We start from the raw sequence: 130,595 nt of genomic DNA on the forward strand, positions 1-130,595 counted from the left end.
TCCACTCAACTTTCCATTAATACATCTAGCCAGAGCATGAAGATTGAAATATTTCACTATGTAAATAATCTGTTTTATACAAGTTTACTTCTTAACATTAATTTCTTGAAATAAACCGAGTTTGTTTATGACAATCTTATTTATTAAGATTTATTTCTGCTTCACATGATGTCTAGAAATCCATGTTTTTGACTGTTCATTAAATGGAGAAATTATTTTATTATTTCAAAGGAGAAAACATGAATAAATCAGAAGATTCCTTCAAGAGAATCGAAACTGAAAATATTCGCGACTATTTCAAGTTCTTTGTGAGATGTGTTGGATCTCTAAGTGAAGCTGGACTTAGCGGAACCAGTCCGGTCCGAACCCAGCTCCGATAAATAAAAAAACAACCACTTGAAAGTTGTTATGACTTCCCTTTAATTCCTCCTGTTAGCATTAGCGGCTAACAGCTAACGGTCAGCTAGCTCAGGCTAACAGGAAACGCCGAGCCGTTAAAACCCCCAAACAACCCGAACCGACACCAGAACCACCCAGAACCAGACAGCTCCTGCTATAGTGATTGTAAATCAGTGGTACTGGTGGAGCCTTTCAGAATGACTCCGTGGGTCTGCGCGGACACTCACCAGCTGTCCCCAGCCTGGAGCTCAGTCTCCCGGAGCAGACACTCGATCTCCGCCGCTGGGTCTCCAGCCCCGGGGGCTCAGCGACCGAACAGCGGCTGTTGGCCGTCATGTCGCGGATCAATCTCATAAATGTGGGGCAGAGAGGGGTGTAGAGCACAGCCAGGAAGCGAAAGGCAGTCCCTGCATTGATGAGCCGATAAACTGAGGAACAGCACTCTGTTTGCGGAAGCAGGAACTGGTTGGTCCCAGCGGTCGGTGACGGCTTCCTGAGAGAAACCAGCTGCTGTTCCCTCATCTGACCACAGGCAGGCGCTCAACCGGATCAACAGTAGTCAGTTAAACTGAAGCAGCAGTTAAACAGAAACATTTTATAGGCATTGTAAATGTTGGTTGCTCAAAATTGAGTGAGTTTTCAACCAGTGTCGAATTTTATGGTGTGTCTAAATAAGATTTAATTTAAATATTCTAATGTTTACGGGTGCAGAAACGTGAGTTTATTGACTATAGTGTCAATTCGGAGTAAACTCCACTCAGTCCAGCGCGCCGCCTGCTTCGCCCAGTGGGAAATGATGCGAAGCCACTGTCTTTCTGACTTATCACGAGCTTTTCTTATCCAATCACTCCTTCGAAAATACCTCCTAGCCAATGAGGTTTTGGTTCCCGTTTCGCGGGCTGACAACCAGACAAGACAACATGGACGTAGAGATGGCAGACAGGGAAAGCGACCAGAAGCCGAGTGGAAGCGGGGTAAAGACGGACACCGAGGCCGGGGAGTCCTCGTCGAAAAGCTCCGGGAGTTCCTACGAGCTGCCCTGGGTGGAGAAGTACCGGCCACTGAAACTGAATGAGATAGTTGGGAACGAGGAGACGGTGAGCCGCCTGGAGGTTTTCGCCAGGGAGGGAAACGTCCCGAACATCATCATAGCAGGTCAGTGTTGAAGCACAGGAGTCAGGATGTGGTCTGCAGGGAAATGTTAGCAGGACAGGAGAAGCATGGAAGGTGCAAGGAAAAAGTGTCAAAACAGGGTTATTGGAGAGCATACACTCAGATTGTATTTCTAAACTTTATTTCCAGTTGTTATTAATCATTTAGACCTCAGCCTTTAATTTCTAAAAAGGCTGAATTGAAAAGTCTTCAGAATGTGTAATTTTTAAAATTTGATTGTCAGAATAATTAATTGATAATTAAAAATAATCACTTAGGTCACATTGGTGTCAGTCAGGCATCCCTTGTACTTTAACGAGATCACTCAGACGTCTGTTCAGCCAACAATTTCAGAACAAAACATCACCAGTCATGCATGGTGGTGGAGGGATGATACTTGGGGCTTGGGTGCTCGTTTATAGTCTTAGGAACTGATCCAGATGTTTTGGTGCGGTTCAGGACCTCCAGGGACAGGAAAGACCACCAGCATCCTGTGTTTGGCCCGCACTCTGCTGGGGGCCGCCATGAAGGACGCCGTGTTGGAGCTCAACGCTTCCAACGACAGGTGAGACCCAGCGGTCCAATGTCAGAGAGGCGGGGCTTTAGCGATGCTGTCCCAGGGGGCGGGGCTCTAGTGATGCTGTCACAGGGGGCGGGGCTTTAGTGACGACTGCTGATGGTGGCTTTGCAGGGGCATTGATGTGGTGAGAAACAAGATCAAGATGTTCGCCCAGCAGAAAGTCACGCTGCCCAAAGGTCGACACAAGATCATCATCCTAGATGAAGCAGACAGGTGAGCGGAGGCTGATTCCATGGACACTTCCTGCTTTACTTCCTGTTCTGATGAAGCTGTTCTGCCTCCCGTAGCATGACTGATGGCGCTCAGCAGGCACTCAGGAGGATCATGGAGATCTACTCCAAAACGACTCGGTTCGCTCTCGCCTGCAACGCCTCCGACAAAATCATAGAGCCGATCCAGTCGCGCTGTGCTGTGCTACGCTACGCCAAGCTGACGGACGGCCAGGTGCTGGCCCGGCTGCAGGAAGTGGTGGAGCGAGAGCGGCTGGCCGTGTCTGATGACGGGCTCGAGGCCGTCATCTTCACAGCGCAGGGGGACATGCGGCAGGTGAGGGGCGGAGTCAGGAAGTGGTCATGATAGTTCTTCAGTGTAGTTTAGCTTTGCTTGTTTGGGACCGTTAGCTCGTCCAATTCAGTTAGGATGCAGGAGGCAGGGCTAGGAGGCTGGAGGCGGGGCTAGGGTGCAGGAGGCAGAGCTAGGAGGCTGGGGGCGGGGCTAGGGTGCAGGAGGCGGGGTTAGGAGGCTGGATGCAGGCCTGAAGTTGCTGATGGTTCTGCTTTGGTTCCAGGCGCTGAACAACCTGCAATCCACCACTCTGGCTTCGGCTACATCAACAGTGAGAACGTGTTCAAAGTGTGCGATGAGCGCATCCCTTGCTGGTGAAAGGCATGCTGGGACACTGCGTGGCGGGGGATGTGGATGCAGCGTACCGGGTGATGGAGCAGCTGTGGGCGCTGGGCTACTCCCCAGAGGACATCATGGGAAACATCTTCAGGGTCTGCAAGACATTCCAGATGGCCGAGTACCTGAAGCTGGAGTTCATCAAGGTGAGGCGCAGGAGGAAACACTGAGCACAATCACCGGTCTGGCGCTGCTTTAACTCTGCTTACTAGGAACTTCACAAGATTTAATTCCCTTCAAATTGTACATTTAAAAGAAGAAAAAAAACAAACACCAGACAGCTAAACTGTAACATTTTTATTTTAAAGAACTTAATAACTTTTATGTCTTTTCTAAAACTTGACATCAAGCTTGTTAGAAATACTGCCACCTGCAGGTGGGATTTTTACTTTGCTTACACTCAATATTTGACCATTTCTGCAGAACAGAAAAAATGTACAGTTATGACGAGCACAAAAATTGCTGGAATCTGCTGATTTTGTGAAAAACTGGACCTTGTTTGAGGATTTATTGGAGCATTAGAGCGATTTTTTTGAAAAAGCTTCCCAGACTGAATGAGGAAGGAAAACCTGTGTTGGCTCTGAATGTTTTCAACTCTGCTGCATAAACAAGAAACTAAAACTGTTCCCACAGTGAAGCTGAAGGGAAAAATACTCAAACTTTAACCCAATCTCTATTGAAGCTGCAATGATGAGACGACAGGCGTACAGAGGCTAACAGATGCAACACGTGAATGACCCAAACTCCAAAAACATGAATAGGAGCAACAGGAAAACTCCTATAAGACAGAACTCCTCCAGCCCACTAGGGGGAGTCTGTAATATTACAGCTTGAGTAAATCAACCTTATTCCTGGGAGGCTCACTGGGAAACGTTTATGGGTCTAACTTCCAGCGCTCACCAGAAGTAGCAGCATTTCTTTGTAATTTGTAGGGTTTTGGCTGATCTACATTCATGATAGAAGTTCCATCTCTCTTTTCGGTTACTTCGGTACAATATTTAGTCAAACTTGTTTCCAGACAGCATCTGCTATGAGAGAGCTGCTCAGTGTAGAGGATCACGGGGAGCGACAGGAATGGCGTTGAGTTAGCATCAAACTAGTTGGTGTTCACACATATTTTATAGCCTGAAAGCTCAGATGAACGGCGGTTAGCGAGTTGCAAATATGAAAAAAAATTGTTGGTTCCGGTTCATGGCGGAAGTCGCCCCCGTAAATCATGCAAAGCCTCATGGGGGATCGGAATAAGGTGGACAGCACAGCTTTTCTTCATCCAGCTTTATGTTGGACGTCTTTATAATTTGTTGGTCGACTCCCCCTAGTGGTCTGGAGGACTTGCGTTTTGTGGAGCAAGTTTGCAGTGATTTGCATTTTGCTTCAATTTTTTTGTAGTTGCAGCATTTGTTGTCATTCTGTTTGCACATTTTGGCCTCCGTAGAAGTGAGACTACAGTTTGAACAAAATGTTCTCAAACAGATGGCATATAAACAAATTATTCATTCAATTAGTTAATAATTGAGTGACAGGAATTTGCTTTAAGTCCTTTTTTTCCACATTCTGCAAGTTTATCCTTTTTTAATCATTGTTTTTGTTTATTTAAACTGAGAGAAAATGCTGTAAGCCCGTCCGTTTGGACCTGATGTGATCAGGAACCGGTTCTCGTTTCCTCCAGGAGATCGGCTTCACTCACATGCGGGTGGCTGAAGGAGTCAACTCCCTGCTGCAGATGGCCGGCCTGCTGGGAAGACTCTGCAGCAAGACGGCGCCCCCTGCTGCCAGCTGAACAACATGAACCCAACAGATTGCATTCCTCACCAGAACCACGATGTGGTTCCTCACCAGAGGACGCTGACAGTTTCTGACCCCTAGCGGTTCTGAAGGGTTGAAAGTTTTCCCACTGTTAGATAATAAACTGTTTGATGTGCAGTCAGGTTTTATCCATAATTCATTTGCTGTTTTTGATGGAAGTGGAGGCAATAAAGTTGTTGTAGGCGGTTTTGATCGGGTCTTTCAGGTTCTGAAATGATCCCGTTCCACATTCTGCTTCAGTCTGGATGGGCCCGGAATGAGGCTGGATCAGGGCCCGTACGGAGCTAAACTGGAGCCAAAATGTTCCTCAAAAATGTCTCTGCAGTGAGCAGGGGAAAAGCGTGATCCATGTACGAAGGCGATGGTTCGAGTCCCTGCCTGTCTGACAACTGTCAAATAAAGGCAACCAGATACGACCAAATAAACCCGGAAAATGCAAACAAATGCTTATCTGAAGAAACACAACTCAAAACTTATTTACAGGTTAATGTTGTTTTTTCTAGTCATTTTATTTTTTTCAGTTTCAATACTTTTTATTTTTAAAAATTATAGTTTTTCAATTTTATAAGGTAAAGTGTTGGCCCCAATTTGTCTCCATATCTTTGCGGCGGGACTCGATCAGCAGCAGCAGAATCGTTCTGTGTTTAAGCAGGTTTGGTTCTGGTTCTGAGCAGCGAGGAGCCGTTGATTTATTTCAGCTTTATTTCATTACAAACCACAGAAACAAACATCCAGCAGGTTTAGAACCAGAGCAACAGGAAACCAGAACCGCAGCAGGACCCGGTTCTGATCTAAAGGATTCCTGTTTACTGAAGAGAATGGACCAGAACCGGGTTCTGGGCTGTTGGTGTCTTCAGTGGAGCTGAACATCGGGTCCACACAAAGTTCTCATGCTACGACTCGGCATGCCGACAAAAGGACTGCAGAGAATCTGAGGGAAGCGGATCGAGCCGACCCGGCGGTACCAGAATTAAGTTCTGACAAAGCAGATGAAGATGAGTTCTGGTTTCGGGCCAAGCCGTGACTTAGAAGCAGAACCAGTCTGGTTCTGGAGTTGAATCGGACCTCCCCTCAAGCTTTAGTTCATGAATGAGTTTCAGGACGTGAAACTCCGTTAAATATTTAACTTCCTGAAGGAGTCGGTCCGTCAGAACCGAACAGAACCAAATATCAACGACGAGTAAATATCAAAAAGATCGATCAGAACCACAAGAAAGAGAGAAAAATGTCTGATCCAAGAGAACAAGAACCACAGAACAACAGCATCTAAACTCCACAGAAACGTGTTACCACTGGATAACAGAACCGCACCGGTCCGATGTCCAGCCTGAACTGGACTTTTCAGGAAGAACTCTGACAACTGGAGGAGGAGCAGAACCAGAACCGCAAGGCAGCAACTGCTGTCTGGATGGTCTGGACTTCAGCGGCGCCCCCTGGTGGGTGTCGGTGGCGCTGCGGCGCCGGTCTCAGATCGAGGTCCCACTGGCGGAGCGGCTTCTGGAGCGGATCAGACGGGTCATACCGGCTGCGGGCACTGGGGGAGCAAGGGCAAAGGTCAGAGGTTCCAGCAGCAATATTACAAACAATAAAATAACATCTAATTAATTACATTTAGAGACAGAACCTGCTGTTCAATGTCGGGTCGCTACAAACACACACAAACACTCACTCACACACACTCACTCACACACACACTCTCTATCTCTCTCTATTTAACTGCACCAGATCTGTTAAAAAGTACAGACCAAAAAAATATAAATTTAAAAACTAAAATCCCCCCAAATGTTTTCTTTACTAACTCAATAACAAACTGAACTATTTGAATTAAAGTCACCAGATTTTTTATTGATCTATTCAACACCTGATAGCAGCACAATAACAACCTGATTAAATGTAATTAATAATCATCAATAATCCCCAGATCAGTGGACTGATTTCAGCAGAAAGCTTTTCGTATGTTAGAAATTTTAGCTGCAGATTCATTTGTCTTGAACATGTGAGGCAGATCAGGATAAAGCCTGTTAATCAGCTGATTGGGAGGCAGATACTCACTGTATCCCATTCCCTGGAGGAAGTACTTGATGGCCTCGGCTAACTTCCCAGGCTGAACAGAAAAATCATTTTGTTTTCATTCAACATTAAAAACTGAACCAGGAATTCTGGTGATCATCTGAAACTCACCTGAACCACCTGAGGAAGCCCCCCACAGTCCGCCATCTAGTGGACAGATAAAGAATGACATCATCAGAGTGACCAGCTTTAATCTACTGGTGGCGTTTGGTTGATTCACAATGTAAAGGCTGAACTCCCGAACTGTCAGTCACAATCACACTGTGAGAAATCAGCAGATGTGACATTTATATGTTTGTAATAACTATAAATTATCTTAAGACTACCTTCAAAAATGTACAATGTTTATTCAGGTCATTGAACATCACGTTTCACATGCAGGTTGTATTACAATGGCGAAAAAGTGGCGTGTTGACAGGATGTTGGCCATTTTTTACAGCGTCCTCAGTCAGAAACCAATGTTTTAATCGGATGTGTGATGAAAGAGGCGTTTTGTGACACTTTTGGCTTTCCGTAGTTTGGAACATAATCTGTAAAACTCAATTTGAAATGAATGCAATTAATAAAACTTGCTCTCAAAGTTTTCTTTGAGAAAAAAATTAAAAGATGAACAAATGCAGGTTCATCTTTTTCATAGCCTCAGTACATTTTTCTCAAAATTAATTTTTTTGATGAAGTTTCTCAAAGTTTAATTTTTGAACATGTCCTTTGCTTGCAAGAATATTGGGACAAATTTCTCTCCATAAACAATTTAGAAAAACTAAAAAGACAACAAAGTGACGTATTTGGATATAACAGATAGTCAATCAATTAATCACATTATAAATTAAAATGAGCTTGATATATTCCATTATTGTGATTAAAAATTTTTAAGGAAAATTTCATAGGCAGAGACATAATAAACTGTTTTATTTATGGTTTTAATTTCTTTTTTACTGATTGTTTTGGGTTGTTTTATTTTGGATAAGTAAGCAGTTCCAGTATTTTTTGTTCTTTGAGAGGCGAGCTTGCATTATCATGCCAAGTATCAATATATATTACTTGAACATGTTCTGAATACAATATTTACTGCAATAATTAACAGATGTTGTCATGGTAACAATGCCTGAACAGGTGGTTACCTTCAGCAAGGTGGTCTTGCTGGGATCCAGTCTGGAGTTACAATCCACCTGCACAACAAACAAACAAAACTTCTTAAAATGACAAAAATCCAGAAAAATATGAAGTTTTAAAATAAGAACAGGAAATAAACATAAATACTGCAGACAGACAGATGGCCAATCAGAGAGCTGAGGAAGAGGGTGGAGACTCACCACGGCATCCACAAAAGGTGACATGTCTCCGACCACCAGCAGAACGGGACACCTGAGGAACAACCAGCCAATCAGAGCGGCCGACAGGAACCGGGCGACCAGGTGAGTTCAGGTTGGGGGTGGAGTTACCTGAGCGTGACGATGCTGCTTCCAGTGAGACCAGGGACGGGCCGCTCTATCTCCAGGTCAACACGGCTGATGCACACACACACACACACACATGCGCACACACACACAAACACACACACATGCACACACACACAGAAACACACACACACACACAGAACACACACACACACACACACACACACAGAAACACACACACACAGGGCATTAATTGCATAAAATAACTTCTATAAGTTACATGTTTTTACATATTTATTAAAACTGTCACCATGTTTTGACAGTTTTAATATAGAAGTATATCATCCTCATGTACTTGCTCCTAAATGTTCTGATGGTGGAGAAACAAGTTATCATCACAGAAAAACAGTTTATCTGCCAGCATCATGGTGGCCATGCTAACTAGCTTTAGCATTGCTAAGACCAGCCTGCTGGCCCTGATTGGTTGTTTCTAGTTAGCACTGGGATGCAGCAGAGGCTTGATTTCAAGCAAATCAGTACTTCTCTGATTGATTAATCAGGATTAACCGACAGAATTGACAGGAAGTGAGCGGCGGCACCTCACTTCTCGTAGGAGCTGAAGTACAAGGCCAGGTTCTCCTGAGGAATGTCCTGAGAGATGTGAAGTCTCAGCATCTGAATGATGTCCTTGTTCTCCAGTAACTCGTCCTGCTCACACACACACACACACACACACACAGATAAAGTGCTGTCTGGACATGCTGTGGGACATGAGGACGGTGCGGTGTCCCTCACAGAGGTGAAGTGGTGTTCCATGATGTTGTCCACCAGGCTGCTGGTCCAGCTGCTCAGCTGCAGGAAACAAAATGGAGGCTCAGTTTGTGTCTCTGCTTCGTTCGTTCGCCTGCATCTGGGGAGACGGTTACCTTGGAGACGGCCCAGTTCATCCAGCCTTTGCCACACGGGTCGATGTTGATCAGAATCAAGCCTTCCACCAAGTTGGGCTTGTTCAGCTGAAACAACAACTGGTTTTACTGGGAGCAGTGGGAGGAGTCAGAATGGAACTGAGGATGACTGGGTGCATCTAATTACAGCCAGCTTGGCGAGGATGTAGGCTCCAGCTCCGACGCCGATACCGATCACACTCTTCACCCTGAAGACACAACCAGGCTCAGAGTGACCTTAGAGTGACCTCTGAGTGACCTTGCCGCAACACTCCCTTCCTGCTCCAAAGGACGAAGGACTTACTGCAGCTTGGAAAGGACAGGCGGCAGCATGTCGGCCAGCTCTTCCAGGGTGGGGTACTGGTACCTGGACACACACTCAGAGCTAATTAGAGGCCACTTGGTTATGGAGTGTGTGTGTGTGTGTGTCTGTGTGTGTGTGTGTGTGTGTCTGTGTGTGTGTCTGTCTGTGTGTGTGTGTCTGTCTGTGTGTGTGTGTCTGTCTGTGTGTGTCTGTCTGTGTGTGTGGGGGGGGTGTGTGTGTCTGTCTGTGTGTGTGTGTGTGTGTGTGTGTGTGTCTGTGTGGGTGTGTCTGTGTGTGTGTGTGTGTGTGTGTGTGTCTGTGTGTGTGTGTGTGTGTGTGTGTGTCTGTCTGTGTGTGTGTGTGTGTGTGTGTGTGTGTGTGTGTGTGTGTGTGTGTGTGTGTCTGTGTGTGTGTGTGTGTGTCTGTAGGGTGGGTTAGTGTGTGTCTGTCTGTGTGTGTGTGTGTGTGTGTGTGTGTGTGTGTGTCTGTGTGGGTGTGTGTGTGTGTGTGTGTGTGTGTGTGTGTGTGTGTGTGTGTGTGTGTGTGTGTGTGTGTGTGTGTGTGTGTGTGTGTGTGTGTGTCTGTGTGTGTGTGTGTGTGTGTGTGTGTGTGTGTGTGTGTGTGTGTGTTACCCAGAGGGGAAGACTGGAGCGTTGTCCTGCTGTCCAGGAGCGTCAACATGCAGCACAGAGAAATGCTGCATCACTTCCTTCATGTCCTCAAAGTTGAACAGAGTGTTGAAGCAAGACTGATCTGCACACAGACAGACAGAGAGACACGAGGACATCGGGACACATCCAGATGTCCTCTGGTCTCCATCTGCAGCGTCCCGTTTACTCACGGTTCAGTCCAACGTCGTGGTAGGTGAGGATTGTGGGTCGGTTGCCCTTGCCAACGTTCCTCATGGTGACGTGCAGCACTCCATGCGCCGTTTCCACGTGGTGTGCCTGGACGACACACAAACTCAGACTTTTATGAAACGCTAACTCTGTGCTGAGTGGTTTGAATCCTTCCACACTAATCAGTTGTGAAGCCGACGGGCTGAACTCACGTTGCTGTTGACGTCCTGGAGGCTGGCCCTATTCTGCAACGACAACACACAGAGCTGGTCATCGCTCTTTATCAGGGCTACCAGGACGATGTCAGCTTCATCACGCCATGTCTGAGCTGTCTAAGCCCCGCCCCTCACCTGTCTTGTGAGCAGAGGTTTGACCTCCGTCAGCTGCACGTCGTGAAGCTCCTCCATGATCTCAGTGTTTCACACCAGTCAGCTGGTAGAAAACACCTTAAACGGACAGGAAGGAGAGAATTAAACTAAACATCCATTCATCACCCAGAAAAAGAAACACAGCTGCACAATCACAGCTTGTTTCAAATGTCAAAGGTCAGTCGTTGATCTGAGGTAAATTACACAGTGGTGCAGCTGTTAGCAGGAAGTCCTGCCAGTGATGGGATAATAACTGAATTGGTTTAATTGCAGCTGTTTGCAGCATCTTTAAATGCGTTTTGCAGCTCAAGTCCTTCGGTCGACTAGAGTTTCAAATGTTTCTGTGACTGAAAGACTCTAAACTGTCAGAGAACTAATGAAAGTGAGACTTACATTGAGAATATACACAAACATTCCTAAATCTGGGAACAGTTCATGAAACAATCTCATCTCTGACCCTCTGATTAAAATGTTACAAAACTGGAAGATGGTGGATCCTTCCTGCCCACAGCCGACAAGAACAACACAGACTGAACTCCAGAAACCATCTGATTTTATCGTAAATTGTTGACTCAGGAAAGTCTTTCATCTTGATGCTTGTTACCATGGCTCTACTGGATCAGCACCAGTTTCACTTCAAATTCAAAACCATTTGTAAAAATCCACAAATGTTCCAACACATTTATTTACAAAGAGGGAAATGAAAAACTCTTCAGTCCCGTCATGTTTTTATTGTTTAATAAAATATTCAATAACATCAGATTTACTCAGCCTGAGGTTTCCAGCCAATCTGATGGAAACATGAAGTGTGTGTGTGTGTGTGTGTGTGTGTGTGTGTGTGTCAGTGTGTGTGTGTGTGTGTGTGTGTGTGGGGTGTGTGTGTCTGTGTCAGTGTGTGTGTGTGTGTGTGTGTCGGGGTGTGTGTGTGTGTGTGTGCGTGTGTGTGTGTGTCGGGGTGTGTGTGTGTCGGGGTGTGTGTGTCTGTGTCAGTGTGTGTGTTTGTGTGTCGTGTGTGTGTGTGTGTGTGTTGTGTGCGTGTGTGTGTGTGTGTCGGGGTGTGTGTGTGTGTCGGGGTGTGTGTGTGTCAGTGTGTGTGTGTGGGGTGTGTGTGTGTGTGTGTGTATGTGTGCGTGTGTGTGTGTGTGTCGGGGTGTGTGTGTGTGTCGGGGTGTGTGTGTGTCAGTGTGTGTGTCGGGGTGTGTGTGTGTGTCGGGGTGTGTGTGTGTGTGTGTGTGTGTGTGTGTGTGTGTGTGTGGTGTGCAGACAGGTTTCAGCAGATTGGGTTTTGGTTAGATAAACTGTGTCCTAAAGGCAACTTGGCTCTGATCTGAAGTCAAACAGAAAGCAGAACATTAAATCAAGCCTCAATCAGCAAGAAGTCAACAGGAACCTGAATAAAGTGTTTCCTGTTTTCTTCAATAAAGAAAATCCAATAAGCATAAATACAACGACAGTTCAGAAACAGATATTCAGCTATCTTCTTCCAGACCATAAACTCACATTTTAGGAATACAATGAGAGTTAAACACACATCAGCCTCCTTTGATTTTATCCCAAAATACTTCAGAGTACAGAAACAAAAACAAATCACAATATTAATTTAAATACATAAAGAGTGATCTTTAGTTCAGTAATTAATCAGGTTTGATGATTTTTGTAGACTAATGACTGCAGGAAATTATTTCTGAACCTCCTGGATCTTCTTCCAGTTTCAAGTCATTTATCATGTTTTCAATTTTTCAGTTCAATTCAATTAATTTCCAGATTACTTTATTGAAACCAAAGAGATATTAAATGTTGTTGTGACTATTCAGGTTCTTACAGAGTTATTCTAGATGCTGACAGTTGTAGGCAGGAAGGATCTGATGTAGCAGTCCATGTTACAGTGAATCTGAAGAAGCCTCTGACTGAAGACAGTTGTTGTTCATTTAGCATGGCTGGGTTAAAATGATGAAGAAGAAACAACAGAACTCCACTTTGGTCAGTGTAAAGCTAACGGACAGCCTGACCAGCAGGAGGCAGCGTTCAGCAGGAAGAAATGCTTAGCATCCTCCTCCACCAGGCTCCACCTGCAGTCCAGAGTGGATCCAGAATCCTGCCTGCATGGCAGAAGTGATTCAGGGTTTATTTCTGCTGCTGGGGTCTGACTGGGTCCAGTTTCCCTCAGAGGAACCAAACAGCACAAAAACTCAGAACACTAGATGAGGTCCTGAAAAGCTTCCTGTAGATGCAGAAAAGTCTGAAACCAATTGGCTGTTCCCACGCCGCCGGCCGGTCGGCTGTTCCCACGCCGCCGGCCGGTCGGCTGTTCCCACGCCGCCGGCCGGTCGGCTGTTCCCACGCCGCGGCCGATCGGCTGTTCCCATGCCGCTGATTGGCTGAGTTTGGTTTCATCTGTGCATTATGACCAAACTTCTACACTTTAGCCTCTTGTCCAGAAAGTCGCTGGTCATTCAGTACGCAGGTGTAAATAGATACAGCATATCAGACTGACTGACGATAAGGGATTTAAAGTTGGATGGATTCTTACCCAGAATGCCCTGCACTGGACTCTGCTTCTTATTTCCAGTGTTCACATAATGCATTTGAACCAAACCAGTTCAAACCCAGACCGAGTTTCTGACGAACCGGACCAGAGTTTGTTGCTTTAGTTGGATTAGCATTCACACCTCCTTAACCCAACCGACTTTCTAGGCAAATCATCCGCCATCTTGCCGCTACGCTCTTTCTAGATGTAGTGTGACGCCCCCTCATGGTTCTGACTGTCAGTTCCCAAAACGGGCGGCAGACAAGGCTTGTCACCATGACAAATTATACTGGGGAATAAATTGCCCCAGAAATTACAGCAATAAACAATAATATTGTTGTTTTCAGACCATTTTCAAGTTATATAATAGTAATGGCATAATAATGCAACAACATATTCTGAAATATAAGTAAACTTTTAATAAACACTGGGACTGAAAGACAATTAAATAAATAAACGAAACATTAGATAAAAAATAATTATGAAGTCTTGTAAACAAAATTGTCCTTCAAAATAAGAGCTTGCTGAGAAAAAGATAAAATCATGTAAAGAAATTATTCAGTTTGTTTTAACTGATCATGTGATTAATTGACTTACTGCTTATGACGACAGGCCTTCGGTCACTCTCAACAACCCGAACTCGGTTCTGAAACCGACCCGGTTCTGAAACCAACCCAGTTCTAATACGACAGTTTCTCAAAGAATGCCAAACAAAACGGAAAAACATGATGAGATTCTGCTTCACTAACTCCAGTCAGAGGCCTCATCAGAACCCCTGAAACAGACTGCTACAGGAGCTCATATGGATAAATTACTCCAGGACTGGTGAGCTGAGGTGATGAAATTCCACAGAAACAGTTTGGAAACTTAAAGCTCTCCAGGTCGCTCCTCCTCTTCGCTCCTGGTGGTGAACAGGCAGAAAGACATGACTCACCTTCCCAACAGGCAGAGAAGCAGAAAGGATGAATGATCGAAATCAGCCTTTACTTTAAACACTCGGTAATTTGGGTCAGCAGCTGCAGATCTGATCGTGAAGCTGAGCTGTCCGCCCACATTACAGCCACAATCTGATGGTAACCTCGGGAGCCTTAGCAACAGTTACCATGGGAGACCACATCCCCTGCCCGCGCGCGCACGCGCACACACACACACACACACACACACACACACACACACACACACACACACACACACACACACACACACACCTGTAATCCGTAACAACGACATCATGTAGGCGAGCTCCATCAGAACCGAGCCGAACCGAACCGTTCCCCAAACGGAACCCTTGAGTCAGTGCTTGGCAGGAGCAACGCTCCCATTGGTCAGTTAGCAGCTTTAACTAGCTTGCCAGTCGTCACCAGGCAACCAGTCCCCAGTTAACGGACTCTAATGGAGTGTTTTTCCCGCTCACCGTCAGTCGGGTCGCCCTGAAGCGGGTCGGTTGGCGGTTCAGTCCGGTTCGGCAGCAGGTAACCGTTGGTAACCAGCAGTTTGTTCACCGGGTCGCGAGGAGGGTTCTGTCTCTGGCCGTTCTGCCGCACGCGGACAGCCCGGGGCGGCGGGGCGGGGCCAGAGGGGGCGGGGCCAGAGGGGGCGGGGCCAGAGGGGGCGGGGCCAGAGGGGGCGGGGCCAGAAGGGGCAGGGCCAGAAGGGGCGGGGCCTCGATGTTTACTTTAGGGACAGAAAACAACAAGTATGATTCATGCCAGCCCAGTGAATATTCCCCAGAAACCCACATAAATAAAAGGTGATTCTGGTTATGTGTCATAAAAAAAAATCAGCTTGTCATGTGGGACTCAAATAATAATTTTGAGATTTAATAATAATAATAATAATAATAATAATAATAATAATAATAATAATAATAATAATGCTTTTTATATGTCAGCACTTATCTTGACTTACAAGATCTTTGCTCTCAGTTGAATATACATTTATTTACCTACATTTACTTTTAACACCTATTTGAATTTTTTCCTATGTTTACTTGTACTGATTTGATCTTATTTAGTCAATTCACATTATACACTGAAATATTAAATACATTGGATTTAGCAAAAGGCTCATTTCCATGATATAAACAGCACACACAAAAAAATATTAATCACATTCACAAACAGATCATATGCATTGCTTCCATTTATCAAATTATTTTTATTTCCCTTTATAACAAAATAAATGAAATAAAATGAAGAGAAATGGATGCATGAAACACAAAACAAAAACAACAGCTATAAACGAGTATATTGAGGTTTTTGTTTGTCTTTTACAGACAAAGCAGCATTTTCTCTGTAAAATGATCTTTGTGATTTTATATAAATTATTTATATTGTTTTGGTAAACAGTTCCTTCTTGAATGCAATTAAACAAGAGGCAGTTCACTGTGAAAACTGTTATGTATTGCATTGTGCATATCCTCCCACAAAGTTTTAATCACTTGACATTAAAGAAATGACCAGGATTCACTTTTATATTTCAACAATTTTTCAGCAACTTGGAGCTTTATGTTTATAGATGGATTTTTTTGTTTAGGTGTAATAAAGTATCTAAATACACTTCCTCCATCCCATGAACGTACATTTTCACTGATATGAAAAAAATAAGTGAAAATGAGTAAAGATTACTTATTGTTTTGATATCTTAGCTAAAATGTTGAGAAACAAAGTCATAATTAAATGTACAACAGTTTGAATGGACTTCTGTTCATGTTAGTTTATATCTCAGCTCTTCCTGTAGATGGTTCTGTTTGGGAGTGAGCAACACCTTAAACATCGCGCCTGCTCTCTTCCAGGCAGAACATATTTAGATCGTCGCTCAGGAGGAAAACACACAGTGGGACCATCTGCTGTACGGACAGTAACTCTGTAATTATCGCTCACACACCAACAAACAGCAGGACTTTCAGAAACGTTACAGCGTCCTTTAATTCTGCTTAATATTCCTCCAGACAGAAAATCTCTTTGTAAAAATAAAAATTGTTTTCTTATTTAGTTTCTCTACAAATTTGCTTTGAGATCAGTTGGATAATTTGAGGTAAAGTTCATAAATATTTCATCTTTTCCCAATATGTAATGTGTTTGCTGATGTAAATATTTAAATGGAGACTATAAGTCAGCAATCTACTCTGCAGTAAAAATGTTCTCAAAATGTTTTTTTAAAGCAGACGTGTAACAATTTGTTAAAATGAGGCATAAAGTAACTGAACTTCAGTCAGAAACTGGTTCAAATTTATCAAACCTTTAATTTAAACGAGTAAAATTACTGACATAATTTTGTTACAATGGAAAATATGAAGTATAGTACAAGACATCTGTCTTTTTATAACTAGGCTTTTATAGCAAGTAGAACCAAGTATGTCAGGAGATTTTAGTGAAAAAAAAACTTTTTCCAAATTTATTATGTTTTAACAACAGAATAAATTTCTTTAACTGAGCCCAAACAAATTATCTCCTTTTCTTTACTGCAGCAAACATACAAAATCTTTTCAAAAACAACAACAAGATGCTTCTTCTCTACAAGAAGCATAAAAATTGTGATGCTTCACATGACAAAACGTTTGGACACCCTGTTGTTGCATGACAAGATAAAAACAAACCTTTGAATAAACTGAAGGTGTAAAAGCTAAACTTTGCAGGAAATTTTTATAAACCTACGGTGAATGTAGCTAAACGTGGTCACTGCCAAATAATGATCTTTTACAAAACAATGTTTCTGAATTATGTTCATGGTTGAGAAAAAATCCAGACATAAAACTTGCAGCAGGTCATGTTTCAACATTTTTATTCAACAGAAGAATCTCTGAAAAACAAAAACCTTCAGCCTGAAACTAAATGAACAGCGAAGCTTCGACGGGTTAATGAGGAACATCTAGAGCTGGACGTCTAAACTACCGACAGGAAACAGAAGCTCTGAAGGCGTCGCCATCGGATCAAAACCAGCGAATAGAACAAAGTGTTGGATACATTTTACTGCTTTACTTTCAGGAAAAAATCTACTTTCCTCTGAAAAACGGTCCATCCGTCTCTCTATCAAAATAAATCTACAGGTTTGTACAGTTTCTTATACAAGCGTAAAAACATTCAGATTAACATTTGTACATTTCCAAGCCATGGTGTGAAGAAGCTCTGAACTGAAACGAAGCAGCTCTCTTGGCTCAGTAAAAAAAAAAAAAAAAAATGTTGAAACGGTGAGAAAGAAAACTGATTCTGCTTGTATGCAGAGGGAAGCTCATAAAGCACCGATGCAAAAATAAAACTAAAGAAAAACAGAATCTAAGATCTGGGAGCTTTTAGGAGCTGATTTTACACGTTGTCTTCATTAAAACAGCTAATATTTAAGTGGATATGACAAAACTTAAGCTGTATGTACATAGAAACAGGTTTTAGTTGGAACCAGACATTCCTGCCGGATCTGCTGCACAAACGCATTAAAGGCCAAATCGTCAGTTTCATTCAGCTTCTGTGAAGTTAAATATCTGGAGTTCAGCAGATGAATCATCCAAACGTGAATCCAGTTTCACTCAGATTAATATTTGTCATTTGGCTGCCAGGATTTTATTGTTTCAGGTTTCAGCCTTTTGACCAGAAACTTAATTTAGAGCTTTTCCGAACTATGATGGCCGATAGATGGAGCTGCTGCTGCAGGCGTTTCTCGTTGCCTCAGACGATGATGTCCTGGATCATCATCTCCATCATCTGATCCAGAAGATCAGGCGGGTAACAGAACCGCAGCAGAACCAGAACCTCCACAGTGCTAACTCTAATAAAGCTGGAACAATCAGGGACTGGAAGTAAAACAGCAGCTTTTCAGAGGAAACTTCAGGAAGTCTGCAGAACTGTTGAACCAGACCCGACCAATGGATCACAGAGGAGATCCGAGACCAAAAGGGTTGGATCAATTCTGCTGTCATCACATATCAGACGGAACGATTGAGCTCAGATGATCCTACATCTGTCCTCCAGTGGAACCGAGCCAGAATCTCAGAAATAAATCTGTCCTGATCCATCAGGAGTTTAATCTGGTTTATTCTACAAAACATCTCAATTAAACTGACGTCAAAGCTGTGCGCCGAGCCGCCCCGCTCATCCCGGACCTGTGGGACCTGTGGGACCAGAGAGACCAGTGGGACCAGAGAGACCTGTGGGACCAGTGGGACCAGAGAGACCAGTGGGACCAGTGGGACCAGAGAGACCAGTGGGACCAGTGGGACCAGAGAGACCAGTGGGACCAGTGGGTCAGTGGCTGTGGCTCGTTTGTTTACTGGTAAGCCAGTAAACACACAGTGGGACCATCTGCTGATTCTGGCCCAGATCTGCTGAGCCCAGTTCTTATTCAAAACAGCCGTTAAAACATAAACCTAAAACCATAGAAGAAGAAAGGAGGCGCCCCCTGCAGGCACTCCCAGGTATTCTGCAGACATCTGTTTACAGCTGAACAAATGAAGCTTCTGGGGATGAAAATGAAACTCTGCTGCTGGGAAGAAAAAAAAACTTTGTGGTTCCAACAAACTTTAAAACTCATCATTGTGTTTTTTTCTTTTAAGATTACAAAACAGAAAAAAATACAGTTGGTATTAACATTAGTGCAATTACAAAATCTGAGTTATAAAATGATCTGTGTTCATGTTCGGAGGTGCGTCTGTAACCGGAGCAGCCAGCCAATCAGAGGACAGGTCATGGAGGTCAGCTCTGGGTTTAGTCTCTTTTTACAAAAAAGTTCTTCCAGCAGAACCGACTCACAGAGCGTTACGTTTCCACTCGCCTGCGGCTGTCGGTCGCTCAGCGGCAGACTGCCAGGCGCCGCACCGTACACAGGTCGCTCAGCAGGCGCCTGATTCGCTGCTTCAGCTGCGGGAGGCGGGACAAAGGATCCGGAGGCTCCAGCTCCCCAGAGTGATCCAGCCAAGACTCCAGAACTGCAGGCAGAACAAGAACGTTTTCTCAGTCTCCTCATCCATTCAAAAGCTGTCCTGTATCTGTGCGTCTTACCCGTCCAGCTCTCGCTCGATCAGGTCCATCCTGGCGGTGATCTGGTGATGCAGCGCCTCCACGTGCTCCAGCAGGTTGAGCCGACACTGAGCCACAGACACGGCGGCCTGTCTGTGGGCGTGGCCGGCGTCCTCCGAGTGGCTCTCCGGCTTGATGCTGAAGAAGAAGCGAGCGTCTGAGTGGCACACGGCGTTGGCGTCCATGATGCTCAGAGAAGGTTGTTTCCTCAGATCTTCAGGCTTCAAACAGAAACAACAATTAGAACCGAAGATTCTTTACTGGGATTTCAGGTTGGTTTTAAAAATGTCACAATAAAATGATCAATCAGCTGAAGTCTGCTCGTTTTCCTCTTCTGACTTGGCCAAAATCTAATTGGATGGAGAATCAATCTTAATGTCTTGCTGCAGGTTATGAGCTGGATTTAGATTTGGACTTTGACTAGGCCACTCCAAGCCTTAGGTGGTTTAATAAAGACTCTGCAGAATGTTATTTTTCATCTCCTCTGTTGATCTGTCTCAGAAAACGTGAAGAACTTAAAGGGGAGTGACTCCGTCTGCAGGCGCCTCAGAGTGTGAAGTTTATTTCAGACTGACCTCTCCTACCTTTTCCTCAGCCACTTCCCATGATGCCTCTGGCTTCTGGTAGCAGTGCTCGCTGCTGACGTAGCAGATGGGCGGCTCGTCCTGCTGGCCGGACGTCAGGCTCAGAGCCTCCTCCTGTCGCCATGGCGATCTCCACAGCTGCAGGTCGGGGTGGGACGGAGCGCTGCGCAGACCGAGACAGGGACGCTGAGTTTCTGTAGATGTGCGCCTCCTGGTGGTGGGCTGACTGCTCTACTCACTGCAGCAGGCTGATCTTGAGCTGCAGGCCGCTCAGGACCTGGTGCAGGCTGTGCGTCTGGGCCAGCAGGTGGCTGGTGTGGGAGATCTTGGAGGCGTTGATCTCTGAGTAGTTCTCCTTCACGCAGGACAGGCCGAACATGTGACCCGAGATCAGCAAATCAGGTTCAGACAGGAAGCGCTGGGCCCGCCTCCAGCCTGCAGAGGAAGCAGACGGATCAGAGGAAGATTCCTGCTGCTTCCTGCCCCGGCAGCTTCCTGCCCCGGCAGCGCGGCGGGGGGATCCTACCTGAGGTCTGCCTGCAGTAATAACAGATGTAGTTGTGAGGAACGTTGTCTTCATACAGACCCATGCAGGTTCCATGCTGCCAGCAGAGACACGACTCGCACTGCAGAAAAAGATTTGATCCATACAAGTATCACAAATATCAGAAAATCTGAGTGAAGAACAGGAAAGGATTGAATTTATAGACGTGAAACGAGAAGCTGATTTGAAAGGTCGATGGTAAAACTAAAAAATATTCCGTACATTTGGAAAGTTTCTGTTTGTTTTCAGGTTTTTACACTAGCTGTGTTTTATAGCTGTAGGAGATTTTTGGCTTTTTCGATAAAGAGTTAATGCGCCATAGCAGAAATGGAAATACGCTTGCTGAATAAAACGGAGAAATTTCAAAGTCCAAACCTCCAGAGTTCAGAGGAGAGAAGTCTGGTTTCAACTTCTACTTCCTGTTGATAAAGTCAATGCTTTGTGTGGCTGATCACCTCCAGATTAATGAGGTTCTGACATTTTTATGCCAGCTTCACAGTGGATGGAAGCACAACTAATATGAATGTATTTTTTAAAACACAGCTAGAACAATCTTTAATTTAGACTGAAGTCAAGAAGGCGTTTGGCAGCAGGGACCTGGAGCTGTGATCTGCCTGAAACTGGAGCCTCACCTCGACGTGAACAAGCTGAACAGGAGGAGGACTGAGAACGAAGCCCTGCGGTTCACCGCATCAAAAAGTCAACAGTGAAAGAACAGGTTTCGTTTCAGCAATAAAACTCCATAGAGTCTGATCAGTTTTACTGATTAATTCACTGTTTATCAATGGCTCAGAACCACTTTGGTCTCAAATTTTGCTTTATTTCAAAAATAAAATATTAAAAAATAGTCAAAGTTTTCATATAAATATGACTTTTTATGGAGTGTGTGTGTGTGTGTCTCTGTGTGTGTGTCTCTGTGTGTGTGTCTGTGTGTGTGTCTCTGTGTGTGTGTCTCTGTGTGTGTGTCTCTGTGTGTGTGTGTCTAGGTGTGTGTGTCTCTGTGTGTGTGTGTCTCTGTGTGTGTGTGTCTCTGTGTGTGTGTCTCTGTGTGTGTGTCTCTGTGTGTGTGTCTCTCTGTGTGTGTGTCTCTGTGTGTGTGTGTCTCTGTGTGTGTGTGTCTCTGTGTGTGTGTGTCTCTGTGTGTGTGTGTCTCTGTGTGTGTGTGTCTCTGTGTGTGTGTGTCTCTGTGTGTGTGTGTCTCTGTGTGTGTCTCTGTGTGTGTGTGTCTCTGTGTGTGTGTCTCTGTGTGTGTGTCTCTGTGTGTGTGTGTCTCTGTGTGTGTGTCTCTGTGTGTGTGTCTCTGTGTGTGTCTCTGTGTGTGTGTCTCTGTGTGTGTGTGTCTCTGTGTGTGTGTGTCTCTGTGTGTGTGTGTCTGTGTGTGTGTGTCTCTGTGTGTGTGTCTCTGTGTGTGTGTCTCTGTGTGTGTGTGTCTCTGTGTGTGTGTCTCTGTGTGTGTGTCTCTGTATGTGTGTGTCTCTGTGTGTGTGTGTCTCTGTGTGTGTGTCTCTGTGTGTGTGTTACCTGAATCATGAAGTCGTTCTCTTCGTCCACCTCGCACACACACCTCACCACCTCACAGTCCTCTGTTTCTGTGGCAACAGGCCAGGACGTGTCCTCGCCGCTCTCAGCCGTCAGCGTCGACCAGTCGCTGCCGTCGTCAACTGGAAGCAGAAACACAGTCAGAGTTTTGTTGGTGTTTTAAAGAGAAAGGAGAACATCTGGAGAGTATTCTGCTCGGACCGTGTGAGTGTGAAAGCTTCAGCGTGAGCGGCGGTCGGTCCGGCGGTCGGTCCGGCGCGTCGTCGTCGCTGCTGCCGAATCCTGCAAACACGACCAACGCAGGCAGACAAATGATTCCACTGATCAGATTAATAATCTGAACTGAAAAGCAGGCTGAGGAGGAATCCAGATCCTCCGTTACCTGAGTGGCTCTTCTTCTTCTTCTTCTTTTTCTTCTTCCTCAGTTTGACGCGCAGGAAGTGCTTCCTCTCCTTCCTGTCGTGTCCTCCTGGTTTTTCCTTCCTCTCCTCCTTCTTCAGCTCTGCAGACACAATCCAGACGTTTGGCTCATTTTGCCCCACAGAAGTCTGTGTGAGAATCACGGAGCTCCGACCCACCCATGATGCTCTGCTCTCTGTCATCACGGCGACAGCTGCCGGTCTGGACGTCGGCCTTCTTGCCGGACGGGAAGTCGCCTCCTTCAGAAGCAGACCTTTTCCTCCTGCAGCGGCAGTAGAGACAGAAGGTCAGGGGTCATTAAGGAAGCCGTGGGCTGAACTCACCTGGACTCACCTGGAGGCCTCGGGCTCGCCGGCGTCCAGCTGCTGCTCAGAGTGGTAGTACTTGATGTGGTAGTGCAGCAGGCTGGCCTTCCTGAAGGACTTGGAGCAGCCGGCAGCCGGACACTTGAAGGGGTTGTGGTCCAGCTCGATGGACAGGATAGGAGGAGGCTGGTTCTTTATCACCCTGTACACTGCAGGAGCAATCAGCCAATCAGACGCTGCACAACACAACCTAAACAAGCACTTTGGCTCCTGGTGCCAACATCTCCAAATAAGACAAAAAAACCTTTCAATAACTTCTCAGCAAAAATAAAGGACCTTGTTTTGAGTCAACAATTCCTTCATAGACAATTAAGGATCTGTGAAAACTGTGCTTTTTGTCAATATCAGGGAATAATTAACTTAAAACAAGCTGCTTTATCTTTCTGAGAAGTCATTTGTAAGTTAGTTTTGTCTTAGTTCAGCTGTTCTGAGATATAAAACTAGACCAGTGGTGGGCGGAGCTTACATGGCTCTCTGCTGAACTTGTGTGTGGTGGGAAGGTGAGCCTGGCGCTCCATCAGGACGTCTGAGGAAGAGGAGGAGGAGGAGAGGATCACTGGATGAACTGGAGATCGACGATCCTCAGATCAGAAACCGATCCTCAGATCAGAAACCGATCCTCAGATCAGAAACCGATCTATCTACATTCAAAACGATCTGAAACTCGGCCACTGACCACAATATTTACCAACTTTTTCTCAGACAAAATAAAATTCAGAATTGGCACGTCCAGCTTTTAAAGATCAGTGATCGGCCAGAAAACTGTAATCAATGCACCTCTAATTAGAACTGAATCTGCTTTAAATGTGAATTCCAGATTTGAGTGAAACACTCAATAAATCAGAAGCTTATGGAAACAACGGCACAGAGCGATCATCGAACTGACACAAGATGTACGACGACAGGGAACATCAGCTGACCCGGAGCTCATTGGTTACCTTTGTCAATGTGGGCGGGTTAGGAACTGCTGCCAGGGTGGAGTCTGCTGTGATTGGCTGTTTCTGAACTACATCACTTCTGTCTGCAAGACAAGAAAAACAAACCACATTTACCTTCAACCTGTAGACAAACATCAGGGCTCAAATCTTAACTCACTGTTTTCTGTCTTCTTCTTCGTTGGTGAATGAGAGGAAGAAGACTCTGTTGTCTTCCTCTCCTCCTCCTCCTTTTCCTCAGCTCCTTCCTTCTCCTCTGAAGTCTCCTCTTCTTTCCCTCCTTCCTTCTCCTCCTCCTCCTGCGTCTCCTGGCCTCCCTCCTCTTTGGGGTTCTGCTCCTCTTCCTCACTCTCGCCCTCCTCCCATCCCTCGCTCCCCACTGCGCTCCTCTCTGATCTGGACCTCTGCGCCAGACAGCAGCATCAGTGAAGATGAGGAGCTGTTGGAAGAAGGTGAGGAAGGTGCAGCGGTTCTTACTTCGTGGAAGGGTTTGATTTTGGTCGGCTTCACCGTCTGGACCACGCCGTCGTAGAACCGCACCGTGTACGAATCTGGGACGGGAACGCAGAGTTAGTCCGATCACTGAAACTTAAAGCTGTCCAACTGGAGTTAAGGTTAAAAATGTTTCTTTTTTTAGATTCACACATTCAGAACCAGATGTGAACACAAGCTTTTCATCAGAGAAACATCTGTGTTGAAAGACATGACAGGGAATCAGGACCAGGCAAAGAAAAAACATCCGACTATGAGAATGAAGTCGCATCACAGCGAGTCAAAATGATGAGAACAAAAGACGTAATGATATGAGAACAAGCTCATAATATCATGAAAACAAAGTCCTAAAGTATGAGAACAAAATGTTGATAAAGTTACAGTATTACAAGAATAACGTTGTAATAATATGAGAAAAACGTCAAATAAGAAGATTGATGTAATAATAGAAATAAACTCATAATAGTACAAGAATAACGTTGTAATATTAGTAAAATGAAGTAATCATTTTAAGAATCCAAACACTAAAGGTCAATGTTGAGCATTTTAAGATCAGTTTCACAAATCAGGATGATATTTAATATCAGTGTCCAATTATTATAAGTAGCAGGAGTTTGAAACAAACGATGGTTTATTTTACAGAACGAACAACAGACTCGACCAGCTGCTCTCTCTGTCGACGTTTTGCTCTCATTAAAGAGACTTTTCTAGAAATTTTACAACTTTTTCCAGGTGTCTTTATTCTGATAGTTCATAAGAAATCTCTTAATCTGGCCCGTATGTTCTGCTGTTGAAAGGTCAAAGTTGAGTCTCACCGTCTTTGTTGACTTGAGGATTTTTGCCGGGTAGAAGCGGCAGTCGGTCCAACAGGCCAGAACTTTGGAGCCTAAAACGAAGACCTGAGACAGGAAACAGGAGAAAAACGGAAACTGAGCCGAGACGAGGATCTGACAGAAACACGGCAATGGAGGAAACGCTCCGGTTCCTGCTTCACGAGGCGCAAAGAAGGATGCTTCATGTCAGACATTTACTGTAAATAACATACTTAAAATAATCATGGAAATATTTCTAAATATATCATATGAAATACAAATTGAAAAAAAAATCACTTTTTATACTTTTAAAATAATCAAATGTTATAACAACAAGATCAGATTTAATATTTATAAAACGTGTGAAAAGAATTTTTTAAAAATAATTTAAAAACTTTGTTATTCAGAAAATAATCAGGCTGTTTTTCATTTAAAAATGTGTTTTTATAACAGATTTTCATCATCTGTTAAAAAGAGATTATAACAGAATCTCTTGATAAGATTCTCAAAGATATGAAAACTGTTTTTATCTGTTATAAAAACAGATAAAAATTTGTTTTTATAACAGATTTTTACATAATCTGTTATTTAAAAAAATGATTTTTCAAATTATAAATTAAATTCTAAAGGTTTTACTTGTAGCAATAATCAATTATGAAAACAATCCTAATCATGATGAACAGCAGCGTTGGTACCGGCTGGGCCTGCGGCGGCGTCAGGCCCTGCCTCCTCAGGCTGACCCGCTCCAGCGGACGGAGGTACGGCGAGCTCCAGTGGAACCACTCGTTGTGTCGACGGCTCCACTGGCGGTAATGGACCAGAACCCGCTCCTTGTCATAATCGATCTTCTCAATAGTGGCAGCGTACCTGAAGAGACAACGGCTCAGGTGATTCAAAGACACGCAGAACGACAAAAATGATCAACTGACCTGTCCAATTATTTACTTAATCGTGAATTTAACCACAATCCTGGAAACATTATGAATAAAAAAATTAGAAATATTTTCTATTGTTTCAACATCATGATCATATTGTTCAATCAGCACAGAACTGATGACACTTTTCTTCTGTACATCAGAGACTAACCCACTAGTTTGGGCTGCTGTTTGTAAAGTTACCTTTGTTTCTCATAAGAGAAAAAAAGACATTTTTATCATTTTCAGTAATTGCCCAGCAAAGCCATTATTTTACTATTTCACTAACGTTGTTTGAGTTAACAAGTTATATCATTGGAAAGAGTCTGACTGGAAACCAGGGGAAGGTTAGGATAGTTAAAACATGCTAGGTACTGTGTGTGTGTATGTATGTATGTGTGTAAATGTGTAAGTGTGTGTATGTGTGTGTCTGGGTGTGTGAGTGTGTGTGTGATGCAGACCAGTTCTTTTGTCGATCTCGCGCCTCCAGCTGAGCTCCGACCTCGAAGGTGATTCCTGACCTGTCTGGTGGAGTCTTCATCTGCCGGAAAAGACAGAGCCGCTGTAAAACTGAAACTTTTTATTCCACATCAGGATCGTTTGTGTTTGTATTCTCTCAGTTGTCCAGGAGATGGCGCTGTTTGTTGAGCAACTTTCTGAGTTACACACATCAAACCCCGCCCAACATTTCATCCTTTTGTTTTCTCCGTTTCTGAAAACACTTTTTATATAAAATGTGTTCATAATTAATATGTAGAAGAAGGCAGAGAAGAAATTGAAAGTGAATACAATTGAAAACAAAGGCACGCCTCCGAGCCTCGGACGCTGATTGGCTCACCGAGCTGTCAGCAGAGAACAAGACCCGCCTCCCAGACCCTCAGATGTTTGACAGCAGCTAAAAGCTAATGCTATCTGTTGTTGTTAGCGTCAAACTGCAGCGAGCAGCGCCGCGGCTCCCGGCTCACAGTCACTCACAAACACACGCTGCTCAATTCCCACGACGTTTCAAAGCAAACGGGTGAAGTTAGCATGAGAGCCGAGCAGCTCAACGGACTGAATCTCCATTGACTTTGAATAGATGAGCTAACAGTTAGCCTCAGCTGAGAAGAAGCAGCTCAGTCTGAATAACAGCCTGAGCTGCGACTGTGAGCCGCTGCTGCTGGAGCAGAAGCTTTCAGAGAGCATCCAACCTGCCGAAGAGTCGACATTCTTAATGAAAAGCAGCGACAGAGCGCCTGTTTACCTCCGGATCTGCTCCTCAGCTGCTCCTCATACTCCGACGGATGCACAGCGCATGCGCCAGCATGGAAACTCAGCTGTCCCGTATTAGACGCTGTGAGCCTGCAGAGTCTGAACACCAGGAGGGATAAAGAGCTGGTCCTGATTGGCACAAATACCAGATGCATGTAGGGGACAGAAACCACAGGAGATGCTCTATGCAAATGATACCAAAACAGAAACTTCCTGCCCGAAATAATAAACTATGTGCGGTAGAAAAAACACCCCTACCTTGAGCCATGGTGGTGGTAGCATCATGCTGTGGGGATGCTTTCATCCAGGAAGGATGGGGAAGATGCTCAGTTCATTAAAAGATAAATATTGCGCAAATATTTAGCGAAGCTATTTTAAATTTTGTTTTAGCTTTGCACTTTATCATTTTTACTAACTTTGTAAACGATTAGTAACAAGCTTCCCCTAAAACCATTAAATGGTGAAGGAACTTTGCAAAGTTTCAGTGAAATAAAGTTAAATTAAAAACCAAGACATGCCTCCCACCCTCTCTAGAGCAAATATAGTTTGCATTGGCGTTAGCATTAGCTTCACCGAAATGCCACTTTGATCTACTGGTTTAGTGTTAGCCAAAAGGTTAGCAAGGTTAACGCTGCTAACATTTTAGCACTGTTAGCTAAAATGTTAGCTAGGAGCTAGCATGGACAGTACTTGGCTAGCAGTACCAAGAACTGTCCATATTTATTTCCATCTTGTTGGTCATGTGACAGTGATGCTGTTTCAAAAGGGCAGGAAAATACATGTAATACATAATATCAGTACATGTCGCTTATTGGTCATAGCAGCAATGTTAAGTCTGTCATTGGCCTAAAGTTGTCATATCAGTGCATCACTAGTTTAGATCAAAGCTGTTCAATGGGTTAGAACGGCCTAGTTCAAGTCTAAATCTAAATCCATCTATTGACCTGCAGCAAAATGTTTACAGATTATCTCGTCGGTGTCGCTGAGTTTGAGCTGCTTTAAGGAGAAGAACAGACAACGAATTTAGTTCTGCTTTTATTCCAGATCAAATGAATCAGCAATGGAAAAAAATCACATTCTGGATTTTCTAGACGCTGCAATTACAGAAACATCAAAGTCCAAATTATTAATTCCACTCGTCTGATTGATACACGGCGGTTTTAGAGCGTCATCATGGATCAGTACAGAAAAGGACACAGTAGAAACTCCTGGTGGGTGGAATGAACGGCTGCTGCTGCGTTCACTGGCTGAAGTGAGAGGCGAGCAGAGAGTTCTGCCGCAGCTTCACCATGAAAGCTTCATGTTTTTCCTCTAGTCTCTCCTTGTGCCTGTAAAACACACACACACACACACACTGTTAAGAATTAAAAAGATGAATAACTTGATCTTAGCTCGTTAATTAATTCTTAGTCCCGAATTCCTGTGTCTGTGTAAGTGTGCAGAGAGAAAAGAGCAATCGTACGACGTCAGACTTCAGATATTCAGAGTTTTATCCAGAGAAAATCAATGCAAGAAGAATGTTACAATAATCATCTCACCTAGAACATCAAAAGTCCAAGACATTACAGAACAGAGAGAAAGAACTGAGTAAAAAAGACAGAAGATGCATCCTCCGGGAAACTCTCACCCAGCACAAAGAGATTCCAACTTCTGCTGTAAACCAAATCATTTTATAGAATGCGTAATCTCCTCATTTAAATATATGCATTAGGAGGTGTGTTCTTTTCCTTTGTGTGGGCTGTCTCAATGTTAATTTTATTACCTCCTGCTAAAGAGCCCCAAAAGCAGATATACGGCAAACCCTTCTCGTATCAGCCGCTGTCCAGTTTGATATATGATTGCAGCTGCAGCGCTATCTGTGCCTCAAAATGTTTCCACAAGAAAGTCGTTTGTATTTTAACCAAGCTTGCACACAATGTAATGCTAAATAATGACTATAAGTTTGGATCTAATAAGTAACTATTTAAAAACATGCTTAAAGAAATATAGTTAATTCTAATATAGATAAAATTATTTATAAAAGGTTTTTAAGATCCTAGTGAACTTTTGAACCATGCTCAGGAATTTGTTAATTGCCTGGCATATAGGCTCCTTATCTCAAGAGATCCAAGGAGTCTAGGCCTATGTTTTCTGTTTCTTCTGTCTGATCCTCCTTTTAAGAATTTATCTGCGTTTCAGAGATTGAGCCGTTGTTTTTAGTTTCATCTAAATTTATATGAACCTAGAGTGTACTTTAACTTTCTATGTTATATTTTATATGTGTCAAAGCTATCCTGTGCAGTATTGTGCTAACTTAAAATTCTATGTCAACATTCCCCCTTTTGATCTCTTTAAAAAAGAGATCACCTAAAGTATGACCATACTTACCTGGGAGCAAACACATAAGGATTTAACAGAAAGATTAACATTCCCCCGACAAACAAAACCCCAAAAAATAACAAGACTTGATCCCCCAGTCACATCAAAAAGAAGAAAAACATACATCACATAACATCAATACAAAATCACAAAAACACAAAAAACTTCCTGTCACCTAAAAGCAGTAAAAACATTCAACTATGCACTAAAATAACAACAGTAAAAACAACAACAGTAAAACCAACAACAGTAAAAACACAACAATGCTGTGAAGAGAAAAATAACACCAATACATACAGTCACACACTTATATTAAACAATAATGTCTTTACTTCTTTATGTTGCTTCGTGTCCATCGATTGTTCCTGAAAGATATAAAATCTTTGGTGAAGAAAAATTAAAAAAGACTGGAGAAAAAATAGGAAGAAATGTTCGCAAGTTCGCAAGAGTTCGCAATAATCGGCAACTCCTTTCTTCTTGATCCCGACAGTTTTAGCAGGCGTCCATCCTGAATATGCGATGCTCACTGAATATTGGATTATTATGCCAACACCGTGAGTGTAATTGAGGGATTTCATCCTCTCATTCAATCAGAGAAAACCCAAAAAGGATTATTATGCCTGTTTTGGGCCTCAAAACGTTGAACTCCAGGAACCAGAACCTATAGCAGGAATAAATCTGCTATCCTTCTGGCCCAGAGTGTTGCTCCTCCTCTGGGTCTCATGTGAAGTGAAGATCCTCTGCTGGCCCCATCAGAACCAGGTCTCTCATCACACCGTCAGTCGAGCGGCTCGGACGTCCTCTCCATGGCTTGGTAGAGCTCAGTGAAGCAGGATTCAGACCACTGCCGTTTTGATGACCTTCAGCCTCACCCAGTTGTACCCTGATGCAGATCACTTCTCTGACCTCTCCTGTGACCCCTGGTACTCCACAAACTCCGCTGCTATTAACTGTAACTCATCAAAAAATTTTATGAGATAAATGTACAGGGTTACCTGTCCATCTGGGAGTTCTGACGGCTGGCCCTGGAAATCTTCTTCTGATCTCATGCTCGTACGAAGAGAAAAGCCCTGTAAATTTATTAATGGACATCCTAACAGACAACAAAGCAACAGGCAATATAACAGGCACTGCAACTACCCATTAAAATTTTGTCTGTGCACAGATTTTAGCCAATTTTGTATTTTGTTCCATTCAATCCCCACGTTTGCCTGCAACTTATGGATAATATATTGTACCAAAAATAAAATGATTCAAACCCAGGATTTTGTTCCACTTCCTGGAGATCCTGATACCTGAAATGTAGCATCAACCTACCTCATTAGTTCCTGGAATCCATCACTGGAATCTAATAAGTAATCAAATCTTGTGACAGTTAATTGTACTCCTTGTATATAAAAAATCCTGAGAAATGGCTTCAAAAACCCCTCAATACCTACCTGTGAAAACCTACCTCAATAGTTCCCTGTGTTACCTGGAAAAACATTAATTCTAATATTGAGGAGAATCACCTTATCAACCTGACCTGTGACGGTTTCTCTTATGACTCGGGCCACCACACACAAAAATGATGGGCCAAGGCCAGAGATTACCAGTGACATTTATTCTCTATCTGTTCAGTGTATCAAAACAATTAAGCAATTAAGCACTTCCTTCTAACTCAAATAAACTATTAAAGTATAATACAATATAATAAATTTGTAATTAAAATACACTCCAAAAGAAATCCTGGGAAAATGTCTGACTGAAAATAGATTTGAAAGCATGTCAACCTAAACGAGAAACACACATGTGTACCCACAATGAACCGTCTCCGTTTAAGCTGCAAAAATAAGTTATTGATGTGCATATTCGTATATATGTGCGGGCTGTATGGCACATACTCTTTAATTAGATGTCATCTCATGATGGCTCTCCTTGCCTTCCACATATAGTTTCTTCTGGCGAAACTCTGTTGATGTTGAATGATTTTACCACGTGGTTCTGTTCCACCTCTTCAATCGCAATACTTACCATTTACAAACTTTTATATCTAAGCATCAACAGTCCTTGCATGAATCATCCACAGAATCAATGCTTTCTCCAGTTCTCTCATTTCAATCTCATGTTTTACTGGAGAATTATCTGCTCTCCCCTTTTTCTGAAACAGAACTGCAAAGAACATCAGTTATGTTATAGAAAAATCCAAATTAAATGGCAAATTATAATGAGGTATAGCCAAATGTGCAGCAGCAGACAGCAGGAGATTATCAACATACTAAACCAAAATCACATCTACTGAAAAATAGACAACTAGCCAAGTACCATTACAAAACCCAATTAAACATTCCTAAATAAAAAGAAAACATCTGTGGCAGAAGTACATACCACGGATATTCACCTTGTGTAAGGGAAGAAAACACATCTCTACAACCCTGGCAAGAGAAAAACTAAATAAGCGCTATCAAAATCAACATAAAAATATAAGTCAGAGAGGAACCCAAAAGTACTGACCGGCACTACAAGGTTACCAAAGTCAAAACAGTCTTCTACAAATCATGTGTCCTGCCAGTTGTCCTATCTTCCTGTCTCCAGAAATTGCTGTAAATCAAATGGGAGGACGAGGTTGTAAAACCAAATGTGATTGGTGTGATGTCAAACAGACCGTGATAACGAGGGAGCAAAAGACGTCCCAAAACCAGTGTTTACCCAGACAATTCTTGTTTGTTATATTTTATACGTGTCAGTCGATGGAGAAAAAAATAGAGGAGGAGAAACTATAATGTTCAAATTCAAAACATATAAAGGCATTTTACCACACCATCTAAGTCCTGAACTGTATTGCTGTGTTACAGAACCAAAGAAACGTGTGTTACTGCTTCGTCCTGCATGTTAAACCAATTGTACCATAGTCAGACAAACTGCGGCAGCAACACTTCTGGGTCCACAAAATTCTAAAAAATTACTATTCAGTCCCCACCCGCTAAATTTACATCCAACTGCTCTTGATTTCATTCAGATTTTTCAGACAGCGTGACATGAGGAAACAGACTTCTACTCATCCGGTGCAAGTGTCAGAATCCAGGGTTTCCGGCACTGTCAGGTGTTTTCTGGCTGAATTAGACCCCATACATATCAGCCATATGCTCCTCCTATAGCAGCAGCAAAAAACTGTCCAGGAAGGCAAATGACAGAGCAGACATGACATGATCCATCAGTCCATCTGCCCCCACCGTGTCCAAAGATGTATTCACTGACAGAGTCTGTTTCACCTCAGAGAACCTCAGCCCTTGTGCATTCATATCAGAGTCTTGTAAAAAAGCATGGCAGTGTTCATAGTGGAAAGAAAAAAGAGCTCCAGTTTCCACCAAAACTGACAATAAATGTCCATCAACTGTCCCGCTAATCAGGGGATCTGCCAACGCTCCTGATCAAAAGGCCTCTGTGGGGCATGTCAGCGTTCTCCATGGTGAGGGTGGCGTCCAGCACCGCCAGGGATCACTGCAGCATTCGGAGGTTGCTCAGCAGGGAAAGTCCGTTGGACAGGATCGTCCGCAGATGACGGCGACCTATGAGGACACTGCAGAGCCCAATGTCCCATTTCGCCACAGCGACGACAGGCATTTCGTCGTCCACCCTTTCTCCTAACACCAGACCATCTGAGCCCCTGCCTGTGACCACCATGCCAAGCTGAAACCTCAGTCTGCAAATTTGGAGCATCATAGATGTGTGGACCAAACCGTGTTCCTGCAACAGGAGCCTGAGCCAAAAAAGTAGCCCTCGGAGGGGCAGCAGGAACTATAGGCACCCGTTTATTATGTGTATTCACTGAGAACTGAGCATCTTCCAACTGCAGCCCAAGGAAGTGCTGCGACAATTCTTCTTGATCGTCCACCTTTTTTTCTTCATATCCTGAAACATGTGCAAACTGTGCAACAAATATGTTTCCCATTTTGCATGATCACATCCGGTCACACAGGATTTTGTGACATCAAACCAGCCACAGAAGGAGGAACGGCGGCCAACACAGTTTGCCGAAAATGCTCCTGCATCTTGGAAATCCGTGCCGGATGTATACCAGATTTCCTGTGCCACATATCTACAGCCTTATCAAAAATACCTTGGGATGTTCCTCAAAATCCCACATAACTGTAAAACACACTGAAAGCGCGGCAAAAAAAAAAAATAATAATAATAATTTCCCCCCTGGTCCGCATCCAAAACAGCCAAAACTAAGTAAAAATGTGTGTGGTCAGGGAAAAAAAAACGGAAGATTTAGCGCTTAATGCAAAATCATAAAATTTAGTTGAAAGCGTCCAACCTAAAATCTGAAATTCCCCCAAATCAAATTTAAATCCCTCATAAGTAAATAAAGACATTAATCCACAACACAGCACCAGTATTAAAGTCCAAAAGACAAACTTTCCTATTTGAACGGAACAACACCAAAAACAAAGTTTCACATTTGTTCTCCAGAGGTGTGACTGATAATCAGTGTGACAAAGGAGACACATCTAAGAAACGGGACAGCCTAATAGTCTGACAGCCAAGAGTCTAATATTTTAGTCATCATACAATTACTTTCATTTGTTTCTCATTCATTAGATTTGCAATATGACACCGCACCAGACTATGACGTGTGAAACCAGGCCCTGCGAACAAAACCACTCACTAATTTAACTTCCAATTGTTTGTGCACAGATGCTGAAAGCTGGTTCCTCTCTTGGTTCTGGCTCTGAATCAGAACCAGAACCAAACCATAGTCTGGAAAGTTGATACAACAACAGCAGATCTTCAGATGTATTGTGGTGCTAAACCGTCAGTGATATGTAAACTAAAACAGTATTGTAAAATATATTCTTTGAGCCACAGGGAGCCAGTGAAGGGATTTGAATACTGGTGTAATGTAATCCAATCCTATCCACAGACAATCACACCTCCCTTTTTTTTTTTTGTTTGTTGTTAAGAGGTGAACTAGGCAAAACACTTGTAATCCGATCTATACAAATCAACAGGCTTAAATCTAATCACCATAGAAAAGCTACCAACAACACATTTACTTATCAAACATTTATGCAGGAGAGAGAAAAACAAAAAATGACCCTGCAATTGGTTCTACCTGTAAACTCTAATCAACAACTAAATATAGGCCAGCACTGCAGAGAATGGAGTAGACTGAGGTGCGACAAAACCTCAGACACCGCTTTATTTAGCATTATTACTACAACTCACCGGTCCCCATAAAAAGTCACAGATAACAATCATTGTATAAAGAAATGTTCAATGCCTGGCCAACTCACCAAAACGGGTCCACAACTTTCTGTCCTGTGTCGCCTCCTGTAAACTCACAGACGCAGCTGTCCAGGGAAAAAATCAGCCAGCAGTTGTTCTGCAGACAACAATGTGTAACAACCAACGACCTGCCTACGTGCAACAGACAATCAAAATGACAACATCACTTTATTGACGAACTACATCTGCCATGACAACTGTAAAGCGAGCCGGAGTCACATCAAACGTAACAAGCCAACTGCTGAATTAAAATGCTAATGTAGCTCCGTACATGCGCCTGTACCGTAAGCCACGAGACAGAAGCAGACTAACAAGCTAACACGTTGTTATTATTAAAATCAAACCGCCATATAAGCACATAGCCTGATAAAAATTATATCATCAGTTTTTATGGTAATATTATTAATATTAGAGAGTCTTATTCTTATAACGTTCTCAAATAGTATATAAGCACAAACCGCGGCAAAATAACCAACACTCCCTCAGCAGCTGCAAACGCCGTCTCCCATACACACAATAACATACAGAGAGCCGTAAAACACACACAGACAACGGCAAAAACTCACACGGCCACCGCACAACGAACACACAGACAAACAACGGCTCAGTCACTCCGACACACAAACAGATAACGTACTGACATAAACACAAAGACAAAAACACAAAGACACGCCGGCGAAACAACACAAACAGACAAAAAACAGCGAAACACACGAACAGACAAGGTGGTCACACACAGGAAAAAATCAAAAATAACGTCAACACACAGAGACAAACGAGGAAAATGAGAAAGATAAGAAAGCAAAAGGAAAGTCCCCTATTGTTATCGATAACAGAAGAGTTTAATTCTTTGGGGCCCCAATGTCTCTTGCACTTCACTGCACATCACTTTCATTTTCAGCACTAGTTGCTGCGGAAGGAGACCGTCTCCCAATTTAGCATAAGTCCTTTCAAGCTCGGCAATAGCTTAAGTGATTCAACTTTTAAATCTGGAGGTCCTTTCGATCCAGAACAAAACTGGAACGTGGATACAACCGTAGCCAATTCTCATAAGCCCTGCAAATAATCAGCTGCTTTCGGAGCGAACCAAAACTCCAAGGTCGATTCAAACCTTTTCCTGTCCTCACACCCCAACTCACAGGCTTCGTTTAAGTGTAGTAAAAATCTCAGGTCGAGCCAACCTAGCTAAATCCACACTCCGTCGAGTGTGGTTTGAGGCGCGCCACTGCCAACTACGGGTGTGTCAGCTTATCTAATGGTTCAGTAGAATAAGAAGAAACAAAACAACACAAAGAGATCACACACTAACAAGATCAGTCCGTGGGATAGCCGCGCTGCAGATCACTCCGCAACGTTCCCCAGCTGCGTCCACAGGCTAACACAACAAACAAGTCTCCACTGCAACACACACAGAGACACAGAGAAAAGGACGGACGAAGCCCCCAATTGTTAAGAATTAAAAATGAATGAATAACTTGATCTTAGCTCGTTAATTAATTCTTAGTCCCGAATTCCTGTGTCTGTGTAAGTGTGCAGAGAGAAAAGAGCAATCGTACGACGTCAGACTTCAGATATTCAGAGTTTTATCCAGAGAAAATCAATGCAAGAAGAATGTTACAATAATCATCTCACCTAGAACATCAAAAGTCCAAGACATTACAGAACAGAGAGAAAGAACTGAGTAAAAAAGACAGAAGATGCATCCTCCGGGAAAACTCTCACCCAGCACAAAGAGATTCCAACTTCTGCTGTAAACCAAATCATTTTATAGAATGCGTAATCTCCTCATTTAAATATGCATTAGGAGGTGTGTTCTTTTCCTTTGTGTGGGCTGTCTCAATGTTAATTTTATTACCTCCTGCTAAAGAGCCCCAAAAGCAGATATACGGCAAACCCTTCTCGTATCAGCCGCTGTCCAGTTTGATATATGATTGCAGCTGCAGCGCTATCTGTGCCTCAAAATGTTTCCACAAGAAAGTCGTTTGTATTTTAACCAAGCTTGCACACAATGTAATGCTAAATAATGACTATAAGTTTGGATCTAATAAGTAACTATTTAAAAACATGCTTAAAGAAATATAGTTAATTCTAATATAGATAAAATTATTTATAAAAGGTTTTTAAGATCCTAGTGAACTTTTGAACCATGCTCAGGAATTTGTTAATTGCCTGGCATATAGGCTCCTTATCTCAAGAGATCCAAGGAGTCTAGGCCTATGTTTTCTGTTTCTTCTGTCTGATCCTCCTTTTAAGAATTTATCTGCGTTTCAGAGATTGAGCCGTTGTTTTTAGTTTCATCTAAATTTATATGAACCTAGAGTGTACTTTAACTTTCTATGTTATATTTTATATGTGTCAAAGCTATCCTGTGCAGTATTGTGCTAACTTAAAATTCTATGTCAACAACACGCACACACACACACACACACACACACACACACACACACACACACACACACACACACACACACGGCTCAGCAGGCTCCTACAGCCACTCTGGTCCAAGCGTTCCCAAACTCTGCAGTTTTTATCTTGTTGATTTCAGCTTTTTTTTTATGCTGTGATGATTTTTTATTGTTAATCCACAAACTTTAAAGATGTTTTATGGAGTGTGATGCATCACTCTACAGGAATTGCCAGGTTACTGCTGTCTGCAGTACGTAGGAAATGGGAGGGGCTTCACTGCACAGCGACCTGCGCTTTACGTTATGAGAGGATCTGAAACGTCTCCCTCAGCTTAACCCTCTGTGCTCATCCCAACACCTGGCCACGCCCCTCAGTGTCAATTGGCTCCACCCACTTTGGTAGAATCATTTCAGTTTGCCTGAAATGATTCCACTAAAGGTTGGCTCCAGTTGAAACGGTATGTGGGTGTTTACCTGTCCAGGCGTCTCTGGGCAGCAGATATGTGAAACTTTTTATCCCAGCACTGGTGACAGGCGAGCTCCGCCTCCTCCTCGCTCATGGTGGGGTCATGCGGGTGTCTCATGTTGTCATTCTCCTCTGCTTGGCTCTCGATCACCTGAACACACATGGATGGAGGAGCTTTGCTGCAGTGTTTTAGTATAAATGAAGTGTTTTTAACAGCCAGGTGTTGGCCTGCCGGTGGAGCGCTGCCGCACCATTTCCAAGTTCCTCTGCAGGAAGTCGGTATGCTCCTCCAGTTTTTCTCTGAATGCTTTTGAGCAGCCGAGGCAGAAGGAGGTGGCCTCCTCTCGAGTGAGAGACTCTGAGTTCCCGAGCCGGGCCAGGTACGGCACCATGACGTCCATTCCCTGCCGATGGAGGATGAGGACCTCCTCTTTGGACGTGAGCTCCTGCAGCAGCAGACATGAATCACTCATGGCGTCACGAACAGGACTGACCTGCTGTCTGGGTGGATTTCTCCCCTACCTCCTCCCATTTCTCCCTGCAGGCCATGACCTCCTCCAGTGGGGAGGAGAACACCTCCACCTCCTTCTCCTCCTGCTTCCTGCATTCCACGATGGTCTCCATCTGCTCACATCAGGTAAAGTCAGAATCAATCTAAAACTCTCAGAGCTTTACTGAACTTCAACGTTGGGCAAACATCAGACCAGAGCAGCTCGTCGGCTGGAGGAGATAGATTTCAGATTCATGCCGTCGGCTTCACATCATTCACAATAAAACTGGCACAAGTTCCTACGACAGTCTGAGGATCCACGGCTGTGTCGTTAGCAGCGGCGCTATGCAGCTGTAGCAGCAAGATGGCCGATCTGTCTGAGTTATTTCTATGAATCTTACTTTAGTTGAACAATCTCAATCTTTTAACCAATCAACTAAACAATGTTCACTCTTAGGGTGTGTTCACACCAGGCTTGCTTGGTCCGCTTGAATCCAACTCCAGTCCGTTTTCTCAGAAGGTCCGGTTCGGTCGGGGAGGTGAGAATACGGACTCAAGCCCAGACCAACTCTACAAACGTCCGTCTGGTTCGGACGGACCACACATACGTTCAAACTCTGGTTTGAATGTATGCAGGAAGTGGACTGCAGTGCAGGGCATTGTGGGTAAGTATAGCTAAAACAAATTCGCATGTCTACTGATAGCGGGAGAAACGGTCATGGCCTTTTACCAAAGACAGCAGAGAAATCCTACTGACAAGAATTAGCTTCATATTTAAAGAAGTAAAGAGAGAAAGGATGTTTCTGAGAGGCTTCTCTACCAGCTGCACAGACTAACTCTTTATACTAGTCAGATTCATCATCATCACACCATGGTACTAATCACCAGTCTGAGTTTTTCTGTGGACTTTGAAGCGCCCAGTCTCTTCTACACGTAGCAAGGAAAACATTACGGATAGAAGATCTGATGTGATCCTGCTGAGGAATCACCTCCACCACAGACGCTTTGATTTGGAGAGCGATGTTCTCCTCTTCCCTTATCAGGTGCTTCACCAACCTGTACCAGGTCAGGGGCCCAGGAGGCTCCTCAGCCTGGTCCACCTGAACACACACACAGATTCACTAATAAAACAATAAAACAACTGTTTTCATCAGTCAGTCCACCATGTTTGCTCATAAACATCTGTTTGTGTGACAGGAAGAGGTGTGAGAAACGATTCAGTCATACCAAGAATGGAGAACATGCTGTCTGTGATTGGCTCATCATCTTCTATTCTCTTGAGGCTCCTCCTGGAAGGGATAGTGCGGTGATCCATGAGGTGATAGATCAGCTCCGTCTCCAACTCCGGCACAATGAAGACCCGCTGGGCCACGTCATCGTTGGCCCGTTTGGAGGGGTTCCTATGGAAACGCTCCACCACTTTCTGAAACGCACAAAAGAACAAGAGCCAGGGCATAAAACCATGGAAACGTGTGGCGCTCCCCACCGTTGGGTCGTCAGTTTTATCTATTTAAAGCGTCATGTTGTCCAGCACCAGTTTACCTCTTACCAGTACATTGAGATTCTCCAGGGTGGGCTCATGGCCGTTCTCTGCAGAATGCGGAGGGGAAGTCATCCCGCCCTCACGGAAAAAAATGTGTCTCAAGTACAGGAAGTCGTCTCGGCACTTGAAGGATTCCTTTATTTCTTGTGGCGACACCACAATCCGCTCCAGGCCGTCCTGTTCGGGGCGGTAGAACCTCATCTCTCGCTCCGTCCCAGATTCCACTGGCTTCCAGGCGTGAACTGACCAGAGCGACAGACACCGACAATCAGTTACGTGATTAAATTAGGACACACCAGGCAGCATCTTCACCTATTCAGGAAGATTTTAAATAGATTGTAACAACGATGAAAGAGCAGAACATCACGTGCTAAAGGAAACCTTCAGGAGCTTCTGGCTCACACTTCAGTGGTAACCAGCTACATTTACTCAATTACATTTACTTGAGTAATTTCTTGGATGGATACTTTTAATTGAATTTAGTTTTTGTGTCCTCTGCTCTGCTGTCCTGCTTGGTTTTCACCAGGATATTGTTTTATTTTGGCAGTTTAAACAAGCAGCCAGGTTCAGCTGTGGCTCGGCTCACATAAAAGGTCGAAAGCTCTCCCGGATTTGAAGCGCTCAGTGGTGGAGTTGTCCAAGTGGTTGAACTCTTTCTCCTCCAGCCCATCACTCCTGTACTTGTACCACTCTTTGACCCCGGCGACCTTTGTGCCTTTAACGTAAACAGACACAGGATCAGAGACGATGGCGGGAGGGACAAAGTGAACCGTTTGGGATGGAGTCTCACATCTCAGGTCTTGGTACGTCGTTAATCTGGAGATGAGGCCGTCGTCGGTCACGGTGGATGAAAACCTCTCCAGCAATGCTTTTCTGTAGCGGGTCTCCTTCTTCCCTCCAGGAAACCTCGTCTGCAGGACTGGGGGACAGAGGGACAGGTGTTGGACGTCTCACAGGACAGGGGAAGGTCAACAACCTGCTTTACGGTTTCACCTTCCCTTGTGATGCCGATCCTGCTGACCCAAGATCTCATCAGAAAAACTTCTTGGGAAAATCTTCCTTCAAGATAACAATTCACAATTAATGGATGAACGGTGAAGTATCGCGTCACTGTAATCTGATTACTTCATTCCAGGAGCAATCAGGGTTTTAAGCCTGGCAGGCCACCAGGCTTCACTTGCCTCCCTCCAGACTGAGAGGGATGTGAAGGAACAGGCATAAATACTCAACAAACTTCTTCAAATGAGGAGTCTGTTTTTGGGATCAATAATGTACTTAATTTCAATTTGAATTGAATTTTACAATATGCATAAATTTAAAACAACAAAAAAAGTTTTAGAAAGAGAAGTTTTCATTTGATTAAGTTTTATATGACAGAATATGCAGAAGAAATGGAATTAGGCTTATGGGTGAATTTATACCATTATTCAGGTGGTGCATCATATTTGAAATGCAATTAAATAAAGTGAATATTAAAGTAACTAATTACTTTTGAAAATTAGCAGTAAAGTAAGAGGATTACTGCACTTCTCAGACAGACAGGTGGAGTTCTGACCTCCAGCTCGCTGGTGAGTCGTCCGATGAAGCGGTACTCCGCCCTGCGGTGGACGGCCTGGATCAGCTGCTGCTGGCTGACGCCGTCATGGAAGATGGGCTCCCACTGGCTCGAGTCCTCCAGGTCAAAGTTTATGTCCTGCTCACAGCAGAGGGAGTCTGGCAATAGTACTGGGGGGTGATCTGGACCGGTTCTGACTGGTGCTGGGTGGACACACCTTGCAGCCGGCGTGGCAGATCTGCCGGTTGACATAGTAGTTGAAGGGGTTCCACACGCTCTCGATGCCGTGGAAGCTGTCGTGTACGGTCGGATAGCTGCAGCCGGTCAGAGGGTCGATGAAGAAGTTCTCCTCGATGCTGCGCCGGCCCGACAGAACCAGAACCCAGCAGTGGACCCGGAAACCAAACAGGGGATCTGGAAGATGCATGCTCTTTTCCTGCTCATGGAAACAGAAACCAGGATGATGAGGTAAATGGACAGACAGAAGGACTGGACCAGGAACCAATCGATTAATCACATTAATTGCAATTAATTGTGCTTAGTAAATTATTCAAATAATTGTCAACTAATTCACTAATGAATTAATTGACTGGAGTATACAAATGCAAAAAAGCCCATATGCTGAGAGAATAACAGAGCAGTAGGTAAGCAAAAACTGTTTGTATTTAAAGGTGCAGTACACAACTTTTATTGCCATCTGTCACCATGTTGTAACAGTTTGTTATGACACAGATAATCTGTGAAATGATCACTCTCCTCCACCTTAATCCTGAGCTGCTCCTGCCATCTGAGGAAATGCACCAAAAACAACCAATCAGAGCCAGGAGGAGGGGCTTAGCGCTGCCAATCAACCTTATACTAAACGTGCTAGTGGCGGAGAAACCATTCACCTTTATAGGAAAACTGTTTATCGGCCGTCATCGGTGGCCAGGCTAACGAGCCTTAGCATTCATTACATGCTGTACTAGCTGCAGTGTAGCAGAGCAGCGCCACACTGGGGAGTGATTGGCAGCACTAAGGTGAGGGTCCTGAGCCTCTGTGAAATGTGTCTGCCTGTCTGCTGCGGAGCAGGATGATCTGGACCCTCTGGGGAACCGGTCAGTCCTGTAGAATAATGTTAAACCTGAACATCTGATGGGACAGATTTCTGCTCGCGCTGATCAATTTTATTATTAATTATTATTTGTTTTTCTGGCATCTGTTCACACTATGAGATTCCACAGGTTGAAGCTTTAGTTATCTGGTTCTGAGGTGAGCTGGAACATTTTACCTCCTGTAGCTCCTTCTCCAGAATCGCAGCAGCCTCGGCGTCCAGCTTCCTCTTCTCCTGATCTAACAGGAAACGGCTCCTCAGCTCCATCGAACACTTTACTCCGTACTTCTTCTGCGTGTGGTCCGAGGTTTCGTCCTGGTCGCCCTGGAGACACAAATCCACTCAGAAACCTTGAAGTCTGAGAGGCGTGTGTGAGGCAGACCTGCCTTAGCCTTGGTGTCCAGCAGGGGGCACTGCTGCAGGCTGAGGTCCATCAGACACATCTCCCTGGCAGCGTAGCCGCTGACGACGTAGCAGTCGTAGTTGAGGCCCAGCAGCAGGCTGCAGAGCAGGGTGGACGACTCAAAGCTGGTGGCCTTCTGGCTGCGCAGCACCGCTGTGGGGGAGAACAGCTGGCCGGGCTGCAGGGCCCGGTCCACAGCAGGACGGTCACACACTCTGAGGACATGGACGCGTGGTCCTGATCTAACGCTCTGATTAACGGGTCAGAAGTCAGACAGATCCTTAAACAGAGAGCTTAACGAGGAACATGGGGGACATTTAGCCTGTCCACAAGACACTTAACTGGCCCACTTATCTTTACCAGGCGTGTGTGTGTGTGTGTGTGTGTGTGTGTGTGTGTGTGTCTCTGTGTGTGTGTGTGTGTGTGCGTGTGTGTGTGTCTCTGTGTGTGTGTGTCTCTGTGTGTGTGTGTGAGTGTGTGTGTGTGTGTGTGTGTGTGTGTGTGTGTGTGTGTGTGTGTGTGTGTGTGTGAGTGAGTGTGTTGCCATACTGACCACCTGCGTGGGCGGCTCCAGTAGCTGCAGGGACAGGAAGTCGGCCACCAGTGAGGAACACTCCTGCCAGCTCTGGAGCTCCCACAGGCCGGTCTCTGTGGGACGGAGAGTGGTGGACACAAACTTCTGGACGGGACAGGACAGAGACAGTTCTGGGGCTCAGAGGGTTTAATGGTGGAAGCAGATTTTAATTGGGGGAGCGGCTGTTACCCTGACTCCATACTCATTGACCGGGTAGAGCAGCAGAGGCGTACGGTCAGGATGCAGCAGCAAATACTGACGCTGGAAGTTTTCTGCCATCTCCAGCAGGTGCTCCTCCTTCTGAGAGTTGCTCTTGTAGGGTTCAGGGCTGCAGACGGACAGCAGGGGGCGACACTCACTCACCTCAGAAAATGCTTTCAGTTTTTGACAGAGGGAACAATGCAGAGTTTCTAATCTTGTCGTCTTTAGATTAAGAAATTTATCTTCAATCAGATTCTGAGGGACTCGGTTCATTCAAAATGCTATTAGTCATTTTAAAGAGATGATTGGTAATTCTTTCACGAAAGTTAAAGTGACAGAAGTAACAGTTTGAAAGTATAATGTCAAAAGTAAAACTATGGGTACTGCTTTGAAATAGATGTGCTTTTCAGCAAAATTATGGAAAAATCAGTTCAGAACATTTTATCAGACAAAAACGATTAAGTCAAAAACATTTGAGTTAAGGAAGAGAAAGTCATGCTGCTTTCAGCTCATATTAATCTAATGTATAGAGCCCTGGACATTAAGTTTGTAATTATTCAGAAAGAGAAAAGATGATACGAGATTTTACTTCTTCCTGCTCCCTTTTTAAGATAGTTTGTTAATTAAAGTGAATTAATTTGTTAAATTGAGTGAATAAACAGACTGATTGAAAATTTGACACTTGGATAAAAGCTAAAGAAAAGCTGCAGCAGGTTTCTCTGGTTATTTCAGGGCTGTTGTCTGTAACCCTGAACATCGTCTGCAGCTTCAGGAATAAACCTGTTCTGTTCACTATTTCTGCCCTCCTCAGCTGCCTGCAGGCTGTTACTGCTGGAGTTGCTCACATGAGCAGATCGATGCTCACATCCTCCTCCTCCTCTTCCTCCTCTTCCTCGCACAAGGCCAACTTCTTCTCCATCTCTTGAAATTCATCGTCAAACACGAACCTCCCAGAGCCCTTCATTTTCCTCTGGAACAGTAAACATGGTTTTACGCTGCGTTTGTAAAAACCTGAAGAAAATCTTTCACTTTTAAAATAAATTAAAAACACACAGCAGGTTGTTTCTGTCTGCGAATCTGCTCTTCACAACCATGAACTTTGTTGTTTTTACCTGGATTTCATTCGAGATCAACAGAAAGTAGAACTAAGATGTGAAATTAAGAACCGTTTTAAAGCTTTTCATGAACAAATACCTGAGAGCTTGTTGGAATAAGTAAATAATCGCATGATAAATAAAAATAAGCTGGATAATTTTAGTTGTGGTGATGTTTCAAACATTTCTATATTGTGCAGGAATATCTGCTGTTGTTGGATCCAGGAGCCATTAGTCATTTCATTTGAAAGAATTGTCTTGAATAAATGTTTGTAGCTATTTTCCACCAACTAATAAAAACTATTATAGTGATTTTTACAGGCTGGAGGTGACATGAGGTCAGAGTGAAAAGCAGGAAGAAGCACAATGAAAACCCTGAACGTTGCTATGCAACAGACAGAACGCAACAGACCGAAGCTAAAGGAGCTAACTGTTGCTAACTGTTCTGTTGCTAACTGTTCTGTTGCTAACTGTTGCTAACTGTTCTGTTGCTAACTGTGGTTGAACCGCGACATAAAAACTACTTTAAACCAGTCAAATTAATTATCAAGTCGGCGAATTAAACAGGCCAGTCTACAGAAAACATCAGAAACATTTACTCACCTGATCTAAATCCTATCGGAATCGTTTAAAAAGCAAAGAAATCAGCGATTTGAAACCAGAAACTTTAACTAAAGCAGTTAAAACAGGACCGCTGGTTCTCTGTATCCATAGTAACAGAACGACCACGTGACGCGTTACAAAGATGCGTTCACGTGGCCTCGGAGATCGCAGAACTTCCAACCATTTACCGATTTAGAGTCTCTAGAAGGCAAAAAAACTGCTTTGACTTCTTTGGAAGTTTCGTCTTACACTTTAAGTTATCTGAAAAGACTAAAGCGGAGATGTTTAAAGTGTCTTCAACATTTAAATAAGAGCTTTTTACAGCAACATTTCCAAATGCTGGTAAAGTTTACTTTCAGAAATATACTTTGAGCTATAAATTGGAATAAGTGGAAAACTATTTTATTAATGACTCACACACAATGTTTTTTTTAAGCAATTTGTCCTGATTTCAGCCTTCCAGCTCCACATTGACTGTGCTGCTCCCTATTTACTGTGGATATTTACTCCCTGATTGCTGTCCCATGCATGACCCTGGATCGTTTCACGACTCGGCCTCTGGTTGGAGGATTTTGTCCCTGTCCTCTGTTTGTCCCCTGAGCCTCCAAGTCCTCCCTACTGTCCCCCGGCTGGATCGCTGACCCCTGTGCATCCCCCCTTCCTGACGTACCGGCGTGACCGCACCCCGTTCAGCCCCTCTACACCATTATCTTTTGTAATAAAACGTTTGGTGAACCTTACACTTGTGTTGGGTTCTGTCTGATTTTGCTTTAATGTTACACAATTTTCACATTTATTTTCTCCTTTGTATTTTAACAATGAAAGTTTTTGTCTTTTTTTATTAAATTTTCAACATTTGTATTTAAGTTCAGACTGATCTAAATCTAGATTTGAAAGAAAAGCCATCAACAACTGCAGGTTACATGACAATGTCAGATATATTTGGATTAAACATGAACTGTTGGACAAACTGGGCTATAATGAAACAAAGATGCCTTTGCACTTAATTTGCTTCCAACAAAGTGAATTCAGTTTAAACTATAAGCTTTACTACAAAACCCATGGCTGTTTATATTAAAAACATTAAATATTGGTAATATTTTATTTGCTGATCCATCACTGAACTCTGTTTCAGTTTTGGTCGTCCTGTTTCTCCTGGTAGAAGACATTTCCGTCCGGCTGCTTCATCCACCTCAGTCTGATCCCTGCAGTCACCCCTCGGTCCTTCAGCTTCTGCTGGAGCTGAAATGAATTGAAATCAGCACCAAATCAAGAAATGTCCCCATAAAGGACAGGTGAGACCTGCAGCCAGACTTGAGAGCGTGAGACGTGTTGGACCTGTCTCAGCAGGCCTGCCTGCACAGCGCCGTCCTTCAGGTCCACAGAGGAACTTCCCACCAGCTTCACCTTCATCACATGGTTTGTGGACGGGATTTCTGCAGAAACACGGAGCGTTTCATTAGCATGTGTTTGGACCTGCCTCCATCTGTGATCATCAACTTTTATCGATCAGCTGACCGTAGTAGCAGATGAAAGGTTTAGTCAGGTGACATTCCCAGTCCACCCAGTGTCCGGAGTTGGTGAAGTCCATTGCTGCACAGTTCTCCAGTGGACCGTTGGGTTCTCCAGCGTTCCAGTACGGATATGTGAGAAGGGATCCGCTGGACCACTTCCACTGGTCTCTGAAGAGCCCGAGCCAGACGGCTTCCTTTGCAGGTTTGGCTGCCTTTAGGTTGTCATTGTCAGCTGAATGTCTCACACTGGCCAAGTCAGTGTGGTGGGTTCTGCAGTAACTCTGAGCCTGAGTCCAGTTCATCAAGGTGTTGATGACTGTGAAGGTCGCCGTTAGCCCTGAACACAGAGAGGGGCTGATGGTGGAGATGTTGTATTCTGATGTTTAAACTGCAGCCTGCAGACAGTAACTCCTCAGGCTGCTGATGTTTTGGCTCATATTAGTTCATCTGCATCCAAGAAAAACTGCTAAACTTTTATTCTTTTTGCAGAAGAATTGAAACCTCTGCAGAGAGGAACTGGTAGCATATTCTCTTTAGATATAAAACATAATAAGCCTCAACTTTTGCTGTTGACCTTTTTTTGTTTTCCCAAAACATTTTATTCAGCTATTATAAACCCGGGGTGGAAAATTTCAAAAACATTTGAATTACAAAGTGTTGCATTGCTGTACTTTGAGAAACATGACAACAGAAAAAGTTAAATGAAAGTAAAATAAGCAGCTCACCGCTGACAGTAGAGCAGATCGGTTTACGCTGAACATCACAGCCAATATCGTTCCAGTCTCCGTTTTCAAGCATCTCCAGGCAGGCCTCTCCGTCCCAGGCGTTGTCCGGTTGTTTGGACGGCCAGTTTCTGTAGAGAGCCTCAGAGTTTTGGTAGAAAGCTTCGTCTGACAGGGACCACCTCCAGCTGCCCACATCATCATACAAACCAATCCAGGCCTGCAACCAACAGCAGCTGCTTTAGCACCAACGGCTGAAACCATTGATTGGTTCAGTTATTATGATGAATATTTGACAATCTACAGCTGAAAAGTTGATATTAACTACATGCAAAGACGTATGACTTGTCAGCAGTCTGAAGGTTGGTTGCACCATTTGCTTGTCGTTGTGTATTTATAATCTGACCTGGTGTTCAGTGAGCCTGGCCGTTTCCTTCCTGCTCAGTCTGGGTTTTCAGTCAACAGACAGACAACAATGATGTCACAGTTTGTGCTGCCCTCACTTCACAATATCTATTCTAAAAAATCTGTTTATTTTTACAAAGTATTCAAATCTGAGAGGAAACTTTATTCTTTAATTCTGCGGCTGAGAAGAAATGCATTCAGTAGAGCATTGCTGCCTTGCAGTAGGAAGGTCTAGGGTTAGAATCCAACCATCCCTTCCTTGCATGTTCTCCCTGTGCATGAGATGGTTCTCTCTGGGTACTCCGACAGACTGCGATGGTCCAGACGCCTGAACATAGTGGAGAAAAGCTCCACGGCGCCTCAATGAGGAGACGAAGGTTTTCAGGCTGAATCTGATGGTGTGTCAGTCGGTCCTACTTACATAAAGAGATTTGCATTCATTCCTGACAGCGATACCCTGAGTCAACACCTCCACTGAGTCAGAATGACAAGTGATTAACTTTGCAAACTTTATGGAAATAGATCCTGGTAGGCAGCAGAGGAAGCAGAGAGTTAAAGGAACCACAAAGATTTGTTTGTTATGAAGCTGCATGTCAGGTCAGGTGTAGCTGCTGGATTAGGAAGAGTTCAGACCCAGAGGTTCAGCAGAGAGGAAGCAACAACCATTTCACACTTTACTGCAGGTTAGACTCAAAGGACTGAAGCTGAGATAGAGAAGTGTGTTTACGTCAGTTATGGCGGCCATTTTGTTCGAGTCGACCGTGTTCCTGAGGGTCGTGACGACCTGGGCGCTGTCCACAGTCACCAGGTCTGTGTAGGTTTTCCTGCAGTAGCTCTGAGCGGCGCTCCAGCTCATCGGGTCATAAACGAAGTGGAACCGAACCTCAGCGGAGACGGCCCAAAGAGCTGCAGCAACACGCAGCACAACGACAGCTTAAAAGCTCATCCAGCACCAACTAAAAGCCTCTTAACCTCAAGATTTACTCCAACAAAAATACAAAGATTTAATGAGAGAAAGTTGTTATTTATACAAAGCCTCACAAAAGTATTCACACCCTCCTACCTTTGCAGTTGTCAGTTTTTCAGGACTGGTTCATTTTGATTAATCAGTCAAATGTTATTGTATAGCACATTTCAGCAGCAAGGCATTTCAAAGTGCTTTACATCATAAACACAAAGTCATGCATCATGGAATCAACAATACATTGTTCCATATTAAATTTCAAATAAAACTCTATACAGGTGTGTTTTTAAAGGAAGTCAGGTTTCTGCTGCTTTACAGTTTTCTGGAAGTTTGTTCCAGATTTTTGGTGCATAGATGCTGAAAGCTGCTTCTCCTCTCTTGGTTCTGGTTCTGGGGATGCAGAGCAGAACCAGAACCAGAACCAGAACCTGAGAGTCTGGAAGGTTGATACAACAACAGCAGATCTTTGCCAAACTGTTCAGTGATTTGTAAACTAATGTTGACCTTTAGACTTTTAGAGGCAACAAGAAACTGAAAGTCCTATTATGAGTTTACAACCAGCGTAGATTGAGGTTCCTGCACGTCCCTCAACCATCATGGTGGTGGCAGCATTATGCTGTGGGCTGATGGAGCTGAATCCAGGTAAATCCTGGAAGAAACCTACGACTGGCTGGAGGTTCAACCACCCTGACCATGCAGCCACGGTTCCATGTCTTAGAATGGTCTAGTCCAGGGATGGGCAACTCCAGACCTGCAGGGTCTCCTGCAACTTTTAGATGCGTCTCCATTTCAACACTCCTGAGTCAAATAATGAGGTCAAATAATGAGGTCAAATAATGAGGTCATTAGCAGGACTCTGGAGAACTTGACTGCATTTAGGAGGCGATTTAACAGGGAGACACGGGAGCTGCAGGACAGCAGCACTCGAGGACCAGGAGTGCACACCCCTGGTCTAGTCAAAGTCCAGAACTCAAGATTCTGTGACAAAATGTGAAAATGAACTTTTATAGATGCTTTCCGTCCAATCTGATGAGCTGCTTTCAGTAGAAAACTGGTAAAAAAGTTCCTGGTTCTAAAAAGACAGACCCGGTGCTTTTTAAGGCTCCGCATGCGTCACATCTTATAGCACTTCGAGTCTTTGCTATAGTTCATAACAGTGATTAAATCAAGAAAACATCATCGCAGTTACCTGATGCACCAGTGATGAAGAGAAGAACTTTCTCCATCCTCCTGTCTCCACTGGTTTCCAGTCTGTGCCTGCTGGTTTCCAGCTTCTCACCTTTAAGCAGCTGAAGACCAGGGACTCCAACTATTTGCATTCAGTGAACTCATGTTTATTTTAACATATATATTCTCAGTCCAAACCAGACATGCTGTTCATTTGACTCCTGGTTTCGCTTCCTGCAGGTGCGACTCACCTGGCAGATCAACGCCTTCAGGACGGACAGACCCAGACACACTGTAAAAAAGGAACCTCAGGGTTATCACATTAACAAAAGAATATCATGTACTGTTAACTAAATAATTCCATGTTTGAGCCAAAAACATGATACAATCATGTTGCATAAACAAGATATTCCACAACTTCAACTTTTATAAAATTGAATCATGTTGAGCTAACATGATTCATTATAGTCAGACCGATCCTATGCTGAAGACCACGAGTGAGATCACGGGATATCATGCAAGTTCACGCAAGATTACGGGAAGAATACACGAGACAATCGGTTTTCTCTCGCAAATGGAATAAAATGTATTCAAGGTGAGATAACGTGATTCAATTACGTCAGCTAGATCTTCCGCCAAAAAAAAAGAACGTCGGGGCGTATTACATTAACAAAAGAATATCATGTACCTTTCACACAATAATGTTGGGTTTGAAACGAAAACGAGATAAAATCATGTTGGATAAATAAGATATTCCACGACTTCACATTTATAAAATTGAATCATGTTGAGCTAACATGATTCATTATAGTCAGACTGATATTGTGCTGACGACAACGAGTGAGATCACGGGATATCACGCGAGAACACGCGAGACAATCGGTTTTTTTCTCTCAACTGGACTAACGTGATTGAATGACGTTATCTCAACTTGAATACATCTAATTAACATATATACCCACCGCGGGTGGTTCTTATCCTCTGAGCTCGGGTCCTCTACCAGAGGCCTGGGAGCTTGAGGGTCCTGCGCAGTATCTTGTGCCAAGATATATATATATATATATATATATATATATATATATATATATATATATATATATATATATATATATATATATATATATATAAAATTTTATTCAATATCAATATTTGTCAAAGTTCATCTAATTAAAAAAAACACAGTGACGTCAGTTCCAAAGCGCTATTGTGTCAGACTCATCTCCCGCTGAAGAGGATCCAGCGACATCAAGAGATTACGGAAAATCACGCGAGATAACTGGCTTGCACCTTGTTGGGTTTTTTCAAGGGCAGAGGGGAGATTCCTGGCGTGCATCCACTTAATTTGAAGAAGGTAAGAGTCAATCTATTTTCATCTAAATCCATATAAAAATATGTAACTTAAAATTTCTCTACCATTTGCACCATTTTCTAATTGTTCCATACTTGTGTCACATTAGTTCATGTTTTGTAGATTAAGTCGGTTAGGTTAAGGCAGATAGCTATATGTGATATCATTGGTAAGTTTACATTTATCGCCGCACCATGTTAGGTACATTCTGTGCGAAAAAAGTCTGCAGAGCCATATGTAGTGTACAAAGCTGCTGCCAGAGACACAAATGGACCCCAGAAATGTCACAGTTTTGCTCCTCCTGAGCTCCCTGGAGGTTTAGAGGATTTTTAACACACGGATCTGGCATCAGTCTATTTCTAACTATTTTAATTCTATTTCAGTAATGTTACTATGGAGGTAAATGTAGATACACACACTTTGGTACCTTTCTATCATCATCGAGATTCTTAATTAATTATGGTAATAAAAAGTCCTACATTTCAGTCGGTGAAACCTGCAGAAAGCATTGCTTTCTGAGCTTTGTTAAATGTTCCTAAAATACCTGTTAGTTATGGATTTCTAGTATATTTTGTCAGGCTAAAACTCTCAATGGATTATCCATTATTACAGACTTGAGCTTTCTATTTTTTTTCTTTAAAATACATATTCCTCTGCTGTAAAGATGTTGGGGTGTTTTTGGACTCTTCTTTGTTGTCCCCAAATAATTGTAGCTCAGAAACAATATTGAAGTTCATTGGTTTAATTTTGAAATGTTGATGTTTTTTGTGTTGATTGTATGTGCTCATTTTGACCTATGTTACTATTGCTTTCTACCATGTTCAATTCACCACTGTTCTGCACATACGTGCTTGCATGTGTCCAGTGGTTATATTCATGAGGCATTCAAGGGACTTGTACTAAAAGATACAACTCAGTTCAGTATGAATTGCATATTTTAATGGCTGAAAATATATCTGATCTCTTTCAGAACATCACCTGATCACCTGTCTGTAATCCACCTGCTTAAGTTCTGGTCAAGGGGTCATTGGCTATCAAGTTATAGATTTCAGTGGCTAATAGTAAGTTTTGCCAGATCTAAAGTGACTGAATGTAGTGTTAGAGAGCTTATAGAGCTAGGGTTCAGCTAAACATTTATTTGGCCAGTCTGTTTTATTTGTCTTTATTTGCGTGGGGATGTGGAAATGTAAGGAGTGTAGTCTCTCTCTGTCTCGTAGATATGACCTGTTAAAACATTTTACACTTAAACACGGGCATATGCGACGTTATCCATGCCCACACATAGACTGTCCATGTACTTGTAAGACATGGAATGCTTTGCATATTCATTTAAGTAGAAGGATATAGACTGTGTTGACCATTCTGTACTTTTCACATATTTCTTTGGTGATATATTCATGTCTTTATTTAAACATCTAACAGCTTCAGTTAGATGTTTAAATGAGATGTTAAACTCCATTTTAGTCATGGCATAATGAAGGGATACTAACAATTTTAAATATCTTTCAAACAGACTGCAAGCCACTGATCACTTTTGTTGTGACTTCCTTTGAATGCAGCTATGCTTTCAAGTGTGTGAACCTATACTGCTGGAGTTTTGAGATTGTTCTCATTGTTTTTTGATCTGCATATTTAGGAAGACACTGCTGAGGTCAGACGAGAGTGCATCCTCAAAGGTCTGTGTGTACCTAAATGAAGATCCAGAGAAGCTGGTGAGGGAGTACGTGGTATGTTAAATTCTCTTTGTGTTTACAATAGAACTCCTAAGAGTTGTTAAAATACTTTCAACAACTAAGGTCCATGAGTGACTCAATCAATGTCAGTCTAATTTATTTATTTAATTACATGTGAATTGTCTCCCCCCCAATACCCTTCCCTAACTCCCTTAGGACGTCGATGAATGTGCAGAAATGGCCAAAGCCGAGACTGTCCTCGGAATCGTTGTCATTTGAGCAGAGGGTGCAGAGGCTGCCGATGCACATCTGGATGTTGGGATTGTCTTGGAGGAGGTGGAAGTTATGAACAGCTTGGGCAGTGTATCTTCTGCAATAGTGATGCTGCTGGGACTAATCTATGCACTAAATTTGAGCTACCCTCAAGTTTACATTTATCGCCGCACCATGTTAGGTACATTCTGTGCGAAAAAAGTCTGCAGAGCCATATGTAGTGTACAAAGCTAAACTTGAGCTACCCTCAAGTTTAGTGCGTTCAGCACTCAACTTGCTCAGTAACTCAAGCATACCTTTGAAGTAATACAGAAAATAATAATGAAATTGGATGGAAAGAACTTATCAAAGAAAGCACAAGTTCTCAATATGAAACTCTCGCTAAGTTGAGTAAAGTTTCATATGGAAAATGAGTGTTTAAAGTCTGCAGTAGAAAAGATTTATATTGTTACAGTTCTCTTAAGTTGAGCAAATATACTGACATGTTTTATGTTGTAAAGAATTGGCTGGGAAATGAAACTGTAACCTTTTTGTAGTTGTTTTTTTATTTCAATGTCCAACTCAGCTGTGTTTTGTGCTGTGTAAAAAAACGATGTATAACAATTCTGAAAATACAATTGTGTTGTACCTTTTCTAATTGTTGAGTGTTCTTCCTACACTTTCACCTAGTGCTATCTTGAAATGCTTGATTAACGCTTGAAAAAATGTCTTTGAACTAACATCATGAAATAATGGAAAGGATTTCCACACGATTAACTAGATTAACTAGCTGTCTTTTAGCATGAAGCATATTTGTTGAGCTAACTTACTTTTAGTGAGTTGGACCTACTGAATCAGGTAGTGTGAAGGTACCACTGTAAAATAAGGTGGTTTCAACTAGATTTACATTCATCTTAATGAAGTTACATCAATGATTTGGTCCTAAACATTGCAGAGTAGTTGGACGGGCAGTATTGCATTACACTGGGTCACACTATAGTAACTGAGTTAAAGGAACCTTTAAAACATGTTGAGCCAACACATTTCATTTGAATTTGAATAACCTTAATGAATGGAGTTGAGCCAACTCATTTGATTTACAATCATCCATTGCATTACCATAATTCTGGTTAAGCCAACATATTTGGTTTAAATTAGAACAACCTTAATGAATTATGTTTTGCCAACTCATTTAATTTATATAAGAATAACCACAATATATTACGTTGAGCCAACATGTTTGATTTAGAATCACCCATTGAATCACCATTGTAACAAGTTGAGCCAACACATTTGCTTTACATTGGAATAATCTTAATAAATTAGGTTGACCTAACACATTTGCTTTAAATAGGAGTAACACAAGTACATGGTGCTGAAATAAAGCAAAGTAATCAGGTGGAAATCCTTTCCATAATTTTTTTATGTTCATCCAATGACTTATTTTTTTCAGTGCATAAAAACACCGGGTCTGGAGCTTCATGATGTTTCATAAGGAACAGAGAAGAACAACATGGTCCAAACCAAACATGGAAATAGAGATGTGAAGTTTGACTCATTCTTCTCTTTTTATTGCATTTGTTTTTACAGATGAACACATTTAAAACAGAAAAAGATTCTTCAGCTCCACATTTCAATTTTCCCAGAAGAAAACAAATTTAATCTGTTTAGTTTGAAAGGTTTCAATTTACAGCAGTGAAGACGACTCAGAAAACAAAATGGAAAACTTCACTGACAGTTAGCATGATGCTAACAGATGCTAAGAGAGTGACGGAGGAGGAGACGCGTCAAAATGAGATGAAAACAAAATTATAATAACCAGCAGTGTTTATGACTTTCAGAGTTAAAGTCTGATCAATAATGTTGGTTTATTCTGAGAAACAGTAAATCTGCAGACACACATTTTTCTCCTAAGAATGAATCAGGTTTGGTTTTATAAAGATTAATTTCTTACAAATGGTTCAATCACATTTGATGAAGCAAAAATAAATCATAATGTTTCCAAGTGAATTTCATGAGATCAGATTTCTGCCGCCATTCTTGGACCCGGATCTTCCCATCGATCTGCTTCCAGCTCAGGCTTCCTGTCAGTCCGTCTTCCTGCAGCTTCTGTCTGAGCTGGAAAACAGGAACAAGCCACCATGACGACGCAGACGATCCACATTACCTTTATTATTACCTTTGGAGAGAAGCGATCAAGATCAAGAGAAGAAAAGTCAACTCAACTCCAGGAAACCGAAACCAACAGGAAAACCGAACCAGGTTTACCTGGTTGAGCAGGTCCGTCTGGACCGCAGCGTCAGTCAGGTCCAGAGTGGAGCTGCTCAGCTTCACCTTCACCACATGCTTTGTGAAAGGAACCGGGTCTGAGGAAACAAACAGCTACAACAATACAATCAACTTCAATGGCCTGAAATTGGGCCTTTGACTCTTTAACAGCTGCTGCTCTTTCTGAAGCTCCGCCTCCAGGAAGTTGTCCCAACATGGCTCCTCTGTTAACCTTTAACCTTTGTCCCAGTGTTGCTCTGAGCAGCAGCTCCTATTGTGAGCTCAGCAGTTTCACCAGCTGATTGTTAATTGCTGCTGGCTAGTCTGAAGGAGCTGGGGGGAGGAGCTGTGCCTCAAAGGCGGGGCTCGGTCCACCCAGGCATTTTGCACAGATGGAAGTTTGCCATGGAGATTAAATAACTTCTCAAACATGCATGAAAAAATCAAAGCAAAACTCCAGGGAATAACATTATGAGACTGACTGAAAGCTGCAAACTTTATTCAGAATGAAAACATTTCTGAGTTCGGTTCATTCACAGTGGCTGAAAAAAGTTCTCACTCCCTCAGATGTTGTTTCTCCTTCACTGAAAAACTAAAATGTTTGACCTTTAACCTAAAGGTCAGAATCTCCTCTCAGCCCAGAACTGGACTCTGGACCTTCTGTATGTTCAGCCGAAACTCGGAGAATTTTCACTTTTACTGATCAATCAGATTCACAAAGTTTGGCTTTTCTGGCAAAAAATCCTGGAGGAAGGATCTGCGGTGACACCAGAACCAGAACCAGAACCAGGACCAGGACCAGAACCAGCCATCCCTTTCCTCTCATTGTGAGACGACCAGCGCCGCCTGACTGGATCTCTGCTGAATCAACTGAGTCCTTTCAAACAGCCTCAATAATTCAGTTTCCACTCTGACGTTTATTTTTTAAAATATTTTATTCATCAAAAGGTCCAGATGGGTCCAGATGGGTCCAGAGGGGTCCAGATGGGTCCAGATGGGTCCAGAGGGGTCCAGATGGGTCCAGAGGGGTCCAGATGGGTCCAGAGGGGTCCAGATGGGTCCAGAGGGGTCCAGATGGGTCCAGATGGGTCCAGATGGGTCCAGATGGGTCCAGAGGGATCCAGAGGGGTCCAGATGGGTCCAGATGGGTCCAGAGGGATCCAGAGGGGTCCAGATGGGTCCAGATGGGTCCAGATGGGTCCAGAGGGATCCAGAGGGGTCCAGATGGGTCCAGAGGGGTCCAGAGGGGTCCAGATGGGTCCAGATGGGTCCAGATGGGTCCAGAGGGGTCCAGATGGGTCCAGAGGGGTCCAGATGGGTCCAGATGGGTCCAGAGGGGTCCAGATGGGTCCAGAGGGGTCCAGATGGGTCCAGATGGGTCCAGAGGGGTCCAGATGGGTCCAGAGGGGTCCAGATGGGTCCAGAGGGGTCCAGATGGGTCCAGATGGGTCCAGATGGGTCCAGAGGGATCCAGAGGGGTCCAGATGGGTCCAGAGGGGTCCAGAGGGGTCCAGATGGGTCCAGATGGGTCCAGATGGGTCCAGAGGGGTCCAGATGGGTCCAGAGGGGTCCAGATGGGTCCAGATGGGTCCAGAGGGGTCCAGATGGGTCCAGAGGGGTCCAGATGGGTCCAGAGGGGTCCAGATGGGTCCAGAGGGGTCCAGAGGGGTCCAGATGGGGGTCCAGAGGGGTCCAGAGGTCCAGATGGGTCCAGATGGGTCCAGATGGGTCCAGAGGGGTCCAGATGGGTCCAGAGGGGTCCAGAGGGGTCCAGAGGGGTCCAGATGGGTCCAGAGGGGTCCAGATGGGTCCAGATGGGTCCAGATGGGTCCAGATGGGTCCAGAGGGGTCCAGATGGGTCCAGAGGGGTCCAGATGGGTCCAGAGGGGTCCAGATGGGTCCAGAGGGGTCCAGATGGGTCCAGAGGGGTCCAGAGGGGTCCAGATGGGTCCAGAGGGGTCCAGAGGGGTCCAGAGGGGTCCAGATGGGTCCAGAGGGGTCCAGAGGGGTCCAGAGGGGTCCAGAGGGGTCCAGATGGGTCCAGAGGGGTCCAGAGGGGTCCAGATGGGTCCAGATGGGTCCAGATGGGTCCAGAGGGGTCCAGAGGGGTCCAGATGGGTCCAGATGGGTCCAGATGGGTCCAGAGGGGTCCAGATGGGTCCAGAGGGGTCCAGATGGGTCCAGATGGGTCCAGAGGGTCCAGATGGTCCAGAGGGGTCCAGAGGGGTCCAGATGGGTCCAGAGGGGTCCAGATGGGTCCAGAGGGGTCCAGAGGGGTCCAGATGGGTCCAGAGGGGTCCAGAGGGGTCCAGAGGGGTCCAGATGGGTCCAGAGGGGTCCAGAGGGGTCCAGATGGGTCCAGATGGGTCCAGAGGGGTCCAGATGGGTCCAGAGGGGTCCAGAGGGGTCCAGATGGGTCCAGATGGGTCCAGATGGGTCCAGAGGGGTCCAGATGGGTCCAGAGGGGTCCAGATGGGTCCAGATGGGTCCAGAGGGGTCCAGATGGGTCCAGAGGGGTCCAGATGGGTCCAGAGGGGTCCAGATGGTCCAGAGGGGTCCAGAGGGGTCCAGATGGGTCCAGAGGGGTCCAGAGGGGTCCAGATGGGTCCAGAGGGGTCCAGAGGGGTCCAGATGGGTCCAGAGGGGTCCAGAGGGGTCCAGATGGGTCCAGATGGGTCCAGGGTCCAGATGGGTCCAGAGGGGTCCAGAGGGGTCCAGATGGGTCCAGAGGGGTCCAGAGGGGTCTAGATGGGTCCAGAGGGGTCCAGAGGGGTCCAGATGGGTCCAGAGGGGTCCAGAGGGGTCCAGATGGGTCCAGAGGGGTCCAGAGGGTCCAGATGGGTCCAGAGGGGTCCAGATGGGTCCAGATGGGTCCAGATGGGTCCAGAGGGGTCCAGAGGGGTCCAGATGGGTCCAGATGGGTCCATCTATTATTGAAGCAAAGGATGAAAACAGCTTGTGAAAATCTCAGCAGGGATCATTATTTATTATATTAACTCATCAATAATTAGATAAAACTATGAGATTTGAACCAGGTGAAGCTAAAACCATCACTTAAAAAGTTTTAGCAAAAACTTTTCTGGACAAAAGTTCATTTTTGTACAGCTGAGAGTTTATTTTATTTTTCAGATAAATGTAGTCTCTTACATTATGATTTAAATATTAATTGAATCAGTTTTTTATTTTTATAGTGATGCTCAGAATCTCAGTGTTTTTCCTCTTAATCATATAAAAGTATATTTATGTTTTAATACAGTTTAATTTCTTATAAAATGATATTTTAAACCAAATTTAAACTGATCCCTTAGATTTACTTTCAGAAATGATTTCCCATTAAAAGTGACACAGAAAACTTGCATTCTAATAATTTCAGTATGATCAGACCCTGAAGCTCAGATTTATTTTAAAGTTTCTAAAGAAAAACAGGAACTGAAGTTCCTAGAATTTGTTACTTCCTGCACCGACGTTCAGACGATTCATCGACTTAACAGACGCAGTGAACTCTGTTTAATGGATACAGATATAAAAATTAAATAAATGTTTTAAATCTGCACATGAAGTTCAGATGCAGAAAGTAAACCTGTGAAATTCCTGAAAAGCTGTTTAGAGATTCCAGCCTGGAGGCAACGCCAAAATAAAAGCCAAAATAAAAGCCAAAATAAAAGCCAAAATAAAAGCCAAAATAAAAGCCAAAATAAAAGCCTGTTCTCTGTTTGATAAAACGACTGAAAAGTGAATGATGAAGGTATTAAAGTTTTGGTTCTCTGGCTAATGTAGAATTACTTTATTGTTCTCGTTGGTCGAACATCAATATCAGATCAATAGATGATTAGTAAAATGAAGTGTGATTTTTGCCATGATTTCATGTAATGAGGAAGCTAAAGGATAATAATATTTATTATCCTTTAATAAAGGAGGCTCAGGATTGAGCTTCTCGTTTTCGCCACTAGTTTCATCTGCTTGTTGCTTTGGACAGAATAAAACTGCAGTTTAACTGATTGGTTCATTTCATTGTTTTATTAGCGCAGGAATCCTGCGGCGCATCGTTGCTGGGAGGCCAGGTGCATTCTGGGTAGGACAGGCGTAGAACTGACCTTTAATCTGTTTCAGATATCAGAGACCCATGCAGGCTGCAGAGGAGGAGGAGCAGCAGCAGGAGGAAGAGTTTAATTAGAGAAGTTAACGTGATGAACACAAACAGCGCCGACATGAAAGCTCAGCTGACTGTGTTCTGCTTCTTGACCCTCTGTGAGTACAAATACTTTATTTATGCTTCTGTGCCTTTAAGAGAAAAATGTGACCTGAATCCTCATAGGGAATAAAATAATAATTGGATTTAATTAAACAGTAAGTAAAGTGAAAAGACGTTATAAAGGCTCTCACTAAAGAAAAGCTACTTTAAGAAGTTTATACTTATTAGTGCATAAAAATATTGCATAAATTTGTTATAAATGTTCTAAAGTTTCATAAACAAGAACAGAATAGTTGAGAGTCAAAGTTAAAAAGAGGAACCTGGAAAATGTTCAAGAAAAGTTTTTTCTTTCCTGAAGATTCTCACCAATATTTAATATGTAAAAAAATCATCTTACAGTTTCACCATGAATCCATCAGCAGGTTGGATTTGTGTGATTTAAACTGTTGCAAAGCCGCAGCAGCAGAGGAAACGTTCAGGTCTAATAACTGCTAGGAATTTAAACCATGAAGAGGTTTGATTCATGTTCCAGTTCAGATTCAGTCCAGCGCTAAATTATAAACTCTAAAGTGATTTTCACAATCTATTGTCTCACTGTAACGCAGACAAAACCATCTCAAACAAAACTTTTCATTAATCTCTCATATTTAGTCACAGAATCAGTGAAAACATGAAAGTCAACATTAAGATTCAACACAAGTTCAGAGGAAAACTGGACTTTAGAGGAAGCAGAAACTGAAGCAGCTGCAGCAAAAATAGCTGAACGATTGAGGAAGTTCAGCAGAAGATTCTTGATTTGCACACAGAGACTGAAGGAAGCATGCAGCACTTTGCAGCATCTTTGATTCTCCTGTTGCATTGATGTCTATAATGTTGAACCGCAGTGAAGCAGTTCAACATGATCTCATCAATGTTGCTCTGAGCTGGTTGTGGTTGGTGACGAGAAGCAAGATGAAGGTTTTTGTTCCGTATTTTCTTCATGTGAAGCTGGTTGATTCTCCTGCAGATCTGCAGGATGCAGACAGCTGCTACCATGAGGGAGCCATGTACCAGTTCGGAGCAGCCGGAGAAAACTTCTCCTTTCCATGCGTTCATCACTCCCCTGAAACCTGGAAGATCTTCTGCAGGGATGACTGTGCAGGAGAAAACGTCCTGATCAAAACGCAGGCAGACTCAGCTCAAAGCGGCCGATTCAGCTCAAAGTATCAGTTCGATCAGATCCTGCATGTTTCCATCTCTCCCATGACCAAGGCTGACTCTGGAGCGTACCACTGCGGGACCGGCGCCTCGGTGTCTGCAGCCTCATTCACACAGTTTCAGCTCAGAGTCACAGACGGTGAGTTTCTGTTGAACTCAGATGTTTGAGAGCAGAATGTGACTCCTGATGGTTGCTGTGAACCCACAGCGGTGCTGGATCGACACAGCGGGCCGCAGCAGAGCCGAGTGTCTGCAGAACCGGGCAGCTCCGTCACCGTGGCCTGTTTGTTTGCTTTCTCTGGTGGGACGAAGTATCTCTGCAGAGGAGACTGTGGAGGAAACGCTCTGGTTCAGACGGCAGGAGAATCCACTCACAGCGGCAGATACAACATCCAGTATGAAAGGAAATCATCTGCTGAGGGAGTCCTGCTGGTCACCATCACTGAGCTGACCCAGTCTGACTCCGGGCGGTACCGCTGTCAGCAGGACGGACCCAGAACTGCATTCATAGACTTTGACATCACCGTCTCACAGGGTGAGTTTCTATCTGGGTCAGATAACAAAAGTTCCAACAATCGTCCTCAGAGTTTGGGTTGCTGGTACCAGGTCCAGAAAACGTTCCCACTTCATTCTGCGCATCTCAAACATACAAGAATAGAAAATAGTTTTCAGGTCGTTCATATTAGTTTTCACTGAATGTAGATTCACAATTTGAAAGAATGAAGCATGAATATAATGATACAGTCTGAATGTGATCCAACCAACCAGTAATCAATGAAACATCCATCCGTCCATTTTCTGTATGGACAGGACAGGTGCTGCTGCGCGTCTCTTCTAACAAAGGCATTCAGTCCTTCATGGCTGGAGTTACACAGATTACCTTAAGACTTTGTAGAGTTGGATTACAAAAAGCATCTGTGGTCAGGCGGATCATTTCCAGCCGTTTTTCCTTTTTTCAGCCGTTCAGCCATCGACCTCCAGACCAAACCACTCAGACGCCTGCTGCTTCCTCTCATCAACCTGCACAAATGCAGAGCGGAGAAACAAAACCTCCGGCTCCACTCAGCCTCTGTGAGCCACAGTTACACTTTTCTCTTCAGAAAGTTTCACTGAACCAGAGCAGCTCTAGTCCTCAGAGCTGCTGTCCTGCTACTCAATATCTGAATTCCCTCTTCGGCATCACAAGGTATTGATCTGATTGGAAGAATTAAAGTCTGAGTTTATATAAACAAGAATGGATTATGTAACAGGACATGAGGGTAGGTTGTGATCTGTCTACATGCCTGTGGTCAGTTCCACACTCCACCAGCAGGTGTCAGTGTGAACCGGCTTGTTGACCCTCTGCAGATGTTCCTGTGGTTGTTGGTGCGACTCTGGCTGCCCTGGTGGTTCTGATCTCAGCAGCTCTGCTGGTTTCCTGCAGGAGAAGATCTCTGAGAGGTCAGACACACACACTGACACACACTGACACACACCGACACACACTGACACACACTGATACACACTGATACACACTGAACACACTGACACACACTGACACACACCGACACACACTGACACACACTGATACACACTGATACACACTGACACACACTGACACACACTGACACACACTGACACACACTGACACACACTGATACACACTGACACACACTGATACACACTGACACACACTGACACACACCGACACACACTGACACACACTGATACACACTGATACACACTGACACACTGACACACACTGACACACACTGACACACACTGATACACACTGACACACACTGACACACACTGACACACCCGACACACACTGACACACACTGACACACACTGACACACACCGACACACACTGACACACACACACACACACACACACACACTGATACACACCGACACACACTGACACACACTGATACACACCGACACACACCGACACACACTGACACACACTGACACACTGACACACACTGACACACACACACACACACACACACACACACTGACACACACTGACACACACTGACACACACTGACACACACACACACACACACACACACTGACACACACCGACACACACTGACACACACTGATACACACTGACACACACTGACACACACCGACACACACTGACACACACTGATACACACTGACACACACTGACACACACTGACACACACCGACACACACTGACACACACTGACACACACTGACACACACCGACACACACTGACACACACACACACACACACACACACACACTGATACACACTGACACACACTGACACACACACACACACACACACACACACTGACACACACCGACACACACTGACACACACTGATACACACCGACACACACTGACACACACTGACACACACACACACACACACACACACTGACACACACTGACACACACCGACACACATCAACAGTGATGTCACGTCTCCCCGGCAACCGGGATAAAGTTGAACTTGCAGGCTCAAATGCAGTTTGAGATATAAATATTCATCTGTCCATGGTTGGCCTGTTTTGCTTTTTGCACATAAGTTTGTGGTGCTTTTGTATCCTAAAGAAAAATATTTCAACTCCAGAAATCTCACTAGCGAGATATTAACAAACTTTTATTGTAGTAGAAAGATATTCAGTGTTCAAGATGCAACATGAACGGACTAAAATAACTTAAAATAACTTATGTTGGAATCCAAAATATGCCCCCGATGCCCTCTGGGGGGCTCCACTAGGGGGCTCCACTGGGGGGCTCCACTGGGGGCTCCACTGGGGGGCTCCACTAGGGGGCTCCACTGGGCACTGGGGGGCTCCACTAGGGGGCTCCACTAGGGGGCTCCACTGGGGGGCTCCTCTGGGGGGCTCCACTAGGGGGCTCCACTAGGGGGCTCCACTCACACTGACCCGTTTATGAGGCTTTTATAACAGAGAGCAGAGAATCATAAAGGTCTCAGGTATAATATGGAAACATTTTATTGGGAATAAAATGTGAAGATTATGAAGTTCTGGATTCTCCTTTGATTCTAAACCTTCTGGGATTTTAAAGTTTTATTTTTTCCATATTTCTTATGGTCCAAGGTGATAGTTAATCAATGGGTTTTATTTATTTTTTGTTCCTCAGGTTTGATGACCAGAGGCCTGAAAGGTTCAGTCACTGAGGTGAGTTTATTTCAGCCTGATGTGATTCACATTTCTAAATAATTTAAATAGCAAGCCTGTAACTCTGAGTGATCTTCATGCTCCATCTGTTTCTAGAGTCTCACCTATGAGAACTGCTGTCCAGAGGATCCACAGGATCCAGAGGATCCAGAGGATCCACAGGATCCAGAGGATCCACAGGATCCAGAGGGTCCACAGGATCCCACCTACCAAAGCCTCAACCCGTCCAGCCAGGACCAGAACCAGATCTACTCAGAACTCACTCGACCCAAAGGAGAAGTTGGACAGTTTGCTCCCTGATGACATAAAAAGACAAACTAACATTCAAAATGTTTGATGAAGATAATTGATCATTCAAATGAATCAATGCTTTTAGGTTAATCTGTTTATTTTAGCACTTGAACTTTTCTACCAGATGCAACTTATACGTTTCTGTTTTATATATCCGCATGTTTTTTAACAATATCTGCAGCTTCAAAGCAAAAATAAATATTGTGTTAGCATGTTTGGTTCTCCATTATTAGCTTTTCAGTTGTTTTCTGCTGGATTTAGTTTTTTCTCCAGATGTTGAGGCTCTGAAACAGAAAGGAGGCTGAGGAGTCACTTCCTGTTCTCTGACATCATTCTGGAGTTTCTTTAGGTTTCCTGAAGGAGCCACAATTTTCTTCATCCAAGCAGAAAATGTTCCTGTTTATCTGAAAACAGAACGGTTGCTGTAGTTACTACAAAAACTAAGAATATTAATGAAATGATTCAATGAGGTGAAGGACGTTGGAGTTGCTCTGTTTATTTCATTCCTGCATTTCTGGTGGGAAAAAAAGCTTTCTAATCAAATTGTTCTCTGGTTTTGGACTTTAAGCAGCTGGGTGGATGTTTGTGACGTGTTTCCATGTGTTGGTTTGTGATGTGTGCAGATCTGCACCCTGCAGCAGGAACCAGCAGCGCTGTTCACACTGATGTGGTTCGTGTCTCAGAAGCCACTTCTTTAAAACATTTCCATGTAAGAGAAGTGAGGGTGAAACCAAAACCAAAACACTAAATAACCTGAAGATCAAATAGAAATATGACTTTTTGTCCCACAATGGGAACATTTCAACCACAAAGCAAGTAGATTCACACAAAGACAGAATTTAAAATCTTAAATATTTCAACAACAATGCTGTCAGACTTCAAGCTTCTGCTCCAGTGAAGCAGTGAAGGTCATAAAGGCTGACAGAGGAAGGATCTGTGATTACGGCTCTTTGAGCATTTAGGATGCAGCAGTTCGTCCCTGAAGCAGACAAACGGTCCAGAACCAGAACCAGAACCACACTGGGCTGAGAGGCCAGCACTGGTTCCAGTATGTTCCAGTGGTTTCTTCAGGTCAAACTGGTTCATTTTGATGCCTTTTCATTTGCCTGAGGAGTTTCTGTGGTCAGTGTTGATGCAGCGTCAGAGGAAACGAGCAGCAAACACCCCGAGGGGAGCAGAGCAAGAGTTTGATCATCAGCAGCAGAGACGTCATGACGGCCCGTCTGCCTTCGCTCTGCCTCGTCTTCCTCTGTGAGTAAATCATAATTATTTACATTATTTACAGGTTTTCCTGTCAGAATGTTTTACTGATTACTGTAAAATGTTATCAGTGGAAAAATAATCAAACCTCCAGATGCGATGATAAAACCTGACATGGAGCTGGTTCCTGCTGTGGACCGGACTTCTCCACAGCTTCTCCTCTGTGATCAACATGGACCGGATCTCAGATGTGGTTCCGCTTTAAAACAATCGTCAGCCTCGCCGGACAGACAGATGGGTCGTTGTTCTGAATCACAGGAATAATTGAAATAACTGCAGCTGTGTTCAGACTCCGGATTCCTCTCTGTGGGACAATAAATTCAGTTTTCATTCTGTTCAGAAGGTTATGAAACATTCATGCCCTGTTTTGTTCTCAGTTGGTTGTTCTGACGGGTCCAAAAAACAGGAAACAAACAACATGAGACAAAACAAGACAGGCGCCTGAGGCTGCAGACATTTTGTTAGATAAAAATAACAACATGAAGGTAGAAAAACTTTTACACATGAAAATCATGTTCCCGACAAAGATCTAACAATTGATGATAATAATAATAATAATAATAATAATAATAATAATAATATAATAATAATAATAATAATAATAATAATAAGGTGTTAGCGTTAGCAGGTCGGGCTCCTCTCTGGGTCAGTCACCAGGCAGGAGGAGCTTTTCATTGGTTGAACTCGTCGTCTTGGTGATGAAATGGATGCTCCTGCCATGGTGACGGTTAAAGTCTCATCTGGTGTTGGAGTTTTACCTCCAGACTCCATGTTCTCCAGTTTGAGCAAATTAAAGTGAATCATGAAATCATGTTTGTGAGTAAACAGCAGTTCAGTCTGATTTTAGTTGCTTCCTCAGGTTGACCGGCTCACCCAGAACAACAACAACCTGCTAAAGCATAAGCTAATGCATCAGCTAATGCATTAGCTAAAGCATTAGCTAATGCATTAGCTAAAGCGTTAGCTAAAGCATCAGCTAATGCATCAGCTAAAGCATTAGCTAAAGCATTAGCTAATGCATTAGCTAAAGCGTTAGCTAAAGCATCAGCTAAAGCATTAGCTAAAGCATTAGCTAATGCATTAGCTAAAGCGTTAGCTAAAGCATCAGCTAAAGCATCAGCTAATGCATCAGCTAAAGCATTAGCTAAAGCGTTAGCTAATGCATCAGCTAAAGCATTAGCTAAAGCATCAGCTAATGCATCAGCTAAAGCATCAGCTAATGCATCAGCTAATGCATTAGCTAAAGCGTTTGCTAATGTATCATCTTTTGCAGCCCTGCAGGTTGGAAGCGGCTCCTCTGTTGAATTTCGGACATTTTCTGGAGTTTCTGGAGGAAACACAACTTTTCCATGCATCTTTCACTCATCTGGAGCCTTGAAGTTCTTCTGCAGGGAAACCTGTGAGGGAGAAAACCTCCTGATCAGAACCAGTGATGCTGCAGCTCAGATCGGACGGTACAGAACTCAATATGTCAAAGAAGCTTCCACAACATTCTCGGTTCTGTATGTGAGCATCTCAGAGCTGACCCGGTCCGACGCCGGCCGGTACCGATGTGGTTTGGGCGACTCTTCATCATCATCATCAGCTTCATTCCAGGACTTCAGGCTGGTTGTTGTAGACGGTGAGTCTCTGATGTGTAAATCTTTCAAGCTCTGACAGTCGCCTCCTCCTCTGGCGTAGTCAAATCCTTGTGCAGAGGAGAATGTGGAAATAAAGACCTTCCTGTTGAAAGTGATGGAGTTGGTGCATGTAAAGGCAGATCCAGCGTTGAATATGATACAGAGACATCAGGAGGAGTTCTGCTCCTCTGACTGGACGGTACCGATGTGTGATGGGCAGAACTTCAGATCTGTACAGAAACATCAGACATTAGATCTTCTGTGGTTCATTATAATAAAACCTGCTTTATTCTTTCTACTCATACATAAGTGATTTAAACTCAAACCAGATAAATAATATTCACAGTTTTTTAATATTTCAGTGAGTCAGCAGGAAGGTTTCTCTCCATCTTCTCTCTTCCCGGCAGTCGACCCGTCCAGACCCACACCGACACCTCAGCGCTTCGGCTCCAGTTCAGGTACATTTACTACCAACACAACATCAGTAACATGTCAGTTCATGTTGGAGGCAGAGACACGTCTTTCTTCACAAAATGGGAAAAATCTTCATCATAATGTTTCTATTCAATTATATTTTACTGATTCAGACAGCCAGAACCAGGTTCTGATGGTTCTGGGTTCTGTTTATGTGCATCCAGATATTCAGTAGATATTAGCAGGTTCTGAGCATGCTCAGTGTGAACCGGCTTGTTGACCCTCTGCAGATGTTCCTGTGGTTGTTGGTGCGACTCTGGCTGCCCTGGTGGTTCTGATCTCAGCAGCTCTGCTGGTTTCCTGCAGGAGAAGATCTCTGAGAGGTCAAACACACACTGACACACACTGACACAGACACACACACACACACACACACACTGACACACACACACACACACACTGACACACACACACACACACACACACAACAAGTGTGTGTGTGTGTCAAGTCTTGCCTTGATTTGAACTCCACACACACACACAACAAGTGTGTGTGTGTGTGTGTGTGTGTGTGTGTGTGTGTGTGTGTGTGTGTGTGTGTGTGTGAGAGGCAGCCCACAGCATGACGGCTCTTCAACGCGCTGCAGGTCGCAGCGTCTGCGTTCGCGATCTGAGAAACAGAATCTATTTCTAAACTGACTGATCCGGATCCGGTTCAAGTTCTGCAGATTTCAGAACCAGTCAGAGCTTCACTGTTTCTGATGCATCAGATCAAAATGATTGTTGATTTGATGACTTTCAGCCTCTTAACTCTGTGACTGTGATTTGCTTTGCAGAGAGCAGAGGAAGTTCATCTGGATCAAACTCTGCGGTGAGTTCAATAAATATCTGAAACGGTTTGATTCGTTCGCTCAGGTATTCAGTCATCCCTTCATGCTGCTGAGTTTCCATGGTTGCCACAGTGAATGTTTGTCTTCCTTCCAGCGAACCACCAATGATGCATCCACTCTGAAAGGTTTCTACCAGAACCTGAGCCCGGCCACCAGGGACCAGAACCAGACCTACTGCACTCTGGAGAACTCAAATAAGATCCTGGATTCTGTTTCTGAGCCTCAGGAGTCCAAAGATTTTCACCTGAGATCTGAAGAAAATTGAAATGAACAATAAAGTCTTGCCTAAAACTACTTGAAGCCAAATGATTTTAGATTCAGAGCTGCAGTTTAAGACAATCCAGAACCGCTCTGCGGTCTCATGACTGGGTCTGGACCGGGCTGCAGAACGCTGCTCTGTTTTCTCCATCATGTTTTCATTTGATCAGGAAAAAACTTTGATCTGCATCTGGACTCATTTAAAACAGTTCATTTGTTCGCTGAACCGAAATGGTTCTACCAAGCATTTTCAGAACCGGTAGGTCCGAATCCCACAATCAGCTTTAATTCTGCATCTATCAGCACTTTGACTGGAAGGAAGAGATTCAGTTTCATAAAAACACATTTTGCTTGTTTGTTTGATGTGAGTGAGAAGAACATCCAAACGTTTTGGAGTGTGTGTGTGTGTGTGCGTGTGGGTGTGTGTGTGTGTGTGGGTGTGCGTGTGGGTGTGTGTGTGTGTGTGTGTGGGTGTGCGTGTGGGTGTGTGTGTGTGTGGGTGTGCGTGTGTGTGTGTGTGTGTGCGTGTGTGTGTGTGTGTGTGTGTGTGTGTGTGTGCGTGTGGGTGTGTGTGTGTGTGTGTGTGGGTGTGCGTGTGGGTGTGTGTGTGTGTGTGTGTGGGTGTGCGTGTGGGTGTGTGTGTGTGTGTGTGTGCGTGTGGTGTGTGTGTGTGTGTGTGTGTGTGTGCGCGTGTGGGTGTGTGTGTGTGTGTGTGTGGGTGTGTGTGTGTGGGTGTGCGTGTGTGTGTGTGTGTGTGTGGGGTGTGCGTGTGGGTGTGTGTGTGTGTGTGTGGGTGTGCGTGTGGGTGTGTGCGTGTGTGTGTGCGTGTGTGTGTGTGTGTGTGTGTGCGCGTGTGTGTGTGTGGGTGTGGGTGTGTGTGTGTGTGTGTGTGTGTGTGTGTGTGCGCGTGTGTGTGTGTGGGTGTGGGTGTGTGTGTGTGTGTGTGTGTGTGTTTCATGGTCCTGTGTGTGTCACTCTGCTTGGACCCACAGACGACTACAAACTTTTCTCATAATATGTGCTCAATAAATGTCAAAAATGCAATGTGATCATTTCTTTTTGCATATTACTTATGCAAAAAGAAAAGAAATGCATTTATTTCTACTTTCTTGATCATTTAGTCCAATATGAGCATTTTAACTCCAGAGTTTTGAACAAATGAACAAACTCAGGCCTGCGGATCATAATATCTCTAAACTGAATACTTCATAACGACTGTTGAGCACGGTGGTGGAGGAATGATGATTAATGCTTTCATTAAGGACCAGTTAACTCCTCTGCACACAAAGCTACCTCAGCGTAGCTGCTGCCTATCGTTTGGTGAGAGGGGAACGCCACAAGGCAATGAATAGGCATACAGGGCTGACCTCTGACCCCGAGTCTCCTCTCTGCAGCGTCGCAGGTGATGAGTCTGAGTCATGCAGCCACTCAGAGAGAAACACTCTGCTGCAGAAACCAGGAAAGATGAGAAAAGTGGTTCATATCTCAATAAACGCTTCTATAAAATGTTAGTGTGTGAGAGAAGTGGCGACTGACAGAAAAAACACAAAAACTAGTTTCTGATCCTTTCAGTGAGACACAGAACATGATGAAAAAATGTATTAAAACGTCAATGATGCAAAAATCTTCACAGCAGAAACATGTCAGCTTCTACATTTGCCTGAGGAGTTTCTGTGGTCAGTGTTGATGCAGCGTCAGAGGAAACGAGCAGCAAACACCCCGAGGGGAGCAGCAAGAGTTTGATCGTCAGCAGCAGAGACGTCATGACGGCCCGTCTGCCTTCGCTCTGCCTCGTCTTCCTCTGTGAGTAAATCATAATTATTTACATTATTTACAGGTTTTTCTCTCACTTAACTGGTCATTTAAACACTCGACTGTAAAATGTTGTTAATGGAGAAAAACCCAAACATCTGGCAAAACAAAAAATACTCACCTCTCAAATGGAACAATAAAGGTATAAATCATTTAGAGAACATTTAAAGGGACAGAGGACGGGAGTCGAACTCAGGACAACCTCCGTGTCGGGGCGGCCGCTCTGACCTCTGACCTCTATGCCCAGAGAGAAAAGATTTAATCCCTTTAAAGCTTTCAGTTCAATGTCATTATCTGATTGTTGAATTCTTGAATATCATTGATTCAAATTATTATTCAGACAAAATTTAAGAGCAAACATGTAAGCGTAGAACTTCCTTAAACGTAAACCCGAAGTTATTCTCAAAACCGTTTGGAAACTTTCAGAAGCAGAGATAAAAATCTCACTTCCTATCAGTAAATATAATGTTGATTTATCTGCAGATTTGAACATTTGGAGTAAAATTAACGTTTAGACAGAAAAGAAAAGGGATTGGTGATTTTAATTATTCAAAACAAAAACAAAAAAAGAAAGATCCAAAATGCTAATCTTAATTTCTACAGAACTAAATCCTCCCAGAGCTGATTGAAGAAGAGAAGTTTTCCTCTCAGTGAATCTAACTGATGATTATCTACGTTCTCTCTGTCCGTCCGTCTGTCTGTCTGTTTGGGTGAAAGTATTTGCAGGTCAGAGTTTTAAGAGTTGACCTTCACCTCACTGCAGCTTCTTGCTTTTAGAAACAAAACAGTACCGCGGGGTGGCCACTGGGTGTCACTGTGGTCATGCACTCTGACCTGAACCCACTGAGTCACATAAAGACAGTTACAAAGTCGGCCTTTTGTCACCTGAAGAACATTTTCAAACTGCACAGATGCTGCAGCTGATCCTCCATCTTCTTTCCGTAGATGTTTCCATGTCAGAGCTTCTTTCTCAGCTCCTGCTTGTTTCCTTGTTATCAGCTCTCTTCTTCTTCTGCATCAGTGGGATTTTTGTACTTTCTTAGACTGACCTGCTCAGCCAGAGCAACCTGCACTAATGCATTATTTTCTGCAGCCCTGCAGGTCAGAGACATGAGAACAGTTGAAGTTCTGAGACAATATGGAGTTACTGGGGAAGACGTCTTGATTTCATGTGTCTCTTTCTCATCTGGAGCCTTGAAGTTCTTCTGCAGGGAAACCTGTGAGGGAGAAAACCTCCTGATCAGAACCAGTGATGCTGCAGCTCAGATCGGACGGTACAGAACTGAATATGTCAGAGAAGCTTCCAGAACATACTCGGTTGTATGTGAGCATCTCAGAGCTGACCCGGTCCGACGCCGGCCGGTACCGATGTGGTTTGACCGACTCTTCATCATCATCATCAGCTTCATTCCAGGACTTCAGGCTGGTTGTTGTAGACGGTGAGTCTCTGAGAACACTGAAAACATTTAAATCAAAATGTTAAAACAAAAGATAAATGATGATTATTGACTGATGATTATTGACTGATGATCATTGACTGATGATTATTGACTGATGATCATTGACTGATGATTATTGACTGATGATTATTGACTGATGATCATTGACTGATGATTATTGACTGATGATTATTGACTGATGATTATTGACTGATGATCATTGACTGATGATCATTGACTGATGATTATTGACTGATGATCATTGACTGATGATTATTGACTGATGATTATTGACTGATGATTATTGACTGATGATTATTGACTGATGATTATTGACTGATGATTATTGACTGATGATCACTGACTGATGATAATTGACTGATGATCATTGACTGATGATCATTGACTGATGATCATTGACTGATGATCACTGACTGATGATCATTGACTGATGATCATTGACTGATGATCACTGACTGATGATCATTGACTGATGATCATTGACTGATGATCATTGACTGATGATCACTGACTGATGATCATTGACTGATGATCATTGACTGATGATCATTGACTGATGATCATTGACTGATGATCACTGACTGATGATCACTGACTGATGATCATTGACTGATGATCATTGACTGATGATCACTGACTGATGATCATTGACTGATGATCATTGACTGATGATTAGACTGATGATCATTGACTGATGATCATTGACTGATGATTATTGACTGATGATCATTGACTGATGATTATTGACTGATGATTATTGACTGATGATCATTGACTGATGATCATTGACTGATGATCATTGACTGATGATCATTGCTGATGATCATTGACTGATGATCATTGACTGATGATCACTGACTGATGATCATTGACTGATGATCATTGACTGATGATCATTGACTGATGATCATTGACTGATGATCATTGACTGATGATCATTGACTGATGATCACTGACTGATGATCATTGACTGATGATCACTGACTGATGATCATTGACTGATGATCATTGACTGATGATTATTGACTGATGATCATTGACTGATGATCATTGACTGATGATTATTGACTGATGATCATTGACTGATGATTATTGACTGATGATTATTGACTGATGATCATTGACTGATGATCATTGACTGATGATCATTGACTGATGATTATTGACTGATGATCATTGACTGATGATCATTGACTGATGATCATTGACTGATGATCATTGACTGATGATTATTGACTGATGATCATTGACTGATGATTATTGACTGATGATCATTGACTGATGATTATTGACTGATGATCATTGACTGATGATCATTGACTGATGATCATTGACTGATGATTATTGACTGATGATCATTGACTGATGATCATTGACTGATGATCATTGACTGATGATCACTGACTGATGATCATTGACTGATGATCACTGACTGATGATCATTGACTGATGATCATTGACTGATGATTATTGACTGATGATCATTGACTGATGATCATTGACTGATGATTATTGACTGATGATCATTGACTGATGATTATTGACTGATGATTATTGACTGATGATCATTGACTGATGATCATTGACTGATGATCATTGACTGATGATTATTGACTGATGATCATTGACTGATGATCATTGACTGATGATCACTGACTGATGATCACTGACTGATGATTATTGACTGATGATCATTGACTGATGATTATTGACTGATGATCATTGACTGATGATCATTGACTGATGATCATTGACTGATGATCATTGACTGATGATTATTGACTGATGATTATTCTAACAGCTCGTTGGATGGGAACAATGCTCCTCGCCTCCATAGTGACGCCGGCGGTTCACTGACAGTCGCCTGCTCCTTTGAAGACTCTGGATGGAAACGACTGTTCTGCAGAGGAGAATGTGGAAAAGATGAAGTTCTAGTTCAGACTGATGGAGTCGGAGCTGACAGAGGCAGATACAGCATTGAATACGATAGAAGACGAAAATCAGCAGTTCTGTTGGTGACCATCTCACAGCTGACCCAGTCTGACTCTGGATGGTACCGATGTAAACTGGACAGAGCGATTCGATCAGATCTACACAGAGACTTTTACATCATCGTCACTCGGGGTGAGTTTTTACTGGATTAAACTTCTATAGTTTAGAAACTTTGTAGTTTCAAAAACCTTGGAGTTATTCAGGAACCTCTAAGTTTCTTTGTTGGAAATGTAAAAAACATGAGATATTTTCAGGTCTTCAGGTTTTGTGGTAATTTTCCAGTTTTATTCCAGTTTAATGTTTTTGCTTTTTTTTTTTTGTTGCTTTTTTTTAGTTGTTCTTTCCTGATTTATTGTAGATGTTTTTGTTTTTTTGCTCATGATTTATGAGCCAAACGGCACTTTGGTCATGTGGGTGTGAAGTGTTCTGTAAATAAATGTTTATTGATTGATTGATTGATTGATTGATTGATTGATTGATTGATTCCAGCTGTCAACCTGTCCAGCTCCGGTTCAGGTTTTAAAGTCTCTAATTGAGCAGAAATGATCATGAATGATTCTCTTTCTGTCTTTATTATTTTGTCTGTTTTTTGTGTTTATTCATCTCATTTTTCATACTTTGCTGTATGGATCTGTGCAACATTTCTGTCACTTTGAGTGTGTGGAGTCATCTATTAGTAAAGGTTGATTGATTGATTGATTGATTGATTGATTGATCTGTTTCTTTTTCTCCTTCCAGCCCGTCCAGTTGGCCCATCCAGCTCCACACCAGCAGTAACTTCGCAGACTTTCAGCTCCATTTCTGCTCATGTTTTCAGTCAGTTTTAAAGTCTCATGTTTGAATCATTTTCTTTTTTTGCTTCTTTTTAATTTGATAGTTTTTCATGTTTCATTGGAGTTGTTTTTGTGGTTACTTTAGTACCCTGCACAGCATTTATGTCACTTTGTGTGTTTAAGTTCCTCTATAAATAAAGATGGATTTATTGATATCTGATCTTATTTACTTTTCCACAGCAACGACTCAGAGATTCAACTCCAGTTCAGGAAATTTCACACATCAAAGATCTTTAAAATCAATAACGACTCGGCTCAGTTTCAGGATAACAAAAAAAAATCTTCCGTCTGTGAGTCATCTATAAAAATCTTCATAATAATGTTTTTGTTTATATATTCTCAGTGGTTTTGTTCAAAACATGCAGCAAGAACTTGATTTGTAGAGAAAAATAAAAAAAAACTGAACCAGGTTCTGATGGTTCTGGGTTCTGTTTATGTGCATCCAGATATTCAGTAGATATTAGCAGGTTCTGAGCATGCTCAGTGTGAACCGGCTTGTTGACCCTTGCAGATGTTCCTGTGGTTGTTGGTGCGACTCTGGCTGCCCTGGTGGTTCTGATCTCAGCAGCTCTGCTGGTTTCCTGCAGGAGAAGATCTCTGAGAGGTCAAACACACACTGACACACACTGACACAGACACACACACACTGACACACCGACACACACAACACACAAAGACACACACCGACACACAACGACACAACACCAACACACACTGACACACACTGACACACACTGACACACACCGACACACACTGACACACACACACACACACACCCACACACACACACCGACACACACAACACACAAAGACACACACCGACACACACCTTCACAACACTCTGATCAGGAGCAACAAACTGAAATATTTACCTAAATAAACAAATGTTTTGTATCATGATGGAGGAAGTGGAGAATCCTCTTTCTGTTGGACCAGATTTACAGTTAGAATCAGATGAGTCTCTGGCTCCACCTGGTGGTGAGGTGGAGTCATGAGTTCACTGGAGAACATCTGGACTGGAAGTCTTTGGACTCAGCCTTGGTGCTGTTTATTTAGAAGAATCAGGGCAGGTGGTTCATATTCAGATCAAGGCACACGGGGCCAATAAGTGGCGTTTTAACACTGCCACCAAAACATAAATTCCAAATGACGCCATATTTGTTATCAGGGGACGTTATTGTAATGCCACTATGGAAGTCTAGTTTTGGTTATGAAAACTATAATTAATTACTTAGGGCAATTATTCAGAAAACCAGTTATTTAGACCAAAATTTCCAAATTGGGGAACCACTTGGTTATGAGGAAAATAGCCAAATAGTTCAATTTTAATTGAACTATTTGTCTCATCAGACAGATAACTGTCTGATGAGACTTAGGTTTTAAAGTAACAGATAAAGTCATCAGTCCATTGCTGGAATTCTTTAAATAAAAACATATCACACATGTATGGAATAGATATCGGTTGAAATCTTGGGGAACCTGTAATTCCGAAATTCCTTCTACATAGTTCTGAATAAAACCAGCACCAAGATTCATTTCTTTTGGTCAAACATAAGCAAGGAAACCTGTTTCCTCCATCACATGGTACCTGATATAACAAAAAATGCTGACAAATATAAATGACCACCCAACAACTGAAAATATTGAGGGCTGTTAATACTTTAAGTAGGCTCTGTAAGTGATTGGTGTTGTATGTTTATTGCATGAACAAAAAAGTTTCCCAACATGTGTCTGTTTAAGAAGACTGATCTGGATGTTTAACTTTATCACAAAGCACTATTTTAAACTAATCAGATTAAGATAATTCTTATATCATTTCAAAAACCCTAAAGACATTCAGCTTCATAAACAATAACTATAAATTGTTTAACAGATGCAGAGAACGAAGCTGGATCAAATGCTGTGGTACGTTTTCTGATCATAAAGGAGCTTTTGCTCCTATTTGCATCATTTCCTCAGATTCTGCTTTTAGTTCCAATGTTTTAACTTTATTAATCTCTTTCTGAAACTGAGTGAAATAACAAATGTTTATGTGACTCCTTTTAGAAATCCACATATGGAAACTCCATTTATGAGAACCCCATCTATCAGGACTCAGTTATGTCACCAAAGAAGAGAATCATATCTATTGTACCATAGAAGAAGACAAATAAGATCCTGGAATCTGGTTCTGAGCCTGAGGAATAAAGTTTGTTCTGCTTAAATCAGAATAAAACGGAATCAGAAAAATTCATTTTTGCATCATAGATAAAGAGTGATTACTGTTTATGTCTTTTCTTTGATTTTTTTGACTTGTTTTAATTATTCGATCAAGTCACTGACTTGATCAATGAGCGTATTCCGCCGCGCCGCACGCCGCCGCCGCACGCCGCCGCCGCACGCCGCCGCCACCGCTCGCCGCCGCACGCCGCCGCCGCACGCCGCCGCCGCCGCACGCCGCCGCACGCCGCCGCACGCCGCCGCACGCCGCCGCACGCCCCTCTTTATACATTAATTTCAGCCACACCTAAAACCATCATAATTTTTGCCCCAAATCAGTTTTAAACAGTTGAAATATGGAATAACTTAAACAATGAAATAAACAGCAACTGTTTCTACAAAACAGTTTGATACATTTAATCTTTCATAAATTTATTCAGAAATATTCTGCAAACATTTTGGTTATGTTACAATGTCATTTGTGTGTTTATCACTGAGCTCCTTTAACTCAAAGCTGTAATCCCACCTGCTTAGAGCTGAATTATTAGTAATCAATGGAACATTGATTGATATATTTGTTTGATGATGATATTCATAGTTAATTACTGTATTATGTTTTTATGACGTAAAGCATCTTGAACTTTCTGTTGCTGAAATGTTTTATACAAATAAACGTGACTTTCCGGGCTTGCTGCTGTCTGACCTTTGACCCTAATGGGACTGTTAGGTTGATCTGTCTGTACAGACTGTGCTCAGGTGTGAGTCCATGCAGCCAACATGCAGCCAACATGCAGCCAACATGCAGCCAACATGCAGCCAACATGCAGTCAACATGCAGCCAACATGCAGTCAGCTGAGTCCATTCATCTCTTGTCCACAGCAGATCACACACCTGCAATGACGAAGATGAACCTCCTCAGTATTTATTGTTATTTCCCTGAAGACGTTTATTTCCCTGAAGACGTTGATCCTCCATGATGCCACCAGAAGCAGAAACTCTGTGACGTTTGGTGAAATGTTCTGCAGAAAGCTGCAGATTGATCTCAGTCAGATGAGACTGAGATCAATGAAAGAAAACATGCTGGACACTTCCTGCTGTGGAGCAGCTTTAAGACACATTATGAAATAAAAGATATTTAGCTGATCTCATTAGTAAACAGGAGATACCGTTATAACTTGACCCTTTAAAAAATATTACAGTAGATGGATTTGACTTTGGGTGCATCTGAATCATCGTACAGAAGAACAACATCCAAAGAAAAAGACAAACAACAAAACTCACGTAACTCCTGGACAGACAGGTGCACAACCACATGTCAAATGAATCAGGATTTCCTCCAAGGAACGACTGAAAACTGATAGTTTAGACTTTGAAATGGATATTTTCTGCAGTTGAAATTTATCCAGACCTTCAGCTTCAGTTGGTGTAAAACCAGTCAGTTTTAACATAAAATAAAAATCATCTGAACAAATGGGAGCAGATTAGAAAATGTTTGAGTAGAGCAGCTCGTCCTGGCGGATAAACGGAGTAGAGGACGTCACTGCTGCAGCCTCCAGCGGCTCTGAGAGCCGAGTCCAACAGTCTGCTGGAGAAATTCACCTCAGCTTCATCCTCTTGATCATCTGGAGCCTGAAAGAGGCAGAAACAGCGTCAACCAATTCATTAAAATGGTATTTTAAACCTCAGACTGTTTTGTGTCATAAGGGGTTGGGGTGTAGGGTTGGGGTGTAGGGTTGGGGTGTAGGGTTAGGGCTGGGGTTGGGGTGTAGGGTTGGGGTGTAGGGTTAGGGCTGGGGTTGGGGTGTAGGGTTAGGGCTGGGGTTGGGGTGTAGGGTTGGGGTGTAGGGTTAGGGCTGGGGTTGGGGTGTAGGTTGGGGTGTAGGGTTAGGGCTGGGGTTGGGGTGTAGGGTTAGGGCTGGGTTGGGGTGAAGGGTTAGGGCTGGGGTTGGGGTGTAGGGTTGGGGTGTAGCGTTAGAGTCAGGGTGTAGGGTTACTCTGAGAGTATATTTCACTCGCAGAGTAAATATGTTTAGTCATCATTTTGTGTCTTTAATTGGTGTAAAAACTTTCAGGTTCTGCTGTTTATTATATTTATGATGACGAAAAGTGAAAACATGAAGGCTTTTCTGACTTGGCGCTGCTGAGCAGCTGCAGTCACAGAGCTGCTTATGGCGTCGATGTACGCCACGTAGATCTCCACGTCAGCAGATCTCCACCGCCCGTCTTCCTCTCTGACATCATCGTCATCATCGATTCTGGTCGTCTTTAGGAGAAAAACATTAACTTTTTGTGAAAAGGTCTTTGCTCCATAAACATTTGCAATATTTTAGGGTTTATGGAAAACATGTTGGCATCACCAGACCTGCAGAATATTTACTGCAAACTGATAACTTAAACTGATTTCATTATTATTATTTGAATTTTTCAGTTTCATTAAGATTTCTAAACGCCATGTTTATGAATAATGAGTTAACATGCAGGTAAAAACTTGTTTTTCTAATTTGATCTCAATATGAACCAGTAATAATATGCTTAATATTTTCTCACCTCACAGGCAGCAGGACTTTGATGCATTTCCACAGCAGAATCTGGAAATCATTTCAGAACAAACCGAAGTTTAAACATTTAAGAACGTTTAAGTCCAAACAGATAGAAATGATTCTAATCTAGAAACATTAACAGTTTTGTTAACTTAGAGACATCAGAGAAAACAAACGGCTTCCTAAACGTGTTTCTGTTCTCTCACCTGTTTGAGGTTTCTTTGATCTTCTGCAGAAAACCTTCATCATCATCGCAGCCAGCAGGGCGGCGGTGACGGCCAGCACTGGAAGCACAAACAGCTGAACATCTGCAGCGGTTTGGGAAGGAGAACCTGCTGGTTTCACACCACAATGTGAGGTGAGCAACAGAATAACAGCTTCATGTGGGAAGATGAACCATTAAAGGAACATTTCAACATCATAAATATAACTGACAGTCAGATGTTGTTGGGTTCTCTTGGGTTGGAACCGACTGGCTGGTGATTCCAGAGGAAACTGAAGGTGTAAAACTTTCTGAACTGGAGCTCCAACTGGTTGATGGTCTGGAAGTTGAAACTGGGAATAATCAGAGACATGGTGGTTAAGATAAGGTTCACACAATCAGTTAGTTAATTATTCATAAATGAATAATCATCTTCCATCAGCAGCTAATGGTAAACTTTCCTCCAGAGATGAAAATGTTTTAGCAGAAACTCACCTCCTGAAACACTGAGAGTGAAATCCTGGTAGGATTTACCCAAACCACATCGGTACCGACCCGAGTCCGACCCAGTCAGGCCTGAGATCTTCACCAATAAGCTGTAAATGTTTGGCACTTGACCTCTGACATATTCAATGCTGTATCGTCCGTTTGCAGCTGAATCCTCCTTAGTTTCTACCAGAACGTTTCCTTCTCCACAGTTTTCCCTGCAGAAGATCTTCCTGGTTCCAGAGAAAGAAGAGCCACAAAATCCTGAGAAATCTCCTCCTGCTGATCCGTTCATCTGATCCCCTGCAGCAGGACTGCTGGAGATCTGCAGAGCTGCAGAGAAACGACATCAGTGTCTGCTGAGAGAAACCACAAGATCTGCTTCACCAACTCAGTTTCCATCTTAACAACACTTTTAGAAACAAACTGCACATTAAATCTCGATTTTCAGGGAATCTGACAATTATTCAGATTTAAACACTTTTTATAGTGAAAATGTTTTTCCACATTAGTAAAGAAATGTTTAAAACTTGTCAAAAATCAAAAGGAAACATTTGACATTACAGGAATCAAACCTGTACAGCAGCGTTTTCATGTTTCCTCTGGTATTTTTTTGATGGTTTATTGTTGGTGATGAGATCCAAGGATTCAGGCATCGTTACACACAGAGACACTGACATCACCTGACTTTTTGATATTTATCTTTTATCCACAAGTCCATAATCTGCCTGAAGAATAACTTACAAATTGAGCATGGATATATTTTCTTCTGTTTGTGGAAAAGGATTTAAATACAAGCTGACAGATTTAAACCTTTACGCTCATTCAGCTGAAGAATTTCAATACAACTATTACTTTTTTTTTAGTTTATTAGTTGCTTTGTTTTGAGCTGCGATTAATAAGAGACAAAAGGGCGGAGACCCCCGTCCCAGTCTCAGATTCTCCATCAGGTTCTGGTTTGAGTCTGGCTGAGTCGCTCCAAACAGAACAAAGATGGCGGTCAAATGAAAAAAATTTAATCTGAATCTGTCGGGGGTTTGTTATTTGTCTGCAGAAAACCAGCAACCAGCACGACGTGTCAGTGAGAGAAACCAGTGAGAGAAACCAGTGAGACCAGCCTCTTTCCATCACCAGAGGTCAGTCGTTAGATTCTGCAGAGGAACAAAACTTTCCATCCCAATCACAACAACATGAGAACAAAAAGAAAATACGGCTAAGATTCAGACTCTAAAACTTAAAATCATTATGATGTAACATCATAACATTTATATTACATTTTTCCTTCTGATTTTGTCTTTTTATGATAAAATGGGACATTTTATGCGATGTAACAATCGTTCAACAGATGTAAAATTGAATGTCGAGTTCCTGTAAGGGTTAGGGTTTGAACTGAGTTTGGACCAAAATGCATTCAGGGACCTTCATCACATCGTTACAGGACTCTTTATAAGAAGGTCTGCAGTTTACAGAGACGACGACTCGAAGACAAAGACGAGGAGGAAGTGAAGATGTTCAATTGTCTTCTACTGGGACAAAGAAATATGTGAGGGACATCAGATAAAAATGTCCAGTTAAGCACTAAAGCGACAATAAAGTTGATGTTTGTTAAACCGAGATGAAGAAAAGTAAAAAGTACTCACACAAGAAGACGCAGAGCAAAGTGTCGCCGGTCATACTGAAGCTGTGATGGTTTCCTGAACCCGTCAGATACAGCAGCACTTCCTCCCCCAGACCGTCTGAGAGCTTCACACTTCTCTCCTCCATCCCTCCAGTCTGCAGACTCCTTCACCGCCTGAACCTCCCTCTGCTGCAGCTGCTGCAGCTGCTGCAGCTGCTGCAGCTCAAGTCACTTCTGGCTCCTTCAGGCGTCATTCCGTAGAAAATACTGATGTGTCTCAGTGGGTTGAGAGTTAGATTCCCCTCACCACATGTAGAAGTGGCCCTGGTCAAATCACTGAACATTCTCACCTATTGGAGTGTGTGTGTGTGTGTGTGTGTGTGTGTGTGTGTGTGTGTGTGTGTGTGTGTGTGTGTGTGTGTGTGTGTGTGTGTGTGTGTGTGTGTGTGTGTGTGTGTGTGTGTGTGTGACTTTGGAAAATGTGTTTCCTGATCAGAGGTTTCAATTTGTTGAAGATCCTTCCAGAGGAAAAATACTTTGATTGAACCAAAAACCCCCGGTTTTTTTTTGAGCTTCTTTGCATTCCCTGATATTTAGGAGTTTTTAACAGACACTCCAGTTATTGCAGTTTGCTGAGCTTTATTGTTTAATTAAATAATATAAAGTATATTTTCACATACATTTATAAATAATCATGGTGGCCCACTGTGAGAAAAAGAAAAAGAAGGAACAAAAAGCAAAAATATTAAACAGAAAATAATAAAAGCAGCTCTGGGCCAGAAGCAGAATCTGGGTTTCAATCCGGGTCTCATCCTACTTCTTGTTCCTGCAGACGGGTTTTGCATTCATGTAAATCAAATCCCCAGACGAATCATTTTCATAATCGGGGTCCTAAAAGGAAGAGAAAAGCAAAATAATGCAGCTTTCATTGTCTGAGCCGGAGATTTGTTCTGTTCAGACGGTGATTTAGAGAACAAGTTTCTAGTGAGAACATTTTTGTCTCACAGAAGAAAAACCGTCGGTAAACTGGATGATTTACCTTCTGGTCACTTCTGTCTAAACCTCTTGTGGTTTTCACACCTGGACAAATTAAGATTACAGATAAAAGTTAGAAAGCAAAGTTCACTGAATAGTTCATAAAAACCTGATTATGTTCAATCCTGCCATCAAAACACAAATAACCTGATCAGTAAACGGATTCAACCAACAGTGAATCAGAGAGACAGAGGCTCTTACTCTGAAAAGCCCATTAAAACGAAGGAACCAACAAAACACCTGTCAGGTGACTCTTCACTGATCACTTGACCCTTCCACTCAGATGTGGGCCGACCCCGTTGCTAGGTGTGGTTGACCCCGTTGCTAGGTGTGGTTGACCCCGTTGCTAGGTGTGGTTGACCCCGTTGCTAGGTGTGGTTGACCCCGTTGCTAGGTGTGGTTGACCCCGTTGCTAGGTGACCCCGTTGCTAGGTGTGGTTGACCCCGTTGCTAGGTGTGGTTGACCCCGTCGCTAGGTGTGGTTGACCCCGTTGCTAGGTGACCCCGTTGCTAGGTGTGGTTGACCCCGTTGCTAGGTGTGGTTGACCCCGTTGCTAGGTGTGGTTGACCCCGTTGCTAGGTGTGGTTGACCCCGTTGCTAGGTGTGGTTGACCCCGTCGCTAGGTGTGGTTGGTTTTTCTTCTTCTTCTTGTTTTAAGGTGGTTGGCAAATTGCCTCATTACTGCCCCCTGCTGGTGAGGATGTGGCCTAAAAATAAAACTGATTTCTTATCACAGGAATTGCATTGCGTATGTATTAAATACTGGGATTATAAATGGCCTTTGGGCTGGTAGCTTTTACCACTTTGTGACATACATCAATAAAGATTAAGTTTATAAAACACACATTAAATTGAATATGCAGAAGTAATCAGCTGTCAGACTGGACTGGATAAAACTGCATTAATACCAAACGGCATCAACGTGTAGCGCCTCCTGCTGGTTTGACAGAGAATAACTCTTCAACCTGTAAAACGGTTTGTTTCATATTAATCCTCAGTTCTTCTTTTGTTTCTGTATTAAAACTGATGCGTCTCAGTTGCTGCTGAGATCTGTGTAAATGTTTCCTCTGTGGTTGTTTTCAGTACCAAGCAGTGAAACCAGGCCGGCTGCTTAGACTGCAGTTAACGCGCCTTAACTGAGAGTTCAGGCGTCTGGGCGTCAGCTTCATGTGATTGGCTGACTGGGGTCACATGGCCTTCATAAAACCTGATTGCAGAGTGATGATTGGCTGATGGAGAGTTAACTGCCTCTGGGTGATCTGCTGAGATCCTCCGCTCAGGTTCTTCACAGTTATAAAATGGAAACAGGTGGAGGATGACGAGACTTTCGTCTTTATTCTGCAAGAACTTAATGTTGTTTGGCCTTTTTTAACCCCGCTGATAAACTTGATCATTGTTGACACAGTTATAAGAGAAATATTAACATTTATTCATATAAAATTCCTCAGTGAAGGAACCTCAACCTGATGGTGAAGCATGGTGGTGGCAGCATCATGACTGCATTACTTGTGTTATTTTTAATTTCCCACGAAGACGGCGGGCGAGGCGACCTTTGACTTCTTTCACACAGGAAGTGATGAACACAGAACAAGGTTTACACTCCCACCCTCATGTCTGTGTCTCATGGTGGCAGCGTCGGTCTGCACGCTGCACCAGGCGGTCCCGTTCATCCAGGTTCCCCTGAAGGCATTAATACCAAAACGACATCACTTCCTGTGCAGGAATCGCGTGTTTCACAGCCAGGCTGCAGATGACGGCTCTGGTTCCCACGAGCCTTCACTGCAGCCTGGTTCCTCCTGCTGATCTCTCACCCTGTTCTTCTGGGTCTGACGGCCCCAGAACCACAGAAAGCGTTTCCTGTTGTTTACCTGTCAGAAGGTTTTGACGTCTCCGTCTGCAGAAAACCAGCAGAGCCGCAGATAACAGGATGCCAGCCCCGGTCAGAACCACCGCCAGCAGGCGCCCAGCAGACGTTTCTACACAACGTTTCACACAGAGCGTCAGTTTGGATGCAAACATTTCTTCACATGCAAACAGAGACAGCAGCCAGGAGGCCCTGAGGAGGTTTTCCATTTCACAATAAGAGTCACAGCAAGGAGAATAACATCTACATATTCATCTTTAGCTGCTTTTCTGTTGGGAAGCATCAGAGTCCAGAGCAGAGTGAGTGTTGGTTTACCGTCAGGGGTTTTCTCCTCTCCGTGGCTCACAGGCTGGTTGCTGCTTGCAGAGGAAGCTGAAGGTGTAAAACTTTCTGAGCTGGAGTTCAGACTCCATGGATGTGTTGCTGTCGAGGTTGAAGAGGTTGACACTGAAATGGGGGATGTTGACATCTCATCCACTGACAGATGGCAGAGACATGTGGAAGATTTACATTTATGCAGAGAATCAGAAACGATTTTAAAAAGCTTTTCCATTTTAACTGATCAACACATCCCTTCAGTTTTCACTCCCTAAATTTTATTTTGCTTTTTAAAGTTTTAAGTTTCAATGTCAGCCTTGCAGCCCTGAAAGACGCCTATTGAACAAAATCTGTTGCTAAGTTTATAAACTGTAAAGTTTGTGGTGGAAGTTTTACATGCGGTTTTATAAATCTGAGTGGTTTTGTTTCTGCAAGTTTCAGATTTTCTGCTGACCACAAAGTTTCAGTCTGGAAGCTGTGAGCTGTTTCATGCAGGAGGAACCTGAGGAGAACGACCTGAGGGCACCATGCTGAAGCACGGCGGCGGCAGAATCATGCTGTGGGGAGCTGAAGGAAAAGCAGCTGAATGTGGACAGCAGACGTGTTAATTAGTCCATTAATCTAAAGAGTAATCAGTGTTTCAGAAACTCACCTCCTGAAACACTGAGAGTGAAATCCTGGTAGGATTCACCCAAACCACATCGGTACCGACCCGAGTCCGACCCAGTCAGGCCTGAGATCTTCACCAATAAGCTGTAAATGTTTGGCACTTGACCTCTGACATATTCAATGCTGTATCGTCCGTTTGCAGCTGAATCCTCCTTAGTTTCTACCAGAACGTTTCCTTCTCCACAGTTTTCCCTGCAGAAGATCTTCCTGGTTCCAGAGAAAGAAGAGCCACAAAATCCTGAGAAATCTCCTCCTGCTGATCCGTTCATCTGATCCCCTGCAGCAGGACTGCTGGAGATCTGCAGAGCTGCAGAGAAACGACATCAGTGTCTGCTGAGAGAAACCACAAGATCTGCTTCAGAACTGAACATGAACTCTCTCCGACCTGCAGCAAAGTTTCTTTTAAGAAATGAAACCCAGAAATGGAAGCGACTAAAACTCACATCTGTCATGTTTTTTTTTGGCTTCACCTCGAAGCCTTGAAGCTCAAAGATAAACAGCAGAGGAAATGAGCAGAAGCTGCAGCAATGAAAAGGATTTTACTGGAAATACTGGAGATCATTTCCAAAAGATTTCATCCATTTCAAATAAAAAACACGACACTGATGATTATTTGTGGAGAGATGCTTCTGGGCTTTACTGTACAACACATGAACATATTTCATTACATAAAGAATGTTTATGGTGCATAGTGGAAGGAAGTTCATCTGTTTTCTCAACGTTTTGCATCAAAACCCATAAATAACCTGCAGCTATGATGGCAGAACCTTCAGATCCAATAAGTCCAGTGATAACCGGGCCAGTCGGTCGGTTCTGGAGACCCAGACCTGCAGTGACTCTGATCCGTTTCAGAGTTTGGGTCAGAAATAAAAACGGTTCTGTTTGTTTCTGCTGGGCTTCATGCAGGCGGAGCAGCGGCCGTTTAATACCACCCAAATCTGAAGACAGAATTAAATTTAATGTATTTTTATCAAAGTAATAATAATTATGTAGCAAATAATGTTTAATTAAATGATATATTGTGAACTGTTACGCTTAATAATAGAAATTATTATTTTTTAAATATGTGAAAACACATTTTGATGGATTTCAGTGGCATTTATAATTATATTCTTTGAATTGACCAAATAAACATTTTTTCCTACATTTTGTCAGAATTACTGGCAACATGTTTAACAGATCCAATACGTCTGCTCCAAATGTCTCATTTCTATTAGAAATATGAATTTTTAATAAACACCATAATTGTAGAATAACTTTCAGTGCTGATCTGGTTTTAAAATGGTAAATAGTTTAATGGTCAGACTGGAGCTGAAGCCATGAAGCCGCAGTGAACATGAACATATCGATTATTGATCAGATGGAAAGTTTCTGTCTGAAATGATTCACTGATGAAAATCATTTCTTCATCGAACGACTTTAGAAAACTTCAAAACTTGTTTCCAGCAGAAATTTTGTTGAATATTTTAAAATGTGTTTTAACTTTGATTTTATCTAAACTTTGGTCTTTTTGCCTTTAGGGATAAAATGTTTCTGCTTTGCTTTGTGAAGCATTTTGACTTCATTTAAATATTTTGGCTGTGGATAAAAAGTCCAGTTTGAATTTTAAGCCTGAAATCCTCCCACGTTATTTTATAGACCATCAGAAAATCTGAAACGTTTTCCAAGGTTTTCAAAACCATTTTTCAGACGATGAATTTCATTTCAATCGTTTGGGAAACGATTCCGGTAACATTTATGTCAAATTTCCGTCTTTAAAGGACAAGTTATGTCTTCTTCCATTATCTGAACTCAAATTAATAATCTGAACTCAGATTATTAATCTGAACTCAGATTATTAATCTGAACTCAGATTATTAATCTGAACTCCGATTATTAATCTGAACTCAGATTAATAATCTGTACTCAGATTATTAATCTGAAGAGTTGATTGAGTTTCAGCTCAAATTAAAATCTCCAGATTGATTCAATGATAAAAGCGGTTTTTGCTCCTCCTTCTGTCTGCAGAGCACAAACCGACGAGGATTTGCTCAAACACGAATCAGTAAAAGTGGTTTTGGTAAATTTTCTGTGATCTTTATCTGATTCTGCCAGAAGGAAGAGAAATCGTACTCACAGAGGAAAAAGAAGCCGATCAGAGCCTCAGTCATGATGAATGGGTTTCCTGCTGCTTCTTTTCTCATGTCTGGCTTTTTAAATCAAAGGTTAAACATGACGTAAACTTCCCTCCTCCCCTTTTCTGCCTGTATTACAGCTAATCGTGGCATCTGTTAACCCCTCGCTGCCTGGATTCACACAGCGGAAAATGAACTCATTCTGATTGAAGGTCCAGCAGAACCAGAATGACGGGCTGTCTGGCTGAACAAACAGGTCTGTGACACGTGAGAAGTTGTTTGTTTGACCTCAAATTCCAGAGGATTTCGAATGGAGGCTTCATGGATGCAGACAGAGGAGGAGGAAGTTCAAACCGCCTCATCGTCATCCCAGACTCCAACGTCTCTCTGCCCAGACAGACAATTCAAGCAAAGGAGGTGGATCAGCAGAGCGAGACACCTGGTGATGTCATCCAGGACATGTTGCTGAGGGATATCATCTCTGCTGCTGTTAGCAAGTCAGCTTCAGTCAGAGGCCTTTTCATACTCCACCACAGACAGGCTGCTACTGGAGATCCTTCCTGCTCACAAAAATTTGAGTTAAATCAGTTTTACATCACACAAAGATCACACATAACATGTTCTTTCTTTTATTTTATTCATTTTAACTTAAAATGTTTTTATGTCTCTGAACAAGTTCATGCATTTATAACAATAAAATCCAAACATAAAGACACCATAAGAAATGATCTAATTCATGTTTAATCTGACATGCATGGAGATGAGCAACATGATCATCAGCTGTGAACAGATTCAACTGATTTCATTAGAAATGACCTGTCATATACAGAATGGCCAGCAGGGTGCGTCATGTCTCATCTGACTGCTGGGTTCACCTGAGGTCAGCTGATCAAACTGGGACGACATCACCTACTGGGACCCGAGCTCAGAGGATCAGAACCACCGCGGTGGTGAGAAGGGAATTTTAATTTTTTTTATATATATATAAATTATTGCATCATTCTGTGTGAGAACCTCCGGAGGTTTCAGGGAGACATAAAGAACCAACAACCATCCACACCGACTCTCCCATCAGTTCAGAGACCATTTAAATGAACATTTAAAGCATTAAGTGTCACAGAGATGCTGTGAGGTAAAAACTAGAAAGAGGAAAATAAGAGGAAGCTTTATGTCGACTGGAGGAGGAAGTTGTTCACTTATTGCAGCAGGAAACCTTCAGAGCTTCATCATGAGCGTCCATCACTCTTTCTTCTGCTTCTTCTTCCTCTCTAAGTTCCTTTATCTGTTTATTTCTGTTCTTTTCATCCGTTCTTAGACTCTATTGATGTCTTTACACATATTTATGATTGTCTGCTCTGACAGGATAATTAATCAATGAGACACAAACTATAGCAGTAAAAAAGAGAAACTCACAATGCTTTAGGAAGCTACATCCAAACCTAGAACTGTCAGCAGCTACAAGCAGATAACAGGAAGAGGACAATGACAGCTCATGCTGCAGTTAGCGGGTGAACAGTCCCTCCGGCTGCAGGCGGTTAGCCGAGGTTTACTGCTCCAAAAACCCAGAAACGTTTCAGACCAACATCGTCCTGGATGAACTGATTTTAGAAGAAGCTTCCAGATCACTATCTCTCCTAAAAGCATCTTAAAGCTGCTTTGTATGGAAAATAAATTGAGATTTACAGATGATACATTTCTGCACACATTCTTGGTGCAATGCATCGTGGGATACATCGCTGGTGCAGAAGGATGCATCACATATAAAATGCTAGAGTAGGAATACGTCTGAAAATGTTTATACCTCAATGTTTCATCAAAATGAAGCTGCAGAACAAGAACTGACTTGACCAGGAAGTTAAATCATTTTATTTAAAGGAGGAGAAACGTGATTAAAACAACAACAGCAGGAAAACATCCGTTTCAACATGATCATCATCCACACAGAATCTGTTGCAGTGAAACTTCAGCAGGCAGCCGAGCGTTTGGTCGGCTTTAAAACAGGAAGATGAAGTTTTAAAATAACCAGAGCAAAACAGAGGCTTGTTGAGATGTTTCTGCTTCCTGAACATTAAAGCTGCAACATTTAAGCTTGGAATCTAATTTTGATCATTTCCACGTTTCCAATCGGATCGTTTCAGAACTTCTTAGTTTTAATGTTTGGATTCTTGGGGGTTGAAGGTGAAATTCATCAGGAGTTTATTACAGAGACGTGAGGTTTTGCTCTCGCTTGGAGCCGGTCCATAACTGAATCAGAACAACAGGAAGTCCTGACATTAACTGTTGGTCTGTTCTGCAGCTCTGCACATCACCAACAGCAGAACCGATGAGTCTGTGAAGCGTTTTTATCAAGTTTCTGGACAAGAAATTAACATTAGATGTTCCTTTCCTTCATCTGGAGGATGGAAGATCTTCTGCTGGGAAAACTGTGAAGAAGAAAACAACATTCTCATTGTAACACATAAAACATCATTGACTGATGATTATTGACTGATGATAATTGACTGATGATTATTGACTGATGATCATTGACTGATGATTATTGACTGATGATCATTGACTGATGATCACTGACTGATGATTATTGACTGATGATTATTGACTGATGATCATTGACTGATGATTATTGACTGATGATCATTGACTGATGATTATTGACTGATGATTATTGACTGATGATTATTGACTGATGATCATTGACTGATGATCATTGACTGATGATCATTGACTGATGATTATTGACTGATGATCACTGACTGATGATTATTGACTGATGATCATTGACTGATGATTATTGACTGATGATTATTGACTGATGATCATTGACTGATGATCATTGACTGATGATCATTGACTGATGATTATTGACTGATGATCATTGACTGATGATTATTGACTGATGATCATTGACTGATGATTATTGACTGATGATCATTGACTGATGATCATTGACTGATGATCATTGACTGATGATCATTGACTGATGATTATTGACTGATGATCATTGACTGATGATCATTGACTGATGATTATTGACTGATGATCATTGACTGATGATCATTGACTGATGATCATTGACTGATGATCACTGACTGATGATCATTGACTGATGATCATTGACTGATGATCATTGACTGATGATCATTGACTGATGATCATTGACTGATGATCATTGACTGATGATCATTGACTGATGATCACTGACTGATGATTATTGACTGATGATTATTGACTGATGATCATTGACTGATGATCATTGACTGATGATCATTGACTGATGATCATTGACTGATGATCATTGACTGATGATCATTGACTGATGATTATTGACTGATGATTATTGACTGATGATTATTGACTGATGATCATTGACTGATGATCATTGACTGATGATCATTGACTGATGATCACTGACTGATGATTATTGACTGATGATCATTGACTGATGATCATTGACTGATGATTATTGACTGATGATCATTGACTGATGATCATTGACTGATGATCATTGACTGATGATTATTGACTGATGATCATTGACTGATGATAATTAACTGATGATTATTCTAACAGCTCTGTTGGATGGGAACAATGCTCCTCGCCTCCATAGTGACGCCGGCGGTTCACTGACAGTCGCCTGCTCCTTTGAAGACTCTGGATGGAAACGACTGTTCTGCAGAGGAGAATGTGGAAAAGATGAAGTTCTAGTTCAGACTGATGGAGTCGGAGCTGACAGAGGCAGATACAGCATTGAATACGATAGAAGACGAAAATCAGCAGTTCTGTTGGTGACCATCTCACAGCTGACCCAGTCTGACTCTGGATGGTACCAATGTAAACTGGACAGAGCGATTCGATCAGATCTACACAGAGACTTTACATCATCGTCACTCGGGGTGAGTTTTTGAAAATATAATGTTGTGAGTATTTCTAATGGAGTCTTTTATTGGGTCCTTTTTTGGTTTATATCTTTTCAAATATGAGAGACGATTTTTGCTGGGAAGCCAAACTTGCATAACTGCCCATAATTCAGATTTTCCAGGCTGTTTTTATCATATTTATAGCTCCTTAAATTAAATCCAGGTTGTCTCTGATATTTTCCAGTTCCTGAATCAACCTTCCCACCAACAACAACACAGAGTTTCAGCTCCACTTCAGGAAGTTTCACTACTTCAGTTTCCTCAGAAACCACCGATCTCTGTCAGGCGATGCAGCGAGCGTCCGACACTAAATCCAACAGCAGTAAGAGATACATAGAGACTGATATGTGATATTGGTATAAATACATGTATTACTGATTCAAAATGTTAATTTTTGGTCAGAAATCTGTTTTTAAAGGTCAGTGGCTGATTTCTTTCCACCATAATTTTAGCTTAATCCAGGCTCTAATTAAATAATGCAAATAATCAAATTCCTTTTTTAAATTATTAAATGACCAGTTAATTATCATTTAATGATAATTCCTGCAGCAAATCTGAACCAGGAGAAGCAAAAACCTATTTATAAATGTTTTCATCTTCAATTCAAATCTATATCCCCCATTTCAGCATAATTCCTGCTCTGAATGTGTTTATTTTCAGCAAACAGCCTTTCGAGTCTATATACTCCAGTTAATGAATAACTCATTCATTAACTGGTTGATGATTATTTTAGTAACTGATTAATCACAATTGATCTGATTAATAATTTCAGGTAAAGCTAATTTTATTGAAAAGATGTATTAATACTGTGCCAAGACATGAGAGAGAGCCTAGGGGCGCTGTTGGTCTGCGACAGCAGCAGTCAGAGACCATCCAGATTTGTCTCTACAAACCTCTGCAGACGTTCTGCTGACAGTCCTGCCTCCGTCCTTCGTCATCACTGCTCTGGCTCTGCTGCTGTACTGGAGAAAAAAATTCAATGGAGCTGAGACAGGCAAGATACACACACACACACAGACACACACACAGACTGGTTTCCATCGTTTATGGGGACTACTACTTTTATCATCAATTGTGGGGACCACACACACACACACACACACACACACACACACACACACACACGCACACACACCTACACACACACACTGATCAATAAATTAAAACCGCTTGGCTTCATGATTCTTGTGGCTCCACATGATCCAAATGTTTGTGGTTTAAATTCACCGAACCTCCAGTTGCCTCGAGACAATAAAGATCAATTAAGATCAAAACTTCTTATCACCGGTTCATCAGACCATCAGGTGATTCTGGTGTTGGTCCGGCAAAACACAGATTATAAATGCAGTTTGCTGTAAAGTGACATGTTAGAATCACTGTGTGTGTTCAGTCTGTAGTTGTAGCTGAAATATTCCATGAACTTTAGAAAACACAGATACATTTAAAGAAGAATGGAAATGCAGAAGCCATAAATCTATAGAAAGAAGATTTAGAAAACAAAGAGTTTAAAGTCTGCAATGTTTTTTCAGATTCTCCTCCTGCGACTGAGGTGAGCATGAAAACATTTTGGAAGCTCTTAAAAGCTGTTTTTGAAACTGAGGTGAATAAAAACTAACTTCTTTTAATTAAGAGCTCCAAATGAATGAAGTCGTCACAGAAGAAGCTGATGAGTGGAAAGCTGCTGATGTGGAAATCTACTCAGCTTACACCGAAACCACAAACACCAAACCAACAGAAACCGAAACCAAGCGAAGCTGCAGCTCTGGACCTGCAAACACGTTCCAGCCTCAGTAAGCAGAACCTCACAGAAACACTCAAACCACATCTGTCTTCCACATTCTTGACGTTACACAACTGACTAATTAATGAACAGAGTCCAGAGTTTCTGGTCTCTGAGGTTCTTTAGAGAAGATCAGAGGAAAAAGAAAACCATAAAGACCAAAGAACTAGGAGAACGATGTGGAAACGATTAAACATCTGCTGAACATCTGCTGAACGTCTGCTGAAAAGCCGCTGAACATCTGCTGCTCACATTTTGCTGCAGCTGAACAGAAACAAAGCTGAAGTTTGTTCCCTTTGGGTCTAAAGAGGAACGACCTAGAGGTATAGATCTAGAGTCAACACACAGGTTCAATTGGTCCAACTGAAAACTAGAGATTTCAGGTGCTCTGACCTCTGACCTGACCCTCCAGAGCCACATGAAGCCGGTTCCAAAGTCAGCCTTCTATCACCTCAGGACTCAAATCTCAGATCAGAGAAACTTTGATTCCTGCAGCAGGTCTGACTGAAAAACCTGGCGGTCCTGAACCTGGCGGTCCAGAACCCTTAAACTTCAGGTTTAAGTAAAACATTAAACAGGAACACGCACTGATCTTAGTTAAAGTGGTGAGAACTAAAACTTTACAGCAAAATCAGAAACAACTTGCAATAATTTAAATAGTTTCAGTTCAGCCTGAACAGGAAGTGCTGGTCAAGTTTAAAGAAGGAAATTAAGAAATGTGAGAAAAGCACAAGAGACATGATATTTTATCACATCCAAAAAAGGACATCCTCCTGTAGCCCTCACTTAAACGAGTCTGGAAATAAGTGGGGTTTGGGTTCCATGTTTCTGTATATTCTCGATAGGATTTTGGGTTATTCGTGCGGTAAAACTAAATCAATCAAATTCAATCAAATTTTATTTGTATAGCACATTTCAGCAAAGCATTTCAAAGTGCTTTACATCATAAACACAAGAACAAAGTCATGCAACATATAATAGACAATACATTGTTTCATATTACATTTCAAAAAATTCTAAACAGGTGTGTTTTTAATTGCGATTTAAAAGAAGTCAGGGTTTCCGCTGCTTTACAGTTTTTCTGGAAGTTTTGTTCCAAAGTTTTGGTGCATAGATGCTGAAAGCTGCTTCTCCTCTCTTGGTTCTGGTTCTGGGGATGCAGATCAGAACCAGAACCAGAACCTGAGAGTCTGGAAGGTTGATACAACAACAGCAGATCTTTGATGTATTGTGGTGCTAAACCGTTCAGTGATTTATAAACAGTATTTTAAAATCTATTCTTTGAGCTACAGGGAGCCAGTGGAGGGACTTTAAAACCGCTGTTATGTCTCTATCTTCCTGGGTCTAGTGAGAACAGGAGCAGCAGCTTCTGGATCAGCTGCAGCTGTTTGATTGATTTGTTGGACAGGCCTGTGAAGACGCTGTTACAATAATCAATGTGACTAAAGATAAACGCATGGATGAGTTTCTCTAGATCTGGCTGAGACATTAGTCCTCTAATCCTGGAGAACAATGACGTAGAGAGTCGCACAGGGTTAACTCGGTGAAGTTGAGGCTGTCAGACGCCTGCTTTAATAACTTCCAAGCCGCTTTCTTTGTTGACATCATCAATTTATTCCATAGATCAAACTTCCTTCTTCAGATCTTAACCGACACATGCTGACCAGTCCAAATCTACAATATCTACAACAAACGGCATTCATCACGGTCAACAGAAATTATGACCCTCCACCAGCGCACCCGTTTCTCCTACAAAGCAAACAAAGTCCGTATGGCTCTCAAACATACTTAAGTGACAGACACGCCCACCTACGACACACCCACCACCCAAAGAGTCACAGCTGTGAGCTCCTGCACATCAGTAATGTTCATTTAGATCACTTGGCTCTTACATGGGTCAATCAGCCCTGAACTCAACTAAAGTGAGTTATACTACACACCAAGCCAAATAGTTTATAAGAACCGTCCTTTAATTAGCAATAATAATAATAAAATAAGGAAATGACAGGTTTAGACAAAACAGAAAACTAAAACAATATTCCTACAGAACAGTAAATTTACACATACATGGTAAACACTAGTTATATAACCCAGTATTTCAAACTAAGCTAATGCCGGCAGCAAACAAACAGGCCTACGTTGCAGGCCTGTTAAGATGTTCAGGAAGCAGGATTCCCTCCGACTCAACAGTCCAGATATTGACTGTCAACTCAGTACCTTGTTCTCCAACGAATCCAATCGATACTTCACCCAATGTCCAGCGAGACCTCTAAGCCATCCAAAAGCAGTAGCTCCGGGAAAAATAAACAGTTGTGTGGCCTTCAGATGCTCTCCACGTGCTCCACATCGACGGCTCCCCTGTCCCACGGAGCCAGAGGTACTCTGAGCGCCGCGGGCACTCAGACTGACTATCTGGAGTCAGAGTCCTCGTTAACCAGTCCGGTAACGATCTTCTGTAACGCTTTAAGTGCTACTCTAACAGCAACACAGCTGCTTACAAAAGTCCGTTATAGCAACAGCTGAGTTAGCTTTGCTCTAACTTTAGAGTGAGTATACTACAACTAAGAAAAACTAACACAGTTAGACCGTTTCTAGCCGAAACGTAACTACGTCCTGTTAGCTTATCTAACTTCTCTTGAAGACAAGTTTTACTCACGTCTAGAAACTTCTTAAAACAACGGCTCCTCTTCTGCTATGCTCCTTACGCACCTGTGCTACCTTCACTGACCGTACTCCTGTAGGACACTACCATGTTCTCTGACAATTTTCCAACAAAGTACACATAACTTATTTTAAACAATGTTAACATGTTTTTAATAACTCTACATAAACTTTGAAATGTTAATTGAAATAAAAATAGAACAAATGAACTTATCCTCACTATTTATTATCAACTTCTCTTAAGTTTGTTTCCTATCCGAGTTACACTCCAAATGAAGAAGATCTACGAAAGAAGAAACAGGAAACCATCAGCGCTGCAGCATGATGGCCGGTCGCATCCTGTTCTGCTTCTTCGTCCTTTGTGAGTAAATGTTATTAATATTTCGGTAACTTTCCATCCTTCAAACACCAGGACACAGAAAGTGAATCAGTGAAACGTTGATAAACCTGGAAGTTTCCTCCTCCTTCATGGTGGAGCCGTGGTCGGTTCCCCACAGCAGAACGGTTCTGGTTCCCATAGTTTCCATGTTCTCCCAGTGAAACCACTGGTTTCTGTGGTTTTCTCCCTCAGTAATAAAACAGATAATTGGTGATTTGGGTCTGAGACGGTGTGTAGCGTCCAAAATCTTCTATTTTAGAGCTACTTACTGGTGGTTGCCTCTGTAGTTCGTTTTTACGTGCGTTTAGTTTTAAGATTCAGAATGCCGATCTTCTTTTGTATCAAAGTCTTTCATCATAATTGCCATTTTACATACACATAAGTTCGTCATATAACCCTCAACCAAACACAGTAAAAAACTGTGTGGTCCTCTTCTCAATGGTCAACACCTGAACACCATTACGATTGACCTTAAATAACCCATTCCCCCTCAGACACTCAGAAAACAAAACAATACGCCCTCTGGTGGTGATAAGAATGGCTCCTACACGGTGGATGATCGTCTTCTCCACATTTCAGGTGAAAGTTGGTAAATCTGTGGAAACTTTCCTCTCAGATCTATTTTTATTTTGAAACTTGAACTGGAATGTTTGTTCACTCAGCAGCTTTTACAGGAAGTAGTGAAATAATGATTTATTTTCTTCTGTCATCAAAAGTGCATCTCATTAGATGTTAGATGTTGAAAACAAGAACTGAGAATAAAAAGTTTGTTTCTGTACTTCCTCTAACTTCCAGTATCACTAAATCTAAAAGCAGAAAGTCTGTTCCAGAAAAATGTGAATCATCTGGGTCAGGGGTCACCAACCTTTCTGAGACTGGGAGCTACTTCATGTTACAGAGCAACAATAGTAAAAACACATGCATATATATGCTACCTGGTCATATTAATGTTAGTTATCAGTAATTTACCATGGCAGCTATGGTTCATTGTTATTATGTAATCAGAAGTTCTTAGTTCAGAGTTTTAAGTCTGATTCCCTTTTGCAGCTTTTCTGTGAGTCTAAACTGGCTGCTAGTGACTGAGAATATGGATTGTTGCAGCAGCAGCTGTACAGCTGTGAGATTTTCCTTTGAAGAAAACAGAAAAGTTATTGTATTTTTATTCTCTAACCCTCTGCAACAAAATTGTGGAGAGAAAAAAAAGATCTTTTGTGCCAAAACATCTTGTATGTAGTACACATCAGTGTGAGTCTGTGGGGGTCAAAGGGCACACCCTATTTTTCAGTTTGCTTTTTGTGTGAGCTAAAAATGAATGAGTGGAGTTTGAACCTCCCGTTGTTCTGAGATCAGCCTGAGCTTTTTACAGCGCGCGGTTCTGGTGGGGTCGGTGATTTATTAGCTTTTTTTGACGGGTCACCTGTTGGCTGACATCAGCAGATGTCTAAAAAAATGTTTGCACAAAACTATCACTGCACCTGACCTGCAGGAGCACAACCGCCTCTCCAACCGCATCATGTGCGCGTCGCACAAACCTGAACCGCTAAAACAGCGAAACCCTTTAGCTTACAGAAAAAGCGCCAAGCCGCCAAATAAACAAAAGCAAACTGACCAATGAGATTACGCTTTGCCGTGCCCTTTGACCCCCACAGACTCAGATGTGCGCTACATACAAGATGTTTCGACACATAAGATCTTTATTTCTCCACAAATTTGTTCAATGTAAAGCAGGTTTCATAAGAAAAACTTCAAAAATTATTATTATTATTTTTAGTTGGAGGAAAACCTCCAGGTCGGCAGAGCAGGTTCAGCCGTCCAGCTGCAGGCACTGCTGCCCTCCGATAACATCCTGCAGGCGTCTGTGCATAGTTCTGAACTTTTAAGTTTTATGCATAAAGCTATTTATTTTAAACATTTTATAATTTACTTTTTTAAAAATTCTAAATATAAACAAACGTTATCACTTGAATGTAAAAACAATAAGTTAAATTATTTCTTTGGCAGTGCTCCCCAATGACAATGTTATATATTTAGAAGTTGCTCCGCAGGCACCAAGCTGGTGACCCCTGACCTGGTTGGTGGCCCGTGACCTGGTTGGTGACCCCTGACCTAGTTGATAGTAAAACGTCAGTCAGGAGGTTTTTCAGCCCAGGACTGGTTCAGGTTTGGTGCAGTTGGTCATAATGTGCAGAAGTTTACATTTATCAAGACGTCTTGAAGAATCACACAAACTTACTCCTGAAAAAATGAGCAGCTGGACAGTTGGAGCCCTGAGCTTCATGTGATCTGAGGAATTTAAACAATGTTTTCGTCATTCAACAGTAAATTTCTCCAACAGAATCCTGTCCGGTCTGTTCTGGTTCCGCAGCCTGTCGCCCCTGACTGCAGCTGGACAGCCAATCGTGTGTCCGCTGGGGAGGAATGATGAATATTTTCCCAATAACGATGGTGATAAAGTTGATGATCGCAACGTCAGTCGTGGGAAAGCGCAGACCAAATTCTCCATCTTGAATCACAAAGCAGAGGGTTTTATAGACGGTCAGGAAGATGCAGCTTCTGATTTTCAGTGTTTTACTCGTCTTTGCTCTTTTTAGTGTTTGGTGTTTGTATTCATCAGCTGCTGTCATTTATTTTTTGCTGATGATCAATTGAGAACGGTTGACATTCATGTTCTTCTGGTTAGCATGATGCTAATGCTGCGCTGATGCATTCTGATGTGTGATTTTATAAAAAGCTGAAGTCCTGTTTGCTGATTCAGCTCTATGAACATTCATCTGTTATTTTGCTGAGCTCCTGATTCTCGGATACATTCAGGGATTGATTTGTGTTTTGGTTCCAGCAGATCCTGATTAAGTTCTTCTAATTTCTGGGTTAATTAGTTGATTCTTAAAGTTCAAATTTTAAAGAATTTAGCCAATTTTAAGTCTTTAGTTCACTCTGATGTACTATAAATCTTACTCAAAAGACTTTTTACTTTTAGTTCATTTTCTCTTTCATTTTATTTTGCTGCATGTAAATGTTATTGTAGCATATTTGTAATGATAATGTACTGCAATACCTGGTATTTCTCCAGTTGCTCCTTTTTCCTGATGTTGCAGTCACTTGGTATTGCTACTACATCTACCACAACGGCTTTCCTCTGTTGTTTATCCACTATGACAATGTCTGGTTGGTTCGCCATTACCATTCTGTCTGTCTGGATCTGGAAGTCCCACAGGATCTTAGCTCTGGCGTTCTCCACCACCTTTGGGGGTGTTTCCCACTTTGATCTCGGGGTTTCCAGTCCATATTCTGCACAGATGTTTCTGTACACTATGCCTGCCACTTGGTTATGTCGCCATGTACGCTTTCCCTGCCAGTATCTTGCACCCTGCTGTGATGTGCTGGACTGTCTCAGGGGCCTCCTTGCACAACCTACACCTTGGGTCTTGTCTGGTGTGGTAGATCTGGGCCTCTATTGCTCTGGTGTTTAGAGCATGTTCCTGGGTGGCCAGGATGAGGGCCTCTGTGCTGTCCTTGAGTCCAGCTTTTTCCAGCCATTGGTAGGATTTGCTGATATCAGCCACTTGGGTTATTTGCTGGTGGTACATCCCATGTAGGGGCTTGTCCTCCCATGATGGTATCTCTGGCACCTCAACCTCCGTTCCCTGTTGTCTGAGACATTCGCTGAGCACATTGTCTGTTGAGGCTTTGTCCCTGATGTATTTATGGATCTTAGTTGTTTCGTCCTGGACAGTGGTTCTCACACTCACTAGTCCTCTGCCTCCGTCCTTGCGGCTCGTGTACAGTCTCAGGGTGCTGGATTTGGGATGGAACCCTCCATGCATGGTTAGTAGCTTTCTAGTCTTAATATCTGTGGCTTTTACCTCCTCCTTTGGCCAGCTAATTATTCCATCAGGGTATCTGATTACTGGCAAGGCATAGCTGTTTATCGCACGGAATATATATATATATATATATATAGATATAGATATATATATATTAATGGAATTTTTATATATATATATATATATTATATATATAATATATATATATATATATTAATGGAATTTTTTTATATATATATATATATATATATGCCTGTATGTTTATTTGGATGTAGAAAATGTGCTTAGATTGTATTTCCTGACAGGAAGTTCTGATATTAACAGTTCTTTGTCTCTGTTTTGTAGCTCTACTGGTTGAGAACTGCAGTTCTTTCAAAAGCATGTTCCATTTCTATTATCTACCTGGAGAAAATTTCATCATTACATGCTACGATCTCACACCAGGACCATGGAGGATTTTCTGCAGAGAAAACTGTCAGGGAGAAAATGTTATTTTTAATGTAACATCCAGTAAAGCAGAAAGAGGAAGACACAGCATTGAATATCATGATAAAGTTCAAGGCAGGGCTAGCAATTTGACTGTAAAAGTCTATAATTTGACCGCTTCTGACTCAGGACTGTACAGATTGGGACTCAGTTACCCTCAATGTAAATTCACGGCTGTTGTTCCAGAAGGTGAGTTTCTAATAAAGCTGATTTTTGTTCCCAAAGAAATGAAGAAATTGAAGTAAAAAATTAAAACTAAACATGTCTGTACTTTTTGATATAAATAATTGATTTATATGAATCCAGTTTCTGCTGGTTTAACTCTTCCAGACTGGTTGAAGTGGGCAGCAGATTAATGTGATCAGACTGCATCATGCTGAGATCAGAAACTAACTGATGATTATTTTAACAGCTCTGCTGAAATGAAAGCAAAGATCATCACCTCTATAAAGTATCTGGCAGCTCACTGACAGTCGCCTGCTCCTTCAATCCCCCTGGAACGTGGGTATATTTCTGCAGAGGAGAATGTGAAGAAGAAAACATTCTTATTTACACCCGTGGAGTCAGAGCTCGGAGAGGCAGACACACCATCGGACATACTCAACGCAAAATTTCAAATGTTTATGTGAGCATTCAGAATCTGACCAGCTCTGACTCCGGACAATACAGATGCCTTTCAAGTTCAAACTACAGCAGAAATTCACATGTGGATTTCAGAATCAGCGTCTCAGGTGGTAAGTTTAAGTAATATATACAAACACACAAATATATCAGCACTGACGACGTTCTTACAATGTGTATTTTAATCCAACAGATTCCTCTGAAACCGCTGATCCGTCACATCTGGAAAGAGAAGAATCTACAGGTACATCAGTTCAGTATCAGTTAAAGACTTTTTCACCGGAGGGCGACTTTCAACACAGCTGGGAGTTTGTTACCTTGGTTGAAGTCTGGAATAAAGAATTATTGAGTATAAGATGTGGATAGTCAGTACCATGATCCGCCTGAAGGTGTCAGTAAAAACCGTTTTGTTAATCTCTGCAGATTATATTCTGATTGTGGTCATTGTGATTCTGTCCATCCTCGTCCTTCTGCTATCAGCAGCTCTGATCGCTTCCAGAAGGAGGAAGAGATCTGAGAGAGGTGAGAACGCAGCCCACACTGCTCTTCATGCTTACAGGTTTTCTGTTATGATTTGCAAATAAATGAATAATGAAAATAAAACTTAATGAAGTGTTGAAACCCAGACGTTCTGCACATCCTCTTTTTGTCTCATTACTTTAGATGCTTTGTAATACTTAGGATTTATTTTAAATGATGTTCGTTTTTCTATCTTTGTTGTTTTTCTATTTCAAAACTGAAAATTTGTTGATCTAAAATGTTATTTTAATGATTCATCACAATAAATATTTGCTCCACAGGTTTGGAGATGAGAAGTTATGGCGGCCAACAGACGAAGGTGATTTATTCTAAAATTAAAATCTGGACCAAAATGTTGCATCTGGCTTATGAAGGCTCAGTTTGTCTGATGTTTTATTATTATAATTTCTAGACTGTAGCCTCTGACTGGAGCCCCGATGCAGACTTGATTGATGAGGACGTCGAACCTGCCAGCAGCAAGGAGAGCAGCTCAGACACAATCACATCTTAGACAAATTCAATATTGAGAAAAAGATTCACATTTTTTATCGCTCATTAAAAAGAGAAACTCATAGAAGCAGAGAAATATTTCAAGCGTTTTTTTCTTGTTATTTTGATTATTTTGTTTGACAGAATAAAAACCCAAAATCTCAGAAAATTTTAATATTCCTTAAGTTATGACCCAAATGAAACTCTGGGTTCAAACTTAAATTCTGGTTCTGCTCATCAAAGATGAAAACTGCCTTAAGACAAGAACAAAATTAAAGGATAATTTCAGTTATTTAGAAATTAATTTGAACAGATTTTTTTTATTGATTTTCTGGAGAAAAAGTTTGTGTTTAAATAGCATTGGCAGTTTATTGATTTTAATCTTCCACATTTTCAATTCAAATCAATCTATAAAATTATAGTGATTCAAAAATTTAAGACAAGCAACATAATGCATTTAAAACAATTCAACTTTCTCTCAGCTTCTGCTTTAGCTGTACTGCCACCTTGTGGCAGCTTTTTTTCTACTTCTGTCATTTTGAAATTACTTTTTAAAGGTAAAAGGTAATTTTATTTATATATTTTCAGCAAGAAGGCAATACAAAGTGCTTTACTGGAATTAAAAGGAAACAAAATAAACCAAAGGAAAGAGCAAAAGAAGAAAAAGCTCATAATGTTGATCCAAAGTTAATGAACTAGATTCTCCTATTCAGGGTTGATAGGTTAGTATAAGTGTAAATAAGAATCCACTGGTCTGATTCCTTTGCTGGTTTGGAAGAACAGGAGAATAAAGTTATTGCTAAGATAATTTTTCTGGATACTAAGTTTGTTCTGATCCCTGTTCTGGGTCGCTGGATGAGTGTGAGTTAGCATCCTCTGGACTTTGTAAAAGTAATGAGTAATAAATGAGTAATAAACTGTTTCTAAGTACTAAGATAAAACAGAGCAATAGGGCAGGGAGGGAGCAGAGGAAAGCAGCATCCGCCTTCATCCAGGGCGAGAAGGAAGTTGAAGGAGGAAGCTGACCTGCCAATCTTACTGCATTTTTCTCTCTGTCAGATTATTGTTGCACATTATTCTGTTATTGGATATTTAAATTGTTGGGAATGATTCAGATTTGTTTCTGGTTTTCCTTTTTTCTGTTGTTTTTATTCCTGCCATGTTTTAGTGCAGTGGATGGAAGCTGGAGGTCGGATCCTCCCGTCTCTGAATCTTTAGTCAGGTTCAGTCAAATCCACTGGAAGGATTTTATTCGTGCAAGATGATAAGTCTGTAATTTTGTTTTTTTTTCTAGCAATTTGTAAAATCATGTGACTAATAAAATTAAATGCTTCTGCTGCAAGTATAACAATAAAACAAGATTTTTCTTCACTTCTTGTGTTTTTATGTAAATGATTCATACAGACACAGACCCACCATCAAGCTCTCTGATGGTGATGAATGAACTTTGACACTAAGTTCAAACAGTTTGTTGGGCCGTCAGGAACCGGGTCGGGTTCCAGAACATCCCTGTGGTCAGCAGGCGGCTGGTCAGTTTCAGAAACAAAAGTAAATTAAAACCAGGTGACAAAAGATGATCTATGATGAGCAGAAGCAGGAAGTGTGAGAGGAGCTTAAAACCATAACTTATGGTTTCAACATGCAGCATAATTTTCCTTTGATGAGCAAATGGTCTGTAAAAACAAGCCAGACCATGTGCACATGTTTTACAGACCATGTGCACATGTTTTACAGACCATGTGCACATGTTTTACAGACCATGTGCACATGTTTTACAAACTATGTGCACAAGTGCACATAGTTTACAGACCATGTGCACATGTTTTACAGGCCATGTGCACATGTTTTACAGACCATGTGCACATGTTTTACAAACTATGTGAAACATGTGCACATAGTTTACAGACCATGTGCACATGTTTTACAGACCATGTGCACATGTTTTACAGACCATGTGCACATGTTTTACAAACTATGTGCACAAGTGCACATAGTTTACAGACCATGTGCACATGTTTTACAGACCATGTGCACATGTTTTACAACTATGTGAACATGTGCACATAGTTTACAGGCCATGTGCACATGTTTTACAGACCATGTGCACATGTTTTACAAACTATGTGAACATGTGCATAGTTTACAGGCCATGTGCACATGTTTTACAGACCATGTGCACATGTTTTACAGGCCATGTGCACATGTTTTACAGACCATGTGCACATGTTTTACAAACTATGTGAACATGTGCACATAGTTACAGACCATGTGCACATGTTTTACAGACCATGTGCACATGTTTTACAGACCATGTGCACGTTTTACAAATATGTGCACATAGTTACAGACCATGTGCACATGTTTTACAGACCATGTGCACATGTTTTACAGACCATGTGCACATGTTTTACAACTATGTGCACATGTGCACATAGTTTACAGACCATGTGCACATGTTTTACAGACCATGTGCACATGTTTTACAGACCATGTGCACATGTTTTACAGGCCATGTTTTACAAACCATGTGCACATGTTTTCAAACTATGTGCACATGCTTTACAGACCATGTGCACATGTTTTCAAACTATGTGCACATGCTTTACAGACCATGTGCACATGTTTTACAAACCATGTGCACATGTTTTACAAACTATGTGCACATGCTTTACAGACCATGTGCACATGTTTTACAGACCATGTGCACATGCTTTACAGACCATGTGCACATGTTTTACAGACCATGTGCACATGCTTTACAGACCATGTTTTTACAGACCATGTTTTACAGAACATATTTTACAGAACATATTTTACAGACCATGTTTTACAGGCCATGTTTTACAGAACATATTTTACAGACCATGTTTTACAGAACATATTTTACAGACCATGTTTTACAGGCCTCTCAGCAATGAGTCTCCAGTCTCGCTGCTGTGGTTCTGTATAGGGGTTGACCAATCATTAGGTTTTAGGTCTTTGGTACAACACAGAGGAATTTAAATTATTTCATTTTCTACTTTAGAACAGGAAGCAAAATTCATATTAATATAAATATATAATTCAGATCACTGATGGTGATAATCCACCAAAAATATTATTGTTCTGTTTTTAGACTGTCGGAGGTTTAGTTTGTTCTGATGAAGATTGTGAATTTTACTTGATATTTTCTGTTGTTGTTTAGGTTGATTTAAATTGTATTTATGATGCCTGAGAATCAAGTTTTCACTCACTGAGCATAAGTTAAAAAGCTTTTATTCTAGTTTGTTCTGTTCTGTTCTACTTTTTAATGCAATTAGTTGAACATCATTTTAAGGAGAGATGGGAAAACTGTTTCTAAATATTGCCAAATTGGTTTAAATGAGAACATGCCACTCACAACATGGTGGATATGCTAAACGCTATTGTGATTGATCAAGGCGGGACTTCCGGGTTTTTCGGCCTGTGGGCTCCAGTGCGCTGACTCCAGCTTCTCATCAGCAGAGGGGACTCAATCTGCTGCTGTTCTCCGTTTCATCTGCTCTGCTGACTTCCTGGTTTACTTTTCTATTCAAACATTGACAAGATTGTTGGCACCTCTCTTGTTTATGACCAAAACCCCTCGATAGTCACTGAAATAACTTGAAACTGACAAAAGCAAAAAAAAATGTACTTAAAGTTAATCTTGGAAATCAGACTTTGCTTTGATTTTGGTTCAAGCTAATAATATTTTGTTGCTCAACCCGTTAAGAATCATTTTTAACGTTGGTTTCTCTGACGTGATGTTTTTACGTCTTTTTAAAAATCAAAACATGAAAAGAAAAGGGTTAGTTGTTTTAATAAGCCTGGTTTATTGTGAAACTGGAGTTTCTGTTTTGTGGTTTTATGACTGTCTGGTTGTCTTTGCATCACAGCAGAACTGGTCTGCACGTCTTTGCAAAGATCTTTGTTCCTTCCCGTTTCTCCCATCCCTGACATCAGACGCTCAGTTCAGTTCTGCAAATAATTATCCCTTCATGTCTGCACAAATACCAACCTCTACAACAAAAGATAAAACCATTAGATGTTCTGAAACGTGTTAAGTCCATGACGAACTTCTTCTTTATGCTCAGGTTAAATGTTGTCGTTCTGTTTCAGTCTCACTCTGCTTCCCCTTTTCACTCACTTCATCTGAGTCACTTCCTGACCCCAACCTTACCATGAACACATTATAAACATTTCCAACAGAATAATTATCACCAGTTATTACTACTGACACAATTATGAAAACTCAATTTCTCCATGACTATAACTTCTAATGTTTAGATACAGAAAGAAACAGATTAAAGCAAAATTAAAAGACAAAAGCACAACCCCATTAATTGTACTGCGGTAATATTCTACTGTATGTCTTGGATCTAATACTCGTTTTAAAGGTTGACTTCTAAAAGTTTTATTGGGACTAGATGGTCGATGCACAGAACAGCAGTTGCTATTAAATGCAGCAGTTTTTCATGACAGTTTGAACAACGCGGATCAGGCCTCTTGGATGTGCGGTTCTCCATCCGACACGAATCTGATCTGACATACAGAGCTGAGTCCGAACGGCCCGGGCATCCATCTGACCCGGGTCGCATCCATCCCACCCGGTCGCATCCATCCCACCCGGTCGCATCCGTCCCACCCGGTCGCATCCGTCCCACCCGGTCGCATCCGTCCCACCCGGTCGCATCCGTCCCACCCGGTCGCATCCGTCCGACCCGGTCGCATCCGTCCCACCCGGTCGCATCCGTCCCACCCGGTCGCATCCATCTGACCCGGTCGCATCCGTCCAACCTGAACATTGATCCTCAACATTCAGCAAATGCATCCTGATTGGTGCAAACGGAAAGAAAAACAACAACCAGAGTGAACTGTAGCAGGGATCAAGTTCATTTCCTGTCTGCAGTCAGACAACAACTTCATAAGACATGCTGCATTATTAGCATCCATGTTTACTTCCAAATCAACGAGAGAATTCGTGTCACTAGAGAACAGAGTTTTCTTTATGTGGGTTAGCAGAACGCGCTCTGCGTTATGGCGCCCTCTGTGTTATGGCGCCCTCTGTGTTATGGCGCCCTCTGCGTTATGGCGCCCTCTGTGTTATGGCGCCCTCTGCGTTATGGCGCCCTCTGTGTTATGGCGCCCTCTGCGTTATGGCGCCCTCTGCGTTATGGCGCCCTCTGCGTTATGGCGACCTCTGCGTTATGGCGCCCTCTGCGTTGTGGCGCCCTCTGCGTTATGGCGCCCGGTCATTTGCAGTTCACTCTTCAGATCACATGGAGAGTGATCTGAAGAGTGATCACTTATATTTGGAAATGTGAACAACTAAAAAAATGGTTTTTTTATAAAAAAATCATAATTGATTATTAAAACCTGCAGTGTGAATGTAACCAAAGTTTTTCTTATTCATCTTTTGCTTTTACCTTCAGTTTAGTTGAACTTTACAACCTTAGTTAAAGAGCTTATTTGCAGAAGTATTTCAGCTGGAAGTAATATGTAATTAATTAGTTTTATAAGTTTTGTATCAGATCCTTTTTATTTATCTATCTGCAGCTTTTAGTCAGATGCTCTTTTGGAAACATAATGTTTAGATGTAAAATAATTTGTAAATGCAAATAAGCATGAAGACACAGTGATGCTGCATAGTTATAAAGAAATGAGGCTGCAGCTGAAAAGCAGAAGCAGGAAGAGAATTAACATTTTCATTAGAACAGGAAACACTTTAGAGAAGTTCAACTTCCATCCATCAGAGTCTCAACATGATCTTCACCTGGTTCTGCCTCGTCTGCCTCCGTGAGTCACTTTCCTTCATTCAAACATTTTCACTAATTTATTATTCTGTTCATGTAAACAGAAACTGTAAAACTTCAGCAGGCAGCTGAGCGTTGGTCGGCTTTAAAACAGGAAGATGAAGTTTTAAAATAACCAGAGCAAAACAGAGGCTTGTTGAGATGTTTCTGCTTCCTGAACATTAAAGCTGCAACATTTAAGCTTGGAATCTAATTTTGATCATTTCCACGTTTCCAATCGGATCGTTTCAGAACTTCTTAGTTTTAATGTTTGGATTCTTGGGGTTGAAGGTGAAATTCATCAGGAGTTTATTACAGAGACGTGAGGTTTTGCTCTCGCTTGGAGCCGGGTCCATAACTGAATCAGAACAACAGGAAGTCCTGACATTAACTGTTGGTCTGTTCTGCAGCTCTGCACATCACCAACAGCAGAACCGATGAGTCTGTGAAGCGTTTTATCAAGTTTCTGGACAAGAAATTAACATTAGATGTTCCTTTCCTTCATCTGGAGGATGGAAGATCTTCTGCTGGGAAAACTGTGAAGAAGAAAACAACATTCTCATTGTAACACATAAAACATCAGCGAGAAGTGAACGATACAGGATTGAATATGAAAGAGGAGTTCTGTATGTGAGCATCTCAGCGCTGACCCGGTCCGACTCAGGACGTACCGATGTGGATTGTGGACATATTCATCCAGATATTTATACCAGGACTTTGAACTGGTTGTTGTTGAAGGTGAGTCTGAAAGCTGCTAAAATCCCAGAGAAAATGTGGAACTGGATCACCAGACTTAGACTGGTTCAACTGGCAGCTGCCATGTGACACTGGGATTAATGTGATCAGATTATTATGATGAGGTCAGAAAGTAACTGATGATTATTTTAACAGCTCTGCTGGATGGAAGCAAAGATCATCACCTCTATAAAGAAGCTGGCAGCTCACTGACAGTCGCCTGTTTCTTTGGTTCTGATGGGAGAAAACATCAGTTCTGCAGAGGAGAATGTAGAAAACAAGTTCTTATTGAGACTGATGGAGACAGAGCTAAAACAGGCAGATACAGCATTGAATATGTAGGAGGATTTCTGTCTGTGAGCATCTCAGCGCTGGCCCAGTCTGACTCAGGACGGATGTGGTTTGGGCAACTCTTCATCATCATCATCAGCTTCATTTCAGGACTTCAGGCTGGTTGTTGTAGACGGTGAGAATCAGCCGACACAAATTTGGGTTTTTGCTGGAAACATTACAGATTATTATTTCAGTCAATCTAATGACATAGACATGCTTCTGGTTTTTAATGGCTGTGGACTTTGTGTCCACAAACATGTTTGTTACTTATATTGTACTTTTAGGGGTTTTTTCTCTGAAATAAAAGTTGTGAAAATAAAATCAGTTGCTTTTAATAATCCACATTTTCAAAGTAGCTTCAACTACAAACTCTTATAGAATAAGATAAGATGTTTGATTAACTGGCTGAACTGGGCAGATCCCAGTTCAGCTCTGGTGAAACTGGAGTTTCCTTAGAGTTTTGGCAGAAGCAGCTGGATGATGTTTCCCCTCCCATGAAAAAACCTTCAATGCTGTGAACAAGAGACGAAGTCCAGATGTTTTCTGTAGGATCATCATATCTGGATCATTGACTGATGATTATTGACTGATGATCATTGACTGATGATTATTGACTAATGATCATTGACTGATGATCATTGACTGATGATCATTGACTGATGATTATTGACTGATGATTATTGACTGATGATCATTGACTGATGATTATTGACTGATGATCATTGACTGATGATCATTGACTGATGATCATTGATGATCATTGACTGATGATTATTGACTGATGATCATTGACTGATGATTATTGACTGATGATCATTGACTGATGATTATTGACTGATGATCATTGACTGATGATCATTGACTGATGATCATTGACTGATGATTATTGACTGATGATCATTGACTGATGATTATTGACTGATGATCATTGACTGATGATCATTGACTGATGATTATTGACTGATGATTATTGACTGATGATCATTGACTGATGATTATTGACTGATGATCATTGACTGATGATCATTGACTGATGATCATTGACTGATGATTATTGACTGATGATCATTGACTGATGATTATTGACTGATGATCATTGACTGATGATCATTGACTGATGATTATTGACTGATGATTATTGACTGATGATCATTGACTGATGATTATTGACTGATGATCATTGACTGATGATCATTGACTGATGATCATTGACTGATGATTATTGACTGATGATCATTGACTGATGATTATTGACTGATGATCATTGACTGATGATTATTGACTGATGATTATTGACTGATGATTATTGACTGATGATCATTGACTGATGATCATTGACTGATGATTATTGACTGATGATCACTGACTGATGATCATTGACTGATGATTATTGACTGATGATTATTGACTGATGATCATTGACTGATGATTATTGACTGATGATCATTGACTGATGATTATTGACTGATGATAATTGACTGATGATTATTGACTGATGATCATTGACTGATGATCATTGACTGATGATTATTGACTGATGATAATTGACTGATGATCATTGACTGATGATCACTGACTGATGATCATTGACTGATGATTATTGACTGATGATCATTGACTGATGATATTGACTGATGATCATTGACTGATGATTATTGACTGATGATAATTGACTGATGATCATTGACTGATGATCATTGACTGATGATCACTGACTGATGATCATTGACTGATGATCATTGACTGATGATCATTGACTGATGATCATTGACTGATGATTATTGACTGATGATCATTGACTGATGATCATTGACTGATGATCATTGACTGATGATCATTGACTGATGATTATTGACTGATGATCATTGACTGATGATTATTGACTGATGATCATTGACTGATGATTATTGACTGATGATCATGACATTGACTGATGATTATTGACTGATGATCATTGACTGATGATTATTGACTGATGATCATTGACTGATGATTATTGACTGATGATCATTGATGATGATCATTGACTGATGATCATTGACTGATGATTATTGACTGATGATCATTGACTGATGATCATTGACTGATGATCATTGACTGATGATTATTGACTGATGATCATTGACTGATGATTATTGACTGATGATCATTGACTGATGATTATTGACTGATGATCATTGACTGATGATCATTGACTGATGATTATTGACTGATGATAATTGACTGATGATCATTGACTGATGATCATTGACTGATGATCACTGACTGATGATCATTGACTGATGATTATTGACTGATGATCATTGACTGATGATTATTGACTGATGATCATTGACTGATGATCATTGACTGATGATTATTGACTGATGATCATTGACTGATGATTATTGACTGATGATCATTGACTGATGATTATTGACTGATGATCATTGACTGATGATCATTGACTGATGATTATTGACTGATGATCATTGACTGATGATTATTGACTGATGATCATTGACTGATGATTATTGACTGATGATCATTGACTGATGATTATTGACTGATGATCATTGACTGATGATCATTGACTGATGATCATTGACTGATGATTATTGACTGATGATCATTGACTGATGATCATTGACTGATGATTATTGACTGATGATAATTGACTGATGATCATTGACTGATGATCATTGACTGATGATCACTGACTGATGATCATTGACTGATGATTATTGACTGATGATCATTGACTGATGATTATTGACTGATGATCATTGACTGATGATCATTGACTGATGATTATTGACTGATGATCATTGACTGATGATATTGACTGATGATCATTGACTGATGATCATTGACTGATGATCATTGACTGATGATCATTGACTGATGATTATTGACTGATGATCATTGACTGATGATTATTGACTGATGATCATTGACTGATGATTATTGACTGATGATCATTGACTGATGATTATTGACTGATGATCATTGACTGATGATCATTGACTGATGATTATTGACTGATGATAATTGACTGATGATCATTGACTGATGATCATTGACTGATGATCATTGACTGATGATCATTGACTGATGATCATTGACTGATGATCATTGACTGATGATCATTGACTGATGATTATTGACTGATGATCATTGACTGATGATCATTGACTGATGATTATGACTGATGATCATTGACTGATGATCATTGACTGATGATTATTGACTGATGATCACTGACTGATGATTATTGACTGATGATCATTGACTGATGATTATTGACTGATGATCATTGACTGATGATTATTGACTGATGATTATTGACTGATGATTATTGACTGATGATCATTGACTGATGATTATTGACTGATGATCATTGACTGATGATTATTGACTGATGATCATTGACTGATGATTATTGACTGATGATTATTGACTGATGATTATTGACTGATGATCATTGACTGATGATTATTGACTGATGATCATTGACTGATGATTATTGACTGATGATCATTGACTGATGATCATTGACTGATGATTATTGACTGATGATCATTGACTGATGATCATTGACTGATGATCATTGACTGATGATCATTGACTGATGATCATTGACTGATGATTATTGACTGATGATCATTGACTGATGATTATTGACTGATGATCATTGACTGATGATAATTGACTGATGATCATTGACTGATGATCATTGACTGATTATTATTGACTGATGATTATTGACTGATGATCATTGACTGATGATTATTGACTGATGATCATTGACTGATGATTATTGACTGATGATCATTGACTGATGATAATTGACTGATGATCATTGACTGATGATCATTGACTGATTATTATTGACTGATGATTATTGACTGATGATCATTGACTGATGATTATTGACTGATGATCACTGACTGATGATCATTGACTGATAATCACTGACTGATGATCACTGACTGATGATCACTGACAGATGATTATTGACTGATGATTATTGACTGATGATCATTGACTGATGATCATTGACTGATGATTATGACTGATGATCATTGACTGATGATCATTGACTGATGATTATTGACTGATGATCATTGACTGATGATCATTGACTGATGATTATTGACTGATGATCATTGACTGATGATTATTGACTGATGATTATTGACTGATGATCATTGACTGATGATCATTGACTGATGATCATTGACTGATGATCATTGACTGATGATCATTGACTGATGATCATTGACTGATGATCATTGACTGATGATTATTGACTGATGATCATTGACTGATGATTATTGACTGATGATCATTGACTGATGATTATTGACTGATGATCATTGACTGATGATTATTGACTGATGATCATTGACTGATGATCATTGACTGATGATCATTGACTGATGATTATTGACTGATGATTATTGACTGATGATCATTGACTGATGATTATTGACTGATGATCATTGACTGATGATTATTGACTGATGATTATTGACTGATGATCATTGACTGATGATTATTGACTGATGATCATTGACTGATGATCATTGACTGATGATTATTGACTGATGATCATTGACTGATGATCATTGACTGATGATTATTGACTGATGATCATTGACTGATGATTATTGACTGATGATCATTGACTGATGATTATTGACTGATGATCATTGACTGATGATCATTGACTGATGATTATTGACTGATGATAATTGACTGATGATCATTGACTGATGATCACTGACTGATGATCATTGACTGATGATTATTGACTGATGATCATTGACTGATGATTATTGACTGATGATCATTGACTGATGATTATTGACTGATGATCATTGACTGATGATTATTGACTGATGATTATTGACTGATGATTATTGACTGATGATCATTGACTGATGATTATTGACTGATGATCATTGACTGATGATTATTGACTGATGATCATTGACTGATGATCATTGACTGATGATTATTGACTGATGATCATTGACTGATGATCATTGACTGATGATCATTGATGATCATTGACTGATGATCATTGACTGATGATTATTGACTGATGATCATTGACTGATGATTATTGACTGATGATCATTGACTGATGATAATTGACTGATGATCATTGACTGATGATCATTGACTGATTATATTGACTGATGATTATTGACTGATGATCATTGACTGATGATTATTGACTGATGATCATTGACTGATGATTATTGACTGATGATCATTGACTGATGATAATTGACTGATGATCATTGACTGATGATCATTGACTGATTATTATTGACTGATGATTATTGACTGATGATCATTGACTGATGATTATTGACTGATGATCACTGACTGATGATCATTGACTGATAATCACTGACTGATGATCACTGACTGATGATCACTGACAGATGATTATTGACTGATGATTATTGACTGATGATCATTGACTGATGATCATTGACTGATGATTATTGACTGATGATCATTGACTGATGATCATTGACTGATGATTATTGACTGATGATCATTGACTGATGATTATTGACTGATGATCATTGACTGATGATCATTGACTGATGATTATTGACTGATGATCATTGACTGATGATCATTGACTGATGATTATTGACTGATGATCATTGACTGATGATCATTGACTGATGATTATTGACTGATGATCATTGACTGATGATTATTGACTGATGATTATTGACTGATGATCATTGACTGATGATTATTGACTGATGATCATTGACTGATGATCATTGACTGATGATCATTGACTGATGATCATTGACTGATGATCATTGACTGATGATCATTGACTGATGATTATTGACTGATGATCATTGACTGATGATTATTGACTGATGATCATTGACTGATGATTATTGACTGATGATTATTGACTGATGATCATTGACTGATGATCATTGACTGATGATCATTGACTGATGATCATTGACTGATGATCATTGACTGATGATTATTGACTGATGATCATTGACTGATGATTATTGACTGATGATCATTGATGATGATTATTGACTGATGATTATTGACTGATGATCATTGACTGATGATTATTGACTGATGATCATTGACTGATGATCATTGACTGATGATTATTGACTGATGATCATTGACTGATGATCATTGACTGATGATCATTGACTGATGATCATTGACTGATGATCATTGACTGATGATCATTGACTGATGATCATTGACTGATGATTATTGACTGATGATTATTGACTGATGATCATTGACTGATGATCATTGACTGATGATCATTGACTGATGATCATTGACTGATGATCATTGACTGATGATTATTGACTGATGATTATTGACTGATGATCATTGACTGATGATCATTGACTGATGATTATTGACTGATGATTATTGACTGATGATCATTGACTGATGATTATTGACTGATGATCATTGACTGATGATCATTGACTGATGATTATTGACTGATGATCATTGACTGATGATCATTGACTGATGATTATTGACTGATGATCATTGACTGATGATTATTGACTGATGATCATTGACTGATGATTGACTGATGATCATTGACTGATGATCATTGACTGATGATCATTGACTGATGATTATTGACTGATGATCATTGACTGATGATCATTGACTGATGATCATTGACTGATGATCATTGACTGATGATCATTGACTGATGATTATTGACTGATGATCATTGACTGATGATTATTGACTGATGATCATTGACTGATGATTATTGACTGATGATTATTGACTGATCATTGACTGATGATCATTGACTGATGATCATTGACTGATGATCATTGACTGATGATCATTGACTGATGATTATTGACTGATGATTTGACTGATGATCATTGACTGATGATTATTGACTGATGATCATTGACTGATGATTATTGACTGATGATTATTGACTGATGATCATTGACTGATGATTATTGACTGATGATCATTGACTGATGATCATTGACTGATGATATTGACTGATGATCATTGACTGATGATCATTGACTGATGATTATTGACTGATGATCATTGACTGATGATCATTGACTGATGATCATTGACTGATGATCATTGACTGATGATCATTGACTGATGATTATTGACTGATGATTATTGACTGATGATCATTGACTGATGATCATTGACTGATGATCATTGACTGATGATCATTGACTGATGATCATTGACTGATGATTATTGACTGATGATTATTGACTGATGATCATTGACTGATGATCATTGACTGATGATTATTGACTGATGATTATTGACTGATGATCATTGACTGATGATTATTGACTGATGATCATTGACTGATGATCATTGACTGATGATTATTGACTGATGATCATTGACTGATGATCATTGACTGATGATTATTGACTGATGATCATTGACTGATGATTATTGACTGATGATCATTGACTGATGATTATTGACTGATGATCATTGACTGATGATCATTGACTGATGATCATTGACTGATGATTATTGACTGATGATCATTGACTGATGATCATTGACTGATGATTATTGACTGATGATCTGACTGATGATTATTGACTGATGATCATTGACTGATGATCATTGACTGATGATTTGACTGATGATTATTGACTGATGATCATTGACTGATGATTATTGACTGATGATCATTGACTGATGATTATTGACTGATGATCATTGACTGATGATTATTGACTGATGATTATTGACTGATGATTATTGACTGATGATCATTGACTGATGATTATTGACTGATGATCATTGACTGATGATTATTGACTGATGATCATTGACTGATGATCATTGACTGATGATTATTGACTGATGATCATTGACTGATGATCATTGACTGATGATCATTGACTGATGATCATTGACTGATGATTATTGACTGATGATCATTGACTGATGATTATTGACTGATGATCATTGACTGATGATAATTGACTGATGATCATTGACTGATGATCATTGACTGATTATTATTGACTGATGATTATTGACTGATGATCATTGACTGATGATTATTGACTGATGATCATTGACTGATGATTATTGACTGATGATCATTGACTGATGATAATTGACTGATGATCATTGACTGATGATCATTGACTGATTATTATTGACTGATGATTATTGACTGATGATCATTGACTGATGATTATTGACTGATGATCACTGACTGATGATCATTGACTGATAATCACTGACTGATGATCACTGACAGATGATTATTGACTGATGATTATTGACTGATGATCATTGACTGATGATCATTGACTGATGATTATTGACTGATGATCATTGACTGATGATCATTGACTGATGATTATTGACTGATGATCATTGACTGATGATTATTGACTGATGATCATTGACTGATGATTATTGACTGATGATCATTGACTGATGATCATTGACTGATGATTATTGACTGATGATCATTGACTGATGATTATTGACTGATGATCATTGACTGATGATTATTGACTGATGATCATTGACTGATGATCATTGACTGATGATTATTGACTGATGATCATTGACTGATGATCATTGACTGATGATTATTGACTGATGATCATTGACTGATGATTATTGACTGATGATCATTGACTGATGATCATTGACTGATGATTATTGACTGATGATCATTGACTGATGATTATTGACTGATGATCATTGACTGATGATTATTGACTGATGATCATTGACTGATGATCATTGACTGATGATCATTGACTGATGATTATTGACTGATGATCATTGACTGATGATCATTGACTGATGATTATTGACTGATGATCACTGACTGATGATTATTGACTGATGATCATTGACTGATGATTATTGACTGATGATCATTGACTGATGATTATTGACTGATGATTATTGACTGATGATTATTGACTGATGATCATTGACTGATGATTATTGACTGATGATCATTGACTGATGATTATTGACTGATGATCATTGACTGATGATTATTGACTGATGATTATTGACTGATGATTATTGACTGATGATCATTGACTGATGATTATTGACTGATGATCATTGACTGATGATCATTGACTGATGATCATTGACTGATTATTATTGACTGATGATTATTGACTGATGATCATTGACTGATGATTATTGACTGATGATCATTGACTGATGATTATTGACTGATGATCATTGACTGATGATAATTGACTGATGATCATTGACTGATGATCATTGACTGATTATTATTGACTGATGATTATTGACTGATGATCATTGACTGATGATTATTGACTGATGATCACTGACTGATGATCATTGACTGATAATCACTGACTGATGATCACTGACTGATGATCACTGACAGATGATTATTGACTGATGATTATTGACTGATGATCATTGACTTGATCATTGACTGATGATTATTGACTGATGATCATTGACTGATGATCATTGACTGATGATTATTGACTGATGATCATTGACTGATGATTATTGACTGATGATCATTGACTGATGATTATTGACTGATGATGATGATCATTGACTGATGATCATTGACTGATGATTGACTGATGATCATTGACTGATGATCATTGACTGATGATCAAGACTGATGATTATTGACTGATGATTATTGACTGATGATCATTGACTGATGATCATTGACTGATGATCATTGACTGATGATCATTGACTGATGATCATTGACTGATGATCATTGACTGATGATTATTGACTGATGATCATTGACTGATGATTATTGACTGATGATCATTGACTGATGATTATTGACTGATGATCATTGACTGATGATTATTGACTGATGATCATTGACTGATGATCATTGACTGATGATCATTGACTGATGATTATGACTGATGATTATTGACTGATGATCATTGACTGATGATTATTGACTGATGATCATTGACTGATGATTATTGACTGATGATTATTGACTGATGATTATTGACTGATGATCATTGACTGATGATTATTGACTGATGATCATTGACTGATGATCATTGACTGATGATTATTGACTGATGATCATTGACTGATGATCATTGACTGATGATCATTGACTGATGATCATTGACTGATGATCATTGACTGATGATCATTGACTGATGATCATTGACTGATGATTATTGACTGATGATTATTGACTGATGATCATTGACTGATGATTATTGACTGATGATCATTGACTGATTCATTGACTGATGATCATTGACTGATGATTATTGACTGATGATTATTGACTGATGATCATTGACTGATGATTATTGACTGATGATCATTGACTGATGATCATTGACTGATGATCATTGACTGATGATTATTGACTGATGATTATTGACTGATGATCATTGACTGATGATTATTGACTGATGATCATTGACTGATGATCATTGACTGATGATTATTGACTGATGATCATTGACTGATGATCATTGACTGATGATTATTGACTGATGATCATTGACTGATGATCATTGACTGATGATTATTGACTGATGATTATTGACTGATGATCATTGACTGATGATTATTGACTGATGATCATTGACTGATGATCATTGACTGATGATTATTGACTGATGATCATTGACTGATGATCATTGACTGATGATTATTGACTGATGATCATTGACTGATGATTATTGACTGATGATCATTGACTGATGATTATTGACTGATGATCATTGACTGATGATCATTGACTGATGATTATTGACTGATGATAATTGACTGATGATCATTGACTGATGATCACTGACTGATGATCATTGACTGATGATTATTGACTGATGATCATTGACTGATGATTATTGACTGATGATCATTGACTGATGATTATTGACTGATGATAATTGACTGATGATCATTGACTGATGATCATTGACTGATGATCACTGACTGATGATCATTGACTGATGATCATTGACTGATGATCATTGACTGATGATCATTGACTGATGATTATTGACTGATGATCATTGACTGATGATCATTGACTGATGATCATTGACTGATGATTATTGACTGATGATCATTGACTGATGATCATTGACTGATGATTATTGACTGATGATCACTGACTGATGATTATTGACTGATGATCATTGACTGATGATTATTGACTGATGATCATTGACTGATGATTATTGACTGATGATTATTGACTGATGATTATTGACTGATGATCATTGACTGATGATTATTGACTGATGATCATTGACTGATGATTATTGACTGATGATCATTGACTGATGATTATTGACTGATGATTATTGACTGATGATTATTGACTGATGATCATTGACTGATGATTATTGACTGATGATCATTGACTGATGATTATTGACTGATGATCATTGACTGATGATCATTGACTGATGATTATTGACTGATGATCATTGACTGATGATCATTGACTGATGATCATTGACTGATGATCATTGACTGATGATCATTGACTGATGATTATTGACTGATGATCATTGACTGATGATTATTGACTGATGATCATTGACTGATGATAATTGACTGATGATCATTGACTGATGATTGACTGATTATTATTGACTGATGATTATTGACTGATGATCATTGACTGATGATTATTGACTGATGATCATTGACTGATGATTATTGACTGATGATCATTGACTGATGATAATTGACTGATGATCATTGACTGATGATCATTGACTGATGATTATTGACTGATGATCATTGACTGATGATCATTGACTGATGATTATTGACTGATGATCATTGACTGATGATTATTGACTGATGATCATTGACTGATGATTATTGACTGATGATCATTGACTGATGATCATTGACTGATGATTATTGACTGATGATAATTGACTGATGATCATTGACTGATGATCACTGACTGATGATCATTGACTGATGATTATTGACTGATGATCATTGACTGATGATTATTGACTGATGATCATTGACTGATGATTATTGACTGATGATAATTGACTGATGATCATTGACTGATGATCATTGACTGATGATCACTGACTGATGATCATTGACTGATGATCATTGACTGATGATCATTGACTGATGATCATTGACTGATGATTATTGACTGATGATCATTGACTGATGATCATTGACTGATGATCATTGACTGATGATTATTGACTGATGATCATTGACTGATGATCATTGACTGATGATTATTGACTGATGATCACTGACTGATGATTATTGACTGATGATCATTGACTGATGATTATTGACTGATGATCATTGACTGATGATTATTGACTGATGATTATTGACTGATGATTATTGACTGATGATCATTGACTGATGATTATTGACTGATGATCATTGACTGATGATTATTGACTGATGATCATTGACTGATGATTATTGACTGATGATTATTGACTGATGATTATTGACTGATGATCATTGACTGATGATTATTGACTGATGATCATTGACTGATGATTATTGACTGATGATCATTGACTGATGATCATTGACTGATGATTATTGACTGATGATCATTGACTGATGATCATTGACTGATGATCATTGACTGATGATCATTGACTGATGATCATTGACTGATGATTATTGACTGATGATCATTGACTGATGATTATTGACTGATGATCATTGACTGATGATAATTGACTGATGATCATTGACTGATGATCATTGACTGATTATTATTGACTGATGATTATTGACTGATGATCATTGACTGATGATTATTGACTGATGATCATTGACTGATGATTATTGACTGATGATCATTGACTGATGATAATTGACTGATGATCATTGACTGATGATCATTGACTGATTATTATTGACTGATGATTATTGACTGATGATCACTGACTGATGATCATTGACTGATAATCACTGACTGATGATCACTGACTGATGATCACTGACAGATGATTATTGACTGATGATTATTGACTGATGATCATTGACTGATGATCATTGACTGATGATTATTGACTGATGATCATTGACTGATGATCATTGACTGATGATTATTGACTGATGATCATTGACTGATGATTATTGACTGATGATCATTGACTGATGATCATTGACTGATGATTATTGACTGATGATCATTGACTGATGATCATTGACTGATGATTATTGACTGATGATCATTGACTGATGATCATTGACTGATGATTATTGACTGATGATCATTGACTGATGATTATTGACTGATGATTATTGACTGATGATCATTGACTGATGATTATTGACTGATGATCATTGACTGATGATCATTGACTGATGATCATTGACTGATGATCATTGACTGATGATCATTGACTGATGATCATTGACTGATGATCATTGACTGATGATTATTGACTGATGATCATTGACTGATGATTATTGACTGATGATCATTGACTGATGATTATTGACTGATGATCATTGACTGATGATTATTGACTGATGATCATTGACTGATGATCATTGACTGATGATCATTGACTGATGATTATTGACTGATGATTATTGACTGATGATCATTGACTGATGATTATTGACTGATGATCATTGACTGATGATTATTGACTGATGATTATTGACTGATGATCATTGACTGATGATTATTGACTGATGATCATTGACTGATGATCATTGACTGATGATTATTGACTGATGATCATTGACTGATGATCATTGACTGATGATTATTGACTGATGATCATTGACTGATGATCATTGACTGATGATCATTGACTGATGATTATTGACTGATGATCATTGACTGATAATTGACTGATGATCATTGACTGATGATCATTGACTGATGATCATTGACTGATGATCATTGACTGATGATCATTGACTGATAATTGACTGATGATCATTGACTGATGATTATTGACTGATGATCATTGACTGATGATTATTGACTGATGATTATTGACTGATGATCATTGACTGATGATTATTGACTGATGATCATTGACTGATGATCATTGACTGATGATTATTGACTGATGATCATTGACTGATGATCATTGACTTATGATCATTGACTGATGATCATTGACTGATGATTATTGACTGATGATTATTGACTGATGATCATTGACTGATGATTATTGACTGATGATCATTGACTGATGATTATTGACTGATGATCATTGACTGATGATCATTGACTGATGATTATTGACTGATGATCATTGACTGATGATCATTGACTGATGATTATTGACTGATGATCATTGACTGATGATTATTGACTGATGATTATTGACTGATGATCATTGACTGATGATCATTGACTGATGATTATTGACTGATGATCATTGACTGATGATTATTGACTGATGATTATTGACTGATGATTATTGACTGATGATCATTGACTGATGATTGACTGATGATCATTGACTGATGATTATTGACTGATGATCATTGACTGATGATTATTGACTGATGATAATTGACTGATGATCATTGACTGATGATCATTGACTGATGATTATTGACTGATGATTATTGACTGATGATTATTGACTGATGATTATTGACTGATGATCATTGACTGATGATCATTGACTGATGATCACTGACTGATGATCATTGACTGATGATTATTGACTGATGATTATTCTAACAGCTCTGTTGGATGGGAACAATGCTCCTCGCCTCCATAGTGACGCCGGCGGTTCACTGACAGTCGCCTGCTCCTTTGAAGACTCTGGATGGAAACGACTGTTCTGCAGAGGAGAATGTGGAAAAGATGAAGTTCTAGTTCAGACTGATGGAGTCGGAGCTGACAGAGGCAGATACAGCATTGAATACGATAGAAGACGAAAATCAGCAGTTCTGTTGGTGACCATCTCACAGCTGACCCAGTCTGACTCTGGATGGTACCGATGTAAACTGGACAGAGCGATTCGATCAGATCTACACAGAGACTTTTACATCATCGTCACTCGGGGTGAGTTTTTGAAAATATAATGTTGTGAGTATTTCTAATGGAGTCTTTTATTGGGTCCTTTTTGGGTTTATATCTTTTCAAATATGAGAGACGATTTTTGCTGGGAAGCCAAACTTGCATAACTGCCCATAATTCAGATTTTCCAGGCTGTTTTTATCATATTTATAGCTCCTTAAATTAAATCCAGGTTGTCTCTGATATTTTCCAGTTCCTGAATCATCAACCTTCCCACCAACAACAACACAGAGTTTCAGCTCCACTTCAGGAAGTTTCACTACTTCAGTTTCCTCAGAAACCACCGATCTCTGTCAGGCGATGCAGCGAGCGTCCGACACTAAATCCAACAGCAGTAAGAGATACATAGAGACTGATATGTGATATTGGTATAAATACATGTATTACTGATTCAAAATGTTAATTTTTGGTCAGAAATCTGTTTTTAAAGGTCAGTGGCTGATTTCTTTCCACCATAATTTTAGCTTAATAATCCAGGCTCTAATTAAATAATGCAAATAATCAAATTCCTTTTTTAAAAATTAAATGACCAGTTAATTGTCATTTAATGATAATTCCTGCAGCAAATCTGAACCAGGAGAAGCAAAAACCTATTTATAAATGTTTTTATCTTCAATTCAAAATCTATATCCCCATTTCAGCATAATTCCTGCTCTGAATGTGTTTATTTTCAGCAAACAGCCTTTTCGAGTCTATATACTCCAGTTAATGAATAACTCATTCATTAACTGGTTGATGATTACTTTAGTAACTGATTAATCACAATTGATCTGATTAATAATTTCAGGCAAAGCTAATTTTATTGAAAAGATGTATTAATACTGTGCCAAGACATGAGAGAGAGCCTAGGGGGCGCTGTTGGTCTGCGACAGCAGCAGTCAGAGACCATCCAGATTGTCTCTACAAACCTCTGCAGACGTTCTGCTGACAGTCCTGCCTCCGTCCTTCGTCATCACTGCTCTGGCTCTGCTGCTGTACTGGAGAAAAAAATCCAATGGAGCTGAGACAGGCAAGATACACACACACACACACACACACACACACACACACACGCACACACACCTACACACACACAGATCAATAAATTAAAACCGCTTGGCTTCATGATTCTTGTGGCTCCACATGATCCAAATGTTTGTGGTTTAAATTCACCGAACCTCCAGTTGCCTCGAGACAATAAAGATCAATTAAGATCAATAACTTTCTTATCACCGGTTCATCAGACCATCAGGTGATTCTGGTGTTGGTCCGGCAAAAACACAGATTATAAATGCAGTTTGCTGTAAAGTGACATGTTAGAATCACTGTGTGTGTTCAGTCTGTAGTTGTAGCTGAAATATTCCATGAACTTTAGAAAACACAGATACATTTAAAGAAGAATGGAAATGCAGAAGCCATAAATCTATAGAAAGAAGATTTAGAAAACAAAGAGTTTAAAGTCTGCAATGTTTTTTCAGATTCTCCTCCTGCGACTGAGGTGAGCATGAAAACATTTTGGAAGCTCTTAAAAGCTGTTTTTGAAACTGAGGTGAATAAAAACTAACTTTTTAATTAAGAGCTCCAAAATGAATGAAGTCGTCACAGAAGAAGCTGATGAGTGGAAAGCTGCTGATGTGGAAATCTACTCAGCTTACACCGAAACCACAAACACCAAACCAACAGAAACCGAAACCAAGCGAAGCTGCAGCTCTGGACCTGCAAACACGTCTCAGCAGCCAGTAAGCAGAACCTCACAGAAACACTCAAACACATCTGTCTTCCACATTCTTGACGTTACACAACTGACTAATTAATGAACAGAGTCCAGAGTTTCTGGTATCTGAGGTTCTTTAGAGAAGATCAGAGGAAAAAGAAAACCATAAAGACCAAAGAACTAGGAGAACGATGTGGAAACGATTAAACATCTGCTGAACATCTGCTGAACGTCTGCTGAAAAGCCGCTGAACATCTGCTGAACATCTGCTCACATTTTGCTGCAGCTGAAACAGAAACAAAGCTGAAGTTGTTCCCTTTGAGTCTAAAGAGGAACGACCTAGAGGTATAGATCTAGAGTCAACACACAGCTTCAATTGGTCCAACTGAAAACTAGAGATTTCAGGTGCCTGACCTCTGACCTGACCTCCAGAGCCACATGAAGCCGGTTCCAAAGTCAGCCTATCACCTCAGGACTCAAATCTCAGATCAGAGAAACTTTGATTCCTGCAGCAGGTCTGACTGAAAAACCTGGCGGTCCAGAACCCTGGCGGTCCAGAACTCTGGCGGTCCAGAACCCTGGCGGTCCAGAACCCTGCTGCTGGAGGTCTGACTAGAACCAGGAAGATAGAGACACCACCCGGTTCTACACCATGTCCTTCACTGAGAGATCAAACTTTAAATTCCTGCTGCTAGTTTATAAATCACTGAACGGATCAGTTCTGGACCAACTGCTGCTGTTGGATCAACCTTCCAGGCCTCTCAGGTTCTGGTTCTGCTTCTCTAGACATGGAGAAGAAGCATTCAGCTTCTATGCACCACAAATCTTGAACAATGACTAAGATCCTCTAAACATTATTAATTTTCCTCCATATTCCAACTTTTCCTCTCGTTTCCTTCCTTCAGGCTGAAGACGTCTCGACTCAGGTCGTCTATGCAGAAGTAAAGTTCTGCAGCGGGAAGGCGGCGTCTCGGCCCAGAGCTTCCTGTGGAACCAGGACTGATGTTCTGTACGCTGATCCCCGGGTTGATGGAAGCAGCTCTACTCCACCATAACTCAGCTTCAGCTCTGCAGCAGCCATGTTTATCCTCACAGATCAACAGGAAGCTTGAAGCAAAACTGAAACAAATCTGCAGCTCCTACAAGCATCACCACCCACAGGTTTCAGGTGGAGCTGCTCCACCTGTGGTTGGCCCTACAGAGCGCTAGGTGGAAATGGATCCGATGCTAAATGCTTTTTCTTCTGTAAAAGAGTTCAGTGCTGGGATAATGTGAAACAAACGATTATTTATATAAAACCTTTAACTGGTCAAAAACCACAAATCACTTTACGAACATATATAAATATAACAGCAACTATTTAAATGCCACTTTTAATAAAGAATTGACAGTTAGCAGGTCAGATGTACAGGAAGTTTATTAGTTTAGGGATTTTCTGGAAATGTAAGATGAAAAATCCAAAAAATGGATAGAAATTAAAACCAACCCCAGAATATATCCCTGAGGAACTCCAAAAGTAAATGAAGCTGAAGAAAACACAGATTCTCCAAGGTTTACAGAGAAACTGCTGTCTGATAAATGAATTAAAATTCATTTTAAAATGTCCTTGTAGAAGATAAAAGCAGATTAAAGCTGGAACAACCGCTGTCACTTTCACAACTGTTTAATTTTCTATCTAAACACTTAGTTTAAAAATCTGAATGTAAAATCAAGTTGATTAAAACTTGATTATGTTTATGCATAAGTATTAATAACCACAGTTATTGATATGTTACTGATGTAATACTATAACAGATGTTTGTACTGTTGCAGTTGGTAACAGCAAGTCATCAGGATCTTTGTCTTTATTTTAAACTGATGGGAAAATCTACAGAAATCTGTGATTCTGACTGATTATAATTCACACACCTGACCCCCTGGAGCAGACGAGAGACATTTTTAACTGCAGGAAGGTGGTTCCTGCAGTAAGTTAACAGAATTGATCAATAAATCGCTGTCCAGAACCTGATGGCTTTCTGCAGGATTTGGAGACTTTCTTGTGACATGAAATAAGTTGAGTTGATCTCACCCAGCATTAGGACTCATGCACTCACCTCACGGCCTTTTCTTACCGTTAGAAAGCTACTCAAAGAGGACATATTCTGCTAAATTCACATTTTTCTGTTATACTTCCCTTTGGGTTTCTACTGCTTCTAAAAACTTACAAAGTTCTGAAAAACACCCAGGCGATTCGTGGCAGTAAGTTCTGGTGTTTGGAAAACGTGCCGTTTCAAAAACTTCCCAATTTTCCCCACTTTCCCATTCTGTGGGCACTCCCCCATTACCGAGCAACCCAAGAGAAGCTCCAGCACATTTGTTCAGCCGTTTTTACCGCTGAAAGCGCTGCGTAATGGCTGCTGGAAAAGACAAGTGTTTTTTTGTTGACTCATTATCCAGAAACCATTTCCTGAATTCTTGTTGATTGTGCAGGATGCTCCACTTCTGCTTTTCCAAGATGGACAGTTGTTTAATTTAGCAGCCAATTTCATGTGAGTGTAACATTGAGTTGGGGGCGTGGCCAGCAGAAGATTATGGACATGGATTTTAAATGTTCTGAATTTTTATAGTGTTTCTAGTCAAAAACTAAAGTCACATTCTCCCAGTTTTGCATATTCATAACTGGGTGATCAGTAGGCCAGATGTGACTATTGAACCCACAATCTCCCAATCGCCAGAGGAACTAAAGACCCACTGACCTGATGGATGAGAGAACATCTGTAAAACCTGAACAAACACAAACTGGTACAGTTCAATGTCTGTCAGATCATCCTTCTCCTGACTCTTCAGGCTCCGCCTCCTTCTTGGAGGCCATGTTGGCTTCTGCCTTTAAACAAAAGTGTCATGTTCAGTGATGAATGAAGGATCCAATTGCAGAGATGAATGCAAGCCATAATTTATAAAGAGGATATAAACTTAGTAGCTGCAGGATAACCTAGATAACCTACCAGAGGGAGAAGGAAACAGAGGAGACAGACACAGGCTGACATGCAAAGAGAAAAGTGACAAAACAGCAAGACGAGCAAGAGAGGGAAGAGTTGAGGAGACGAACAGCTCTGTGCAAGAAAGCAGGTGAAGGGGAGATGAAAAATAAAATGGAGGACAATAAAAATGTTTTACTTAAACTTCAGGTTTAAGTAAAACATTAAACAGTTAAAGTGGTGAGAACTAAAACTTTACAGCAAAATCAGAAACAACTTGCAATAATTTAAATTGTTTCAGTTCAGCCTGAACAGGAAGTGCTGGGTCAAGTTTAAAGAAGGAAATTAAGAAATGTGAGAAAAGCACAGAGACATGATATTTTATCACATCCAAAAAAGGACATCCTCCTGTAGCCCTCACTTAAACGAGTCTGGAAATAAGTGGGGTTTGGGTTCCATGTTTCTGTATATTCTCGATAGGATTTTGGGTTATTCGTGCCGTAAAACTAAATCAATCAAATTCAATCAAATTTTATTTGTATAGCACATTTCAGCAAAGCATTTCAAAGTGCTTTACATCATAAACACAAGAACACAAAGTCATGCAGCATATAATAGACAATACATTGTTTCATATTACATTTCAAAAACAATTCTAAACAGGTGTGTTTTTAATTGCGATTTAAAGGAAGTCAGGGTTTCCGCTGTTTTACAGTTGTCTGGAAGTTTGTTCCAAAGTTTTGGTGCATAGATGCTGAAAGCTGCTTCTCCTCTCTTGGTTCTGGGGATGCAGAGCAGAACCAGAACCAGAACCTGAGAGTCTGGAAGGTTGATACAACAACAGCAGATCTTTGATGTATTGTGGTGCTAAACCGTTCAGTGATTTATAAACTAACAGTATTTTAAAATCTATTCTTTGAGCTACAGGGAGCCAGTGGAGGGACTTTAAAACCGCTGTTATGTCTCTATCTTCCTGGGTCTAGTGAGAACAGGAGCAGCAGCTTCTGGATCAGCTGCAGCTGGAGGAATGATTTGTTGGACAGGCCTGTGAAGACGCTGTTACAATAATCAATGTGACTAAAGATAAACGCATGGATGAGTTTCTCTAGATCTGGCTGAGACATTAGTCCTCTAATCCTGGAGAACAATGACGTAGAGAGTCGCACAGGGTTAACTTGGTGAAGTTGAGGCTGTCAGACGCCTGCTTTAATAACTTCCAAGCCGCTTTCTTTGTTGACATCATCAATTTATTCCATAGATCAAACTTCCTTCTTCAGATCTTAACCGACACATGCTGACCAGTCCAAATCTACAATATCTACAACAAACGGCATTCATCACGGTCAACAGAAATTATGACCCTCCACCAGC

General features: G+C 41.3%; 8 protein-coding genes across 10 annotated transcripts in view; 1 reads left to right on the plus strand and 7 right to left on the minus strand.

Moving 5' to 3' along the window:
* The window catches only part of LOC129352984 (ubiquitin carboxyl-terminal hydrolase 11-like), a 12,027-nt gene extending 11,292 nt beyond the window's left edge, over nt 1–735 (minus strand). Inside the window, 2 exon segments of the mRNA XM_055022198.1 lie at nt 627–678; nt 681–735. Coding sequence (XP_054878173.1) covers nt 627–678; nt 681–735 — 107 coding nt within the window.
* Nucleotides 736–1,287: 552 nt separating this feature from the next.
* Nucleotides 1,288–4,954, plus strand: LOC129352985 (replication factor C subunit 2-like). The gene is given in 8 exon segments (XM_055022199.1): nt 1,288–1,554; nt 2,011–2,116; nt 2,243–2,344; nt 2,419–2,677; nt 2,919–2,940; nt 2,943–2,993; nt 2,996–3,177; nt 4,701–4,954. Coding segments are annotated over 8 exon segments (1,068 nt in total). The 5' UTR covers nt 1,288–1,319; the 3' UTR covers nt 4,812–4,954.
* A 1,087-nt stretch (nt 4,955–6,041) lies between these two features.
* LOC129352986 (protein NDRG3-like) lies at nt 6,042–14,842 on the minus strand. Of its 3 annotated transcripts, none has more exons than XM_055022200.1 (16): nt 14,701–14,842; nt 10,742–10,837; nt 10,604–10,636; nt 10,394–10,499; nt 10,185–10,305; nt 9,553–9,615; nt 9,397–9,457; nt 9,231–9,317; nt 9,100–9,156; nt 8,909–9,012; nt 8,350–8,415; nt 8,221–8,272; nt 8,029–8,076; nt 7,019–7,054; nt 6,890–6,941; nt 6,042–6,371 (listed from the first exon to the last, which is right to left on the minus strand). In XM_055022200.1, the coding sequence occupies exons 2-16, from the start codon at nt 10,796–10,798 to the stop codon at nt 6,304–6,306; spliced, it is 1,011 nt and encodes a 336-aa protein (XP_054878175.1). In that variant the 5' UTR covers nt 10,799–10,837; nt 14,701–14,842; the 3' UTR covers nt 6,042–6,303. The 3 variants fall into 3 exon arrangements, with proteins under 3 accessions (XP_054878175.1, XP_054878176.1, XP_054878177.1); XM_055022201.1 differs by lacking the exon at nt 14,701–14,842 and adding an exon at nt 14,495–14,694; XM_055022202.1 differs by lacking the exon at nt 14,701–14,842 and adding an exon at nt 14,221–14,342.
* Nucleotides 14,843–17,054: 2,212 nt separating this feature from the next.
* On the minus strand, nt 17,055–27,202 carry LOC129352991 (PHD finger protein 20-like). The gene is given in 20 exon segments (XM_055022206.1): nt 17,055–19,204; nt 19,279–19,515; nt 19,870–20,041; nt 20,118–20,313; nt 20,405–20,504; nt 21,944–22,083; nt 22,163–22,243; nt 22,344–22,463; nt 22,540–22,643; nt 22,715–22,895; nt 23,213–23,272; nt 23,685–23,699; nt 23,702–23,767; nt 23,842–24,085; nt 24,159–24,232; nt 24,989–25,000; nt 25,003–25,072; nt 25,681–25,852; nt 26,361–26,440; nt 27,143–27,202. Coding segments are annotated over 19 exon segments (2,262 nt in total). The 5' UTR covers nt 27,143–27,202; the 3' UTR covers nt 17,055–19,066.
* A 976-nt stretch (nt 27,203–28,178) lies between these two features.
* Nucleotides 28,179–45,307, minus strand: LOC129352990 (dynein regulatory complex subunit 7-like). Its single transcript, XM_055022204.1, is given in 20 exon segments — nt 28,179–28,478; nt 37,659–37,801; nt 37,902–38,096; nt 38,173–38,274; nt 39,130–39,240; nt 39,280–39,281; nt 39,368–39,563; nt 39,690–39,925; nt 40,270–40,398; nt 40,474–40,602; nt 40,677–40,718; nt 40,721–40,742; nt 41,239–41,376; nt 41,456–41,674; nt 42,509–42,655; nt 42,718–42,912; nt 43,288–43,413; nt 43,498–43,636; nt 44,355–44,479; nt 45,207–45,307. Coding segments are annotated over 19 exon segments (2,478 nt in total). The 5' UTR covers nt 44,474–44,479; nt 45,207–45,307; the 3' UTR covers nt 28,179–28,390.
* An 818-nt stretch (nt 45,308–46,125) lies between these two features.
* LOC129352988 (putative C-type lectin domain family 20 member A) lies at nt 46,126–50,050 on the minus strand. The gene is made up of 6 exons (XM_055022203.1): nt 50,001–50,050; nt 48,575–48,753; nt 47,446–47,662; nt 46,725–47,057; nt 46,545–46,642; nt 46,126–46,448 (listed from the first exon to the last, which is right to left on the minus strand). The coding sequence occupies exons 1-6, from the start codon at nt 50,035–50,037 to the stop codon at nt 46,338–46,340; spliced, it is 975 nt and encodes a 324-aa protein (XP_054878178.1). The 5' UTR covers nt 50,038–50,050; the 3' UTR covers nt 46,126–46,337.
* A 21,650-nt stretch (nt 50,051–71,700) lies between these two features.
* Nucleotides 71,701–82,098, minus strand: LOC129352945 (uncharacterized). The gene is made up of 11 exons (XM_055022157.1): nt 81,975–82,098; nt 80,344–80,667; nt 80,082–80,201; nt 79,853–79,978; nt 79,654–79,694; nt 79,238–79,369; nt 78,648–78,735; nt 78,388–78,394; nt 71,935–72,076; nt 71,769–71,837; nt 71,701–71,715 (listed from the first exon to the last, which is right to left on the minus strand). The coding sequence occupies exons 1-11, from the start codon at nt 82,096–82,098 to the stop codon at nt 71,701–71,703; spliced, it is 1,188 nt and encodes a 395-aa protein (XP_054878132.1).
* Nucleotides 82,099–82,594: 496 nt separating this feature from the next.
* On the minus strand, nt 82,595–88,010 carry LOC129352908 (uncharacterized). Its single transcript, XM_055022119.1, has 6 exons — nt 87,956–88,010; nt 85,823–86,146; nt 85,168–85,299; nt 84,857–84,964; nt 82,992–83,032; nt 82,595–82,843 (listed from the first exon to the last, which is right to left on the minus strand). Exons 1-6 carry the CDS (start codon nt 87,987–87,989, stop codon nt 82,766–82,768), a joined length of 717 nt encoding a protein of 238 aa, XP_054878094.1. The 5' UTR covers nt 87,990–88,010; the 3' UTR covers nt 82,595–82,765.
* Between the last annotated feature and the right edge of the window lie 42,585 nt (nt 88,011–130,595).

This window comes from Poeciliopsis prolifica, unplaced genomic scaffold (genome assembly GCF_027474105.1).
Source record: "Poeciliopsis prolifica strain line A6 unplaced genomic scaffold, Auburn_PproV2 SCAFFOLD082, whole genome shotgun sequence".
NCBI lineage: Eukaryota > Metazoa > Chordata > Actinopteri > Cyprinodontiformes > Poeciliidae > Poeciliopsis > Poeciliopsis prolifica.

Bases quoted from the DNA above. Each gene is read 5' to 3' on its own strand.
- LOC129352986 (XM_055022200.1), bottom strand. From the start codon at position 10,798: ATGGAGGAGCTTCACGACGTGCAGCTGACGGAGGTCAAACCTCTGCTC. The intron at 10,306-10,393 runs GTGAGTAAACGG...GTCTGTGTGCAG, and splicing joins CCACGACGTTGGACTGAACC to ATCAGTCTTGCTTCAACACT. The intron at 9,157-9,230 runs GTAACCGTCTCC...TGTTTCCTGCAG, and splicing joins TGAACTGGGCCGTCTCCAAG to CTGAGCAGCTGGACCAGCAG.
- LOC129352988 (XM_055022203.1), bottom strand. From the start codon at position 50,037: ATGGAGAAAGTTCTTCTCTTCATCACTGGTGCATCAG. The intron at 46,643-46,724 runs GTCAGCTGATCG...GTGTTTCTGCAG, and splicing joins ACCTTTCATCTGCTACTACG to AAATCCCGTCCACAAACCAT. The intron at 46,449-46,544 runs GTCCAACACGTC...AATTCATTTCAG, and splicing joins AGGCAGGCCTGCTGAGACAG to CTCCAGCAGAAGCTGAAGGA.
- LOC129352945 (XM_055022157.1), bottom strand. From the start codon at position 82,098: ATGGAGGAGAGAAGTGTGAAGCTCTCAGACGGTCTGGGGGAGGAAGTG. The intron at 80,668-81,974 runs GTGAGTACTTTT...GTTTCTCTGCAG, and splicing joins TTTGCTCTGCGTCTTCTTGT to CTCTGCAGATCTCCAGCAGT. The intron at 79,370-79,653 runs GTGAGAAAATAT...TTTCTCCTAAAG, and splicing joins AAAGTCCTGCTGCCTGTGAG to ACGACCAGAATCGATGATGA.
- LOC129352908 (XM_055022119.1), bottom strand. From the start codon at position 87,989: ATGACTGAGGCTCTGATCGGCTTCTTTTTCCTCT. The intron at 85,300-85,822 runs GTGAGTTTCTGA...CCCCCATTTCAG, and splicing joins CACTCTCAGTGTTTCAGGAG to TGTCAACCTCTTCAACCTCG. The intron at 82,844-82,991 runs GTAAATCATCCA...TCTTCCTTTTAG, and splicing joins TAGACAGAAGTGACCAGAAG to GACCCCGATTATGAAAATGA.